Source organism: Schistocerca cancellata, chromosome 3 (assembly GCF_023864275.1).
Source record: "Schistocerca cancellata isolate TAMUIC-IGC-003103 chromosome 3, iqSchCanc2.1, whole genome shotgun sequence".
NCBI lineage: Eukaryota > Metazoa > Arthropoda > Insecta > Orthoptera > Acrididae > Schistocerca > Schistocerca cancellata.
The window spans coordinates 568,522,660-568,666,838 of record NC_064628.1 but is presented as its reverse complement, the minus strand read 5'-3'; positions in this window follow the sequence as shown (position 1 = coordinate 568,666,838).

Sequence of the window (144,179 nt, the reverse complement as noted above, 5' to 3'; positions counted from 1 at the left end):
GTCAGGAAGAAGTTATATATACATGCAATAGCCTTTTTATTATCTTTGTTGTGAGTTTAAATTCTCTTTACTGTTATCTTTCTCCCCAAAAAATGCCAATATCCAAAGGTATTGCCTGGAAGAGCATAAGAACTTGGTGCTGGTTGTTTCTATATTCCAGAAGTGATTGCTTTGCTATCTTCTGTCCAGGCTGCATGCTGCAGGTTGCAGTATGTAGCAACTGGCATGGAAAAAACAGAAGAAGACGTTGCGCTGCTGCGACTCAGCTATCAAATCCTTCACAGAAATGCACATTATCTAACAATAAGGTACATAAATGTTTCTCTTTCGTTCATGCATCTTTCATGTATAGGAGATGTGAGCATATAATCTTTCGCAGAACATAATTTTTACTCACAAAGGTGAGCATTAAGGGGGGGACGTTGATGAAATTGACCATAAATTTAATTTCAATTTATTCTTTATTTCTTACTACAACTCATGGACAACACGATCCCAAAGTTTGAATGTAGAAATCACTTCCAAAATGCCTGAAAACTAATTAAAAGTGTGATGCGGCCTCCCTGCCACGCCCACGTTTGGAAGCAGCACTTCAGTACCAGCTCAGTGAACGATTCTGTGTATTACTTTCAACCAAACGAGTGCGGGATACATCTACTAGGCCATGACACATACTTCTTCGTTTTATACATCATCTTTGACTCTGTTCCGTATCTTTTAAACAACAACAAAGTAGCTGCATCGTTTATGACGAAGCAATTCTTTTTTGCTTTGTGATAATAACGGAGATTTATACAGACGTTCGATTCTTTATACATCCAGTTATGCCACGATCACAAAGAGTGTATAAAAAACTGGATAAACTACATTTGAATAAGTTAGTAAATGGAAGATGTGAGAAACAACGACAAACCGGCAATGAGTCTACGCTCGAAGTAAGAACATTTGCTGAAAAATGTGAACTCGTCTCCTAACAGCTTCAAGCGAAAAACTGGCAAGGTGAATGGTGCATACTACAGTGATGAATCTTGGTACACTGGATTTAGATTAATTGACTGGATTTAGATTAACTGATTGCAGCAGTGAAATTTTCTTGTCTTTGTGAGACGTGTGGTAGTGATAACATTCAGATTATAAATGATGTTAAGGGAGTAGGCTTAGCAGCCAATCTGCATATTGTGTGCAAAAAATGTGATACTGATAGCTCATTCAAAACTACTAAATGTAAAAACTGGTACTATGAAGCTAATATGTGGTTTACCTATGGATTGAGGTGCATTGGAGTTGGGAGAGAAGGGGGAGATTTATTGTGTGGAATAATGAATATGCCAGCGCCATCTCTGAGATTTACACAAATAAATTGTGTACTGGAAAACAAAATTTCTGACGTGTGTGAGGACAGTATGATAGCATCTACAGTAGAAGCTATTGCAGACAATGAGCTGTTAGATGGAATCGATTCATGTCATGTTAGAACAGATCTGGTTGTGTCATGTGATGGTACATTCATGAAAAGAGGGCCTACAAGTTTATATGGAGTGTGAAGTGACGTAAATGTTGATACATGAAAGGTATTAGATGTTCAAGTTATGAGCAAATTCTGCCATATCTGTGTACTTAGTGGAGAATGTGAAGAAGATGTAACAGGACATAACTCCAGAAAAACATTTTCTGGTTCTAGTTGTGGAATGGAAGGAGCAGGTACGCAAGTTATTTTTTGAGATCAGTCAAGGAACGTGGTGTCAGATATGTGAAATATCTCGGGGATGGTAACTCCAATACATTCAAGTCTGTGAACGAGAGCTAACCTTATAGAGAATTTTCAATTGAGAAACTTTAATTCATAGGTCACATCAAGAAGACAATAGGCTCAAGATTGAGGAAACTTGTCAGTGATGTGAAGAGCAAAAAGATGGAAGAGGGAAAGGGCATTGGTGGGCACAAAAGACTCACAAAGAAGATGATAGACTCTCTCCAAGTGCATTATGGCAAGGCTATCAGACAGAACCTATCCAGTGTAATTGACATGAAAAGTGCTGTGTGGACTACATATTTCCACGTGTTGCCAACGGATGAACACCCTATTCATAATCTGTGCCAGATTAGCTGGTGTAAATATCTACAAGCTCAGAGAAATAACAACCCCTACATTTACAAGGAGAGGCTTCCAAATTGTATCCTGGATGTTGTCAAGCCCACTTAGACGTTTCTGGCCGATCCTGCACTTTTCAAAAAGTGTGTTCATGGCAAACCCCAAAATCCTAACAAATCTCTAGATTGTCTCATATTTAAACGATGCCCTAAAAACACATTTGCATTTGCTACAGTTGCAGAATTGCAACTTATGATGGGAACGCCGAGAGGATGAAAGTTTTAGAAACAATGGGCTTCTAGATAGGAAATAATACTCAAGACCTCCTCAGAAAATTCGATTTACAGCAAGTCTCGGTAGCTGACAAGTCAGCTGAAGACCTGGTAAAGGAAAGAAGACAGACAACAAGAAACCAGAAGAGAAGCCTTGAAGCGAAAGACGACCCAGAGTACAAATGTGGTGCCTTCTGAAGAAGAGACGTAAGGAAAAAAGTTAGGCTGAACTTTAAATAGTGTTTACTAACAAGTTTGTTTTTCAACGTTTATGTACCTTTTCCTGATATTCTGTGAATTTTGAATTATGAAATTTTGTACACATATTTCTGTAAACCTAATAAACGTTGTATCAAGACCAAATTTTGAAATTCTGATTGCAAGCTGAAATATGGGGCACAGTGTTTGGAATTATGCATGAATTTAAAATTGTACTTGTGGAATTATAATTAAAAAATTATGAAAATTCTTCTATTTCACCTATTCTAAAAAGCACATGAGAGAAACTTACAACATATAAAGAGAGGAACAGATAAATTTTTGTAGAAGTCTCTTGAATACTATTATTGGAAGAAGAAACATACATCATTTTTTGAAAATAAATCTTAAAATTTCATTTAAATAAAGTTGAATATATATAACCAAAGGATTTGATATGTATATGTGTTACTTTCATGTAAAGAGTGGTATAAATCTCATTGCCATATCTCCAAAACTGTGGATTTGGTGCATTTTAGAAATAGTTTACGTTTTTCATCAACGTCCCCCAGCAAAATATACATTAGAAAGACTTTTCAAATATCTTAGTCATCAGTAGATCTTCTCTTTACTGTACATGTCTACTTTTCAGTTTCTACAAATTGGATTCACTGTTTTGTATGTGAGTGGTATGCACTTCTGTCTGTACAAGTTGGATTCGTTGTTGGTGAGGACTGAATGGAGGGTAACGCTTTGGGATGAATAGCTGTTCATTTATGTAACACAGCCTGTAGGCAGCGTAGAGAAAGAAGTGGCATCACTTTCAGCGGAAACCTCTCATCGTTTTGCAGGACAGTGCATGAGCAGGTATGGTGCAAGTTGTGACTGATCTGTTCAATCAATGGGGTTCACAAGTGCTATAACAGATGTAAGAATCTGGGAGGAAGGAAGCACATAATGACATTTACGAATCGGTGGACAATAGACCATTCCAATCGAAGTGCCAAAGCAACCTACACTGCTAAAGATAACCAACTATTTCCTCATCACTGATAAAGGGCTAAACACAATACTGATGACCGCTTGGAAGGATAGTAAAACTATGTAACATGCAGCTCACTTGTATAAGTTGTACATAAACATATGCCATTATCATAGTTCCAACCCTCATATACAGAGATAGATAACATCTGAACACGTCAGCTCTTAGTCTGATTACACCGCCATATTAGCAAAAAACTGGTCAGCATTAAGGAATCCTGGCTTTAGTGTAAAAATGAGGTATTCGCAGACAATACGATCTTCCACGTGATAAAAAGTAACCATATCACTCCTCACCATGTTCTAACCGTTAAACATTTGAGAAAATGTTCCCTGTTAACAAGTACTGCCTCGAAGTGGGAAAAGCACACCAGAGACAGCTTGTAGTGCGCAGTCCACTGTGCTAATGGTAATCTGATACTGTCAGCTACCCTCTTTAATATACCAATAACAATGCCATTGCGGCGGTGCAGGTCGGTCTCTCACTTGCAATTAAACAATCTGTTCACCTACCTGTGTAGGCTTCAGGTTATCTGCCCCTTCACTCTTATATGTTAGATACTGGTTTGGCCGGCAAAAGCAGTGTTGATGAAAACACGACTGAATACCTAACACGCAAAGGCCACATAACTCCACGCCATGGGCAGTAGCTGAAAGTTAGTTAAACTACCGAACGTTCGGGATTCTTGGATGAGTCATTTGAAGAAACGTCAAAAATTTCCTTATGTTGGTTTACTGTCTTTAAAAGAAAGAAAATGACTCTCAATTACATATTTGACATCCCAACATCAGTTTTGCATTATTACTTACGGTCTCTGTAACAAGTTCACATCCTAAAGTAGCCAGAAGGTAGTTAGTCTGACTCGAAACTTCGAATGTCATAAACAGTCATTGACCCAAGACCACTAGCGAGTTAGCCGGCCTCGGTGGCCGTGCGGTTCTAGGCGCTTCAGTCCGGAACCGCGGGACTGCTACGGTCGCAGGTTCGAATCCTGCCTCGTGCATGGAGGTGTGTGATGTCCTTAGGTTAGATAGGTTTAAGTAGTTCTGAGTTCGAGGGGACTGATGACCTAAGATGTTAAGTCCCATAGTGCTCAGAGCCATGTGAACCACTTGCGAGTTAACGCACTCACTCTTTTAGGAGGCTTCTTGGGAAGAGGTGCTCGCCATAATGTCTCGTTAACTGCACAACACCCGCCACGCGGAGCTTATGAACGACATGATCCTAAATAATCCACTCACAACGCTCAAAAGTTCACAAAATGCTCAATGCTGCAGTCGTTCTTCGTTAACGACACGAGAACCAATGAAACACTAGCAGGGGGGCTACCTGTGTACAAGGCCACTCTGCATTGTTGTCAAATTTATTCAAGATGGCCGCGATGTCGTCATCAAAGATGACGGCTCGTAGACTTGGCAACAGCACATGATGTCATTCAAGTAGACGGATTTTGGTGAGAAAATAGGCCAATTGGGTTATGTCCACTAACCTTACCCTCCAGAAAAATGGCAGGAAATTTGAATTTTGGAGGGAAAATAGGCCAATTGGGATACGTCCACCAACCTGACCCTCCAGAACAAATTGGCGCCAGATTCGAATTCCAACATGGTAATGGCAGCAAAACCATACTTGTCTTTATTATTATTCATTATCATTCACCATTCATTATTATTTGTTGATTATTATTATTATTTATTATCATTTATTATTATTATTGGCCTACCTCCACTAACATAGAAAATGGCGCCATGTTCAAATTCACACACCATAATGTCTTGAAAACCATACTTCTATTTATTATTATTATCATTTACTATTATTTATTAGCATGTATTATCATTTATAATTATTTATTCAAGACAGCCGACTTTTGCGGCAAGAAAGTCATTTCCCTTACATCCATAACAAAAAATCTGTCAGAAATTAAGTTTCAAACATGATAATCTGTCACACCTAGGAAAAAAAAGTCCACCTCATTCTACGAAGTTTGAATTTTTCGCGGTCACTTATTGTTTCACTCCTAAGCTATGAAAATCTTGCCAAATAATAACAAAGTGCACTTTTACTAACGTAAGTCACCTCCTGTGAATACACAGGAAAAGGACTGAAGTCTTTATTTCAAACAGTACCATAATCACTGGTTCTCCAACAGAGATAGTACACATCTTACAGATCGCAGTCCAGTCGCCATGAGGCCCAAAGTCCAACTGAATTAGTGCAAATGGTCCCCGCCAGCTTGCGCCGGTCAGCGCGCCACCGGCAAGCGAGCGGTCGAATCACGTGATGGCCGTCGGCTGCGATCCACGCCCACTGCCGGTCCAGGAGTCGCTCACATCACAGCCTACTGACGCCAACTCGCTTCGCAGGCCATCGCTGGTCCAGCAGAGTAAACATGTTTTCGTGGGCAGTGGAGTCCGCTCCCACCGACCAGTTGGCGCCAGAGCCGTTCGCTGGACAGGTTGGAACCTGACAATGCTGACTTCATAACGGTCGGTCGGTTGCTCTAGCACCTGGTTGACAAAGAACGCCCTACCGCACGGTTGGCGCGAAAGTTTGCTCGAGAGTGGAATCTGCCATGACGTCACAACAGGTGGTCCAGCACATGTGCCCGTCAAGACGTTCCTCACTAAGTTAATTGATCACCTGACTCTCATTATCAATCCACATTCAGCGCTTACCTACTCCAAGATCGTCTCGAAAACACAGGCCCGTACACATGAGCCATTGTGTGTGTCTAGCTCAGTACCTCCGCAAATGAATGTAACAAAGTTCGCATGACTACTTAATTAAATTGATCTATTAATGAACCTTTCTGATGCGGAAAAGTGCCACGTCCACCTAGACATCGAATCAGTTTTCGCCAGTGCCACGCCCTCCTGGACTTTAAATGAACCATGCCCCTTACCGAACAATGTTTGTTGGCTAACATGTACTAACGTGTACTGCCGTTTAGTAACGTGCACCAACGTGTACTAACCTACATTAACTTATATCGCAATTTTGTCTACACAAATAAGCCAAGTTTAAATTCTGATGGTCAGTTCTTGTTTCGCTACCACCACAAGAAAATTGTGACAAACAAAGCCACTAACCTAACCCACCTGTGATGACTCAAAATCGTCGGCTTTTCCCTTCTCACGCATCACGAGCGCGGGTCCACACACGTCACAGCCTGGACCTTTATACTCGCATCGGACATACTCCTCTATAAATATTCTAACTAAACTATGACCCGAATACTGTTGTTCAATCCACATGGTCTAGGACATTCGCCAGAGCACACCCCCAATACCTAAGCCGGGAACATCGATCGCCCCACCTGTGGTTAACAGCTGAGAGACTGAGATATGCTGCAATCCCATCCCTCGCGCGCTCATAGCTACATGCCTCCGCAATTCGATCTAACAAAACCTCCAAGTAGAAAAAATAAGAACCAATTCGAACTCTCTCATATTCTATATCATCCCACAAATACTTAACGAATATTTAATTTAGGCATCGAGCATATCTATCACTCTCATACAAAAAACCACTCGCCCTGATGTACCTGGAGTCATGTTTCACAGTGAGCAGACATGCAAAAAGCTCCTAATTTCAGTGCACATTACCAACTGCTCCTAAATAATGCAGTACACATAACTGTAAACAGCCTCAGTACTCGAATCTGTCGAAATAAAGCATAGCAAAATAGCTCAATAAACCCGCGCAGTCTACACGACCCACACTTAGTCACATGCCTGACAGCTCTCAATTCGCTCAAAGGCCTCTGTTCGACCATTCAAACATGACTTGAAGACAGCCGCATTCACACCTAACACCGGAGAAATTCATATCACGTAGACAGCTACACCAGTCGTTTATTATTATTATCATAGATGAACTTTTATCATTATTTATAATCAATTATTATTTATATCTTGCACGTGGGTTCGCCATGAGGTCCGGAGTCCAACTGCGTTAGTACACCAGAGGGCGCCATTCAAGATGTCCGATTTTGGTGGGGAGTTTGAATATTGGCGGAAGATCATACAATTCATTTACCTAACAAAAATGGCTCCAAGTTCAATTGTGTTTAGCTCCTATAACAACTACCAGAGCGCTCTGTCATCACGTCAGTTGATTATGCAGATACCGTTATTCAAGGTGGCTGCTCCCAGTGCGAAACGTGTCACCTTTAACGAAACTGCTTCTTACATGAAAATTCCATCTAGGCCTTAGTCACACCCTACACATCTTTCAGCTGATCCCATTTCCCGATTTTGCGCATCTGATCTCTGCAATTCAAGTCGGAGGAAGAGATATCTATTATCTTCTGCAGCCTGTCTAGAAACAGAACGTCTTCCGTTACTGCAACAGGACCTTGTTTTGAATATTCGCCGGAAAGGCTGTACGTCCTAAACTAGATACAATTACAACAGATACTCAACATCCTATCATCTTTATTCTCTGCCATCAAACAGTGAAAAAAATTACCTACTATAAAAGCTCCTCCCATTTACAATCACAAAGGCACCAATGCGATCCACCTCTGGTGGGACAAACTGAATTAACAATACTCTCCCTGAATAACTCAGAGTGCGTCCATCCAAGAATTCCTAACAGCTCACCAAGACCGACACCTCAAACTGCAGCTGCCTATGTGGACAAGATCATACTAAGTATTCAGACGCTGCAGAGACCACTTTAAAGTTTGATCACCCATACTCTAAGCGAATGAGAAGTTACCTCTGACCCTTGTTCAAACACTGTCTTCTAACATGCCTTTGCACACCGCCGAACATTTCGTCTATCTTCCGCGAGTTCGAAGTCTGTGTCTGATTCTACACAGACATTAACACAGACTGACGCACGGCCTCTCACATGAAAGTATATGTTGCACCTTGTAAATCTTATTTTTACAGTCGATAGCATGACACTGAATGAGTTTAAATAAAGGACAGCTACAACACAAGGAAACCATAAGAGCGTGGCGGCGTTGTGGCGACTTTCCAAACTAACCCCCGTAATTGACTGACGGCCTCTAAAATTATACTCGTATGTCACAGTGATCGAATAGTTGATAACTCTGCGTTCCAGTTCTAGTGATTCCTCGTTTTGCAGACAAGTAGCGGATCACCGTTTTCGGTGCTAGCAACCCCCGAAGTTGTGGTCGATCAACCAATATTCCTTCCTGAACTCAAACAAGCATTATCACTCAATCATTATGTGGTACCCAACGCACGAATGGGATGGAGAAGACACCACCGATCTACTGTAATATTATCCATCACAGCTGATATCGCGATAAATGGCCAATCATGTGACAGCTTGTTTTCCTGATTTCAGTACCATAGCTAAACCATACCTCCTCTACTTTGCAAGTATCATTGCGAGCATTGATAGATGACTGCTCTGTACGTCCATTCACACTTGATTCTCCAACACATAAAAACGATCAACGTATACCAGACAACGCTATACATGTTTCTAAGACCTCGCGCATAATATTCGATCAGTCTCTCTGCGTATGGCGGGCACAGAGCACTCTCGCCATGTTACGTTAAAAGACCATCTTCACCTGGGCATTGACCAACCTACCCTGCAACATCGCTACCCAATTAATCCTCAACCGAGCAGATGAATACAGCTACACTTAACCGCTCTTGACTGAATAGAGCGTTCCTAGTCCTACCATCTCCAAGTGCACCACATCTCTCCAGATGTGACCAAGTCCTGGAGCTTAGCACACCATATCGATCTATAATAACAGATGTCAAAGTGGCTTAATGTAATAGCATACAGATAAGTTGAACAAGAACAGAGTGATATTTATACGCAACGTAGTTCGACACATTCTTAAGTAAATCATCGAATTTATCATGTGTAAAGTATTGCTCTAGAGTCTAGGATCGGTGCCTAGAAGGTTCTGGTAAGAGAGAGAGAGAGAGAGAGAGAGAGAGAGAGAGAGAGAGAGAGAGAGAGAGAGTGAGAGAGAGGGAGAGAGAGAGAGAGAGAACATAAAAATGTGCACACCTAAGACTAGAACATTCTGCACTTAAAAACGGACGATAACCTTAGATCGATTACTTTTCCTTTCTGTCAGACATACAACTTTGTTCCCGGTTTCCCTACGCTGAGCTATGTTTCCCCAATCGTAAAACAGTTCTCTGTATAATACGAGAACAATGTAGCCCTGTGTACACGTGTAGTTCCCACTGATCACATCCGATCACGATTCCGTAATTTTACGATTACTCCATCAGGTCTATGTGAAAATGATAGTTATTAGCGGGCGGTAGATCCCACAAGGAAACAGATGCGCATAACGGCAGCGACCAACATCTGAAAATTACAAGTCATTCCGACACCAACTCTGTAAACAACCCATCTGTCGGGTAAATGTGTACACAAGGATTGCAGCGCCTCACTAGCACCCAAAACTAACCTAGTTATGGCCCTGAAGTCTCGATTTTACACCAAGGATCCGACAGGGTGGGGATCGCGCAAATAAAAGTGTGTTTAGAGGAATGTGTCAAGTTCCATCACACATGAGATGGAAGTCCTCAGATGACCAACGGTTTCGCCTTTAACGATAGCAAGTAGACAATGCTTTATACCACATGCGGAACCTATAGCTGTAAACGACAAGGACGCAGGCTATATCATGTGACTAAGGCAACCAGATAGACCACTGGAAAAAAAAATTGACCTTGAGCAACTTGTCCTTCTTTAGAATAAATCAGTCAACGTTTAAATCGTACCTAGGTGCAGCTGTATCTCAATCGATCATCCTGTGTACTCTCTGTTCTCCTTTAACACAGATGCGAGTAAGTTTAGTCGTGAAAGATCTCTGTCCTCCCGAAAAGTATCAAATACAGTAGTCAACTCACGTCTCACTGCTACCTCAATAGATATACACTTGAATACGAACTCAACAAAACAAAATTGACTACCTTCATGTTCCGCTCGCTTCGTTGTCATCATTTTCCCACATTCCTCTTGTTGCTGCATACTTGACTCCATGTACAAATTGCCCTATGTGAACGAGAAGACAAGCAAGTACGTCCTCATTTTCACCCCATTTCGGTGTGTTTTAGGTTAGTTTATGGCTATGACCTAATCAGTTTTCACATTTCTTTCGATTTTATGTCAGATCCATCCATGCGACAGTGACATAACCTATCAATCTGTGTTCTATAATTGCCAGTAAATGTTACACAGCTGTATCCATTCATCTCCACATTCAGAGAGATATTTCTCTGTTTTCTGTATGTCTGTTTGCATGCACGCCTCGCAGAAGGCGCCCATCGGCTGGTGGATGAAACTTCGAGCATAGAATACTTGTCCGGACGTAACGCATGCAAGTTCCACACGCGAACGCTATCGAGGATGCTGCATGGGTGGATCCGCTCTCGACAGAGGTCCAGATATATAGTATGCGGCACATCCACACTAGAATCCCAACTCAGGTATGGTATACTGTGGATCTATATTCGAATACAGCTTCCTACACTGCGCGAGGCGGATCCACCTTCAAACACTACCCCTTGCGCGGCATATTGTGGATATACACTCCTGGAAATGGAAAAAAGAACACATTGACACCGGTGTGTCAGACCCACCATACTTGCTCCGGACACTGCGAGAGGGCTGTACAAGCATTGATCACACGCACGGCACAGCGGACACACCAGGAACCGCGGTGTTGGCCGTCGAATGGCGCTAGCTACGCAGCATTTGTGCACCGCCGCCGTCAGTGTCAGCCAGTTTGCCGTGGCATACGGAGCTCCATCGCAGTCTTTAACACTGGTAGCATGCCGCGACAGCGTGGACGTGAACCGTATGTGCAGTTGACAGACTTTGAGCGAGGGCGTATAGTGGGCATGCGGGAGGCCGGGTGGACGTACCGCCGAATTGCTCAACACGTGGGGCGTGAGGTCTCCACAGTACATCGATGTTGTCGCCAGTGGTCGGCGGAAGGTGCACGTGCCCGTCGACCTGGGACCGGACCGCAGCGACGCACGGATGCACGCCAAGACCGTAGGATCCTACGCAGTGCCGTAGGGGACCGCACCGCCACTTCCCAGCAAATTAGGGCCACTGTTGCTCCTGGGGTATCGGCGAGGACCATTCGCAACCGTCTCCATGAAGCTGGGCTACGGTCCCGCACACCGTTAGGCCGTCTTCCGCTCACGCCCCAACATCGTGCAGCCCGCCTCCAGTGGTGTCGCGACTGGCGTGAATGGAGGGACGAATGGAGACGTGTCGTCTTCAGCGATGAGAGTCGCTTCTGCCTTGGTGCCAATGATGGTCGTATGCGTGTTTGGCGCCGTGCAGGTGAGCGCCACAATCAGGACTGCATACGACCGAGGCACACAGGGCCAACACCCGGCATCATGGTGTGGGGAGCGATCTCCTACACTGGCCGTACACCACTGGTGATCGTCGAGGGGACACTGAATAGTGCACGGTACATCCAAACCGTCATCGAACCCATCGTTCTACCATTCCTAGACCGGCAAGGGAACTTGCTGTTCCAACAGGACAATGCACGTCCGCATGTATCCCGTTCCACCCAACGTGCTCTAGAAGGTGTAAGTCAACTACCCTGGCCAGCAAGATCTCCGGATCTGTCCCCCATTGAGCATGTTTGGGACTGGATGAAGCGTCGTCTCACGCGGTCTGCACGTCCAGCACGAACGCTGGTCCAACTGAGGCGCCAGGTGGAAATGGCATGGCAAGCCGTTCCACAGGACTACATCCAGCATCTCTACGATCGTCTCCATGGGAGAATAGCAGCCTGCATTGCTGCGAAAGGTGGATATACACTGTACTAGTGCCGACATTGTGCATGCTCTGTTGCCTGTGTCTATGTGCCTGTGGTTCTGTCAGTGTGATCATGTGATGTATCTGACCCCAGGAATGTGTCAATAAAGTTTCCCCTTCCTGGGACAATGAATTCACGGTGTTCTTATTTCAATTTCCAGGAGTGTACATCTGAACACTGCTCCGGATATAACTCGAAGCGGAACCACATTCGAATCTTAACTCGAGTCTACCGCCTGTCCTGGGAGCCACCCACGAGGCATGCATGTACACAGACATACAGAAACGAGAGCAAGTGCTCTCTCAATGTAGAGGTGACTGGATGTCTGTGTTACATTTACAGGCAATTTTTGAACACAGAACGATAGGTTACGACGCGGTTGCATGGATGGATCTGGCATAAAAACGAAAGAAATGCGAAAACTGATTAGCGCATACCTATAAACTGACCTAATAAACATCGAAATGCGGTGATAATGTGGAAGGACTTGCTTATCTTCTGGTTCGGACGGAGCAATTTGTACATGGAGACAAGTATGCAGCAACAAGAGGACTGTGGGAGAACGATGACATCGAGGCGGGCGGAATCATGAAGGTAGTCAATTTTTTCCCGTTGAGTTCGTATTATAGTGCATGTGGATTGAGGTAGTAGTGATACACGCGGGTTGACTACTGTATTTTATTCTTTTCAGGAGGACAGAGAATCATTCACCCCTAAACTAACTCGAACCTGTGTTAAAGGATAACAGAGAGTGTATGGGATGATCGATTGAGATGGAGCTGTAACTAGGTACGATTTAAACGTCGACTTATATATTCTAGAGAACGACAAGTTATTGAAGGTTAATTTTTAACAGTGTCTGGATGCATTAGTAACGTGATATAGTCCGCTTTCTAGTCGTATACAGCTACGTGTTCCGTATGTTGTTCAAAGCACTGTCTACTTGCGATCGTTAACGGTGAACCTGTCGGTCATCTGAGGACCTACATCTCATGTGTGATGGAACTTGACACATTCCTCTAAACACACTTTGATTTTCGCGATCCGTACCCTGTCGTATGCTTGGTGTCATATCCGTGATGTCGTATCGTTCAGGGTCATAACTAAGTTAGCTTTGGGTGCTTGTGAGGCGCTGCAATCTTTGTGTACACATTTATGCGACAGATGGGTTGTTTACAGAGTTGGTGACCGAATGACTTGTAATTTTCAGATGTTGGACGCTGCTGTTATGCGCATCTGTGTCCTTGTAGGATGTACCGCCCGCTAATAACTATCATTTTTATATATACCTGATGGAGTAAACGTATAATTTCTGACTCGTGATCGGATGTGATCAGTGGGAACTACACGTGTCCACAGGGCTACATTGTTCTCGTATTATACAAAGCAACTGTTTTACGATTGGGGAAACATAGTTCAGCGTAGGGAAAACGGGAAGAAGGATGTATGTGTGACATAACGGAAAAGTAATCGATCTAAGGTTATCGCCTGTTTTTAAGTGCAGAACGCTCTTGTCTTAGGTGTGCAATTTTTTATGTTCTCTCTCTCTCTCTTTCTCTCTCTCTCTCTCTCTTACCAGAACCTTCTAGGCACCGATCCTAGGCTCTAGAGCAATATTTTACACATAAGAAATAGGATGATTTACGTAAGAATGTATCGAACTACGTTGCGTATAAATATCACTCTGCTCTTGTTCAACTTATCTGTATGCTATTACATTAAGCCAAGTGGAAATAGCTCTTTCCATTCGCATAGCTCTTTCTAGTTTGTCAGTGGTTTACAGCATGCTGAAAATAGATAAAGTTCGGCATTTGTAGACAATTAATTTATAGTCTATATCTTGGGAATTATGATGATCGGTATGGTGTAGCCTAGTGCATGATATTGAGGAATACAGCTAAAGTGGTGTAATATTATGGAGAAATTACATGTCATCTTGCAGTCTATGAGTCTCATGATGTTTGTAGGAAAGCGAACATACAAGGAAGGAGAGACAGTAAGGCGTTTCTGCTGAGGGGAGACGATACCGTATATACAAAAAGAGTTCTGTAGGGGACTTAGGTCCGCTGATGTAAGAGGTTAGATTTGCTCTGAGTGTCGGGCCTGTGGAGAGAAAGAGCAGGTCGACGATCCTTTCCTAGGATTGGAGAGCATTGCGGTATAGAGACGCAGTAGGAATAGGATATTTTTTTCGAATGCGGTAGAGATATACTGGACAAGTGCACTCTTTTGTCTCAAATGTGTGTATACTGTATTGTAAAGTTACTGTGGTTTACATTGTGTAGCGTCTGTATATATTGCGTAGGACAGGTACTATTGTTTATGTTATGTGATGAGTAGAGAGGAAGTCGTAAGGACGGTAGAGATATTTCCAGAGTAACAGCGGTCAAGAGAGTGTTTCTCCGATACTTAGCTCATTGTCGAAAGCCAATCAATTGAGACCGCGATCGTAACGTTTAGCTGTAAGTACAATGACATCAACGACTTCGGTATTAGAGAGCGCGAATATAATTTTTGGTCTGTTTGTTTCTAGTTACTCGGTGGTTTACATGATGCTGGACTTCGAAAATTTTTTTGTTTTCTTCTAGTGTATGAGTCTGGTGATGTTTGTAGAAATAGCGAGCAGGCAATAAAGAAGAGACAGTAACGCATTTGTGTTGAGGCGAAGCGATCACCAAATCTGTGGAACAGTTGTGTGAAGGACTTTTGTTCGTTGATGTAGAAGGGTTGATTACCACTGAGTGTCGCATGTCTGGAAAGAAAGAGCAGGTTCACAGCACTTCCTTAGGAATGGAGAGCATTGGGGCATATAGTCGGTATTCTAAAGTGACTGTGGTTTACACTGTGTAGGCTTTGTATAAAATGGATTGTAAAGTTACTAATGCTTGTGTTATGGGATGAGTAGAGAAGAATTCGTAAGGACGGTAGAGATATTTCCAGAGTAACAGCGGTCAAGAGAGTGTTTTCTCCGATACTTAGCTCATGTGTGTGTGTGTGTGTGTGTGTGTGTGTGTGTGTGCGAGTGTGTGTGTGTGTGTGTAGATTGAGGTTGCCGTAGAGGTAATTTAGCGATCTATGTAAAAGTAAGCACAAAAAGCCTCAGGATGAAAAGCAGGTTTGTACTTCGATTACGGGGCCTTAGGAAACTAGGATGGTAAATTCGATAAGAAGGAATAAGCGTGATTAATCGGTTGTGCTGGGATATAGGAGGGTTGAGAACTTTTGCATATTTAGAGAGCTGGAAGGGTAGCAGGTTAATAGCGCATTCAGTTTTATTTTCGTGAACAAGTTCTGTTACGGTAAAAATTTGAATTTACACATAAGCTGAGACAACACGAAAGCGAGCGTTAACTATTTCTGGGGACACTATACAATTTCGGGGAGGTTGACTGGGCTCTTATTTTGTTTCACAGTCAGATGACCCTATTAGATTGTGAGGGGAGGGCAGCGCTGGGATGTGTGCGGACGGTGTGTGTAAACTCGCTCTCAGCTACTCTTACAACAGATATGAAGGTGGAGATGTGTCACAAATAGGCCTGCAAGCAATGTAATGCGGCCTTAGCCCGTGTGTTGGACCGCACTGATTTGCGGGGATGACAGACGGCGCGCGCAGCCTGGCTTGTGTAGTCATGTTCGGCGTGTAGGTGATATGAACTTCTCCGGTGTTAGGTGTGAATGTCATGTTTGAGGGGTCGAACAGAGACCTTTGAGCGAATTGAGAGCTGTAAGGCGTGTGACTTAGGTGGGTCAGGTTGACTGCACGCGTCTCTTGAGTTATTTTGCTGTGCGTTATTTCGACAGATTGGAGTACTGACGCTTTTTTCAGTTATGTGTACTGCATTATTTAGAGGCAGTTGACATTGTGCACTGAAATTAGGAGCTGTTTGCGGGTCTGTAGATTGTGCAACATGACCCCAGGTACATCAGGGCGAGTGCTTTTGTATGAGAGTGATAGATATCCTCGATGCCTAAATAAAATGTGCGTTATGTATATGTGGGACGGTATAGAATATGAGAGAGTTCGAACTGGTTCTTACTTTTTCTACTTGGAGAGTTTGTTAGATCGAATTGCGGAGGCAAGTAGCTACAAGCGCGCGAGGGATGGGACTGCAGCATATCTCATTCCCTCAGCGGTTAACTACAGGTGGGGCGATCGATGTTCCCGGCTTAGGTACTGGGGTGTGTGCTCTGGCGAATGTCCTAGACCGTGTGGATTGAACAACAGTATTCTGGTCATAGTTTAGTAACAATATTTACAGAGGAGTATGTGCGACGCGAGTATAATGGTTCAGGCTGTGCAGGCTGTGACGTGTGTGGACACGTGCTCGTGATGCGTGAGAGAGGCAAAGCCGACAATTTTGAGTCATCACAAGTGACTTAGGTTAGTGGCTATGTATCTGACACCAGTTCATCAATTTAAGTAACTTGTAAGCATTCATTTCAGTGCACACATTTCTGGTGGTAATAGTATGTGCACAATATCTGAGAAGTTGGAACTGTTAGTGTTTGCACTTGTGTTAATAATTCAGCAAGGGACTGCTTAACAGCATTGCTGGTTCTAAGGACAATTCCAAAAACTTTTTGAGTGCACAAGTGGTGTTTCATGGACTTGCTATATTGTCTGCAAGACTCTTCGATAGTGATTGTGCCCCTACACAGTCGCAACAGATGGCTGCTGGCCGTCTCTACAAGGACTGCTGTGGGTCTGCACCTCTGATGTCCCACTAATACCATACCCTCTAGAAGGACTACAGTGGGTCTATATCTTTGATGGCCCACGAATACCATTATTTCTACAAGGACTGCAGTGGTTCTACACTTTTATGGCCCAACAATACTACTATTTCTACAAGGACTGCAGTGGGTCTGCACCTCTGGTGGCCCGCCAATACCATAATCCCTACCAGGAGAACAGTGTGTCTGCTCGGTAAAGACCTACTTACCAATGTTCTTCAAAACTTCGACTGACTCTATTTTGGGTTTGTTCTGTTGTGGCCCATTGCCTGTCTCCATGTCAAGAGGCAGTACTGGCTTTCCGTTGGAAGGACAACAAATTGTTCAAATGGCTCTGAGCACTATGGGACTTATCATCTTAGGTCATCAGTCCCCTAGAACTTAGAACTACTTAAACCTAACTAACCGAAGGACATCACGCACATACATCCCCGAGGCAGGATTCGAAACTGCGACCGTAGCAGTCCCGCTGTTCGGGACTGAAGCACCTTGAACCGCACGGCCACAGCGACCGGCGGAAGGACAACTGTAATTACTATTCTGATGGATTACCAGGATTGTCTTTATGAGAACAATGTTTGCTTTTGACCAACATTACATGAATAAGTGTGTGCATTTGATATCTTTTTTACTGTAATAATGAAAATTTTTTTCAGATCTATATTGGCCACTGCACAAAACAATTTGTAAAATTTTTGTGGGAGGCATGTGTGCTATGTAAGTAGGATGTATAAGTTTTTATTTTGGTAACCCCACATAGCGCTCTGTATGAAAATTACTGGCTGTGCTGTGTGCAGTCTGTGGCTGGTTGGCATTGTTGTAATATTCGCTATTATAGTGTTGGGCAGTTGGATGTGAACAGCGCGTAGCGTACGCAGTTGGAGGTGAGCCGCCAGCAGTGGTGGATGTGGCGAGAGAGATGTTGGAGTTTTGAGAGCGGATGATCAGGACGTGTGGCCATCAGAAAGAGTAAATTTGTAATACTGAATATCATGAACTGATATATATATATATATATATATATATATATATATATATATATATATATATAATGGCTTTTGAACATTATTAAGGTAAATACATTATTTGTTCTATATCAAAATCTTTCATTTGCTGACTATGCTTATCAGTAGTTGGTGCCTTCAGTAGTAAGAATCTTTAATTAAGCTGGAAGTATCGGCGCTTTCTATAATCCCTACAAAATAATGGCCCTGACTAACAGTAACCTATACCTTTCATGAATAACCTACCTCACAAAAATCTTCGTTACTCGATCTACTGCAATACAGCGAGCGCCAACACTGCCAGGTAAATAAAAGATTCTAACTACTGAAGGCACTAACTACTGACAGGCATAGTTAGCCAATGAAAGATTTTGATAAAGAACAAATAATGTACCGGGTGATAAAGAAGTCAGTAGAAATTTGAAAACTTCATAAACCAAAGAATAATGTGGATAGAGAAGTAAAAATTGACACACATGCTTGGAATGACATGGGGTTTTATTAGAAATAAAATGAAATAAAGTATTGATAGACGTGTAAAAGATCTCTAGCGCGCGTCGTTTGGTGACGATGGTGTGCTCTGCCGCCACTTTCGTCATGCTTGGCCGCCCAGTTCCCAGACCTCAGTCCGTGCGATTATTGGCTTTGGGGTTAACTGAAGTCGCAAGTGTATCGTGATCGACTGACATCTCTAGGGATGCTGAAATACAACATCCTATGTCAATGCCTCACCATAACTTCGGACATGCTTTACAGTGCTGTTCACAACATTATTCCTGGACTACAGCTATTGTTAAGGAATGATGGTGGACATATTGTGCATTTCCTTTAAAGAACATCATCTTTGCTTTGTTTTACTTTGTTATGCTAATTACTGCTATTCTGATCATATGAAGCGCCATCTGTCCGACATTTTTTCAACTTTTGTATTTTTTTGATTCTGATAAAACCCCATGTCATTCCAAGCATGTTTGTCAATTTGTACCTCGCTATCTACATTATTCCGCGATTTATTCAGTTTTCAAATATATACTAACTTTTTGATCACCCAGTATTTACCTTAATAGTGTTAAAAAGTCATTATATATATATATATATATATATATATATATATATATATATATATACACTCCTGGAAATGGAAAAAAGAACACATTGACACCGGTGTGTCAGACCCACCATACTTGCTCCGGACACTGCGAGAGGGCTGTACAAGCAATGATCACACGCACGGCACAGCGGACACACCAGGAACCGCGGTGTTGGCCGTCGAATGGCGCTAGCTGCGCAGCATTTGTGCACCGCCGCCGTCAGTGTCAGCCAGTTTGCCGTGGCATACGGAGCTCCATCGCAGTCTTTAACACTGGTAGCATGCCGCGACAGCGTGGACGTGAACCGTATGTGCAGTTGACGGACTTTGAGCGAGGGCGTATAGTGGGCATGCGGGAGGCCGGGTGGACGTACCGCCGAATTGCTCAACACGTGGGGCGTGAGGTCTCCACAGTACATCGATGTTGTCGCCAGTGGTCGGCGGAAGGTGCACGTGCCCGTCGACCTGGGACCGGACCGCAGCGACGCACGGATGCACGCCAAGACCGTAGGATCCTACGCAGTGCCGTAGGGGACCGCACCGCCACTTCCCAGAAAATTAGGGACACTGTTGCTCCTGGGGTATCGGCGAGGACCATTCGCAACCGTCTCCATGAAGCTGGGCTACGGTCCCGCACACCATCAGGCCTTCTTCCGCTCACGCCCCAACATCGTGCAGCCCGCCTCCAGTGGTGTCGCGACAGGCTGAATGGAGGGACGAATGGAGACGTGTCGTCTTCAGCGATGAGAGTCGCTTCTGCCTTGGTGCCAATGATGGTCGTATGCGTGTTTGGCGCCGTGCAGGTGAGCGCCACAATCAGGACTGCATACGACCGAGGCACCCAGGGCCAACACCCGGCATCATGGTGTGGGGAGCGATCTCCTACACTGGCCGTACACCACTGGTGATCGTCGAGGGGACACTGAATAGTGCACGGTACATCCAAACCGTCATCGAACCCATCGTTCTACCATTCCTAGACCGGCAAGGGAACTTGCTGTTCCAACAGGACAATGCACGTCCGCATGTATCCCGTGCCACCCAACGTGCTCTAGAAGGTGTAAGTCAACTACCCTGGCCAGCAAGATCTCCGGATCTGTCCCCCATTGAGCATGTTTGGGACTGGATGAAGCGTCGTCTCACGCGGTCTGCACGTCCAGCACGAACGCTGGTCCAACTGAGGCGCCAGGTGGAAAGGGCATGGCAAGCCGTTCCACAGGACTACATCCAGCATCTCTACGATCGTCTCCATGGGAGAATAGCAGCCTGCATTGCTGCGAAAGGTGGATATACACTGTACTAGTGCCGACATTGTGCATGCTCTGTTGCCTGTGTCTATGTGCCTGTGGTTCTGTCAGTGTGATCATGTGATGTATCAGACCCCAGGAATGTGTCAATAAAGTTTCCCCTTCCTGGGCCAATGAATTCACGGTGTTCTTATTTCAATTTCCAGGAGTGTATATATGTGTGTGTGTGTGTGTGTGTGTGTGTGTGTGTGTGTGTATGTGTGTGTGTGTGTGTGAGTGTGTGTGTGTGTGTGTGTGTGTGTGTGTGTGTGTGTTCATGACTTCCAGTCTTACAAATTTACTGTCTCTGATGGACAAACGTCCAGATCATCCGCTCTCAAAACTCTGCCATGTCTCTCCCCACATCCACCACTGCTGGCGACTCACCTCCAACTGCACTACGCTATGCGCTGTTAACATGCAAGTGCCCAACACTACAATAGCGAATATTACAACAATGCTAACCAGCCACAGACTGCACACAGCACAGCCAGTGATTTTGATACAGAAACCTACGTGGCGTTACCAATATAAGATCCTAAACAGCCTAATTACACAGCCCCCATAATCCCCACCAAAAGTGTTACAAATTGTTTTGGGCCCTGGCCAGTACATATTTGTTAAAAAATATATATATTAACGCTAACAAATATATCAAATGCACACTCTTATCGATACAATGTTGCTCAAAAGCTAAAATTTTCTCACAGTCCATAAAGACAGTCCTGATCATTCATCACAATATTAATTACAATTTTCTGCTCAAAGTCTCAGCGGTAAAAGAAAATGCACACGGAAGTAGCGGATTTCCATGCAGTCTTGAAGAAATAGTGTTGTCCTTCCAAATGAAAGATGACGCTCATTCCTGACATGCAGACAGGTAATGGGCCACAACAGAGCAAACCCACAGCAGAGTCAGTGGAAGTTTTGAAGAATATTGGGAGGTAGGTCATCACAGAGCAGACCCACTGTAGTCCTAGTAGAGATTATGGTATTGGTGGGCCACCAGAAGTGCATACCCACTGCCGTCGTTGTAGAAATAATGGTATTGGTGGGTCATGAAAGGTGTAGACCCACTGTAGTCCTTGTAGATATTATGATATTGGTGGGCCATCAACGGTGCAGACTCACTGTAGTCCTTGTAGAGATGGCTATCAGCCATCCGTTGTGACTGTGTGGGTGAACTATCACCATTGAAGAGTCGTGCAGGTAATACAGGAAGTCCTTGAACCACCACTTGTGCACATTTGTTTTTAGAAATGTCCATAGAACCAGCAATGCTGTTAACTAGTCCCTTGTTGAATTACTAACACACGTGCGAGAACTAACAGCCCTATATTTTTTCACAAATTGTGCTTGTACTATGACCAACAGAAATGTGTACAGTGAAATGAAAATACTTATTTGAAGAACTGGTGTCTATACGATTTTATAACGTGAGAATACAATCACAAAGGTACAGAAAACGTCATTAAAAACATAATAATACAGATAATATTTGTAGTAATACAGGCTTTACAAAGGAATAGAAATAAACGTGTACATCAGTGTTACAGGAATTATGACATAAGTAAATAAATAAAATAATGAGAATAGTTTTCGAAACATTAATTTCACACATGGGCATTAAAACAGAACAGAATAAATAATGTCTAAATATCTTTACAAACACACAGCGGAATGACACAAAAGGAAAGGACAGGGTTTGTTTTACTGCAGTATTTTGGAAACAAAACTTTCTTTACTTCTTGGAGATCTCCTTTCGTTCATCATTATTCCCGAAAAGTCCTATCCATACCTGCTTTCTGTAATCTATTCATATCCTCTTCCAAAATAATTATTCTTCATTGTACAGTACTCTTTTTTTTAAAAAAACTTTTTCTTATGATTCCCCAATGCATTACTTCCAATCCATCGCAGCTGATTCTCTTATATAGCATTCCCCCTCTTAAGCTAACTTAAATCTACTGAGCTCAGATGTATAAACTAAGGGACAAGGGAATGCAGCAGCACAAAACAATTAACACAAAAAGCAATAACAAAAAGTTGCAATTTGGCAAAGCTAGTAGCAATAAACATAAACTAGCAAAGCATGTGCAACATTGCAACTAATATGAGCCAATGTGCAGCAACAAGAAAAACAAATCAGTAGTAAAACTGGCTTAACATAGTAATACAAAGCCAAATTCAGTAGCACTATGCCCCTACTCTGGCATTACTCTCTTTGATGGACACGCGTCCAGAACATCCGCTCTCAAAACTCTGCCATCTCACTCCCCACATCCACCACTGCTGGCGGCTCACCTCCAACTGCGCAACGCTACGCGCTGTTCACATCCAACTGCCTAACACTACAATATTCCAACAATGCCTACCAGCCACAGACTGCACACAACATAGCCTGTGATTTTCATACAGAGCACTACGTGGCGTTACCAGTAGTCCGTGGATTCCTGGTGATTTATGGGGAGCACCTTTACAAATGGCGTCAAGCACTTCCTCTTCTGTCACTTCTCCCAGTAAAGTCGGTACCAAGTCTGGTGGAACTGTATCGTGGACACGTGCTGAAACGGTGTCTACCGTCGCCAAATCAGGGAGCACTGCTAAATAAAGGTGAGCGTAATGCCCATAGGAGGCTTCTGCTATAACTGAACGTTCTACTACGTGTCGACTGTCGTCCGTTATCATGTCGGTTACCAGCGCCATACGGCGCCTCCTGCACTCTAAGAGCACGTGCAGCATAGTTGGTCTTTCTGACTTTAGCCTGTTAGGAGCATGCGACCGTATAACAGCCCCCTGTAAATGATGGCGTGCTAAGGAGACAGGCTGCGCTTTCGCGCGACTGACAATGATCTGCCTGTCGGGTGAAGGCTCCAAAGAACGACATTTCCGTAGGACGGTGTAATAACAGTTTTCCGTGCTCCTCCTCCATGCCGCCGCTTCCCGGCCGTAAGCCATGAAGGTGCGCCTTAGAGCAGGCTTCGCACAATCTATCCACCAACTGAGGGTCGATCGGTAACGACCACCACACACTAAGGACGCGTTCCAATACTCTTCGATAGTACCTTTACACGCCGGCTCGTCCACATGGGCGGCGTGCTGTTTCCAGGAGGGGACTATTGCTCCACACACGTGCAGGTTGGAGGGCAATGGTCCAAATATTGGCTGTGTGGTCGATGAATGCAGTGGGTCGGAGCTCTGCCCCTCTCATCGCCGTTTAAAGGGTGCTTGTGACGTAAATCCTGTCTAACCGGCTTGACGAAGTATAATAGGTGTAACTAGGAGCTGGGCCATGGATGTGGGGCCACGTGTCGAGCAGGTGGAGGTCACGCACTAGCATTTCCAATTCCGCACACGGGACGTGATGTGGCTGCTGATCAGACGGAGATAAAGTACAGTTAAAATCGCCTATCACCATATCGTCTATGTGGCCCATACAGAGACGCGTAATATCTTCCGAAAAAAAAAGCGGGCTCGATCTCTTCGTCTCCCTGATGCTGAAGGGGCATAAAAATTTATGAGTCGTACACCGTTGACAGTTACGGCCATGGCTATTGCACTCTGTAAGTACAGTACGCCCGTAGCCCTCAAGCCTTCCCGTGGCAGGTCAGCCACACCACAATCGGTAGTAGAGGCGTGGGACATGTGGGCGGTATATCCGTAAAAAGTCAGGGAAACTAGCGACACATACTTCCTGTAAGAGTGCCGCCCCGTCGAACATGCGTTGTAGCATTGTCAGTTTGTGCGGTGCCCTTATCTTATTGACATTGACTGTCGCAAGGTGACAGGTGTGCTGCCTAGCATCTTGACCTAGGGTAGACGCCATGGCAATCGAATATAACTGCAACAGATGTCGGACCCACCGAACAAGTTCCTCAACATCGTACGACCACTGTGGGTGCAACACGATGGTGTGTAGCTGATCGGCACCAAAATCGCTTTCACCCACGTCGTCTTGGGAAGAGGTGGACGGAGCGCCATCCATCGACGCGACCTGCTGCATCTGTGGCGCAAGAAATAACTGGGCACTCGTGGTATGGGCAAGCGAGCCGTCTACACCACTTAGATCCTCAGCAGGCGCATCCATGCCGTCTGACGAGATGTCACCCTCTTGACATGCCGTGCGTAGCAGGCAATCGTCAGAAGGGGTCCGCAGACGTCGCTTGCGTCGTCAAGGCGAACGTTGATATCGGACGTGGACATCTGTATTCGAATGTGGGAGGCAATCCAGCGTCGTATCACCTTCCGCTAGGAAAGCCGCAGTCGGAACAATGTTCGCGTCCACGTTCATCGCGTCCTAAATGTTATGTTGCGTCTGGATTCCGTGGGACTGTTGCTGCTGTTGTTGCTATGGAGAGGGCGGCTTTCTCCTTCGGTCCTTCTGACGTCGATGGATGTACCGACCGCCCGTTTCTTCCTCATCTATGGTGCGCATCGTCGTCTGAGCGTATGTGAGAGGTAGGACTGTTGTTCCCGTCGGCGAACGGAGTATCCCACTGGCGTCTGCGTGAGTCAACGTAGTAAGCAGCCCGATCGAACGTGGGCTTCCTGCCCATATCCGGAACAGGTACGCGGTTGACCGTCGTACATTATGATTGCCCGACAGCCACTGACGTTCAAATAGTATGGCACAAGTTTCTTGAGCTCATGTTTAATTTGGCGCACACCATTGTAGACCTTATACATCGAAAAAGTTTTCCACTTTTCTGCAACGTGGCTGATGACATTGCCACATGGTCGGAAGGCGTCCTTCACAACTTCCTCCGGGACTTCGAAGGGGAGCTCAAAAACCCTTAAACTCCTCAGGCCCATGCCTGCATGATCCACCGGCACTGCGCTGATAAGCCCGTCAGAATGTTTGAATCTGAGAGAGTTCGCGTATTTACACAACAATGTCTCGCAGACCTCTGCACTGATCATTTTAACATAAATCACGCTCGCTGTTATATATATGAGTCGGTTCTACACTCTGTCTGCACGTATTGATTTACGCATGCTCCGATTTCCTAAACATCTTATCTCAGTTCGGCTGCTCTCAGTTATAATGTCTTCTTATGTGAACAATTGAGTCTTAAATACGCATGCGGACACACACCTAAAGTGGCAGCTGTTAATTGTGGTAGATGAACAACTCCATATAATATGGCTCTGAGCACTATGGGACGCAACTGCTGTGGTCATAAGTCCCCTAGAACTTAGAACTACTTAAACCTAACTAACCTAAGGACATCACACACATCCATGCCCGAGGCAGGATTCGAACCTGTGACCGTAGCGGTCCATATAATATGTGGTGGTTACAAAGTCCACACTAGATTAGTAGACGGGGCGGGACCTGACGCACGTTAGAGGTAATGTGTGGGCCACGTGACCAGCGTAATATGAGTTGAATGCACGAGGCACTCGAAAGATGCGCCAACTGCTAGTTAATTAGAGTAAAATACCTTCGGCGTGCCACTTAAATCCATAGTTTGTCAAATGGGAGTACAATATGAGGAAAAAGTACTAGAGGTTTGGCATGAAGTTAACGAAAACTTGGAAATAAAATAAATTACGCGAACGTGCTTAGACCCCTTTGCTGTGCTATGGAATGAGCTGTACCAATAACTCTGCTTTCGAACAGTACATATTCCCACATTTCTGATACTCCTTGCTATACCTAAACAGCTGCTAACGTAAATCAATACGCAAATAATGACTGAATTCAGAAATTCTGTTGTCAGACTATGTTGCCGAAAGTTATCTCGAACACGCAAAGTAAGTGTACTGGCTATCGTTGCAGTGTGTTTGAAACACAAAATCTCAGTGTCACACACCCATACCTTATGGGAAAAGGGAAACGCGATATAACTAATCACGTTACATTAGGAAAATGGGTTAATACGTAAATAGGGTACCCTGTCAATCACGTACTCTAGGAAGGGTGCCGCCTACCATCCATTAATGAAACACTGTCTGTTGAGGAGAAACATGCTCTTGAGTCTCATTCCTAGGGTTGAACACGTTGCACTGGGTTAGCTGTTTCTCTTAAGTTGCTGAATTTAATTTATCTCAACTTTTTTTCCTGATTCCTTTCCCTGTTGCCACAGTGATCAGCTAACTTACTTTTCTAACTTACTTCCTGTCTACCGATCGAGGCTTTTTATTGCAAAATGAGCAGTTTCTGGCAATGTTGCTCACCCTCATGTGATACATCGTAGTTACTAAACGACCTTTCTCTCTGTTAAATGTCATTTGTGTATGTAATGTGTATGATAGTTCTATTAAGACAGGCTATTTTGTTACTACGACATATGATCTGCAGATGGGTGACATTGCCAGAAACGTGTCATTTTCAAATTAAAAATCAGCGATCGACAGACATATCATGAGCCTATTTTTTATGAATATGGATCGCGGATGACTTCCTGTCCAGTTTCTAATATACTCGTGAAAACTTTCCCTGAGTGTTATCGTATTTTAACAATTTTGCCTCAATGTACCTTACTTTTTCAGGCACAGTTTAGAAGTTTAGAACGTGTAGACTTCTTTCCTAAATAAACTTGGGAAAACGCTTAATGACCACTCCTAGAACACTCCTGGTACCTCCAACAAACCGTCATTAAACCGCCACGAAGATTCTATCCCTGCCAGTTATCCATAAGAGTGACTAAATATGGTTTTCGTCTAAATTTGTTAAATTCAAATGGCTCTGAGCACTATGCGACTTAACTTCTGAGGTCATCAGTCGCCTAGAACTTAGAACTAATTAAACCTAACTAACCTAAGGACATCACACACATCCATGCCCGAGGCAGGATTCGAACCTGCGACCGGAGCGGTCGCTCGGCTCCAGACTGGTGACCTCAGTGGTTAAGTCCCATAGTGCTCAGAGCCATTTGAGCCACTTTTTGTGCCTGTATTTATGTAACTAAACATCTATACGTCTTGGTGTTGGGATTGATGTTACATAACGACAAGAGGATTTTCTAACTGGCGGTTATCATTGCGCATGCCAGTGGCTGACTATTCCCACAGCCCAAAGCTCTTTGCCTCGTACTAGAGGCCATGTACAACAGAGCGATATAGACGAGTGAATGTCTGCAGACAGAGAGGGAGCGATTCACGTGGTCTCTCTTCCAAATCTCTTGATTGGTTATTGAAGGAGCACATGGCTGTATTGTGTCTTCGTTATGAATATTTAATACCCTTGGACCTTAGAACATGTCTTCAACTCTCGTACACTGAAGTGGAAAAAGTCGTGGGGTGGAGATATACTTGTATACAGATGATGGTAGTATCGCCTGCAAAAAGTATAAAAGGGCAGAGCATTGGCAGACCTGTCATTTGTACTCAAGTGATTCATGTGAAAAGGTTGCCGACGTCATTATGGTAACACGATTGGAATTAACAGACTTTGAAATCCGAGTGGTAGTTGGAGCTAGACGCATTGGATATTCCATTTTGGTAAATCGTTAGGGAATGCATTGCCCCGCGATCCACGGTGTCAGCAGGTTGCCGAGAATACCACATTTATGGCATTACCTCTCACCACTGACAAGGCCGTGGAAGTTGAGTCGTCAGTGCTAACAGACAAGAAACACTGCGTGAAATAACCGCAGAACTCTACGTGGGACATGAGACGAACGTATCCGTTAGAACAGTGCGGCGAAATTTGGCGCTAAAGAGCTATGATAGCAGGGAACCGGCGCGAGCGCTTTTGTTAAAGCACAACACTGCCTACAACGTCTCTTCTGGGTTCTTGACTATATCTGTAGGGCCCTATACAACTGTAAAACTATGGGCTTGTGAGGTGAGTACCGATTTCAGCTGATGAAAGCTGATGTTAGCGTTGAGTGTGGTGCAGAACACACAAGGCCACAGGATCAACAAGGGACTGTGGTGGTAGCTCGATAACGGCGTGTTCTATGTTTATAGGGGATGCACTGGGTCCTCTGGATTGTCACCTACTTGTAGGCCATTTGCAGCCATTCATGAACGTCGTATTCCCAACAACGGTGGAGTTTTTGTGGGTGACAATGCCCCATACCGCTGGGTCACAATTGTTTTCGATTGGTATTTCTGACAGTCCTAGGGTACGGTTTCGCCTGCCTCATCCCCCCACATGAACCCCACCGAACATTTATGGGACATTATCTAGAGGGAAGTTTGTGCATAAAATGCTGCACCGACAACATTTTCGCAGTTAATGGAATGCTATAGAGGCACCATCGTTCGATATTTCTACAAGGGAATTTCAACAATGTGTTGAGTCCATGCCACTTCGAGTTGCTGCAGTACGCCGGGAAATAGGAGGTCCGACATGGTATTTTAGTGTGATAGTTCATGTACAGGCGAAGAAGTGGTGTGTTCCTTGTTTCGTTCTATATTGTGCGGTTTCTGAATTTTTTGTCTAATGTTTTTACACATAGCAACCGTTTTATTGTGATATATCTTGGAACTTTTACGTAATACTTCTGACTACCCGAATCCATGACCTGTCGTGCAGCTGTTCTTTCTGTTTTCTTCCGTCAAGTGCGTTTGTCTTGTTGGGCAATAGTTCCAGACGAAACTCACGAATACGGCGAACGAGATCTTTCAGCAGAATTTATTTTATTTTTTTGCATATGCGTTACACTCCTGAAGAAGTCTTACAACGTACGTGTGACATCTGTGTTCCCCAATCATGCATTTGTGTGGTCAGCTGATCTGATACGTGTCCGAACAGAAACACCCTACATCTTACTCTGGTGTCACTTTCAGAGATTTCAGCCATTTATTCGAAACCTGTCGACAAACAGTGTATTATCAGTCTGTCCTCCGAAACATCATTACTCTCAGATATTCAGCAAATGATCTGGTGCCCTGCAAGTCTCGATAACCATCCATAAAACAGCACATAATATGAACAAAAGTATCGGTACTACTTTTAGTGGACATCAAGATGAGATTTATCTGCCCTTCTCCTTTACCACGGCTTTGATTATGCTGTGGACGCTTTCAGTGAAGTATCTGAATGTCAATGGAGCATTGGTAGCTCGGTTTTCTTCAAGAACTGAAGCCTGAGTAGGTAGTGATGTTGTTTGCTGTGTATGGAGCGAATTCGACTTCCTAATCCACTCAAAGCTGTTCTGTTTGGTTCCGTTCTGGACTACAGGGCAGGCCAGACTACTTCAGGAATATTATTGTGCACAAGCCATTGCCTCACAGATACTGCTTTATGACAAGATACACTGTCACGCTGATACAATCGTCGTCTCCTAACTCGTCTTCTCGACTATGCAATAAACAATGCTGCAAAATGTGGTCATATCCGTCCGCATGCGGCGCTACCTAATCGTTGCCGCTTATGTAGTTCCTCTTCCAAACAGCATCCGACACAAGCAAACCAGTTACGTCTTTGCCTGTTACGACTCGTAGTTTAGGTACTTCGGCTATGCATGACTCTTTATAAAAAAGAAATCGTTCGACGTAGTCAGTGGGACGAGCTGTGCACATCTGCTTTCATGCCTCGCAGCTGACTCGCTGTAATTCGAGTAATAACCCGTACCTGAGATCCTGCAGTCAAATAGTTCTAGAATTGACTAAAATTTCGAGTTAATAAAACACACAGGAATACAAAATGAAAGTTAAATGAATAATTTAATAGCAAAGGTTCTATCTTAACGCCTATAATTGATGTAGACGATGGAGAATTATGAAAATAGTGTTTATTCAAGACATTACACCTCAAATAAACGGGAAGTGGTCCTACGGTATCAGCTAAAATACAGACGAATATACCTTTACCAAATGCAGTGACGTTACTTTGAGAGCGTTACAAGAACGGTAGCAAAATCCCCAAACTAAATAATCACAAGGATAAAATTAAGGGGTCATTTCGTAATCACAATACTCGAAATATTCACCAACTGAACACAGTTAGGAATTCAATAAGCCGATTTACAAATTAACTCATTCGAGATGACGAATAGAAACTCATGATCCGTCTATCCACAGTTCCATTATACAAGCTGAAGAAGACAGTTTCCTACCCTGGATTAAGACCTCCCGACATATAAACGCGCCTCAGAAGTTAGAGTATTACAGTGAGCGTTCACTACCCAGTCTTTCATAGCGGCCTTTCACGGCCCAGATAAATTTTATCACTCACTCCATCGTATATCACCCGGTACCACATGCAGGTCTGCCTACTTCCAGAACGAACATCAAAGAGTCCAGAATCGCTCGCTTGAGCTCTTCACTCGAAAAGTACCAGTCTCCACTTGACTCCCGTAGCCCGCTGTTACTGTCTGATGTTCCATTGGCTGAAGGCGGTCCACAGTAAACATACTTCATTCTTATGTTCCACCGATACGATTTAACTCATTTTCAACCCGCCCCAAAAATTGCAACGATTTTTAAATAAAGAAGCGTTATAAATATTCGGTACACTCAAATCATTCACAGTAATTACCAACAAACGTGTGTTCATAGGCAAATAAGCTAGTATTCTAGCACAAGTGCGCTCACCTTAAATGACAACTGTCATTAAATATAGATTAAATAACTGTTTATACCTTCTTGACAGAATCATCTTTTGGTTCTCTTTTCAGTTGTGGTTTCCGCAAACACATGTGACTGACCACTTCTAATTAGCACAGTTTTTTTAATGGCACTTTTAATCAACGTTTAAATCAAGTTACTATCAAAATAATAAACTGTTTATTAAATAACTACACAAGTATGTCAACATATGAGGAATTCATGCTGCATTCAAGTGCTGTGTAATTGTGGAGAATATGATGTTCTGGCAAGCACTTGCATAATAAAAAGTTTGGGAAAGGCATCAATGCTAATAAATAAAAAAGACAAAGATGAGTTACTTTATGGGATGAATGGAATATGCAGTACTTTCATCTGAGGTATCTTGTTTTATTCGCATGAAGTGTTTAATTCAATGGTTCATTATGAAAATATTTCGGGACTGGAATTAACTTCTGTAGTTTTAAAGCGAAAACAATGCTGTGTAACTGCATGCTCGTCATTTTCCTGAATTTTGGAAATTTGTGGTAAGTTCGTATGGGACCAAACTGCTGACGTCATCGGTCCCTAGACTTACACACTACTTAATATAACTTAAACAGACTTACGCTAACTGTGACACACATATCCATGTTCGAGGGAGAACTCAAACCTCCAACGTGGGAGGGAGGGCAGGGGGGGGGGGGGAAGGGCGGAGGGGGGGGGGGGGCACGCGAACCATAGCAAGGCGCCTCAGACTACTCAGCGCGGCTGCACTTACCTGACATCGCAAATGTATTCATATTTGATTTAATACCTGTCTGTAACTTCCCAAAGAGAAGTAAGAAACGATATTTCACCTTGTCGAATGTTGTTGTTGTTGTGGTCTTCAGTCCTGAGACTGGTTTGATGCAGCTCTCCATGCTACTCTATCCTGTGCAAGCTTCTTCATCTCCCAGTATCTACTGCAACCTACATCCTTCTCAATCTGCTTAGTGTATTCATCTCTTGGTCTCCCCCTACGATTTTTACCCTCCACGCTGCCCTCCAATACTAAATTGGTGATCCCTTGATGCCTCAGAACATGTCCTACCAACCGATCCCTTCTTCTGGTCAAGTTGTGCCACAAACTTCTCTTCTCCCCAATCCTATTCAATACCTCCTCATTAGTTACGTGATCTACCCACCTTATCTTCAGCATTCTTCTGTAGCACCACATTTCGAAAGCTTCTATTCTCTTCTTGTCCAAACTAGTTATCGTCCGTGTTTCACTTCCATACATGGCTACACTCCATACAAATACTTTGAGAAACGACTTCCTGACACTTAAATCTATACTCGATGTTAACAAATTTCTCTTCTTCAGAAACGCTTTCCTTGCCATTGCCAGTCTACATTTTATATCCTCTCTACTTCGACCATCATCGGTTATTTTACTCCCTAAATAGCAAAACTCCTTTACTACTTTAAGTGTCTCATTTCCTAATCTAATTCCCTCAGCATCACCCGACTTAATTTGACTACATTCCATTATCCTCGCTTTGCTTTTATTGATGTTCATCTTATATCCTCCTTTCAAGACACTGTCCATTCCGTTCAACTGCTCTTCCAAGTCCTTTGCTGTCTCTGACAGAATTACAATGTCATCGGCGAACCTCAAAGTTTTTACTTCTTCTCCATGAATTTTAATACCTACTCCGAATTTTTCTTTTGTTTCCTTTACTGCTTGCTCAATATACAGATTGAAAACGTCGGGGAGAGGCTACAACCCTGTCTTACTCCTTTCCCAACCACTGCTTCACTTTCATGCCCCTCGACTCTTATAATTGCCATCTGGTTTCTGTACAAACTGTAAATAGCCTTTCGCTCCCTGTATTTTACCCCTGACACCGTCAGAATTTGAAAGAGAGTATTCCAGTTAACATTGTCAAAAGCTTTCTCTAAGTCTACAAATGCTAGAAACGTAGGTTTGCCTTTTCTTAATCTTTCTTCTAAGATAAGTCGCAAGGTCAGTATTGCCTAATGTGTTCCAACATTTCTACGGAATCCACACTGATCTTCCCCGAGGTCGGCTTCTACTAGTTTTTCCATTCGTCTGTAAAGAATTCGTGTTAGTATTTTGCAGCTGTGACTTATTAAACTGATAGTTCGGTAATTTTCACATCTGTCAACACCTGCTTTCTTTGGGATTGGAATTATTATATTCTTCTTGAAGTCTGAGGGTATTTCGCCTGTCTCATACATCGTGCTCACCAGATGGTAGAGTTTTGTCATGACTGGCTCTCCCGAGGCCATCAGTAGTTCAAATGGAATGTTGTCTACTCCCGGGGCCTTGTTTCGACTCAGGTCTTTCAGTGGTCTGTCAAACTCTTCACGCAATATCTTATCTCCCATTTCGTCTTCATCTACATCCTCTTCCATTTCCATAATATTGTCCTCAAGTACATCGCCCTTGTATAAACCCTCTATATACTCCTTCCACCTTTCTGCCTTCCCTTCTTTGCTTAGAACTGGGTTGCCATCTGAGCTCTTGATATTCATACAAGTGGTTCCCTTCTCTCCAAAGGTCTCTTTAATTTTCCTGTGGGCAGTATCTATCTTACCCCTAGTGAGACGAGCCTATACATCCTTACATTTGTCCTCTAGCCATCCCTGCTTAGCCATTTTGCACTTCCTGTCGATATCATTTTTGAGACGTTTGTGTTCCTTTTTGCCTGCTTCATTTATTGCATTTTTATATTTTCTCCTTTCATCAATTAAATTCAATATTTCTTCTGTTACCCAAGGATTTCTATTAGCCCTCGTCTTTTTACCTACTTGATCCTCTGCTGCCTTCGCTACTTCATCCCTCAGAGCTACCCATTCTTCTTCTACTGTATTTCTTTCCCCCATTCCTGTCAATTGTTCCCTTATGCTCTCCCTGAAACTCTCTACAACCTCTAGTTCTTTCAGTTTATCCAGGTCCCATCTCCTTAAATTCCCACCTTTTTGCAGTTTCTTCAGTTTCAATCTGCAGTTCATAACCAATAGATTGTGGTCAGAATCCACATCTGCCCCAGGAAATGTCTTACAATTTAAAACCTGGTTCCTAAATCTCTGTCTTACCATTATAGTATAATCTATCTGATACCTTTTAGTATCTCCAGGATTGTTCCCGGTATACAACCTTCTTTTATGATTCTTGAACCAAGTGTTGGCTAAGATTAAGTTATGCTCTGTGCAAAATTCTACAAGGCGGCTTCCTCTTTCATTCCTTCCCCCCAATCCATATTCACCTACTATGTTTCCTTCTCTCCCTTTTCCTACTGACGAATTCCAGTCACCCATGACTATTAAATTTTCGTCTCCCTTCACTACCTGAATAATTTCTTTTATCTCGTCATACATTTCATCTATTTATTCATCATCTGCAGAGGTAGTTGGCATATAAACTTGTACTACTGTAGTAGGCATGGGATTTGTGCCTATCGTGGCCACAATAATGCGTTCACTATGCTGTTTTTAGTAGCTAACCCGCACTCCTATTTTTTAATTCATTATTAAACCTACTCCTGCATTACCCCTATTTGATTTTGTATTTATAACCCTGTAATCACCTGACCAAAAGTCTTGTTCCTCCTGCCAACGAACTTCACTAATTCCCACAATATCTAACTTTAACCTATCCATTTCCCTTTTTAAATTTTCTAACCTACCTGCCCGATTAAGGGATCTGACATTCCACGCTCCGATCCGTTGAACACCAGTTTTCTTTCTCCTGATAACGATGTCCTCCTGAGTAGTCCCCTCCCGGAGATCCGAATGGGGAACTATTTTACCTCCGGAATATTTTACCCAAGAGGACGCCATCATCATTTAATCGTACAGTAGAGCTGCATGTCCTCGGGAGAAATACCCCACCATTTTATTGTGTAGCTCCTGCAAAAAGGCAATCTGAACAACAGCCTTCCAAATTCCCTCCTTTCGAAATAACGCATTTCTGGCGTCGATGGTCGTCTTTATACCTGGTCTAGCACATACCACTCTTCTAGCCGGACCTGCCAAGGCGCGCTCCGAGCCCTGGACCGGTAGTTTTCAGCCGTACAACGAATGCATCTTACCGCCTGCCAGTAGAGGGTGGCCGAATCGCTCGCCTACATACGCGTAACTTTATACCTGTTTTGCATTATCGAAATGCAACAAGGAGGCTATCGCTTAAATATGATAAAGCCCCCCCCCCTTCCCCATATTGTTACACCACATACTCTGTATGTCACTTCTAGCGCTACATATCGTGGCAGGTAACGTTCTCCAGCCATTCGCCAAACACAAACCCATGCATTGCACTGTCGTATTATAAAGAGTGATATATTAATACAAATCACTCCTTTACATCCATCCACATTCCAACGGCATCACTCTTTACTCCACCTCTAGCACTGCTTTGCACTGACTGCAGAAAGTTGTGGAATACGCTGAGCTACTCGATCTTTGTAACCCATTCGTTTTAACTTCTTACGTGAAGCGAAGTCATTGTGCTAGCTGGTTGGTGGTAGCCCTCTGAAACTTTTTACAGCCACGCTCCGCGAAAACCGACGTCCCTGTGCATCAGTACATGAAGTGTGCCTGATCTTGGTTCAGATGCTGTTGTTCCTTGTTTACACTTCGCTGTCATATCACCTGCATTCGACTAGCATAGCTTTAGAAGGATTAAAAAGTTGCTGATGGATTTGTTACTCAGCTGACATCCAATGACCACTCCGTGTTCGAAGTCAGTGAGCTATACTGACTGACCCATTCAGCTGTTACTGCTGCTCTACCGACAACGTGTTACTCCCCGCCTCGTTTTATACTGGAGGTCTGCCCTCTCGTGACATCTAGTGTCAATTCCACAAAGCATGCAGCTGTTCAGATACTTTTATTCATATTATATTGTTCACGAAAATGTTAGTACTTTTGACGACATCCGAGACACACTTTTGCATGAAAAACCAGTTATATAAAAAAACCATTTCTCACCCTGTTATTGAAGTAAAGATTGGAACATACACATTTTCGGCAGTAATCGATTCTGGATCACCTATGTCAGTTATAAATGAAGAAACTTTCAACGAATGTAACAAAGATAATACCTATTCTACGTTACCATTAGGCAAAACTTAAGTAAAAGGAGCAGTATCTGGTAAAGGAGTAGATGTAAAATTATAGACACACTTATCATTTTGTATTGCAGGTCATAAGTTCCACTCAAATTATTGGATTGTTCCCTCATTGACAACAGACGTTATTTTAGGTACGAATTTTTTGGTACAACACGACGCAATTATTGACTTTCAAAATTCCTATTTAATGTTGAAAGATGAAAAAGTACAACTGGCATTAGAGTTTCAGCACGCTTTATCTGCAGAAGAACAAGCAATTAATCGGACAGAGGTCATTTCTACATCGCGTAACATAGACTGTCATTCCACATAGTTCACAGATACGTAGGTGCACAACTACAATACACCAGACGAAGCCGACTATGACGTTATGCAAATGATTTCTGAGAACGTAAAACAGAGCAGAGCTAATACAGATGACGAACTTACTCAACTGCGCAAAATTCTTCTACAGCAAGCTCCACTTTTTGGCGATATCCTTGGTACTTTGTCCGGTTTCATGTATGAATTTCAAGTTAAGCAGCACGACACATTTAAAGCCAAACATTATCCCATTCCTTATATCCCCAGAGAACAAGTTAAGAAAGAATTACAAGCTATGCTAGACCAAGGAATTATTGAACCGGCAGTTAGTCCGTACATAAACCCACTCCACATTGTTAAAAAAAAGGATGGATCACTTCGCCTCGTACTTGATTCGTGTCATGTGAACGACATTATTATTAATGAAACAGATCGCCCACAGACACTAGTAGAACTTCTACAGAAATTTTATTAACTGCTATTTATTCCTCATTAGATTTGAAATCGGGATTTTGGCAAATTCAGCTCCATCCGAACTGCAGAAAGTACAGAGCATTCCTCTAATTTGGTGATTGTTATCAATTTTGCAATTTACCGTTCTGTTTAACAATTTCTTCAGCAGCATTTATTCGCGGTTTGAATACTGTACTTCCGACAGAATCACAACGTATGTAGACGACATACTTATAGCAAAAGCTAACAGGTCTGAACACAATCTGATTCCTGAACAAATGTTGCAAACTTTTCGTGCACAAGGACTCACAGTTAACCTTAGCAAATAGCACTTTGGCAAAAGTTCTATAAAATTTCTAGGACATGTAATTTCAGCAGAAGGTATTGCGCCAGACCCGGAAGAACTTCAAGCTTTACGTGACATTACTGTTCCAACGACGAAGAAACAACTACGCAGCTTTCTGGGATTAATTAACTGTTTCCGTAAATTTATTCATTACTTTGCTTTAGACACCCCTAGATTATGCCACTTGACGGATAAAAACTCTGTTTGGTCCTGGGATGGCCAAGCACAGTCTAAATTTGATAATCTGAAACATGCCTTGTTAAATGCACCTCTTTTATGACACCCAGATCCTACCAGAAATTTTTCCATTGCCACCGACGTTTTAACACAGCTTTAGGCGTACACATTTTTCAGGAAATTGAAGATGACGGTACTACAGTAATTAAAAACATCGCGTTTGCAAGTTGAATTCTGTCACCTGCTGAGCGCAACTATTCTGTTACAGAACTTGAAACATCATGTGTTATATGGGCATTTACTAGATTTAGGCATTTTCTTTATGGAAGACATACTACCGTATATACAGATCATAGAGCTGTACAGTTTTTACTTTCCGCTACATTTACACATGATAGGTTAAACAGATGGAAACTTTATTTACAGGAATTTAATTTTGAAATTGTTCACATTCCCGGTACACAAAATATTGTAGCAGACTCACTATCCCGTTCTCTCAGCAACAATCAGCAAGAAATCGCAACCAACTTCTGCCAAGCAAATTTTAGCGTCATGTATATTCAACAAGTTCCATTTGAAAATTTCATTTCGTCGTCATTACGAGACATAGCACAAGAACAGAGCAAAGACAACGTACGGAAAGAAATTACACACCTTTGGCAAGACAGGAATAACGTTACCATTAGAAACCATTATACTGTACGCAAGAACATTCTGTTCCGCTGCGCTCACCGTGACAGCAATAACTGGTTATTACGTATTCCTGACGAACTTGTTAACAAATTAATTTAGTATACTCATTTAAGCTACGCACATTATGGAGCCAGAAAATGTTTTCTTGTACTGAGACAGAACTGTTATTTTGCCAACATGGAGAGACGTATTCGACGAGTTTTAGCATCATGTAGAATCTGCCAGAAAGCTAAATCAGACACGACTTCACATATTCCTCCGTTACATTCCATTGTACCGATTAAATTGAGACATATGGCCGCTGTAGACATTTTTGGTCCGATTCCCAAGTCTAAAGAACTCACACTGTTGAACTCACTTCGAAACTTGTTACCTTCACTGTGTTACGCAAAATGTATTCCATGTAGGGCATGTATTAAAAGTAATTTGAGACAATGGACCACAATTTCGATTTGCGATATGGACACGTATTTTACGAGCTAGAAACATTTCTCTGATCTATATATCCAGTTATCACGCTTCTTCGAACCCTTCGTAACGACTAATGAAAGAAATTGGTAAACTGTGTACAATATATTGCCATAAAAGACATATTGATTGGGATACACACATACTCTCATTCCAGGATGTAATTAACTCCATACCAAATTAATTTACTATGCTATCTCCGAATGTTATATTGAAAAATGTTGAACCACCCAACAAAATTAAAGAATTAGTATCTTTCCCTACATCTCGTCGACTACGCCACCATGAAATAATTGACATTGTGGTCAACAACATCAAACATGCTGCAGAAGACAGCAAAAACAGGGTTGTACACGCCGTGACTTTCACATTGGACAGAAGATATTTGTACGTACACATTATTTATCCAACAGAGGAAAGAGTAGATGCAGTATATTTGAGCTTCTATACGCTGGTCCATATAGAATACTCAGCATTCCTCACCCCAGTGTAGTACATATCGAATCTTTGAGAACCAAAATGAGCAAGGGCAATCAACGTATTTCCAATATAAAACCCTTTATTGAATAAACTATGATTTATCACACTGTAATGCCATTTGCAGATACTTATATGGACACTTATTGATGACGATCATTTTTTTTCTTGGCAAGTGCCCGGCAAGGTAAGGTTAGCAGGTCGCTATTCTTGCCGTTATACCATGGACTGAGCACATTTTTCCAGATAAACTTACAAATTTTGTGACCACTTATGACTTATATCTATGTTACTACTTACTGATGATGATCATATTTTTACTTGGCAAGTGCCTGGCAAGGTAAGGTCAGCAGGACCCTTTTCTGGTCGTTATATATCAGACCGTGCAAATTTTTCATTTTTTTGGTATGTATGATGGTTTTCCTGTCGAAAGTACAATTTATGCACTATGAAATTTTTAAGATATAACAAACACCAGTTGATTTCGACATATTGCCTTATGATATCCCAATATCTTGACTATTCTACATTTTTTGCTACTACTTTAGGATATAACCATACATTTTTGCACTTGAAAATGGTCTATGGTTTTGGCCTAATACGTTGCTATGCTGTATGCTTAGTCATATCACTAGAAGCAAGTTTTCATTCATTGGGTATATGATACAAATGCAAGATATTAATCCATATTCATCATTTTCAGAAAGCAATGACGTGTAAAAGAAATAAATTAAACAAACCACAGTGGTTTATGTTGAAATGGAAATTTCACCTTCTGAATGAACGAAAGAAAATGCATACCTTGTCATGAAGAGTAAATTGATCAGAATTAACAAGCATTAACAATAATATACTATGCACACTGTATGATAGCAGTCTTGACTAATTATTTCCCTTTGAGAATGCGAGGCGATTACTGCAGGCTGTCAGACAAAACTACACATGTTAATTTCAGTGATGAAATATGCTAGAACTAAGAAATTCTATAATATATGAAATAACGAATGATAATGAATAGTTGTATGAAGAAAATGGTAATTTTAATATGAATAATGAAGTGTGTATTTTTTGCAGATGATAATAAATGATGATGAATAGTTGTATGAAGAATATAGTAATATGAATAATGAACTTTTTCTTTGCAGATGAGGATAATGATGAAGTATGTATATTTACTATTAGTTAAGAGATGTTATGTAGTTATTGAAGTATTTGTTGCATTTCTTTTTGACAGTATGTCATATGACGCATAGTATAATGACTGAATGTTTTGGGAAATACAGCTATAGTACATACATATTGAGTACACATTTCTTTACCTGTTAATTCGAAGTTTACTACTTTTCAGCATAATATACATTTGTTCTCTCAGCTCAATAATCCACTTTGTATTTTTTCCAGGAGAAGTCTTTCATGATATTAATATGCAATAAGCACTTAATTATTAAACCTGTTCTGGTCTTTTTACCCTTTTGTGTGGGAATGTGATCACATATACTGTACTTGTTTCATAGCCTTGATACAGCTAACTCATGACGAATGACGTTATTAATCCTTATTTCCAACATTAAGTCAAAAGCAAATATTTTCATGCCCCAGAAATTGACTATAGATCCCAACGCAATGCATTGCTAGCACAGAAAAAAGAAAATTATTGCCAGTCCCAAGTATTACCAGTATACAGCTAAATAACTCTACCAGTTTAATATACATTTCTAGTCCTATATATTGTGCAAATTTTTCTGATGTATTGATTCCACTATGTCTGCATATTATTGGACTACAGACCTTGAGCACTAGTTCGAATGTCTTGCATTTTAAATATGTCTTATGTCCCTTGCATGATATCATATATAAACACCATCAGCTTAATGCTACACACAATAACTCGTGTTCTGAATGATGAATTCTCAATAATAGTGAATAATGTTTTGTATTACTACACAAATGCTTTGTAACTGGCCAACGAGTGCCAATAATTACTGTAATGAGATGACTTATGGTGCCAATAATTACTGTAATGAGATGACTTATGAAGCTAATAATTACTGTAATGAGATGACTTATGAATGATGTTTTGTAATACTGCAAAAATGCTATGCCAATAATTGCTGTAATGGGATGACTTATGAAGGATGTTATGTATTTCTCCATTGTTGTTGTTGTTGTGGTCTTCAGTCCTGAGACTGGTTTCATGCAGCTCTCCATGCTACTCTATCCTGTGCTAGCTCCTTCATCTCCCAGTACTTACTGCAACCTACATCCTTCTGAATCTGCTTAGTGTATTCATCTCTTGGTCTCCCTCTACGATTTTTACCCACCACGCTGCCCTCCAATGCAAAATTTGTGATCCCTTGGTGCCACAGAACATGTCCTACCAACCTGTCCGTTCTTCTTCTCAAGTTGTGCCACAAACTCCTCTTCTCCCCAATTCTATTCAATACCTCCTCATTAGTTATGTGATCTACCAATCCAATCTTCAGCATTCTTCTGTAGCGCCACATTTCGAAGCTTCCATTCTCTTCGTGTCCAAACTATTTGTCGCCCATGTTTCAGTTCCATACATGGCTAAACTGCATACAAATACTTTCAGAAACGACTTCCTGACACTTAAATCTATACACTATGTGAACAAATTTCTCTTCTTCAGAAACGCTTTCCTTGCCATTGCCAGTCTACATTTTATATCCTCTCTGCTTCGACCATCATCAGTTCTTTTGCTCCCCAAATAGCAAAACTCCTTTACTACTTTAAGTGTCTCATTTCCTAATCTAATTCCCTCAGCATCATCCGACTTAATTCGACTTCATTCAATTATTCTCGTTTCGCTTTTGTTGATGTTCATCTTATATCCTTTTGTCAAGACACTGCCCATTCCATTCAACTGCTCTTCCAAGTCCTTTGCTGTCTCTGACAGAATTGTCATCGGCGAACCTAAAAGTTTTTATTTCTTCCCCATGGATTTTAGTATCTACTCCGAATTATTCTTTTGTTTCCCTTACTGCTTGCTCAATATACGGAGTGCATAACATCAGGGAGAGGCTAAAACCCTGCCTCACTCTCTTCCCGACCACTGCTTCCCTTTCAAGCCCCTTGGCTCTTATAACTGCCATCTGGTTTCTGTACGAATACTCCATATATACTACATTAATGTTTTGTAACTGGCCAATGAGTGCCAATATTTACTGCAATGACATGACTTCTTAATAGTGTTTTGTTATACTATATAAATGCTATGCCAATGATTATTGCAATGAGATGACTTATGAACGGTGTTTTCTTATATTGCATAAATGCTATGCCAATAATTACTGCAATGAGATGACTTATGAATGATGTTATGGAATATTCCATACATACTACATAAATGCTTTGTAACTGGCCAATGAGTCCCAATAATTATTCAAATCGGTTGATACACTAGCGTAATTCTGAATGATGAATAGCATAAGACTAAATGTATCCTTCACCTTCTGACCTGATTACCACCAATTACTATTATATCCGTATGTTCTGTCGATCCTCATGATCATGGACCACTATATTTGGTTTTAGCACTAATTCTGTGTTGATGTAAGAGTATGGATTCTACAAAAATGTGGTGTTGACATATAAAGCCGTTCACCACCTTGAACGATGGAAGTGTTATCATGGACCTACTGTTTGGAGTACCTTATGTACTACTGCAATGATATCATACAATATTCATACAACATTTCAGCGTCTTTGCTACACTGATAAAAAATTCAGGGAAGAGAACTGATGATTGTCTCATTTGGTGTTGTGCTTCTGTAGAAAGATACGGACTTTTAGTGCAGGTATGTGCAGCTCACTGTGCTACAACCATGATGCTATCCTTGCCCTTCCTTTCCTAGTTCTCGTAAAATGCTAATGACTTCTACAGTGTGTATGCATTCTTAATGTGACCAGTTCATGTAAAGATGCAAATAACTTCTACAGTTCGCAATATGTTTAAATTCTTGTAAGATAGTAAAGACTTATACAGTGCATGTGCACTTTATTTCATTTCTCAATATGTTGAAATTCTTGTAAAATGGTTGAGACTTGTACATTTTTTAGTATGTTCTGTACTCATTGCGTATACACTTTGTCATTTCTTAAAATGTTCCGTACTCATTGCGTGTACACATTGTCATTTCTTACTATGTTCTGTACTCAGTGCATGTGCACTCTATTTCATTCCTTTTTATGTTCTGTACTTATATTATTTATTAATAGTGTTATATATATATATATATATATATATATATATATATATATATATATATATACTCTGTGACTGTAGACTTAGTAAACTAAATAGGTTATAGAAAAATTTGTTGCTCATGTCAAGCCCAATTGACTCACCATCGCTGCCAAATTTTTGCCCCCCCTCCCACCCAATGGAGGGTTATGTACGTGGTCCATGACTAAGTAATTAATTGCTAGCGCACTCGAGCAAAAGTAATTTCGATGTATTGCTCACGTGCTGCCTGCGATATGTAAGCTATTACAGGATCTCAGACCAGAGAGCAGTGTTGGCTGCAGTAAGAGCAGTTGCAGTAGGAGTAAGTAGTAGCCAGCAGTCGTGTGTATGGAGTTGGCTAGGCCGGTCGTAGGGAGCAATGGCGCTGCCTGAGCGATGTAGTATAAGGTAAAATCAGCTGCGCGCATATGTAGTTTGTTAAACTAAATTTGTGCTACTGTTATATCAAGTCCCGTGTAAATTTTTCATAAAAAATCTTTTAATAATAATCTTTTTAATGTCATTGACTTTTTGGCAATCATTCATCTGAATTTAATGAATTTCCTAATATCTCCAATCCATGGTCATCCCGATTATCGTAAGGAAAAATCAGTTGTTTCTCTTTATAAATGACAAATCTAGCGGCCAGCATTGCACTGGGCTGTGCCAAAAAATTTTCTTATTGGAGCAGATATATGCGTGTTATCTGGCGGCTTCATTGAGGTAAGAATTTTCAATTTATTCGGAATGATCTTTCAGGGCCATGACGCAGCACTGGTGACGTCCAAATTTACCAGTTTAGATTCACAGTCAGTTAATTATTGAATGATTATATGCGAGCCACAATTTTATTGAGAGATTAGTCACGTTATTATTTGGAGGTTACGGAATAATAAACTGTTGCGAGGTTATGGAATGTTATACATATTTTTTCTGATGCGAGGTTACACTGAATGTCAATGATATATAATTATCTTTACTGTTGGGAGATTACACTAAATGTGACTGTTATACTTATTTTTTAACTGTTGGGAGGTCACAACCTATCTTCAGCTGTTTAATGTCAGCACAATAGTCGTTATTTGGAGAGTGGCAGTAATTTGAGGTCGCCATAATTCAGTGTTTCACAAGGCTGCGGAGCGATAAACAGCATTAGAAATAACATTACACTAAAATCAGTGAATAAAATGCTCTTGAATTTGCCTGTGTCGCCCACATATCACATTGATCAACAGAAATTTCGCCCAAACGTTGATTATTGCATTTGATTAAAAAAGCTGCTCAAAATTCTATCACTTGTAGCCTAAATGGCCAAATATCTCCCAGGCTGTTCGCTCGGATGGTACTCTGTTATTAACACCACATACGATACGGAAGACTGGGCTGTGATTTGTGTAGAGCGGAAGGGGTATCTGATGATAGCATATTCTACAGTTCGATCGTAGGTAAAAGATTTTTTTAAAACGGGCAGCTTGGATTCGTCCTAACTGACTACTGCCTGCATCCCCACACCCTCAAAAAATTATTTACGTTCTTGTAACGCTTTATTAATTGAAGCCAAGAATCTTACAGTTCGCATGCATTCGTGCATTATCGAAAGACTAGACCCGCACAGTTAAAGGAAATACATGGTATATCAAAATTCCTTCTATCGTTGCCGGCCGTGGTGACCGTGCGGTTCTGGCGCTGCAGTCCGGAACCGCGGGACTGCTACGGTCGCAGGTTCGAATCCTGCCTCGGGAATGGGTGTGTGTGACGTCCTTAGGTTAGTTAGGTTTAAGTAGTTCTAAGTTCTAGGGGACTTATAACCTAAGATGTTGAGTCCCATAGTGCTCAGAGCCATTTGAACCATTTTTGAACTTTCTATTGTTGTAATCGATTTTATTTTGTTTCTAAATAATGTGCCACAAGCAGTTTTTTCCAAATTCTCCAACGACCGGGGTGGATTTGCGTGCTGAGGCGCTGAGATAACGACCAGAGGACACGGGAGGCGATGTTCATTCGTACCAACCCACCTCCAGACTCCAGAGGCAATCATTTTCATTTTAGGTGAATGCCAATGTTGGTTCCTTACTAAATGCGTCGCTACATTCCTCCCCCTCCCCCTTTCTTTCCCGACAGATTTCAATTCTCTTTAAGATGCAGCCTCACTGCTTAAACGAAAAAAGCTGCATCGAAGGCGAACAGAATATCCCTTCAGTGACTTCCAACACTAAAAGCCACACGATAAGTTGGTAAACACGCGACACCACGCGCTACGTAAACTCCATGAATAAAAACGGGATTTTCCGTGGATCATACCCCGGGTTCTGTTAGTGATAGAGTGATAGGCTCAAATGAACAGGATTACCCTTGGGCTAGGACCATTTGTATACCCACAGACAGGAACATCTTAATGTTACTATCCTACACTATAAGGTCAAGATATCAATAATTACACACACCTGCTTAGGCAAAGGGAGCACATCGATAGGTTCTTTTCGTAATTAACGTGGTTTTTAAGGTGCTTATGCAGACGCCATTAATTCATGAGCCGTTCCCTAGAGAAACCTACAAAAGGGACTTTTACCATTTATTTGTACCAAAAGTGAGCCGCTTATTCGAAGATGGCTATTCAGAGCAAATGGACGGAATTTGTAACTTATATTCCTAAGATACTGATGCTTAACAACCTTGAAAAGTCTCTTTATGTCTTTATCCGTTTCCGAAACACAGGAGTCCAAAGACATCATACTTGTAGACGTAAGATAAATGCGTAAGATCCGGTGTGTGGCGAAAACCTAGTTTATAAACTGATGTAGCACGAATGGATCAGATAAGGACGTGTTACATTACTGAAGCACTTGCAATTTCTTTCCCCCTTTCACGTAAATCCGGTCTGAGCTCTAAAATTATTTTGACCAATCTTGAATTTCGCTTTGGGTAAACTATCAAAATTTTACTAACTTACATATTTCTTTTCATATGAGTGACATGCCCTGCTGTAGCAGGGGAAACAAGGAAACCAACGGAAAAATGCTCCTATCGGAGCAAAGAAAGGTTAATATGCTCGAGTTTTACTGAAAAGTTGGGGTACCAGCTACGTCATTCTACCTTCAACAGCACCTATAAAATTTGTCCCAAAAGTTTGGTATTACAACATATTCGCGCTTTTTAATGCTGAGAGAGAAGGAGACGTTGGCAGTGGGAGAGAGACGGAAAAGTAATAAATTTTGGGCGACAGCAGACGGTAGTTGCGATACAGAAAGAACGAAGGAGACGACAGTGTGAGAGAAAGAGAGAGACAGACTGTCAGTGGAACGTAGTTCACAGTATCAGGACAGTGCAGGAAAAGTGTGAAAGAGACGGTGCTTGAGGGAGAGCAATAAAGAAAGGAAGTGAGATAGTGATGACAGCGAGAGACGGAGTCTGTATCAAATACAACGAAGAAGAGAGAGATACTGACAGTAAGAACACACAATATCAGTGAGGAGCAATGGATAAGATATTACTGTAAGAGAGGACAAGGGAGAGACAGTTGCAGTGAGAGGACACAGTAATAGTAGGGCAGAACGAAAGATTATGGCTGTGAGATGGGAGACAGTGACAGTTAGCCCGACATAAAGAGATAATGACGATGATCTGGGCTGAATGAGTGAGTGACAATGGAAAGCGGGAGTGGATTGGTACGGGCGACTGCGAGCAGATTACAGTTTGGGAAGCTTGTGGGAGTGAGGGGTGATTTGTATGGTAAAAAAAGAGCGCGAATATCTTCGAGTGACAAAACGTTTGGGAAAAATTTTAAAGGTGCTGCGGAAATTTGAATGAGGCAACTGGTTCCCCACTTTTTAATTAAGAGCCTTTTAATGAACAGGAACATATTCACCCTTCATGCGCTCCGATAGCCGAACTTTTCCGCTGGTAGATAAGTCACCAAATTCTCTTCATTTACGCTGAAGCCTTTATCTGCAGAAAATGATCATTCTCACCTGCTAGAAGTGACAGATGAATAATTGAACGAGGATATTTACGAAAGTGTAAGGTTGAATAATTCCAGATTCTTAGCATTTTCACCACGAAACATTGTTGTAGCTCATCTGTCGAACAGAATAGTATTAGATCTGCTTATTCCAACAACCCTGTCAATAATAACCACGGTGGTTGAAACAAACCACTCTCGTTGATTCCTGATCATTTCCTCAGCTCAGATCGAGACTTCAAGACGAAATGGATAAAATACCTTTGGTGGGTGAAGTGAGATTAGAACAAGACTGCCCTTTTGTGGTTTGTAGTTTACAGCACTCCTAAGTAACGAGATTACGTATGAGGTTGGAGAGAACATCGAGGTTATTGTAGAAAAAAATTGTTTATTGTTCTTCACGGAAATTCTATATTTCATGGAGTAAGACTGACAAAATGCAGTATTATGCAAAATATTGTAATATTATGCACTAAAGGTAGGAAAAAGTCATTAATGTGCTGCATTAATGTGTAAAATATGTCACATTATGCGTAAAAAGTAAATAGATGCAATATGCATGAATTTACTTGCTATAAGATCCTAATATATAATGCAATGACATGATACGAGTAGTATCGATGCAATGACATGATACGAGTAGTATCGATTTGTTGAAAACGACTGAAATTCTATCCAAGCGGTATGGGCAGCTGCGCCCTTAGAACGCCAATTTCGGCATTCGGGAAGATGACAGTGAAACTTATATTACAAGACTCAGGTGTGCTTTGATAACAAAGAAGCAATGAATTATATTACAATCATAATCCATTCGGCAATACAGTTCTCATATTCCTTAAGAAAGGAATACACTGAAGGGAAAAGAACCGTAGCGCCGAGAAAGAATTATGAAATATAAACTACAGTTGGTAGGTGTGTTTCTACACCTGAAAGATGATGTCTATTAAAATTTTGCTCCAGTCGTTAATAATGGTTCTAGTACCACCAGTAAGGGGATGCAAATCAGGTGTGATTTAAATACACGCTGTAATGGTCGTGAGTGTAAGTTATCTTCGAGATGGGACGTGGTAAGATGATGTTAGGCAAGAATGCCTGTGAGGCGACAAAGACTTCATTGTCAACACCCCACCGAGTTTGAACGGGATCGTGTAACAGGACTGCGACAAGCTGCAATATCGCAGAAATAATTGGCAGAAGTGTAACCAGTGTACGTGATTGCTAGGAGTGGTTGTCACGACAGTGTACGGTATCAAGAAGACCTGGCAGAGTATGACTCTGGCGGATCGTGTTCCATCTGAAGCAGCAATCTGAGCAGTAGTGGGCACCGCAGTGACACAATGAACTGTTACGAATCGCTTACTTCAAGGACACCTCCGAGCCAGGCGCCATGTCGCGTACGATGCAGTAACCCCAAACCACCGCTATTTGCGACTTCAGTTGTGTCAAGCGAGAGCTCATTGGAGGGCAGGATGGAGGTCCGTTGTGTTTCCTGATGAAAGCTGGTTGTACTTTTGTGCCAGTGATGCCTGTGTGCTGGTAAGGAGGCCAGTTGAGGGCTTACAACCAACCTGTTTGCATGTCAGACACACTGGACCTACAGCCGGAGTTATGGTCTGGGGCACGATTTCTTCTGACAGCTTTCGCAGTGTCGTAGTTATCCCATGCACCCTGATTGGAAATTTAACATCAGTCTGCTGATTCGACCCATTGTGCCGCCATTCACGAACAGCTTTTAAGGGGTTGTATTCCAGATGGGTAACGCTTTCCCACATACCGCTTTCGTAACCCAACATGCTCTGCAGACAGTCGAGATGTTGCCTTGGCCTTGGCGCTTATCCGAGTGCACAACGCCGGCGGAGTAACTACTCGTTATGAGAGCGCACGGACAATAGGCGAAGGATTCGTCGAGTCATGGGGCGCTACCAAAGGAAGTCTGTGGTACCAGTTCCCATTTAGAACAGCCCTGTTCATCCAAGAGCACTGAATATGGGGAGCACATTCAGAACATTTCATGCAGGTGAACTCCTGCTTCTAGAGCTGGCTTTAACATACAGTCCAGTCTAGTTTACTACTATTTGCGGAACGTCACCCCTATTGACAACTGCGAGTATTAAATATCATCTGTAGTTTATATCAATAATGAGCTCTAAATACCCAACAATTTCCGCCTATCTCTATTGATATTATGTCTGCTCTAATAAGACTATACTTATATATGATCTCGTGGAAAGGGCGTCCATATTTTGTGGCTACATTAATATTTGCTGGCCTTTCTTTCTTTCTTCAGATAGCTTGTAACATCGACGAAGTCCATACCATCGAACTTTTGACTGGTACCATATTCAGTTGTAGGGTTGATTTGTTTCTTGAAAGTAGCCTCTTGATGTGCACTCCGCTTCCACCAGAGTTTCATCTCTTCCATGATTTACTATCCTAGCTGTCCTCTACATTTGTCTGCCTGAGTTACCCCTTTGATGAGCTTAGTGAACTGGCGTAAAAAGTGGATATGTAAGCTAACTATGTGGTCTCTACTATCGTTGACTGCTCTGTGTTGGCTCCTGTGTAGTGCGTGTGTTGGCTTTGTCCTATTTTTTGTTTCATTTCATCATTTATTTCCCACCCCCCCCCACCCCCATGAACCATGGACCTTGCCGTTGGTGGGGAGGCTTGCGTGCCTCAGCGATACAGATAGTCGTACCGTAGGCACAACCACAACGGAGGGGTATCTGTTGAGAGGCCAGACAAACGTGTGGTTCCTGATGAGGGGCAGCAGCCTTTTCAGTAGTTGCAGGGGCAACAGTCTGGATGATTGACTGATCTGGCCTTGTAACAATAACCAAAACGGCCTTGCTGTGTTGGTACTGCGAACGGCTGAAAGCAAGGGGAAACTACGGCCGTAATTTTTCCCGAGGGCATGCAGCTTTACTGTATGATTAGATGATGATGGCGTCCTCTTGGGTAAAATATTCCGGAGGTAAAATAGCCCCCATCGTTATCAGGAGAAAGAAAACTGGCGTTCTACGTATCGGAGCGTGGAATGACAGATCCCTTAATCGGGCAGGTAGGTTAGAAACTTTAAAAAGGGAAATGGATAGGTTAAAGTTAGATATAGTGGGAATTAGTGAAGTTCGGTGGCAGGAGGAACAAGACTTCTGGTCAGGTAACTACAGGGTTATAAACACAAAGTCAAATAGGGGTAATGCAGGAGTAGGTTTAATAATGAATAGGAAAATAGGAATGCGGGTAAGCTACTACAAACAGCATAGTGAACGCATTATTGTGGCCAAGATAGATACGAAGCCCACACCTAGTACAGTAGTACAAGTTTATATGTCAACTGGCTCTGCAGATGACGAAGAAATTGAAGAAATGTATGATGAAATAAAAGAAATTATTCAGATAGTGAAGGGAGACGAAAATTTAATAGTCATGGGTGACTGGAATTCGAGTGTAGGAAAAGGGAGAGAAGGAAACATAGTAGGTGAATATGGATAGGGGCTAAGAAATGAAAGAGGAAGCCGCCTGGTAGAATTTTGCACAGAGCACAACTTAATCATAGCTAACACTTGGTTTAAGAATCATGATAGAAGGTTGTATACATGGAATAACCCTGGAGATACTAAAAGGTATCAGATAGATTATATAGTGGTAAGACAGAGATTTAGGAACCAGGTTTTAAATTGTAAGACATTTCCAGGGGCAGATGTGGACTCTGACCACAATCTATTGGTTATGACCTGTAGAATAAAACTGAAGAAACTGCAAAAAGGTGGGAATTTAAGGAGATGGGACCTGGATAAACTGAAAGAACCAGAGGTTGTACAGAGTTTCAGGGAGAGCATAAAGGAACAATTGACAGGAACGGGGGAAAGATATACAGTAGAAGAAGAATGGGTAGCTTTGAGGGATGAAGTAGCGAAGGCAGCAGAGGATCAAGTAGGTAAAAAGACGAGGGCTAGTAGAAATCCTTGGGTAACAGAAGATATATTGAATTTAATTGATGAAAGGAGAAAATATAAAAATGCAGTAAATGATGCAGGCAAAAAGGAATACAAACGTCTCAAAAATGAGATCGACAGGAAGTGCAAAATGGCTAAGCAGGGGTGGCTAGAGGACAAATGTAAGGATGTAGAGGCTTATCTCACTAGGGGTAAGATAGATACTGCCTACAGGAAAATTAAAGAGACCTTAGGAGATAAGAGAACCACTTGTATGAACATCAAGAGCTCAGATGGAAACCCAGTTCTAAGCAAAGAAGGGAAAGCAGAAAGGTGGAAGGAGTATATAGAGGGTCTATACAAGGGTGATGTACTTGAGGACAATGTTATGGAAATAGAAGAGGATGTAGCTGAAGATGAAATGGGAGATAAGATACTGCGTGAAGAGTTTGACAGAGCACTGAAAGACCTGAGTCGAAACAAGGCCGCCGGAGTAGACAACATTCCATTGGAACTACTGACGGCCTTGGGAGAGCCAGTCCCGACAAAACACTACCATCTGGTGAGCAAGATGTATGAAACAGGCGTAATACCCTCAGACTTCAAGAAGAATATAATAATTAAAATCCCAATGAAAGCAGGTGTTGACAGATGTGAAAATTACCGAACAATCAGTTTAATAAGCCACAGCTGCAAAATACTAACACGGATTCTTTACAGACGAATGGAAAAACTAGTAGAAGCTGATCTCGGGGATGATCAGTTTGGATTCCGTAGAAATGTTGGAACACGTGAGGCAATACTGACCTTACGACTTATCTTAGAAGAAAGATTAAGGAAACGCAAACCTACGTTTCTAGCATTTATAGACTTATAGAAAGCTTTTGACAATGTTGACTGGAATACTCTCTTTCAAATTCTAAAGGTAGCAGGGGTAAAATACAGGGAGCGAAAGGCTATTTACAATTTGTACAGACCAGATGGCAGTTATAAGAGTCGAGGGACATGAAAGGGAAGCAGTGGTTGGGAAGGGAGTAAGACAGGGTTGTAGCCTATCCCCGATGTTATTCAATCTGCATATGGAGCAAGCAGTAAAGGAAACAAAAGAAAAATTCGGAGTAGGTATTATAATCCATGGAGAAGAAATAAAAACTTTGAGGTTCACCGATGACATTGTAATTCTATCAGAGACAGCAAAGGACTTGGAAGAGCAGTTGAACGGAATGGATGGTGTCTTGAAGGGAGGATATAAGATGAACATCAACAAAAGCAAAACGAGGATAATGGAATGTAGTCGAATTAAGTCGGGTGATGTTGAGGGTAATAGATTAGGAAACGGGACACTTAAAGTAGTAAAGGGGTTTTGCTATTTGGGGAGCAAAATAACTGATGCTGGTCGAAGTAGAGAGGATATAAAATGTAGACTGGCAATGGCAAGGAAAGCGTTTCTGAAGAAGAGAAATTTGCTAACATCGAGTATAGATTTAAGTGTCAGGAAGTCGTTTCTGAAAGTATTTGTATGGAGTGTAGCCATGTATGGAAGTGAAACATGGACCGTAAATATTTTGGACAAGAAGAGAATAGAAGCTTTCGAAATGTGGTGCTACAGAAGAATGCTGAAGATTAGATGGGTAGACCACATAACTAATGAGGAAGTATTGAATAGGATTGGGGAGAAGAGAAGTTTGTGGCACAACTTGACCAGAAGAAGGACATGTTCTGAGGCATCAAGGGATCACCAATTTAGTATTGGAGGGCAGCGTGGAGGGTAAAAATCGTAGGGGGAGACCAAGAGATGAATACCCTAAGCAGATTCAGAAGGATGTAGGTTGCAGTAGGTACTGGGAGATGAAGAATCTTGCACAGGATAGAATAGCATGGAGAGCTGCATCAAACCAGTCTCAGGACTGAAGACCACAACAACAACAACACATCATTTATACCGAAACGTAATGTTTGGTACTTTATCAGTGTTTTTCCATCAGCTTACTTCTTCTTGTATTAATTTCGGTGAACAGTACTGCTGTGTTTCGGAATATATACATCATTTTCAAGCTTTATTGCGTAGAGATTATTAAATATATTGCGATAGTGAAGCATGAGCTTCACTCTACACTGTTAAGAGTTGTTATGGGTTCATGGTTCTGATAATCCTGCACTATTTTCCTACGAAGAAGTTTTGGTAGGGTGTTTCACAAGCACTGGTATATTCCTGCATCACTGAGTTTGCTTGGAGGCATGGTGTCTCTTACTGTCAGGTTGTAACGAAATAGAAAAGTACTGACGTGGAAAGCAGCTTCATCAATAAGTGGGTGTTTTATAATATTCTACTTAAACTAGCGTAAACAGACCGCATCTCGTGGTCGTGCGGTAGCGTTCTCGCTTCCCACTCCCGGGTTCCCGGGTTCGATTCCCGGCGGGTCAGGGATTTTCTCTGCCTCGTGATGGCTGGGTGTTGTGTGATGTCCTTAGGTTAGTTAGGTTTAAGTAGTTCTAAGTTCTAGGGGACTGATGACCATAGATGTTAAGTCCCATAGTGCTCAGAGCCATTTGAACCATTTCTAGCGTAAACAAAGGATTAAAGGTTGTCAATAAGACTTCCCTATTATTTGCAGCTTATTAGCGATGATGAAAAGCATTTGTTTTTGATAACGTAACACGATTCTTGAGAATATCTATATCGCATGTCAATCCGTTTTAGATCCATGGGCACCTAGCTGCATCTCTTACTAAGTTTAAGAAAAAAACCTAAATTGTGGGCAAACTTCTGAATGGAGGATTTCCTTCTAGCCAAAACCCGAACAGCCAGCAGTGGGTCTCAAAAATGTGGTAAACGAAGTCTGACATCAAAAATGTAAATATGTGGCACTGGAAAAAACCTGCTGCAAAGGCTTCCGGTGTGGAATGAAATGTGGAAAAGATGCTGAAACTGAAATAAAGAACGTAAAGGTGCCGCATGCTCACAGTTAGAAGATTTAATGTCATATTTTATTTGCATGATAAGTCATTTACCGTCATTCAAATAAAACAAAAAATCTTTCGTTTATTCGTGAGAGAATTCTTCCTGATTACCTGCTTTATTTCCTCTCTCACCTGCTCCCTTGCTATACATGTACAGAATGTCGTTTCATTGACTTTTCCATATTGTACTAGGTTGTGCTCACTCTCACTATTGAGGTCTTCTATGACGGTATAACATCTCTGGTTACTTTTGTAGGCGATACCCCAGTTACGTTAGCTAAACAATCCTGTAATTTATATGGTGCATTTACTAGATGTTCCTCAGTTCGAAATGTATTCCTCTTCACAAGTCTGTTAAGCTTTTGTCCGTCTTCTAGATATGTCAAAGCGCACACTCATCTGGTCACATACAACTTAGCACACAATTTGTTTGTACCTTTGCATCTTCTCTCACACTCTTTAGATGTTTCTTCATTGCTCTTTGTCTTCTTATCAAACACTAATGGTGGTGAATTTGAATTATACTCTACGTCACTTACTTTTTAGCATTAGTTTATTTTTGTTTAACTTCGTACTGTTTGAGTCTCATTCTGTCGTAGTACAGCCGCTTTACCTTATCAAATTTACGCCGGGACCATTTTTTTTTTAACCGTCGGTCTACTGACTGGTGTGATGTGGCCCGCCAGAATTCCTCTTCTGTGCCGACCTTTTTATCTCATAGTAGTAACTTCAACCTAAGTCCTCTATTACTTACCGGATGTACAGGGTGTCCGAAAAGTCTTTCCCTAAGTAAATTGATAACTCAGGCTAGAAGTAAGATAAAAATATGAAACTTGTGTCTAATTGTTTACAAACTATCAAAGTTTCTTTCACACAGCAGTAAACTTCCACATGAGCATCCTTGGTTGCACGTAGCACATCCAGGTGATATTCAATTTCCGTCCACATATTAGCCAACATCACTGGAGGGATCGATTCAAGGACTGTGGTTATCCGTTGCCGCAGGGTTTCAACATCTGGTACGCATGTTCGGTAGACATCGTCCTTGACATAACCCTATAAAAAGAAGTCTAATGGGGCTATGTCAGGAGAGCGTGGAGGCCAAGCCGTAGGCCCATCACGACCAATCCATCACCCATATGACCGTTCATTTCGAGATAGGCACGGACGTCCAAACCCCAAAGAGGCGGTGCACCGTCTGGCTGAAATAAGATATCGGTGTGACACTGAAGTAGCTGAGGAACAGCATACAGTTGCAACTTGTCCAGATACACTGCAGATGTGATGGTAGCCTCAGGGAAGAAGAATGACCCGATAATTCGATCGTGCAATAGCGTGCACCAAACATTCACCTTTGGACTGCCTCTGGTGCACTCCATGACCTCGCCAGGGGGTTGTGAACCCCATATGCGCACATTATGGCGATTCACTACTCCACTGGCAAAAAGGTCGCTTCGTCGGAAAAGGCAATTCGTCTGAGATTACCTTCATCGTCCTCAGTACGTGATAGCATTTCGACCGCAAAGTCATATCGACGTGTACTGTCATTGGGCAACAAGGCCAGAACGATTTGCTCTTTGTATGCACGAAACAATAAACGTTTGTGAATAAACCTTTGACAGTTTGTAAACAATTAGACACCTGTTTCATATTTGTATCTTACTTGTAGCCTGAGTTATGAGTTTATGTAATCATGGAAAGTCTTTTCGGACACCCTATATTGCTGTCTATGTTTTGCTCTACAGATTTTACCCTCTGACTTCATCGAAGGTTTTTGTAAACTTTTCAAATATCATGGTTTTCGCTTATATACGTCCGAACTAACAGTCATCCAGCATCTTCAGGGTTACATCATGCATCATATTCCTTTTTTGAACTGTATACCGAATTCTCCTTTAATTTTAGTATTTTAACTATATTTAGCAACTATAATTGTATACATCGAAATTTATTTATGCCTTATGTCAAGTATAGTTGTGCAAGGTTTTATTTTATTTTATTACCCCTCGCTGAGACCAACCTCGAGATACGTATATCGTTAGCCGCCTAGCTCTAGTTCGGGCATGATGTCTGCACTTGTTTTTCGGTTACTTTATACAATTTTTGTACAGGCACTGTAGGCCCGATATAAGCATTTTGGAGATTTTGTTGCGCTAGTTGATTCATTATTGCATTTCTTACTGCTATTGTATTTTTTAGGACAACAGCAATAGGCTGTATGCCTCTTATTATTGACACGCGCAAATAATGCAATGATTCATTATTGCATTTCTTATTGCTATTGAATTTTTTAGGGCAATAGCAATAGGCTGTGTGCATCTTATTATTGACACGCGCAGATAATGCGATAGGTGTAAGTATGTATCATTTCTTACGTTTAATTTTTTTAAAACTTTTCGTCCCTAATTTTAGTATTCTTGCCTTCCTTCTACTTAAGAGTGGTATGTATTTCCGCACAGCCTTCTGGGAAAGGGGTTTAAGTGCCTGAAACCGGTTGAAGAAATTAAATTCTCTCCCACTGTTTCATAATATCTTCTCGTCTCGCATGACTCACTTGCATAGTACTGCACTGCCTCGAGAGCAGCGCCGTCTTCTGCTAATTGAAGCTTAAAGTGGTTGACAGCACAGAAGCTGGAATTTACTAGCCTTTCGCTGTGCTTGCACATAGTTGGCATGCTTGCAATAATTAGTACGTATCACAAAGGTAAGAATTAACTTCACCGTGCGCTGCTGCAAGCTACGTTAGCAATACACAGCATAATTGGATCTACGAACAAAGTAGGTGTTATTCGTAGAAGTCTGCAGTAACATATTGCATTCCTCTTTGCTCTACAGAAACTAGTTTACATCTCTTTGCCTGCACAGAACCAGTTTAATGAAACTGCTATTAGATGACATGGACACATCATAATATAGTTGGATCAATGTATGAAATATCGTATTACTCGTAGAAGCCTGCAGAAAAGTTCTGAAATCCTTTTTTCTCTACAGGAATGTGCGGGAATCTTGTTACCTGCGTCAACCAGTTCAATGAAATTACTGTTTTTGTCACCGATAATGGCTGTCCTGGGACATAATTGTAGGATAGATTGACCACGTAATCTAATATCGTACTTGAAGGTCCTCAGTGCGAAATCTATTTTCAGTGTCCTTATCATACCCTTGACTTATGATGCATTTTCCAGAACTTTCTACTTCTTTGAGGGATGTGAGGTGTAGTCTTTTATTGTTGTAGGTATACTGGCCGGGACAGTGCTGCAGGGTGAATGTGCGCTTCGGTAATATGTAAGTAGTATATTCCAAGAGCTGTTGGTAAAATAGTTAATAATTCCATAGTAATTTATAATAGTCCCATAATAATTAATTCCATACTGAAACCGGTTACCATCACTATGATCAGAACCTTTCACAACTCATAGTCAGCTTTGGAAACAAGCCTCTTTTCATTTTCCTCCCATTACCATTCGACCCCAATCCGTTCTTCTCCTCTCATATTCTTCTAATAATCTTCTGCACTACACTTCATAACATATAGAATTACTATACTAGCACTTTCACTACGATTCTAATTTAAGCGAAAACATCGATACATACATTTATGCGTCTAACAACACATTTCCTCGAATACCACAAGCAGAACAAGTAAACAAATAACACTTTTAAATATGTTTCTGAAGGTGCCTATGCGTACATAGAAATCAGGACAACACTGACAGTGTTAGTATTGTGATAAATTTCTTACTTCGGTTAAGTTAGGAATAATGATAAGATGTAAACCATTGTAGCTGTTCGATGCCCTATACTCTGTCTTGATTTAGCCATCACCATTTTGTCTGATTTCACTGCTGCCGGTCATGACTTTCTGTCATGTTCCAACACTTCATGATGACTTATTCTATTATTTGTGAGATGTAGAACAATCCCATGTAGTTTTTAGCTTCTACGGCTCCGTCTAGTTTGGTGGAAGTTAGTATTTGTTGTCTGAACCTAAGTCCTGCCATCCTGTCCCTTCTTATAATCAGTATTTTCCGAACATTCCTTTCCTCACTGATTCTGCGGGAGCCGGCACATTTCTGACTTTATCGATTCACCAAACGTCAAAATCCATCTGTAACAGTACACCAAACGTTTCCATCTCTTATTTTCCACAAACCCTAGTTCATATCCGTTTGCTGATGATATTAAAATGATTATACGAGGTGTAACATAAATGAACGGCACAAATTGCAGAACATTCCCCACAAGAGACAAAGAATTTATGTTAAATGAAACGCTTTGTTCCCATGTTACAACTCAGTTGCTCCAACTAATTAATCAAGGGAAACATACAATCAGGATGTATGGTCAGACGTCAATCCTCACGAAACTACTGAAGCTAGTCATCAACAAAGATTTCATGTCAATATTTGGTTAGTAAATGTTTGGTAGGGCTTCACTTGATTCCACCCACGCTTAACGGACAAAGTTATCATAATTCTATAGAGAATGTTGTCCCAGATCTGTTAGCAGATGTGCATTTAGGAGTAAGATAAAACATGCGCTTGCTGTACTGTGGAGCACCTTTTCATTTTAGTGTTAATGTCCAGTTGCTTCTAAATAACAGATTCCGTGAGAGATGGTTTGGTAGAGGTGGACCAATTGTCTGGCCTCCACCTCTACGGACATAAACCGTGTGGACTCTTATTTGTGGGGGCATTTGAAAGCTCTTGTGTATGGAACCCCAATACAGGATGTTTAAAGTCTACGCGCCAGTAGTCCGCAGCTCCTGCTGTAGTGGCTCGCGTTGCTGCCGCTGGATTACGGTGTCCCGAGTTCCAATCCCGGCCGTGTTGGGGATGATCTCTGACCAGGGACTGGGTGTTTGTGTTGTCCTCATTATTTCATCGTCATCATCATCGTTCGTGACAGTGGCTAGATAGGACGGGTGCTGATGACCGCGCAGCTGGGCGCCCCACAAACCAAACATCACCATCATCATCATCATCATCTTCATCATCATCCGTGCCCGTATTATGGAAGCCTGGGAAACCATACGCAATACTCCAAAGATATATCAGCCCATCCGAGATTCACTATAACGGCATGTATCAATCCATGCATCGATGCCCACGGAAGGTACATTGGACATCTGTGAGAAAGAGTTGCCTGTAGTGTTTTGCTGCGTTCTGTTTATGTGTGTTTCCCGTGATTAACGAGTTGGAAAAAATGAGCTGTAACATGGAAACAAAGCGTTTATAGACCCATGTTCGTGCAACGTAATTTCTTCGTCGACGTGTCTGGAATGCGTCCTTTAATTTAAGCCGTACAGTTTGTTACATCCTGTACTATTATTTTATTCCTCAACTTAAACAATATCTATGATACTCGTAGATTACTATTTACAAGAATGCTGTGTTAGTCTGTGCTTATCTACTTCTTATATCTTCCTTGCTTCATGTTGAGGCAGAGCACCTTTACTTAGAGCCTATAGCAGTCCAATGATAACAAGCAGCTTGAAGCAGAGATGAGTTACTTCTCTATCGTGACGGATGTGCTCGTTAGGCTCTTACGAGTTGCAGGTAGTTAGGCCGTGACCAAAGGATGTCGCTATCACACAGACAATGAAAACCATAAGCAGTAAAATCAATGTAATCTGTAAATAGTTCTTGTTTGTTACTAGCGTTACGTCTTCCATAATTTATTGCTGATTTAACATATCTAATCATTAGCGTGACTGAAGGGGTGAATGCCGAGTCTTATCATAACTGAATATTGTCATTCCGAATAACTTAGTAGACAGCATGAGTGAATCCTATCCTGGACGGTAATTATGTAATGAGTAATTCACCAGTTTATTGTACGTGGAAACATGAAACTTACTACAATAATTCAGTTAGATAAAGTGGAGATTATTTTGATGTATGCGCGTTTTCGATACTTTTAGTTCAATAAATTGCCCTGGAAAGATATTTTGTTGTGATTGGTCCACAGTAAAAGATGCTGGATAGCGCAGTTTAATTTTGGTATCAGATTGGCTACAACGTATGTCAGCCAGTCAGAAGTGAGGATGCTGGCTCGTATTTTGTGGGCTAAATAATTGCTTTGTGTGGGGTCGAGCATTCGGGGCTCATCTACCATTATGGTCAGACACGTGTACTAGAAGCTCTGAAAACGTATCGTAATTCTGCGAAATTTTGAGTTACAACTGATCGTTGATGATCGGAACGAATTTACGGGTACACAATGAATACAGCAGAGTTAATTCTGGATTCTTGGTGTGAACTGTGACTTATTCAATAACTTAAAAGCACATGGCGTGTTGTGAAAGTGGTAACTGAAAACTGAACATTCGAAGTGCCTGATTTACGACGTACAGAATGAGCATTCGACAACATAAAATATTTGTTTGTAGCTTTTCCGATGATAGGTTCGGTTCAATACTATAAGCCAGCTATTACTATGATGTCACGTGAATGATGAAACGGTAATTGCAGACTAGCACAGACTTGGAGATAAAAGAGAATAAGTGACAATATAGTGAATTTTCATCCGAAGATTTTCTTTCACTCAATAGTTCAGTAACCTGATCGTAGAAAAACTTTTAATGCACCTTTTAGATACGTTTAGTGTCACTGTTTTCAACACAACTAAGCCAGTCGAGGAACACTGGTTGTTTTCTAACGGGGCATGAGTGGCGTAATGAATGGAAATTCCTTGAAAGGTAAGGGGATGTTTTTCAGTTGACTAAACATAAAAGTGCCACTGATCATGGTGTAAAATCCTCTGACAATTAAAAACGCGGTTGTAAGTCGAAACGGAGGGCGCAAATAATTCTGAAAGAATGCAATACAGCGTAGTAGGTCAGATACGGTGTGGTACAGTGGACGAGAAAGAGAAAATGGAGATTGATGGAACGAGGACCGGATGTGTACGAGAGAAAGAGGATAGCAAACATCACCCACACAACGAAGAGCGCAGATTGCATTTGAACGAGACAGTGGCATGCGTCGCAGATCATCATCCACAAAGTGTGCAACGGACAGGGGCTCTGAAATTTATATAGAAAGAGAGGTTACTTACTTGTTAAAAGTCAGTGAAAAGAGACTGTGAAAAACGTATCTGTTGGAAACAAGAAAAGAACAGATAAAGTAAAAGACGATGTACATAAAACAGAGCAGAAAGTTGCTGCTGTAAAATTTATCAGTGAAAATGACCACAACGCTTTCGACAGTAAAATTAAGCCAAAGGTGGTATTGCGTAACATCTGTGTGTGTGTGTGTGTGTGTGTGTCAGATCGTGTGGTAGAGGTGGAATCTAATACGTATCAGTTGACTAATCAGGTTGAGTAAGTAAAAGGTAAATTACATGAGCGTGATAACAGGTTTTCTAAAGTAAAGCACAATATTAAAATTGGTACTAGCATTGTGGGTTTTAATTTGGTGACGGAATTTTCGAGAATTTTTATGATTGATCCGTCGGGAAATGTGCATCCAAGAGAATTTTGGAACCATTCTAAAAATGTGCTGCCTGGTTTATAGACTGATTGACAAGGATTTACTTTTTACTACGTCGAAAACCTTGGGAGAAGCTATAACATGGGTATGACTGTTACTGAGCAGTATGATACTACAGCACTTCGCAACGATGCCTTTTTCCAAGAATATTGGGATAGTTGCAAAACCGTTTCCGGGCTGGCGAGAAGTTTAATTCCTGAAAAGAAAGTGCAGATACGTTTTCCTTGAATTCGATTACTAATGTGTCATGTTTAACGAATGAATGTGAGTCTGAGAAGTTTCGTATGGGTTTCAATGGAAATTTGCATGTGAACCGTGAAACGCGTACGTTTCATAGGCAGCGATTGCGAGCCATGACAATCTTTGACCAGAGAGCATGTAGTCAGTTCAGTTGCGAGAGAGTAATAGCGCGCGAGAGTACAGTGCAGTTGCGTGTAGGGAGTCGGTAGTTACAGTTGCGAGTTAGCTGTTGTGTGAGGAGTCGGCGGGCGCCGACATGGGACTCTGGTCGAGATTCAGGACGAGGTATATTGTTAAATGAGGTAATGAAGCAGCTTTGCGCACAACTGATAATGTAATGTAAATTGACTGTAACTAATTTGTTCAATAATCGCCCCAATAATAATTTCGTTTTTAAACCAACCATTTTTAACAAAGAATCTCTTTTTGAGATAATATTTCCCTTGCATTTCCTTAAAGAAAAGTTTCTCTTAAATTTATATATATATATATATATATATATATATATATATATATATTTGCGATGCATTTCCTCCAAGCTATGGCGAAAAATAAGAGCAGATGCAGTATTACTGTGGTAAGAATTTGAGTTTAATCAGGGCCTAAGATCGACATTTCGGTCTACTTGCGTTTTCATTGTCAATGAGATTTCATTTCTTATTAAATTGACTTTCATTTTTTGTGGGTGGTTATACATAGGTCAGATTACTAGTTCTCATTTAATTGTCATTGTCAATAAATTATTTTATTTGCTGGTAGGTTACACTAGGTTCTATTCTCGTTAACATTTAAATATTTTCTTTCAAATTTCTCTGGGAGGTTACACTATTGTCATTTTTGACTTAACATTTTTGTGGGGATGTTACACTATTATCGTTTTTCTCTTACATTTTTGCTGGGAGGTTACAACCGGCGTAATAAATTAATTGCTGCTAACAGGGATGACAGTATTAAATTCATTAAACGTTGGTGAAATGTTATTGCAGGAAGAGGAACAAGCACGTACATCGACACCTATACCTCGCAAGTGGTGTGCGGCGAGGCGTAGTTCGTGTACCACATCCCCCTCACATTTTCCAACCGTGAACAGTTAGCGGGAAGAACATTTGCCGGTAAGTCTCTAAGGGGCTCCAATCTCTCTATTTTTTATGGTCGGTTCACGAGGTATGCGTAGGAGGAAGCAATATGTTCGTTCACTCTCGAAACGTCAACAACAATCCACAACGTGATACAGAACACCTCTCTTACAACATTTGCCGCTAAAATATGTTGATAATTTATGTGACGCTTCCATACTTTCTAAATTAATTTGTTACGAAAAGTGCCGCCCTTGTTTGGATCTACTCTATTTCTGCTATAGGTCCTGTCTCTTACACATTGCATACTAGCACTATTGAAGTACTGGTCGAACGAGTGTCTTGTGAGTTAGTTCCACTTTGGATGGACTACGCTTCTAAATGATGATTCCAATGAACCTCAATCAGGCTACTGCGTTACTTGGGAGTATTTTTACATGTTTGTTCTACTGCAGATGGCTCTGTAAGCATTCTCATTTCTGTGTTTTGGAAGTGGCTCATTCCAGTGATTATTCCGCAGCTGTGTACTTAAACAATAAAGGGTTATTCTGTCTACGTATTCACAAACCGTTACATCTGTCTATCTTCTGTGTGAACTGCCAAATCCTGCACCAAGCGTTGATCGTCTGCCGGTCTTCCTACAACCCACTACAATTTTCTACCATCGTGGCATGTGTGTATACATCAGCGTCATCCACGAAAAGCCTCATGGAAATTCCGACAACATTTCTATATATTGTGAAAAGTAGTTGTCCTGCGCTGGGTTATGTCCGAAGTTACTTTTACTCCTTAAAACTTCTCCCCGTTCGGAATGGTATGCTGTGTTTTGCGTGCCAGAAACTTTTCAATCCAGTCACACAGCTGGTCTGGTATTCCATACACTCCTGTTATTTACGTTGGGGGCATCACCCGGGCACCTGTATCTACTGATTTCTGGGTCTCGTGGGCGAACAACGAGATGGGTTTCACAAGATCGTTGTTTTCGGAATCTATGTGGGTTCCTAAAGAGCGATTTGCATCCTTGAGGTGTTACAGATGTTACAGAATTCTACAATTGACCTTTGTCAGAGATACACACCTACAATTTTTCGCGTTTGTTCGACGCCTCTCTTTCAAAACGGGAATGATCTACGCTTTTTGTTTTCAATCATCCGGAATGTTTTACTACTCCAAAGACGTGTAGTATACTGCCACTAGGTGAGGAGCTGTTCTTTCGTATTGATATCCCGTCAGGTCTACTGGTCTTCTCTCTGTTGAGCGATTTTAGTTGCTCTTCGACGTAAGCCATTTTGTCATTTGAGCGACGATTTAAAAGAGGCACTACAATGGGACCGTTCTTTATGAAACAGTTTTGGAACAAGCTATTTAAAGTTTCGGCCTTCTCTACGTCGTCTTCCTTTTCACTGTCATTATGGTCATGAAGTGTCTGGTCAGATGGACCGGAAACACAAGAAATTCTTTTCCAGGGAATATCCTGGAACAGTCAACCAGCTTTCAACATATCGTAAACGGATTGCAGTTCGGGGTCTTTTTGCTGTTTTATTTTAAGGCTGGTAAACGGGACATATTTTCTGTCAGCACTCTCGTGTCGCATACAAGCTTCCAATTGGCCTTCGTCTCCACAAGCCACATCGTCCACTTGAAAAATTCAGTTCAACCCACCGTCTATTATGTTCTGCCAAATACAGCAAAAATCTTACGGGAACACGGAGAAAAAAAGGCTGAAATGGCTCTGAGCACAATGGGACTTAACTTCTGGGGTTATCAGTCCCCTAGAACTTAAACCTAACTAACCTAAGGACATCACACACATCCATGCCCGAGGCAGGATTCGAACCTGCGACCGTAGCGGTCACGCGGTTCCAGACTGTAGCGCCTAGAACCACTCGGTCACCCAGGCCGGCTGAACGCTGAGAGCATTACTGTAAATGGTGCTGTTTATCCAGGCTAGCGTGGTCGAGTCTATACCCAGTCAATACCCAGACTGGTTGTCGGTTTTCAAGCGAAACTGACGAAGTGCCATATAAAACTTACGTATCCCTAATACGAACATCACGACAACGCATCTAGTTCGTACAGAGAGCATTTGATCTGGCGACAACATGTGTGAGGCTTGAAATAGGACGGCAACCACCACAATATTGTATGTGTCAATTCTGAATGATAAGCAGGCCTCTAAATTCAGGGATCCCTAATACTGGTACTGTGCTTACTGTCAATTTTAATGCCTCAAAGGCAGCTTGTTGGAGTTCAACTTATACAAATAATTCGCCATTCCTAGGTAGCTGGTCAATAAGAGCGGCTGTCTGCGGGAAATTCGATATGAACTTCTGGAAGAAATTCACTACGCCTATAAAAAGGGGCAATTGCCTTCTTATCTTTTGGGACCAGAAACGAATAAATGCCTTGGCTGGCCGTGTTCAATGGCGATCCCTTTTCGGGACAAAAATGGATATTTCGTCTTTCACCAAGGTTACATTAGTTTACTTAACGGCCAGACTTACTTCCCACAGCTGCGAGAACAGGTGGCAGATGTGGTCAAGATGCGCCGTGAAACTTGCGCTATACATGACAGCGTCGTCTAAGTAATTGTAAACAAATACGAACTTACAGCCCCCCCTGGTCGAATCCAATAGAGGCAAGAAGACTGCTGTCCCTGTGGCTGACCAAAAGGGGACGCCATTAAATTCAATATGTTTGTAGTCGGTACAGAGCGCCCTTACAGGCTTAGACTCTTCTACTAAAGGGACTTGGTAGTAGATCTGGATGAAGTCCACAAACATAAAAGTCTTGTCACCTGAAATCCAAGAAAAGCGGTCGTGTAACTCCGGATGTGGACTAGAATGGAGCCCAACCTAGTGATTTAACGCCCTCTAATCAACTACAGATTTAAACTCTCCCAATTATAATTAGGATCTAGAAGTGTACATGCAGCACAAGGTGCGGCAGAAGGACGGATGACATCATCACCAAGCAATTGTTCGATGACTTTATGCAATTGTTGCATTTCAGGAGGTGAAGACCGGTAGGGAGCCTGACGCACTGGGTGCCCATCCGCGAGCTGGATCCAGGTAACTAGTTACTCCCTACCTCAGTTAACACTTCCAGAAATTGGACCTACACTACCACTAATTGTGCAGCCTGACCTTCGTGTAAGTGTCTAACACTGATCCTTGCCTGCGCACTAGCTCTACATACCTTCGTGTCAATGTTATTGGCACAAAAATCAAAACTGTCTTGTGGACTAGATTTGAAACAAAAACGTCGACCAACAGAATCAACCAAGCACTGGGTCAATTGCTAAAAATCACAAACTGGAATAAGCTTCACAGCCCAATTTTTAACAACAAAATTCATTCGTAGCCACAAGAAACTCTGGATGCTCAATTTGAATCCAGCCTAGTCAACGACATTGAGGGGTCGTGAATCCGCCACCGTAGAAGGCAGATTAATCACACCTAGCTCCGAGAAGTTAACCAACTATTTATAACGTTTGTACTAGGCGCAGTCCAGCAGGAGCCGTTTGTTTCGGAATCCAGCAGAGCGCTTACAGGCAAATTTCCTAAAACTGCGCACGCTTAGGGCAGCCGCCTGTCTCTCACGGCACACACTCTAGGACAAACTGGCGGGGGCTTCCTGATAACGTAAACGTGACACTTGCTGCTGGCGTTAGCTGTTCGTTTGTCTACCTTTAGATAACGCAAAATTCTTGGCAAAGTGTCCAGGCTTCCCGTAACGGTAGCACACAGCCCTAGTAACGCGATGTGAGTGACTTGCTCTGACTTCAATACATGTTATTTTCCATTTCCCGGGCACTGCTCGTCTCTAGTTCCCTCTGTTTCACTTTAACAAATATTCTCGATTCCAACGAAACGTTTGTCTAAATCGGCAAATAACACGGGTTTTTCACTAAACAATATCAAGGACTTCCTCTGCTCCCATACCTTCTAAAATATTTGCCATTATCTGTTCTGCAGAGATATGAACACACAATGCTAATATGCAAATGCCAATATGCAAATGAGGCACATTTCACTAACATAACGAACCAAAGGCGCATCATTGACCTTTACCCGTTATACTGCTTGGTATATTAAATCCTTCCTTCGACGAGTACCCATGCATTCCCGTAACAGCGGCTACAACGTATCTCTACCCTCCAATACTTCCACAATTATCCTAATCAAGCGGCCATTCTTAAAGAATGGCCATCAGTGGGTTCGGCAACTTACAGAAAGGGCTACTAATTTTTTGTTTGTGCCTGCCCTCACCAATATTAACTACAATACCCTGCTCCTAATCCCGCATTTTAAAGTAACGTTTGCTGTCGTAGGACTACAACGTCATCCTGCAACCTTTGTACTTCGGACAACACTGAGGAAGCTTTACTAAACGTAAATGTCAAGTGACTAGGGCCTCCCGTCGGGTAGACCGTTCACCGGGTGCAAGTCTTTCGATTAGACACCACTTCGGTGACTTGCGCGTCTATGGGGATGAAATGATGATGATTAGGACAACACAACATCGAGTCCTGAGGGGAGAAAATCCTCGACCCATCCGAGAATTGAACCGAGTCCCTGAGGACTGACATTCTGTCGCGCTGACTATTCAGCCACTGGGGGCAACGGAGCTTTACCAACAGGGCATGTCAGGAAATTTATTAGCTAGGCGTTACAAAAAGGCCTGTACTCGGCAAAACTGACTTCGAGATTGGGATTAAACTTCTTCAGCGTCCTGAAGATTACCCGTTAAATCTTTACACAATTCAACAGCTTCACTGACTCGGTGGAATCGGTTACTGGGACAGTCAAGGCTGCACGTGGACACTGACAAAAAGTGCTCAGCAACGCTGCCCCCCACATTTCGTCTAGGTTTGCGTATCTTACAGCGCAGACAGATTTGTGAGGCTCGCAACACCGAAAATGTCTCTGGCGCCAGGGGAATCCATCCTGAAACATATAACAACCACCACAGCATGGTATCCACACGTAATTTTAATTTAAGAATAACATACGTTTAATAAATATACTAATCGCTATGCTACCGCCAGTGTGCAACTCGTATCCCTGCTTCCGTGAACTCACAATCATGCTCTGTTACTACTGCTAACTGATGTCAGGGCACAGGTCTGCTGGAGAGGAAGAAATTAACCTGATTGAGGACACAACAGTATTCTTTATTTACCAAAACATAACAGCATTGCACAGTGGCGAAAAACTTAGAAATCCAGATTAAAACAGTCGAAACTTAGCCCATAAAAATGTAAATAAATATACAAGGCATAAAAACGTAATTTAGAAGGCAGGATGGAGATCTCGGATTTCTCATAGAGTGGAGCCCGAATTCAGTTATGTCCTTGGTTAGTGGACTATGATGTCTACTGCATTAACTAATTCAACGAGAAAAAGAAAACCTGAAATTTAATGGATATACTTGCTGTTGAAATCAACCTTTCACGTGTAGGAGCCATCGTCTTCATCCGAGTTCGACATCGCTCGCTACAAGGAACAAGGTTCTGCTGAAAACAATCTTATTTTTGGGAAGAAAGGAAGTTGTGACATCGATCTTATGTCGGACAACAATTTACTTCCGAATTTTAAAATGGTCTTGGGACTCTGCAGTTAACAGCGTATATAGTTTTGTTAACCACCGATGTTGATCATAAAAATGGCGAGTAAATAGCTGTTGTCATGATCGGAACACAGTCAACGATAATGGCCGCGCTATATGTCAGTGGTGTGATGAACTGTGAGTAAACAGTGGGAGAGAATCCTTTTCGGCGATTTCAAACACCATGGACCCACCTATAGCTATTCGCTTAACTAAAACGTTTTGTTTATAGAATATTCATTACTAAAAGCCACGTTGAGCATATTAAAAGTCAGGGGTGGCCTAAATGTCATTAAAGCTTTACAGCCGCGCGGTTTGAGGCACCATGTCACAGATTGCATGGCCGTCCCCGCCGGAGGTTCGAGTCTTCCCTCGGGCATGTGTGTTGTTCTTAGCAAAGGTAGTTTAAGTAGTGTGTAAGTCTAGGGACCGATGTCCTCAGCAGAGATTCACACACATTTGAAAATTTGGAAGGTTTGGTTGGTTGGTTGGTTGGTTTGGGCAAGGAGACCAGACAGCGTGGTCATCGGTGTCATCGGATTAGGGAAGGATTGGGAAGGAAGTCGGCCGTGCCCTTTCTGAGGAACCATCCCGGAATTTGTCTGGAGCGATTTAGGGAAATCACGGAAAACCTAAATCAGGATGGCCGGACGCGGGATTGAACCGTCGTCCTCCCGAATGCGAGTCCAGTGTCTAACCACTGCGCCACCCCGCTCGGTTTTGGAAGGTTTGCTAATACCATACTAACACGCAGTAAACTATCTGTATCTGGAAACAAATAAAAATTGTAAATCTGCTGACAATATATGAGTAGGTCCGAAGTTATACGTAGAGTACTAAAGAGTGCTATTGCACAATCGACCTAGTTAATCGATGATACGACACAATATATGTTTACAATCCAGCTCTTAACCTGCAATAATTTCGAAGTTAGTTGTGTATTACTGTGTGACTGTTTACTGTTTGATAATGTTTGTCAATAAATACGCCGTAATGACATCCCAGAATTTATTTAAATTAATTACTCAACCATATTTTCACTTGTATCCACATAGCTAGACTGCTTCGTTGTCAGAAAGAATCCAATTGTGCTACAGGAGTTGCTTAAACCTCATCGGTGAAAGGATGACACAAAAAAGGTACGTAATGGTTATAGGCATGAATTCACAATGTTGTTCGAGGAAAGGGTTAACTTAACTTTTGTAAACTCGTATGAAAAGCAACGACCAGTTTTGCTGGACCTTGCCTTTATCGCTTTCTACAGAGTCGTGGCTAGACGGAAAAACTTCTAATGACGTTCAGAGCCTTTGGTGGGATCTTGCAAAGTGCAAGCAATGAGACTGGTAAGTACAAACGATTACAGAAGGTGAAGTTCTAAGGCCTAAAACTAAGACTCTAGCAAAATGTTCATTAAAGACGAGCAGTGATGGAATGTGAAACTTTTGATGAAGTGCCGCATCGTACGAACGTATTATGATATGGTGTATTAGCACTGTAGACAGCATAATGTTCACACAACATTGGTTGAAAATTGAGACTTATTGGAAACTGTGAATGGAAGTTAATCATCAAGCTGTTGATGCGGTGATAGTGGACACAGGGACATTGGACGAATGCTGGTGTCCTGCACATCGGATGGCACGCGAACGGAACTTAGTGCGCCAATTGGAGGCGGCGCTCTACTGGGGTGACAAGGCGCTCCGTGGAAATTACAGAGGAATGAGACTACGGTGCCACTGCTTGAAGATTAATGGAAAGACAATTTTACAGAATATCAGGAATATGACAGAACTACAATTACGAGGGAAACAACAGGGATAACGACAAATTACACCGGTCACATTTACAACCAGACAGATTTTAGAAAAGAAATGGTTCAAATGGCTCTGAGCACTATGCGACTTAACTTCTGAGGTCATCAGTCGCCTAGAACTTAGAACTAATTAAACCTAACTAACCTACGGACATCACACACATCCATGCCCGAGGCAGGATTCGAACCTCCCACCGCAGCGGTCACGCGGTTCCAGACTGAAGCGCCTTTAACCGCACGGCCACACCGGCCGGCTTTTAGAAAAGAAAAAGGGATTTGGTAAGGAAGTGGTAGTTGCATTGACGCATATAAGAAAGGCTTATGACGCTGTTAGAGGGAAAGAGATATGGCAAAGGGTGAACAGACTGCAACTATCAAACGAAATGATACTAAGAATCAGAGACAAGTATAAAACTGCTTGAATACTCGTATGATAGACGACAGAAAATCTGAATGGTTCACAACGGATAGAGAGGTTCAGCAAGGAAGTGTGTCCTCATCAGTGTTTTTCAGTAAGGTCATGGACAACATCATATGGGAAATCCGCTAAGGGTCAGTAGAAGAAAACATGAAGATCAGAGGTTATACAGATGATGTAGTGATTTGGGAAGAAAATGACCAGAAACTTAACACCTGCAGAGAGTAACTGAAGAATCAGGAATAAAAGTAAGCTTAACAAAAAGTGAAATAAAGAAAGTTAGCATGAAAAACTATAAAAATGCACGACTGTAACTTGCAACGGAAAAATTGTTACTGAAGTACCTAGAAAGCAAATCAGCTAAGAAAGGAAACATCGATTATGAAATTTTGGAGAGAACAGAAACTAGTTCAAAATTTTTTGTTGTGTATCAGATGTAATTGGAAATTGGAAAATGTCTGGCAGAGCAGAGGTCGAGTCACACTATCTTCAAATTTGGACCTACGAACCAGAATGTTAGACTTGGACAAAGAGGGATCTAAGCAGAATACAAGCAACAGAGATGTGCTTTCTTCGAGGGATCTAAGGTAAAACGAGAAGGAACAGAATAAGAAATGAAATAATACGGATATCCTGCAGATCAAGCCTCTCAAAGAAACTGTGGAAAGTATTACACTTTAAATGGTTTGGCCACATTAAAAGAATGGGACCAGAAAGACTTCCGAAAGGAGCCCCATTATGGACAGAAACTGGACGAAGACGAATTGGGAGATCACGAACAAGATGGAGAGGCCAGGTGAAGGGTAACGAGAACCGAAGAGGACTGCAGTAGGAGGCGGCGCTAAGTTATAGACTGTGGGGGAAAATAGTAGCTTGGAAAAGATTGTGAATAAGCAGGAACGTTTTAGGTTGAAGAAGAGGAATATAATAGCTATTGGTAGGAGTCCGAGCAGCAGCTTATCCTGGTGCACATGGCAGTGCGCGTGACGGAAGGCGTGAATGACTCTTAGTGTGGCAATTGGCTAAGGCATTTACTTGACGGCTGGCAGGGGTGTGGCAAGATGAGCATCTCGAAACACTTGACTTCAGTCTTGCGTCAAACGTAGGGGTGGCTCCTGCCTTCATAGTGGTAAAGGTAAGTTACATGTAGTGTAATATTAAAGAAAAGGACTTTTGCAGCAGTTGTAGGAGAAGACCTGCAACTTTATTACTTATCATTTTTTTGACTTCTGACTTATTGCTATTGTAAATAAGGCAAAAAGAGTTCTGTTAATGAAAATATGGGTGTTGCAATTGCAAGACTACACGGGTTGGTTGATTCGGGGAAGGGGACCAAACAGCGAGGTCATCGAACCCATCTCATTAGGGAAGGATCGGGAAGGAAGTCGTCAGTGCCATTTCATAGGAACCATCCCATCAATGACTTGAAGTGATTTAGGAAAATCAATGAAAACCTAAATCGGGATGACCAGGCGCAGGTTTGAACCATCGTCCTCCAGAATGCGAGTCCAGTGTGTTAACCACAGTGCCACCTCGCTCGGTGCTACATAGGTCTTGCGGTTTGATTTGAATGAGTACAGTTTACCTCCTGATAGAAATTGGTGTAACTCGTAAGCCTTCTACTTGTCTACCTGGCCATGTGTCTGCTAAATTGATTCTGCCCTCTGACAATGGTTGTTATTGCTAGCCTGCATTGGACGTTATCATGTTTATCAGAAACCTAAATGAAACTTGAATGCTGCGAAAATTTAACGAAAAGATGGCCGTGTCATTATTGAAGTCAATTAGTATTGAGTGATTAATATATTAAAATGAATGAATGTTTTATAAAAATGTCAAGAGTTCGTTAATCATAAAATAGGACAAGCAAGTTAAGTGGAATGACAAATACAGCATGAATTATTGACAGCACAAGTATAAGCAACAAACAACTAGCACCGCATTGGGTGGCGTCTGTTTGGCAAACACTAAGGTTTATCTGTCCAATGAATTTACAGCGGCTTAGAACATGGAAAACACAATCCGAAATTATCTAACGCCGAAAAAACTTTGATGAATTTATTCTTCACAAAAGTTTCACTACGTTGGTTCCGTTGAGAACAAGTGGCGAGACTGTGATTCTGTTTGCCCTGACAACCCGGAGCGGCAGTGCTGTACCCCTCTCTTGATGCTCAGCGCTATCTCAGGTGACGGTCGTGGAGCAAACGTCTGCAGATTGGTGAAGTGCGTCACCTGCAATTCGTTATCACTGGCACAAAATATACAAAGTCACGTTCAGGCGATCTTTCTGACAGATCGCAAATACTCTCTTCCCGAGATGTGAAAACTTGGCAGATTTCAGCGTGTGACACTCCATTTTACCAGTTGTAGCATGGACCAATTTGACCCACTCATCCGGCAGTGTGGACAAGGAAGCGGTAGACCTCACACAAATAAAATGGAAATGCCGTGCGGCTAGTGCCTCCCGTCGGGTAGACCGTTCGATGGGGATGAAATGACGATTAAAAGGACAAAACAACACCCAGTACCTGAACGGAGAAAATCTCCGACCCAGCCGGTAATCGAACCCAGGCCGTTAGGTACGACATTCCATCTCGCTGACCACTATTTTGTAATCAAAATTTATAGCGTAGCAGGTTTAGAACATGTCGTGGCCAATGACGTTCTGCTTACGAATCAAAGACAGTACCACTTTCTTTTTTTCAAAAATGAGATAAGTGTTTCCATTCGCATACAACTCTTTACTGTTGTCATGTCATCAACATTACATAAAACAGTCGTAATTTGTTGTACTATCCGACATTTTTGGCTTTGTGACAAAAAATAAATAAAAAGACGAATATATTTCCTATCTAACTGAAACTGTAACGTCTACAATGGAACTGGGATCAGCAAGCCAATAGGCGAATTCCTTATCCAACGAGGACATATCTTCCATTGATTAAAAATTATGTTTCGGCCCAGGATCGAATCCGAGGCCTTCCGTGTGTTTTTCTTTTTTTTGTGTACAAGATAATCAGTATATCAAATTAGCCTGTAGAGACAGTAAGTAGCCACATTTTTTATTTTTATTTTATTTTGTTTCTTTTTCCACAAAGGGATAAACTAATGCCGTTCCTCTTCGGCTACATAACCAGAATAATAAAGTCGTCCCGTTACGACATAAGGATGCTCCATGCTATAGCCCGCTGCGGAATTTTCGATGACTGTCTCGTCGCCTTCCGTTATTTCTTCAATGTCTTTAAAAAAGAAACTGGAAAGAGGTTCGAAAGTTATCTTCTCATGTCATGGATAATCCAGCTGCGAGGCGGGTTATGGACTGCGCTCCATAGAAAATTAGAAAAAAATATTATCTGTATTATAGGTTCTTGACGATCGCACAATGTAGTTCGTTGAAATAATACCAAAAATCTGATGCTGTCTTTTCGCCATTACTGAACAGGTAGTGAACAGCGTGGCCGCTAATCCACGTCACAGAGTTCGTTTTTGCTCTTGGGAAATATACCCCATCTGGGAAAAGAAGTGATCCTGTAGTTATTCTGTCGGGAGACGTGCGTGTGAGAAAAGTCAATATCTGACGCACCAAATACCAAACTTCCTTTGTCGACCCGCATTCGAAACGATGTTCATCCATGTCAATTACTTGGCACGTGGCACACAAAGTTGAGTCGGCGAGGTGGATGCGATGCAGGCGGGACTGGCATAATTCTTCCCCATTAACAGTTACGTACCATGCAGACTGCACGTCAGTATCAAGGGCGGTGACATTCACTGCCTGCCACACTGCTTGCCACTTTGTAGTGGGGTGTTTGCTTTCAATCACATTCGGCGTCCTGTTCAGTTGCGTGGCAGTATGCATCACCCTCGTCGTTATCAAGCGTGTGGGTATTAGTGCCCTGTGGATGTAGCTTAATTCAAGGAAGAACTGACTAACGTAGAAGAAAGATGCTGGGACGTCCGACATCATAGAAGGGAGTGTCAGTAAGGTTGGTCGTAAGGCCTCCAGTAATAGTAATGTCAAGCACGTCGGCTTCGTCGTCACAGGTGCAGGTGACAGCTGACGAACAGGGCCTTCGCTCTGTTCTGAACATGACAAGGGCCTAAACCCCCTCTGCTCCTCGGGAGGGTTGGGGAGTCGTAACGAATCTTAAATAACATGCCCATACAAACAAAGGATCCCAAAACCGCCAACATGCGGTGAGCCAGAGTAGGTGGTATCGGTAGTATCTGTGCAAAATGGGGGATGCATGACGCCAAATAGACGTCAGCGATGCAGTAGGCCTACATTTCCTGCTCTCATCTGATTCAATAAACGGCTGTAGTTAAGGTCTGTCGAGCGTTTCATGTCGGATGTGAAATCAATGCGGATTGTGTCACTGATTCGTAGCGGTGCGACGCTTTCGTCGTATAGACCTCTGCCTATAGACAGGGCGCGCGATTTGTGGACATAGAGATTGCTCCCAATGCCGCGCCGTAGGTCGCCACCCACGACAGTTCTGCACGAACATCGTCATTAGTGTGAAGAAGGAGTACCAGTTCATCAGCATAGGCAGTGCAGCAAGAAGTGTGTCCACCAAGAGACATCCCAGTCAGGCGTTGTCGGAGGCCACAGAGTAGTGGTTCCAGAACGAGGGCGTACAATATCGCAGAAAGAGGGCATCCTTGTCGCACCGAGCGCTGGATCTGTATCGGTGGCGTGTGACGCCCATTATATAATACCTTGGGCGTCGCGGCGCGTAGGAGACGCATCACTACCTCAACTATGATGTCCGGATATCTCATGTGTCGCAGTACCTACATCAAAAAAGTGTGGTCAACTCTGTCAAAGGCCAGCTAAGGACGATGAGGCGAAAACTTCTGACATTTGGCGAGCTTTTGCTAGGGCGATCATATCTCGATATCGGCACAGTGCAGTGCGAATATTGTGTTCGTCTCCTAATAATGCCTGGTCCTGCGACAACACAATGGACCGATCGCTTTAGGCCTGCTGCCAGAAGCCAGATGAAAATCTTCATTTCACTGTAGGGTAAAGTCAAGGGGCGATAATCACTGATCCTGGATCCTCCTAGTGGTTTGTGTATGGCCAGAATCAGTTCTTCTACGAACACTCCAGGGATCTGCGTCGTGAGAAACATAAGATCGCGGCAAATATCAGTCAATGCTGGTGCTAGCAATTGGTGATACGTCCGATAAAATTCCTGAGTAAGGCCATCATCAGATTCTGGTGACTTAGGGGCAGCCTCCGCCAGTATTGCTTCAATGATTTCCTCCTCCGTTACATCTGCAGTCAAATCCGCTGCCGTTGTCGGAGAGATCGTGCCGTAAGTGTGTTGAGAGACTTCGGCGATGACCATGGGGAGATGTCGGTGTTCCGAGTACAGCTTAGTGTGGTGAGTATGAACGGCGTTTCCTATATCGCGCTGGGCATCAAGGCGACGTCCAGCTTCCGTCGTGATAGCTTGGACCAGAGCCCAGCGTCGGTGCCGTCGTTCTGCAGTGACGTGGTACGTGGACGGTTACTCCTGGGCCACTCTGCCTTGAGTGCGTGCTCTTACGACCACACCTTCAAGGTGGCAACATGTAAATCTGATGATCTATTCCTTGGCACGGTTCACCGCCACCTGCCTTGCAGGTGAGTAACGCAATGTTGTGCAGTCCCTTAAGGTGCTGCAATAAAAGTCCAGGGTATGTCTTTTCCATGCTGCTACATCTCGACCGTAGCCTATCAAGGTTTTCCGGAGGGCTGGTTTGGCGCTGAGTAACCACCACGTCAGAGTAGACCGGTAGGTGCCATGCCGGTGACTACAGGAATTCCACTTTTTCTGCATAAGGTGCCGACATTCCTGAGAGAGTAGGTTGGCGACGTTCCACTTCCAAGGACCACGGTTGTGTCATACCTTCTGGCGGCGCTGATGTAGGCCCTGTGGTCAGAAAACGCTGTGGTCCCAACTTCGGCAGCTCTCGTCCCCACGGCTATGCAGTGCGAGATGTAAATCCGGTCAATGTGGCTGGAGGAATGGCTGGTGTAGTACGTGAATCCGGGCCGATCGCCATAAACATGTGCCCACGAGCCCACCATTTGAAGATTATTTATAATAATCGCAAGTTCTGTGCAGGGAGAATGGTGTGGTAACTGATCCTTAGGTGCTTGGCTAGAGTAGAAGTCCCCTCCTAATAAGGCGTCTTGACAGCCCAGAAAGAGGGCCGTGATGGTATGAGCGAAAAAGGTGGAACGTTCGCAACGCCCACCAGATCCCGAAAGCGCATAGATTATAATAAGTTTTACTTTGAGACAGGACGAGTTGAGAGCAATCAGACAGTTTGGTCATCTACCATTAAATCTTACAGTGAACGTTTTGACTTTGGAAGCCACGTGCAACCTCTGCCGACGGGAGACGTCTTCTGCGGGTATACCTTCGTGGAGGAGGATCGCCTCACCACTGCCAATGGCCGACGCATGTGAGACACAAGTCGTGTAGCCATAGGGTTCCTTGAAGTCTTCGACAAACACCTCTTGAAGGAGCGCAATGTCGATGTCTACTGCATTGAGCAGGTCTTGTAGCGTGGGTAGGTTGTGTCGGGCATGTACGTTATTGTTGTTAATCGTTGCAAGACGGTATGTTTGGTCAGCCAGGTCGCCAACTGGGTTGTTTGGGTGGTCAGGTGTGGGCAACAGAGGCGGCCCCACAGAGGCTGACGATACAGCCGTAGTCACTGTGGCTGGTCGCAGCTGGGGACAGCCGAGGGAGCATCTCTGCCTTTGGCATCCTCCGGGCGCTGTGGCTCATCCCCGACATCATCCGCCCAAGAATCAGATGTAGCAATTGGTAATTGATGATTAGCTTTGTCATTAGAGCGCTCGCGGCAGGTTCAGCAGCAGAAGTGCTGTTGTCAGTCTGAGGCTCAGGAACTGTATTCGCCGTAGCATCGTGACGGGACGGGCGGGTTGTGGTGGTTGAGTTCCGTGTGTCATCCGATGCCGGATCTTCATCCAGATCACACATCGGAAGCAGGCAATCATCGGATGGCGTATGGCGCCGATTCTCGCGGTTTCGCGGGGACCGTTGTTTTCAGACTTGTTGTTCTGTGTCAGAGCGCGAGCGGCAATCGTCTGATGCGGTCTCCATTGGTAGGAAGGCAGAATTCGGGACAATTTCTGTTTCTACTTCCATCTTCTCTTTAGGCTCGTCTTGGTGGCACAACTGATCAGCGTCAGCTCTTACAGAAAGGAACATTTCATAGCACTTACCAGGGACAGAATGCTGGTCCCAAGAATTTCTTGCACTGATGTGCAGATAATGCTTTCAACCAAAGAGGCGGAAAAACTTCCTACCTGAACCTGTGTAGCCATTATAGGGGTAGGTGCGTGAGAGAAATCTAAGTCGCCTGGCTACGGCATTCCGACAGTGTGGTAAACGGCCTTTGTGAACAGGGATGGCGACCATAAAACTTTTCGAGATTCCATGTCCATCATGTACCAGATGCAAATGAGGGAGTTGTCGGATGCTGCCATACCTCGGCCAGTAGAGCTTTTTGGAAAGCCTCAGGCCTTCGAAACAAACTTACAATTATCACCAAGCGCAGTCTTAGTCGTGTCAGGTCTGCTGCCTTCACATTTGATCCTTGTGTGCACTGCTGCATAAGTGAGTCAAACTGGTTCATGGTATGAGTGGCGAACGGGAGTGTCACGCACTGGAATTTGGCGAGATTTCACTGCTCCAATTGGGAGTAATTGCTGTCCATCTAACAGATCGCCAGGCACTACTCTACCAACTTCGTGTCTGCCATAACGAATTACAGGCGCTGCCCATAACTGCCCTGCAGATGCTTGATCCATGGCCGTCACCTGAGACAGCAATATACATCGACAAATGGGTATAATATTACTGCTCAGGCTTGTTAGGGCAAACTGATTCATAATCTCACCATAGTTCTTAGCTGCACCAGTTTACTATAGCTTGCGGATAGAATAAATCCATCGAAGTCTCTTCATTGTTACATAACATCAGGCTGTGTTATCGATGTTTCGAGCTGAAGTCAATAGTTCAGTCAGACAAACGACAGTCTTTGCCAACCAGTTGTCACCCATTGGAGTATTAACTATTTGTTGCATCTGTTTGTGTTGCCAACTGTTCGTGTAATATTTGTCATCGGCTCAACATGTATTGTTTGCCTTGTTTCGTAATCAATAAACGTGTGCCGTAACTTTTATACAAGATCAATACCGTGCTGATATTTATACCCCGTCTTCAACAGCACAACAATAATGACAGGGCCACCATTTCATTAATATTTTTTCAGCACTCAAGCTCATTTAGATTGTGATAAATGTTGTAACCTCTTACGCAGGTTAACAACAACAAACACAGTTAGAGGGCAAAATCAATTTATCAGACGTATTGGACAGGTAGTTAATTGGAAGGCTTACTAGTTCAAGTGATTGCTGTCAGGGCATTGACTATTAGTCGTCTGTAGCCTTTCAGATCATACCGCAGGTCCAGCGTAGTCGTACAAACAGCACCAACACAACCGCCCCTACACAGGTTTTGTGCCAATCGGGGGACTCAACAAGTGCCACATCCCCCCTTTAGCTAATCTGCTAACGGTCCTTTGCCTGTTAGAGAAGCAGCCAATTCATGACTCGCAGATTTTAGCGCAGGTACAATGTAAACTTCCATGGCCACTTTAGGCAGTGTGTTTAGAGAGTTTCCGTTTAGGCCTAAAGTGAATAATACATTTATCACAGAGATAATTATCTTGATGGGCCGAATGTTACAGCATGTCCGACCAGATGTCTTGGCTAAACTAAGAGAAGAGCTTTTGTTTCCCAAAGCAGACTATTTCAGAGCTACCATAAATGTATTCTGACCGAAAATTCTACCGAAGGCAGAGGCTTTCCAAAAACCTCGGCAGTCAGAGGAATGACACAACGTTATGGCTCCATCTCTAACATTCAGTCGAAGGTGAACATCGAAACTCATGGATTTTTATTGACGCAGGGGCTTTACGAACTGGACATTTACGACACTGTCGAAACGCCTTGGCCAGGCGCCCTACATTCTCTTGTATACCCCTGTCCCTGCCATGGCCAGAAACACCTAACGGGTAGGCAGATAGGCAGTTTTTCCGTCTCTTTGCTGTGAGCACCTGCTTTCTCTCAACTTAAAAAAGTAATATTGGCAGGAGAGTTACCGTAAAGGTCACACATGAGTTAATAATGTACATGCTCCCACCATTGCCTGAAAATGTTGGTAATTTCCTGTCGTCTCGCAGAAAATGGTGTCTGAGGTGTTATAAGAACATTAAAGAATAGCCTTGAACACGAAAAAACTGAGTGATTGACTTGCCCTCTTTCACTGTCCAAAATTAGAGTTGATCTCCATATGGGTAATGTCTCACTTCGAAATGGTATATTGTGACATGGAACAGAGGAAATCATCAAATAGTATTGAGATCTCGCAACAATAATATACGTTGTAGGGGCGACTTTGTCATCCCAGGCCATACATGAAAAATCTCTCCTAACTTGATCTCATCCAGCAAAGGATCACTTTCTCACACAAAGATGTACGCCTCCAAGAAGAGCATAAGAACATTGCTGTGCGCCTCAGGGGCTCAGCATCTGTTTGCTGAGTCCTGGCTTGGCGACCCCGGGGTTTCTTATCTGGGAACTGGCAAGCGCTGCCAGCCCATTGTCACAGGAAGCTCTGGGCATGCTTCAGCGACGACCGTGCTGCGCAGCGGTGGAACGTTGTGTGTTATGCAGAATGTGGTCTTGGCTTCACCGCCTGGACCGCGAGGAAGATACACACCTCTGTAAGAAATCCCTCAACTTCAAGGTTTACTACGTGCTGATGAGGTGAATGGCTGTTGAGGTAAAACAGTTCCTAGCGGGCGGTCCCTGAAGAACCTGCCACCCCGCAGTTGTATAAGGCTTGCTTAGGCATGCAGGGCTCTGCCTGGGTCGACGGTTGTTTCCCTTGGATCTTGTGGGATCCTTATGGAACCGTCTCATCAAACTACTGCTCCTGACAGGATGGGCGTATCGTCAGGTAGTGCCTACACCCACTCCTCAAAGAAAGCATGGTTACTCAGTCCTCCCTAAAAGATATCACAGAATTACAGTAACAGGGCATTAGTGTGCCTTAACGCTTTCATTACAATCAGGTGAACAATATTAATCTTTGAGAAGGTCTCCCCTTTCTATATCCAGAAGGCACTGGAAGATATTTCTGGGTCTCTAAAAACTGTCAAACACCTTCGTAATGGAAAACTTCTGGTTGAAACTGCTAATTCAAACCAAATATCTAAGCTTCTGGGAAGTAATGCCTTAGGTAACTACCTAGTCGAGGCTGAGATGCATAACACCCTTAACTTTAGTAAGGCCGTGGATACCTGCTCTGATGTAATGGAGGTGGACCCTACGGAGTTGCTTGAAGAATGTAAAAATTTGCGCGCCACGAAAGTGCTAAACTATATGAGGAGAGTCAACAGCAAATTTTAAAAATCGGAACACTTATTCTGACGTTTAGTACTCTAGAATTACCATATCCTTGATGCCATATCCGTCTCCGGATTCGCCAGTTTGTTCCTAACCCAATGCAATTCTACAAATGTGAATGATTTGGCCATACCACCATGGGATGTAATGGTAAGGTTACATGTGGCAATTGTGGAGGCTCAGCACACGAATCAGGCAGTTTCTGTATACTTCCTCCAAAATGTGTAAATTGCTCTCAATTTACACTTCCAGTTCGAGAATCAATAAGACAGATATCAGGGAAGGGTAGTACACGTCCCCTTATGGCCTTGTCAATTAATGGGGTCTTGGTGGACACACCAGAAGACATCGCACAGATTTAGGCTGAACACTAATTTTCTGTTACTATGTCATCCAGATAAGCTCCTGCTTTTCAGGTGTTCCATAGGATTGCAGAGATGAAGAAGCTCTATTTTTCTCGAATAATGAGGAAGCCTACCACCTTTCATTCTCCATGTGAGAAATAAAATCAGCTTTGTCTGCAGCCAGAGACACTGCTCCAGGACCTAATGGAATCCATTATGCCATGCTTCATCATCTGTGCCCTGATACGAAAGGACAGCTCCTCTTTTGTTTCAGTCATATCTTGGTTGATGGACAGTACCCTACAACTTGTAAGGAGGCAATATTAATTTCGTTCTGGAAACCAGGCAGGGATCGTAATGCTCCTAACAGTTATTGGAGTGTATCCCTAACCAGTTGTATGGTTAAGACTTGAACGCATGGTCAACTGTCGCAAAGTCAGGCTGCTCGAATCCCGTGGTCACTTGAGCCGCTCCCAGTGCGTTTACAGGCGCTACCGTTCAACCCTTGACAACTTAATTATGTTGGAGACGGCGATACAGCATTCCATCTTAGGCCTAAACCATTTGATTTGTGTATTTTCTGACCTCAAAAAATCATATGACAATACTTGGAGGTACAACATCCTTCGCCAACTTCATAATGGGGATTATGTGGGTGCCTGACGCTTCTTATCCAATCCTTTCTCGAGGACTGGCGTTTTCGATATAGCGTTGGCGATGCCATGTCTAACTGATATATTGAGGAGAACGGGGCCTCCCAGGGCAGTGTTCTCAGCGTCACATTGTTTGCCATCGCTGTCAATGGCATTCACTCTACAGTCAGGAGCCCTGTCAAATGCTCTTTCTTTGTGGATGACTTTCCGATCTTCTACTCTTCCTCTGATCTTATAACGACGAGGCAGCTACAGCTTGCAATTGGTAGGCAGGAAACCGGGGCTAGTACTGTAAGTAGGCTGTTTATGTTTCCTTTATGTAAGTAGGCTGTTTATGTTTTCTTATTGGCAACGTTACGTAGCGCTCTGTATGAAAATCACTGGCTGTGCTGTGTGCAGTCTGTGGCTAGTTTGCATTGTTGTCTGCCATTGTAGTGTTGGGCAGCGGCAGCTGGATGTGAACAGCGCGTAGCGTTGCGCTGTTAGAGGTGAGCCGCCAGCAGTGGTGGATGTGTGGAAGGAAATGGCGGAGTTTTGAAATTACATATATTATGACTTTTGATGATATTAAGGTAAATACAGTGTTTGTTCTCTATTAAAATCTTTCATTTGCTAACTATGCCTATCAGTAGTTAGTGTCTTCAGTAGTTTGAATCTTTTATTTAGCTGGCAGTAGTGGCGCTCGCTGTATTGCAGTAGTTCCAGTAACGAAGATTTTTGGTGAGGTAAGTGATTGGTCAAAGGTATAGGTTAATGTTAGTCAGGGCCATTCTTTTGTAGGGATTTTAGAAAGTCAGATTGCGTTGCGCTAAATAATATTGTGTGTCAGGTTAAGCATAGTCTTGTATAATTTGTTCTAAGGGGACGTTTCATATGTCGACCCTTAGCCTAGGATACCTCACTGGAATTTTCTGATTTTTTCTTGTAGTTTGTGTATTTAGTGTAGCTTTTGTTTATTGCTAGCGCGTAATTATAGAGAGAATTTCCTTGGTAGTTGTGGTTTTTCATTGTTGCACAGTAAAACAGTTGTGGCATGCATGTAGATTTGCACCAAGTATTTCGCAGCTGCGCTTGCAATTAACTAGATTTATTTTCAGTTCTATGTTAATGTGTTCTCTTATTTTTGCTCTTCAAATTGTGTTTTTTTGTGTTGTCATGTGAAATATTGTGACAATAATGGCGTGTGAAAAACGTAATACTAGGCTCCAAAGTAAACTGAGAAATGACAGTGAAGACGAAAGCAGTGTGTTAGCGCCACCGAGTAATGAATTAACTAACGTTGAAAGTAGTAATTTGGTAATTGTACATAGGGAAATGGAGCGGGCTGCAAACAATGGTGTGGACAGTGAAACAATTAGCCAACAGGGAAGCATTATCGATCGATCGGTCGGCAACAGCTCCCCTCAGGAATCCGAAATGACAGAACACAATATTGCAAATACTGTAGATTCAGGTTTTGGTTCGTCACCGTTTTCTCAAATGAGTCAAGACACATTTTCTGCTTGTCAAAATGTGAATGTTGCTGGTGCAAATGCACTGCCGAAAAGCGTAGAGGAACAGATTCCAGACACTAATGCATTGTTATTACAATTAATGCAACAAATGGGACAAACTCTTCAAAAGTTAGACACAATGGAACAAAATCAGAGACAAACACAGCAAAAGCTTCAAAAGTTAGACACAATGGAACAATACCAGAGACAAACACAGCAACAGTTAGACACAGTGGAACAAAATCTTAAAAAGTTAGACACAGTGGAACAAAATCTTAAAAAGTTAGACACAGTGGAACAAATTCTTAAAAAGTTAGATACAATGGAACAAAATCTTCAAAAGTTAGACACCACACTTGAACAAACACGTGAAGATTTAACTTCTGAGTTACATAACATCGAATCGAAATGTCAAAAAATCTGTAATGACGTAAAAACACAAATTTGTGAGCATTTCCAACCTATTTTTTCGCGTCATGAAGATGCATTACAGAATCACGAAGTAGCCATAAAAGAACTGCGGACTATTGTTCATGAAAATCATGAGACCTTGCAAGCTAAAATTGACTCAGTTGCATCTACCGATTTGGTTACGCAACTTTCAAAAACTCAAGAAAACTCAAAGGACACAGTAGATACTCTGAAAATTGGTTCAGAAAGACACATGGAGGAAATAAGTACACTATCGGAGAAAGTAGCCGAACTTTCGGATCAGGTCACTAACTTATCTACAAAGGTAGATGATGATCTGAATGACACATGACCTGTAGCCTTCACTGACACAGAAGAGTATGAACAAATAAGAAAATTCAAACAAAATCAAAATCAAATCAATACACAGTACAAAAGAGAAATCCGGGAAGTACAAGATCAGTTGACACAGGTAATACAAGAATTACGTATTTCAGAGGACACTCGCGCCCCAATACGGGAAGAGGGACATAGAAATACGGAAAAGCCACAAAATAATAACACAGGGCATTTCGGTAATTATGAAAGGAATTGGCAAGGTACACCGAATTTTGAGATGGAACCGCCGACACGACGTAACAATGACCGATATGCTACTCGCCGACACGATGATTTTGACTATAAGCTGTTCATTACTACACGTAAATTCAAAACGCTTAAGAATTCTGCCAACGACATTCATCCACAAGCGTGGCTCCATCAATTCTCTCATTGTTTCCCTCCCAACTGGTCATTGGAGCACAGGTTAGAATTTATGTGTGGCTACTTAGAGAATGAACCAGCTGTAAGAATGCGATCGGTCATTCACGATTGCCACAGTGAAGGAGAATTTTTCCATGCCTTCCTCTCAGCATATTGGTATCAAGCCCCACAAGACCGAGTAAAACATGGCATCATAATGATGAAACATTTCGAACAATCTGAATTTTCCAGTCTTGTGAAATATTTTGAAGACATGTTGCACAAGAATCAGTACCTGTCAAACCCATACAGTCCCTCAGATCTCATCCGCATTTGCTTAATCAAACTGCCTGAACATTTACGACATATTATTTTAGCAGGACGTTGCAAAGACGACATTGAAGCTTTTCAGGGACTGTCACAAGAACGAGAAATTGACACTGACAATAGCGTAACGCGAAAACAGGAACACAACAATTACAGGTCATATCTGTCACAATTCCGCGATGACAGAAATAATAACTGGACACGACAAGGCTATTCTCACAACACAAATCATGACCAAATCAGACACCACCCATATGACAACCGTTGGCAGAGTAGTAATAATTACAGGGAAATATCACCTCTCCGCGGTAATGACTATCACAGAGACAATCAGAGAAACAGACAATATGGGAACCAAAACAATTATTATCAAGGGAGGCAGAATAACTTTAGACGCAACGGTCCAGCGCGCAGTTACGACTCAGGGAGAAATTCTCCACCATGTGACCGACAAGAAAGAAACTATGGAATCTACCGACATGACGACAGACGATATGATCGTAACGACAGACCTGAACTGCATCAGAACTGGCAGGATTCTCGTCACGGTGAATTTGTAGAAGTTAGGTCTCCAAATCCCAATAACGACGCGCGTCAACGAAGAGACAATAGGCAATGACTCACACCGCTGGCAGCCACAAGACGTACTTATGAAACTGACGACACAGCTGCCGTAGCTAGTAATTACGTAAAAATGGAAGACATTAGGGACATCTTACTCCAGGAACACGACATAAAACTTAACATCATTGCACATCCTGTGATTCACATGACAGTAAATGACGTAAAATTTACGGCAGTACTTGACTCTGGCAGTCCCATTTCTGTAATTAGTGATACAGCTTTTAGCAAATGCAACAAATCGAACGATTGTCCCACACTTCCGTTACGTAAGATTAAATTACAAGGTGCAATCTTTGGAAAAAGTGTAGATGTACGCCAACAAACCAATTTACAAATCTTTTGCCAAAGCCACAGCTTTTCTATGAACTTTCTTATTGTTCCATTATTGTCGACGGAAATTATACTGGGAGTAGACTTTTTGAATGAATACAGAGCAATTTTAAGCTTTCACGATGCTGAAATAAGTTTAGAGAAAGAAGGTAAGTCAATAGCTTTGAAATTTGAAGACTGGCTCTCAAACCATGATGAGGAAATTAATCGGCTTTACGTTCTGTTAGACAACAGTTCGGAATTTTCTACGGAACTAGACACTAACAATTCTGCAAGTACTGACAGGGATGGTATCGACGGCATATTTGAAACTAATGAGTTAATTCAGAATAAAATTCAAACAATTGAGAATTGTAATGACACTGATAGGCAGGACCTTCTTGAGATTTTACAAGCACATTCCACAGTTTTTACTCACAAAACAGGAACAATCAAGGGATTTCAATACCAATTTCGTGTTCGTGAGCATACTAAATTTTGTGTTAGACCATACATAATTCCAGCACATTATAGGGACCGTGTTAGAACAGAAATACAATCTATGCTTGACGAGGGCATTATTGAGCCTGCAGTAAGCTCATACAACAATCCGTTACTTGTTGTTGAGAAGAAAAATGGATCGATCAGGCTTGTCTTAGATTCGAGACCAATCAATACTATCATTATTCCTGAAACAGACAAGCCGCAGACGATGGAAGAACTTCTTCAAAATTTTAATGGTGTAAAAGTGTTTTCTTCCATTGATCTCAGATCCAGCTTTTATCAGATCGAACTTCATCCAGAATGTAGAAAATACACAGCTTTCCTTTGTTTCGGCGTTTGTTATCAGTTTCGGAAACTTCCTTTTGGTTTGAACATTTCTTCGGCAGCATTCATTCGCGGGCTAAATTCCATATTACCTGAGTTCTTAAAACGTCACATCACCTTATATGTGGACGATATTCTGATAGCAGAAGCCTCATGGGAACAACATAACCGCATCCTCAACAGTTTGTTACGTATTTTTGCAGAATCTGGAATTACAGTTAACTTGGAAAAGTCTGAATTCGGTAGGTCAAATGTGAAGTTTTTGGGACATATTATTTTTTCTGAAGGCATTCAGCCGGATCCTGAAAAGTTAGAAGCAATCAGAGCCATTCCAGTTCCATCCACAAAAAAACAAGTCCGCAGTTTTCTAGGTCTCGTAAATTTTTACCGTCGTTTTCTGAATATGCAAATTCTAGTTACACCAAAACTTTGTTCTCTCACTGGAAAAAATACTATTTGGAACTGGGACGAACATGCACAGTTGGAATTCAATTCTTTGAAAGAATCGCTACTTAACGCGCCAATACTAGCTCATCCAGATCTGTCACAAGATTTCTGCCTTAGCACGGATTCTTCTAAAGTCGGTCTTGGTGCCCACTTATATCAAGCAGCCATAGAAAATGACACTTCTGTTCAGAAAACCATTGCTTTTGCTAGCCGAGTGCTAACAAAATCTGAAAAAAAATTATTCCGTTACTGAATTAGAAGCTTTAGCTATCGTTTGGGCATTTAACAAATTCTGTTTCTTTCTTTCTGGTAAGCACGTAAAAGAATACAGTGATCATCGTGCATTACAATTTCTTATGTCTTCAAAATTAAATCATGACAGGTTAAAACGTTGGGCATTGTTTCTGCAAGAATTCCGCTTCACAATAGTCTACATTCCCGGCAAGGAGAACATTGTTGCGGACGCGCTGTCACGCGCACCGGCTGGGTCTGAGAAAAGTAACACAGAAGGCAACCTTGAGAAAAATTTCAGTATTCTTTACATTCAGAAAGTCGCCTTTGAAAACTTCATCACCACATCTTTAAAGGACATTGCTCATGAGCAAGATAAAGATCCGATTTGGAAAGACATCAAAAGTAAATGGCATGAAAAGACACACACGCAGATTCGGCATTATTACCTGGTTAGAAATAACATACTCTTCAAACGCTGCACTGTTGATGACAAGCTATGGGTACTTTGTATTCCAGACGATTTTGCTAATAAGGTCATTTGGTACATTCATTTCAGCTACGCACATTTTGGCCCACAAAAATGTTATCATATTCTTCGAACGACTTGTTATTTTAACAATATGGAAAAGAGAATTCGAAGAGTCTTGTCTATTTGTAAACTTTGTCAAAAGTCGAAACCATCTACTATCTCACATCGTGCTCCGTTGTTTCCTATTATTCCTTCCAAATTAAAAGAATTTGCTGCTGTTGATCTCTTGGGACCCATTGTCAGAACATCGAATGGATTTTCGTACGTTCTAGTCGCTGTTGAACTTACTTCAAAATTTGTTTCATTCACACCATTACGTAATGCCACTGGACGGTCTGTATCCAACGCCTTTGTTAAAAATTTCTTACGTGAAGTTGGCCACGTTGCTAAAGTCATTTCAGATAACGGACCGCAATTCAAATCTGCTGTTTGGTCACGCATGCTTCGGAATCATAAAATCAAACCTGTTTTTATTTCATTGTATTCACCACATTGTAACCCCTCTGAACGGATTATGAAAGAAATCAATAAGCTTTGCAGACTTTATTGTCACAGAAAGCATCAGCATTGGGATAGATATTTACACTTATTTCAAAACGTGCTGAATGAAATGCCTCATGGCTCCACTGCTTTACCTCCCACTCTTGTACTGAAGAATGAAGAACCACCGAACAGAATCAGAGAGCTTGTACCTTTCCCGAATACACGTAAACTTCGACACAAAGATATAATTGATTTGGCTCTTAAAAATATAAAATCTGCAGCAAACAAAAGGAGAAAACTACACGGTAAAGCAAATGCAAAGAAATTATGTATTGGTCAGAAAGTTCTCATTAAAGCTCATTCATTGTCACATAAGAAGAAACACTTGAGTCACAAATTCATTCTAGTTTACAATGGACTTTACAAAATCCGACGTATACCACATGATAATTGCGTTGAAGTTGAAACTCTGCATACTAGGAAGAGTAAAGGTTTACACCACATTTCACATGTAAAACCGTTTATTAAAAAATAATCTGCTTTTTAACTTTGTCTTTGCCATAAAACGTTTCACTTTACGTTACTAGTATGCTTTAGAAACTGTTACCATGCAACAATGTTTAAAGTTAAATATCCAGTCGAGAACCAAGAGAACTTACTCATACAGAAATTACGAATGCATTGTTATTGCGAACAGACGACACAGTGTTATTGTGTGTGTACATTCTTGCTTGTTAGTTGCACGATTACAAAACGACTATAAGGCTCACATACTTAGAATATTTACCAGTACTGCTAATAAGATTTTAATGCACCATTTTGGTTTACTTGAAAATACATTCTGAATTAAAGTACTTTCTGGGAGATACCAGATGGCACAGTGGTTAGTTAATGTGACAGCTACACGATTTTATCACGATGCTACTAATGCAGGGGGGTACACGCCTACTTTGTGTACCATGTGTTTGGCAAGCACAAGGAGCCCTAGCTAATATGGTATTTGCTTATACAACTTTACACATCGGTACCATATTGCTCTAACACATAAATTACATAGCTATCTGATCATTTAACTGAGAGAGACAAACTTTTTACTACGGCAGTGAGAGATGTTTACTTAATTACACCGTTGGATAACTTCACACTTACAAAATTGTATTTTGTCTGTACTTTGTAAACTGTTCATATTTTTTTGGACCCATTGCGATATTATGAGAGCTTTGAATGATATATTTGGTATGGGATCACAATTTTTAAATTACGTTTGAGGCAGATGACACTTTTCACATGAGCAGAGAATTTTTTTAGGTTTTGAAATTATTGGAGGAAGCTACGACGAATTTGAGAGTTGACTGAGGTGTTATGATATTATTACGACGACGATGTGTATTATGCTGTTGAGGTATGTTTATGATTAATAGGCTGATGCTATAAGAGTTATGTGATTATGCTACATATTTATTCAGATGAAATATTGAAGAAGTGTCGACGAATAAGGTAAGGAGTAATGAATAGTGGTTAGGGACTCTGATTTATGAAAAGGATGTTGGAAACCAAGAATCGTACTTTATGAGTTATGAAATGTGTGTAAATGCGTGAATGTATCACAATGCCGGCGAAAATTTTTTGGACACTGTTATATTCATAAGATTTTGTTTCTACACATTTGTAACGCAAATTCTCGACCTGTGAAATTTTTTATATGTGACTGTCACAGTAGCGGAAACTGCTGTAGTAAATATTTCCGTAAGAAAGTTAAGTGACCACCTGCATATGCGTCGTGGGCGCACAGCTGTGTCAGACATCTGGAGAACAAGCCTTTTCAGATGCTCAGGTAGAAAAAAAAAGGGAGGCCATTTTCCTCGCTTTTGACATACCTTTGTAGAAAGCACCGCAAACACGACACGCTTACATCTGCACACCTGATTATGACGAGCGTCTTTCTCTAGAATTGAGGGAATTTTTACTGCGTTATGAAATGCCATATGGCCAATGAATGATGTTTCATGCTGTCCTTTGTACATATTTGCTCATTTTCTTTAATATCTAGTTTCTAGCTGCACTGCAGCATTGGTTAAAATAAAATTTAATATATGTACTAATATAGTTATTTTATGCCTACAGATCCAGTCAATAAGAAATTTATGATCTACTTCCAAGAAAACAAGGGCACATAAATAGACATTTCCCTTCACATGAATTGCATAAATAATTTCTTTACGATTTGGTAACTTATCTGCTAGTGTAAGTTCTCGTGATGCATCACTCTAGTGTTAAGATGTGACATAGGTAGTAAACATGGCCCTTTTTACTGTAATATTTTTTCTGCTTGAGCTTTGTCATGTATAGATATAAGCTTTATATTCTTTATATTTTTTATATTTGCTGCTGCTGTTTGCCAGGCATAGTGCTACTAAATTTCACTTTGTATTACTCTGTTATGCTAGTTTTACTACTGATTTATTTTTCTTGTTGCTGCACATTAGCTCATATTAGTTGTAATGTTGCATTGCTTGATAATTTAGATTTACTGTAGCTTGCTTTGCAATTTTCCATTTTTTTTTGCGTTGCTGTTTGTGATAATTTGTTATGAGCTGCTGCATTGCCTCGTCCCTTAGTTTAGCATCTGAGCTCAGTAGATTTAAGTTAGCTTAAGAGGGGGTAGACTATATAAGAAACTAACTATGATGAATTTATTAGAAATGCATTGAGAAGCTATCAGAAAATGGTTTGGCAAAAAAAAGGACACTGTACAGTGGAGAAAAACTATTTTTGACAGAGGATGTGTTAAGTTAGCTTAAGAGGGGGTAGACTATATAAGAAACTAACTATGATGAATTTATTAGAAATGCATTGAGAAGCTATCAGAAAATGGTTTGGCAAAAAAAAGGACACTGTATAGTGGAGAAAAACTATTTTTGACAGAGGATGTGAACAGAATACAGAAAGCAGGCTTAGATAGGACTTTTTGGGAATAATGATGAACGAAGGGAGATCTCCATGCAAAATACTGCAGTAAAACAAACCCTGTCCTTTCCCTTTTGTGTCATCCCTCTATATGTTTGTGTACCCTTGTGTATTTGTGTTTTTCCTGTCTTTATGTGTTTAGCTGATGAGAGCTATGTTGTAGAATTTTTCTAATACTCTGTTATTTACCTTGTAAGTGTGCTTAGACATTATTTATTCTGTTTTGTTTTAATGCTCATGTGTGAAGTTGATGTTCCAATAATTATTCTGATCTTTTATGTATGTACTTATGTCATAATTCCTGTAACACTGATGTATATGTTTATTTCTATTCTTTTGTAAAGCCCCTATTACTACAAACGTTATCTGTATTGTTATGTTCTTTAATGATGTATTTTGTACCTTTGTAATTGTATTCTCATGTTACAATATTGTAATTGACACCAGTTCATCAATTTAAGTAACTTGTAAGCATTCATTTCACTGCACACATTTCTGTTGGTCATAGTATATGCACAATATGTGAGAAGTAGGGACTGTTAGTGTTTGAACATGAGTTAATAATTCAGCAAGGGACTGGATAACAGCATTGCTGGTTCTAAGGACAATTCCCAAGAACTTTGTGGGTGCACAAGTGGTGGTTTATGGACTTGCTATCTTCTCTGCAAGACTCTTCGATGGTGATTGTGCACCTGCACAGTCGCAGCAGATGGCTGCTGGCCATCTCTACAAGGACTACAGTGGGTCTGCACCTCTGTTGGCCCACCAATACCGTAATCTCTACCAGGACTACAGTGGGTCTACTCTGTGATGACCTACCTACCAATCTTCTTGAAAATGTCGAATGACTCTGCTGTGGGTTTGCTCTGTTGTGGCCCATTACCTGTCAGCATGTCAAGAGTCAGCACTGTCTTTCCGTTGGAAGGACACCACTACTTCTTCAAGACTGCATGGAAATCCACTACTTCGGTGTGCAATTTTTTTTACTAATGAGACTTTGTGAAAAACAAAAACTGTAAGTACTATTAAGATGAATGATCAGGACTATCTTTATGGACTGTGAGAAAATTTTAGCTTTTGACCTACATTGTATTAATAAGTGTGTGCATTTGATATCTTTCTTACTGGAATTATGAAAAAAATTTTCAAATCTGTATTGGCCACTGCCCAAAAAAATTTGTTAAATTTTTTGTGGGGAGCATGGGGGCTATGTAAGTAGGCTGTTTATGTTTCCTTTATGTGAGTAGGCTGTTTATGTTTTCTTATTGGCAACGTTACATAGCGCTCTGTATGAAAATCACTGGCTGTGCTGTGTGCAGTCTGTGGCTAGTTTGCATTGTTGTCTGCCATTGTAGTGTTGGGCAGCGGCAGCTGGATGTGAACAGCGCGTAGCGTTGCGCAGTTAGAGGTGAGGCGCCAGCAGTGGTGGATGTGTGGAAGGAAATGGCGGAGTTTTGAAATTACATATATTATGACTTTTGATGATATTAAGGTAAATACAGTGTTTGTACTCTATTAAAATCTTTCATTTGCTAACTATGCCTATCAGTAGTTAGTGCCTTCAGTAGTTTGAATCTTTTATTTAGCTGGCAGTAGTGGCGCTCGCTGTATTGCAGTAGTTCCGGTAACGAAGATTTTTGTGAGGTAAGTGATTTGTGAAAGGGATAGGTTAATGTTAGTCAGGGCCATTCTTTTGTAGGGATTTTTGAAAGTCAGATTGCGTTGCGCTAAATAATATTGTGTGTCAGGTTAAGCATAGTCTTGTATAATTGTTGAAAGGGGACGTTTCACTACAACCGGTTTTCGGTTCTCAACCTATAAGACTAATTGTGTCAATTTTGACAGTGTTCGTCGAAGTTTTAACCAACCAGTGCTCACACTAACAGAGGGTTTCCAGTCATTGAGTATTTTGAAATGCCTTAGCGGAAAAACATGGGGAGCTGACAGGTCTCGACTCCAGCAGTTTTGTAGGCATTTGGTCGATCACGTTTAGATTATTGTAGCGTGGTCTATGAATCGACCCTTCCTTCCTACCTCAAGATGTTAGCACCACAGGTGCATTCGGGTATCGACTGGAGCGTTTCCGACCAGTCCAGTTACGTGTCTGTGTACAGAGGCTGGTGAACCACCACTGTGGATTCGGCGACGTATCCTTTAAGCTCGACAGGCACTGAAAATCTCAATCTCACCTTAGTCACTGACTTTTTGTTCAGTGGCCTAAACCACCTTTGAACGGCTTTTTAGGAATTGGCCCCATGCGACTAATGCGTTTGAGATATATGCTACAAACTGTCTCATGCATGTGGATCTCTAAGGCTTCAAAATACACAGCCATTGATGGAATGCATTGCCTCCTTGGCGGCTTCAGAGGTCCAAAGTGATTTTAAGCTTGACACAACGCAAGAAAACTTGTACTCCCGATTACGCTTTTAAAACTTTGTTTTCGTCCACTTTAAATACGTACCACAGTTTTATCGTCGTTTGTAAAGATGGATCCCAGCAAAAGAATGCTCTCGGTTATTCTGGTGCATTCCCTGACAGGGTTTTTAAGGTGTATCTCCTGGAACAATTTACGAATCATGATGCGAAATTATATGGCATTCTGATGACACTGGAGAGGGTACACAGACATCAGCGTACAAGGTTTCTCGTCTGTTCCGATTCCCTTAGTGCACTGCAAGTCCTTCAGCAAATGTATCCAGCAGACCCGCTGATTCAGTTCATCCATTCCTCCTTACAGCGACTCCAAAACCGTAGCAAGGAGACGAGAGCAAAGTACACTCGCCTCTTGGGCAGTGTACAAGACACTACAGAAAAGAACAGATCGACAGTGTGGTCTGAAGACATAATGGCAATTCGTCACATAGGTAAAAGTGCTTGTTGGACCGAGAGCTTAGTTCATCAATGTGCATGCGTTGTCGTGCCAAAAGAAACTGTCAGTTTATATGAGTAACTGTCACTTACAACGAATTTCTGTTCAATCCTGACACTGATTTTCAAGCAGGCAGTGAACGCGTTGATAGTATGATGTAACAACCACGCAACTCATTTGATCACGTCACACAAGGAATCATACCGTTACGGGGGTAGGACGTCAACGGGCCGACTTGGAGCAGGATAGGCTCCACAGAACATTTCAATTTCCACTGACTATACTTTTACACATAAATTCATAAAACACTGTTAGCATGACCATGAAGGATTCAGGATTCATTCTCATGGCACTGGAAGTTCAAAAACATAACAAAACAATATTTTCATATGTGAAATTTCATAATTTTTTCCTTACTACTGTCAGCATTAGTTGCTCTAAGGACACTATTCTTCATAAGTAAGAGAGATTCTTCGATGAATTTTGCACAGCATACGAACCTACTTACAGGTGTATGAAAGTCTAGAATTTATTTAATTCATGAAAAAAATGAATGAGCTGTTACATTTTAAACTTTATGTTTAGAGAAGACTCAAATTTTATTGTTAATTATCTCAATTTTACCACAGGTTTTAATAGATTTGGAAAATTCTAGAGTTCCATAACCTGTAAGTATGGTTTGTATCATGTGCAAAATTAATCAAAGATCCTGTCTTACTTACGAAGAAAAGTGTATCTACTCATAAGAAATGCAGCCAATAGTAAGTTAAAAATTGATGACATTTCACATGTAAAAAAAATATTTTGTTATGGTTTTTAACTTCCACTGCAATGAGTGTGAATCCTGAATACTTCCTGATCATGCTGACAAATTTTTATGAATTAATTTTTAAAAGTATGGACAGTGGAAATTAAAATGTCTTGTGGTGCCTCTCCTGCTCCAAGTCGGCCCGTTTGAAGCCCTACACCCCGTAACAAGCAGACAGTGAATGCGTTGATAGTATGAGGTAACAACCATGCAACTTAGTAGATCATGTCCCACAAGGGATCATTGTGTAAGTTAATAACTGACAATTGCAAATACATCAATTACAGAAACTCAGTAAACAGATAATCTAGACTTTGCTACAAAGTATCACTTAGCATTTGCTAATCTATTGAACTGCCATGTACAAACTTCTTCTGACCTAAATGAACAATCACATACACCTATTGTACAAATCGTTTCACAAGACACATACGGTGAATACCAAGAGATATCCCTGATTTCAAGGTTTCGAGTTCTAGTGTGCTTAGAGTAGCACTTGCATCCTATGTTCTTAGTTATATGCTGGATGTTTCTGATTTCTGTCTTCCTCTACAGTTTTTTTCCTCTATAGCTCCCTCTAGTACCACAGAAATCATTCCCTGATATGCTAACAGATGTCCTATCATCCTATCCTTTCTCTTTGTCAGTGTTTCCCACATAATCCTTTCTTCTCCTGTTCTGCGCACAAACTCCTCATTCCTTACCTTACCAGTCCACATAATTTTCAACATTCGTCTGTAGCACCACATCTCAAATGCTCCGATTCTCTTCTGTTCCGGTTTTACCATAGTCCATGTTTTACTATCATACAATGCTGTGCTCCAAATGAACATTCTCAGAAATTTTTTCCTCAAATTAAGGCCTATGTTTGATGTCATCGGTTATCTTGCTGCCTGGGTAGTACATTTCCTTAACTTCACATACTTCTTGACTATCTATTCAGATGTTAAGTTTCTCGCTGTTGTCAGGTCCCTATAGATAGGGCATAAATTGTGTTTCTGTTTGTTGGACAGACAGAAACTTTCTACCAACACCTCCTGGCCAGCGCCGAATTCCCTTACGCATGCCGTTGTATCCCTGATCTCCTTTTGTTTCAGTGCCGTCTCACGCAATCTCCTTAGTGCCATGTCTACAGTTTTCTTGTGTTACACTCAGATTCTCGGGGAAAAGTCTACTACATTACGGATTAGATCTCAAGTTGCCTGTTTTGACACTGGTGTTAACTTAGTGACAGCATTTGGGAACTTGCTCATCACGTCCTGGAAGTCGCTTAGGAAACATCCCAGGTGGTGTGTTGTTTCGTGTAGTATATATGACAAAACGTTCCCATGCTTTTCATTATCCTCTTTCGCGGGGACAATGCCTTATAAATGGGTATATTGGTTTACTCCTGTGTTTAGCCAACATTGCTTTTCATCTCCTGATCTGACCTGAGGTCCAGTGTCAGAGATAATTCAATCGGCATGAACTATTTTGATCACGAAATCTTTGCAAAAGACTCCACACATTGTCTTTGCAGTTACCTTTCTTAGGGGAGTTTAGGTGACATACTTAGATCTCAGCTGCACTGTTATCAAGATGAAACTGTATCCTCTACCTGAGGCACAAGGCTGCCATATAAATAGGGTGCAGACAGGTGTTTTAATTTAGATTGAATTATGGGATGCAGAGGTGCTGCATTATCTCGCTAACATGTTTTTATTTATGATATGCTTAACACACTGTCAAAAGCCTCCGAATTATTGTGCCTATATATTTAAAGTGGCACCATGAGCATAATTTCATGTAGCATTTCCTGGCTGTAAAACGTGCGTAGCTGAGGTGACTGTGCCAGATGACCTTGTTGACGAGTTAATCTGGAATGCAAACACGCCAGGGCGCTTCTTTCACTTCACTGCAGAAGAACAAGATTCCCATTTCCAGTAAGTAGGATTGCCTGACACTAGTTTCCGTCCTGTCCTTTAACCTCTTCTTTAGAGAAAGTAAGGCTGGTTCCTTTTCTTGTTCTCTGATGATGTCCTTTAGGCGTGTGGTGACATAATTCTCACAGGCTACCTACGTAATACCTGTATAAAACAGCCTGTAATGGCTCTTTTTCTGGTGGGTTTGCACTACTTCTTGCCAATCCAACAGGAGAACGTGACAGCTCGTCTGCGATGATGCTCTCCTGCCCTGGTACGTGCGTAACTGTAAAATTGTACCCATCTAATGTATCTCTTATTGCGGAGCTTCGCCGTGAGGAAGAACTCGAAGGTTTTGTAATTGGCGAAGACTCTTGTTTTTCTCCCATACAAAAAAACTGAAATTTTTTTCGAAGCCAAACACGACCGCCAAAGCTTCCAACTCAGTTACAAAGCAGTTTCTCTCGCATTTACTGAGAACATAGGTTCAAAAAGCGATGGTCTTATGCACTATAGTTCACCCTTGCTAATATCTCTGGGGATCATTCCACCAAGCACAGAGCAAAAGCTGTCCATTTCCATGCAAAATTCCTCCACCAGATTGGGGTGTGACAAAATCAGTGCATTAGGTAGTGTCATTTTTAAGGTCTGGACTTCATCTTCCACCACATAATTCCAGTCCCATGGCGTCTTCTTCCCAAAGAGCTAGCGAAGTCGCATTGTAGCTAGTTTCTTCATGAATCCCTTGTAGAAACTTACGACACCGTTGCTGATTTGGCTATTGAGTTAATCTTGTTCGGGTCTGTTGAGATTCCTTCTGCGGTGATGATATGGCCGAGGAATCGTACTTTTGGGTTGCAGTGCATGATTTCGTGATGTTGGCAGTTACGCCGCTTTCCCTAGAGGTCTGTAGTATTTCCCTTAAGATCACACTGTGTCCCCTCCACGTCAGTTCTGCAAACAAGAGATCGTCTACGTATATAGTGTTTATTTTTCTTTTATTGAATCTCTTAAGGCACTATCGAGTCCCCGTAGTGAAGGCAACTGAGAACACGTTTAACCCGAATGGTTGCCGTCTGAAACGGTAACATTTACCGAAGGCTAGGAATGCAGTGTATTTCCGGCAGTACCCTTTGAGTGTAATTTGCCAGAAACTGAACCCGCAAGTCGAGGGACGAGAGTATTGTTACGCCATGGAGGTACAGTAGTAGCTCCTCCCGCTTTGTGGGACGATCTGTTTCCGGTTCTATCATGGTATTAATTTGGCGTAAATCCAGGACCAAATGGATTGAGCCGGCGAACTTTTCTGTTGCCATGAGAGGGTTGTTGTACGTGCAGGCTGATGTCATCGACTACCATTCTCTTCATCTCTAAGGAAACTTTGTGATGGTAAGCAGCTAGAATCTGGTAAGGAGGCGAGAAGAACTTTGTGAACTCTCGCAGTCGTAATGAGTATTCGAAATTAAGGATTGCTCCTGTTTTCGGCAGAAATACATTTGCGTTTTTGAGTATTATTTCTTCCAAATCCATCTTTCACTTGTCATCCGTTGGAATGTTTTCCAAGTAGCATAAAATCGTATTATCAGTATCACAGCACACCTCCCATCGAATGTGTTCATCTTCTTTCGTGGTGCGACTGCGCTCATGACGCCACGTTTGATTTCTATCTTCCTCACGTTTTGTGGTGTAATTTAAGTTGAAACATTTGGCAGAAATTTCCTCACATATTTTGTGAACGGTAAATGTAATTTTTCTGGTGCTATCATTTTCCAATGTGAGCTCTCCTCGTCCCACATCCAGTATGGCCAAATATTGGTTCTGGAAATCAGTGCCCAATATTATTTCAATTGCCGGTGAACGGACAACCTGAAAGTTCGTTTCCAAGTTGTGCGTTTGGTAGATGAGCGTTAAGTAGGTTTGAAGCTGCACCTCCGTGTGCATTCCTCTCAGTGCGCCAGCGATTTTTGTTTTCTTCAGTGTGAGTACTGGACGTAGGTGATCGCAATGCATGTCTTGTACACATACTTCGATATCGTCGTAACGTGTCTTTCACTGTCCACAATCCCGGTAAGACTGTCGTTACATACGGTGACGTGAGTTATGGAATCTAGACCCGGTCGTGTCATGAATCGTTTTTCCTCCCGCAAAAGCTCTCTTGTGTCTTCATATTCTGACATGTTGATGTAGATCGTTCCGATAGTTTCTGAAGCTTTGTTTAGAGTTGTGTCCGCAGCAGCAGAGCGGCAGTTTCTAATTAGACTTCTGATTAGTTTCCCCTGTGGCGGGTTAAGTGGCCTAATCCTGATACTTTATTCTTATTGATTATTTTGCTGACATTTACTATTGTTCTCTCAGTCATTTCTCTGCTGCTGCGGTTCTCCCGTACGCCGCAGGAACTGGTTTGCATTTCTTGGTTATCTCCAGTTTCTATTTGGCCGTTCGTTGGAAAATATGGTTGCAACTGCATCGTCTACCTCTGTTCTCCCATCATAGCTGGTTAACCCATTTGCTGTAGTTCGAGTTGGTGTTTCCATATGACCGAAAATTTCGCCCGTCGTCATTTCTTTCTGAGAAGCCTTGCCAACTGCGGTCATTGTTCCTGTTTATGTCTCTAGCGTTTTTTACTTCACTGGCATAGTCTAATTCGCATAGCACCTTCTTGAATGATGCTATTGAATCGTTGTACCATCCTATTAAGAGTTGCTGAGGGTGCAGAAGTAATTTGACATAACAGCGCCTCATAATTGTTATGTGTTACGGTTCGCGTCCCTGAACGCTTCGTATGAGTGACAGCTTTCAGTGACACTGCGCACATGTTCCTAATCGATCCCTCTAAGAATGTGCAGATAAATTCCAGTTTCTATTCCATTGGCATTTTATCGTTCTGAGCTATGCAAGTTTTCTATTGTGATTTATTGATATTCTCGTTGTACGCTGGGACATTTTGAATGGATCAGAAATATTTGTGATCGAATGGCTTAACATCTCCTGTGACCGATTTTTCCATCGTTTCTGCAGCACACGTCTCCACAAATCGGTGTCCAAACGATCCTCGTGCACTGTACGGTCTCCTGTTGTGTCATCAGATTCACGGAGTAATGTTTCCGTCCGCCGAAGACGTACACAATTGTGTTCTGGCTCGGTTTCCGCCGTACTTTGCATCACCAATGTCGCGCGTGCGCCTTGTGGTAGATGGTATGTACTCTCGTGTGTTCCCGCGTGATGTAGCCTCATATTACGTATTGAAATGTCGTAATACGAGGGTGAGTCAAATGAAAACCTTAAATATTTTTTTAAATATTATTTATTATGCAGAAGGGGTACAGACCTGTATCGCTTTTCAACATAATCTCCCCCAAGCTTAATGCAAATCCTCCAGCGCTTATAAAGAGTATTAATTCTTTTACAAATAAATTCTTTGGTAGTCCGCGTAACCAGTCATGCACCGCGTGGCGTACCTCTTCATCAGAACGGAACTTCTTTCCTTCCATTGCGTCTTTGAGTGGTCCAAGGTCTGGTGAGTATGGTGGGTAAGGAAGATACTCAAAATTCCGGTCTGTGATTGTTGCAACTGTTGTACGGGCAGTGTGGGGCCTTGCATTGTCATGTTTCAAAAGGACACCTGCTGACAGCAATCCACGTCGCTTTGATTTAATTGCAGGCTGCATATGATTTATTTGGAGATCTGTGTATGAAGCACTGGTGACAGTGGTCCCTCTAGGCATGCAGTGTTCCAAAATGACGCATTTTTCGTCACAAAAGAGTCAGAATAATCTTCCCTACTGATGGTTCTCTTCGAAACTTCTTTGGTTTTGGTGATGAGGAATGGCGCCATTCCTTGCTCGCTCTCTTCGTTTCCGGTTGGTGGAAGTGAACCCAGGTTTCGTCCCCAGCAACGATTCTTGCAAGGATGCCATCACCTTCTCGTTCAAAGTACCGAAGAAGTTCTTCACAAGCATCAACACGTCGTTTTCTCATTTCAGGTGTCAGCAGCCGTGGCACCCATCTTGCAGATACTTTCAGAAACTGGAGCGCATCATGCACAATGTGGTGTGCTGACCCATGACTAATCTGTAAACTCATTATCGTAGAACCCTCAGTATAATGTCGTTTATTCAAACTGATCTACACTTCTCGATAATCACTATACACACACAAAACAAGTAACTTGTAGACGACCATTCATCAAGAGCGTCAGTGAGGTCCGTCGGAGCTGGTCCTAGCTCGGCGAGAGACTGGCTGTTCGGCTGCTCCGCTGGCCTTATAAAGCCGGCGGAGGTCGGCGGAGTACTCCAACTTTCCCTGTATCTGTGAAGCGACCTCTGCAGAAAAGGGTTCACATTAGTCTCTAGCAAGTTCTGTTTGTTATGAAGAAGTGTTTTCCTCTTGGTTGAGCCTGAAAGAGCTTGTGTATGTTATATGGTACACAAGAGTGGCTTGAGTGTAGTCTGCCTGGTAGGGGCCACCTGTGGCAGACGTAACATACCTCTCTTCTGGGGAGGGGGGGGGGGGAAGCTGCACGAAAGATCGACAGCTGCTACGTCGTGGAGATCTGCAGTTGCGTCTTCCTGGAGGAGACTGTGGAGGCTGCCTCTTGGAGAATATGGTGCTGTACGTCCTGCAATGTTGGCTGACCTGCGTACTGGTTGTGATGGCGGCATGGGTCGGACCATCTTCATTGGTGGCCATCAGCTGTTGGGGAGGCGCCGAAGAGGGCCAGGCACCTGGTCCGTTGGCTGTCGCTGCTGTGTTGGTGGTGGTGGTGGCGGCGACTGATACCCTGAAACGGCATCCATGCAACGATTAGATGGCGTGAGTGAAGGGGTCTGTGGAGGTGGCCCACAATGTGTTGTAGAGGTGGTGGTGGTCCATGTCGTAGGTTGCGATGCTGGTGTCGCAGGGTAGCGGGGACGCAAATGATTTCGATGGCGACGGACTATGTGGCCATCCAAGATGACATCAAGAAGTTGGTGACCCCAGGAACGCTGGATGCGATGGGCAGCCAGCCTGCTTTAGTGTCAAAACCTTGGGTCTAGACTAAGGAGCCATGGAAGAACTGGGACTCTCCAGGAGGAATATGAATTATTGGAGAGGGCAAGAGAGGATGTAGGAGGGTCCTAGGTTGGCGGCTGTGGAGTACTTCTGCTGGGACTTTGTCCCATATCGGAGTGGCTCGATACGAACTGAGGAATAGCGTCAGAGCATCTTCAAGGGAGTGGTCTTTGGTATATTTGAGCATTTGTGTCTTGAAAGTTCTGACCAGGCGTTCCGCTTTCCCATTGAATTGGGGATGGAAGGGTGTGGTGAGAAGATGCTGGATGCTGTTGTCAGTGCAAAAAGAGAGGAATTCATGGTTTCGAAATTGTGGTCCATTTTCGATGATTATGGCTTTCGGTAATCCTTCCAAGCAAAATATTTTTGTGAGGGCTGATAAGGTAATGTGCATGGTGATTGCTGAACTCCAAACGATATACAGGAAATGGGAAAATCCATCCGTGACTAGGAGCCATTGGTGGCCCAGAAATGGTGCCATGAAGTCAAGGTGGATGCTTTCCCAGGGACCATTCGGCATAGGCCAGGGAAGGAATTTTTTTTTGGGGGGGGGGGGGGGCGTGGACAGAGCAATTGTTGGGCACCGACGGTACAGTGCTGCACCATCTCTGCGATGTCAGATGTGAGGCTCATCCAAAAAACATGCCTTCTTGCTAGGGATATGGTGCGAATGATCCATCAATGCCCTTGGTGAAGAATGTGGAGGATCGTCGGCTGCAGGGATCTCGGAACGATTACCCTCGGTTCTGCTGAATCTAAGTGAAGGAGGACTCCATCCACCAACTGAAAGCTGGTGTCGGATGGAATAGTGCAACCGGAGGTGGCGTTGATCCTGAGGAGGTGGCGAGGATGGCCAAGCATGCAGAACGCGGTGTCAGACGACTGACAGGAGGGAATCTTCTGCGGTGGCTGCAGCTACTTTGGCAGCTGTAATGGGAAACGCCTTCAGGGCCTGTTGGACGTCATCATCAATCTGAAAAACGAGTAGGTCCAACTGGTCGAAAGCAGGTTCCGGACCTTGTGGTAGACAAGGGGTGCTGGGAGGGGGTACAGAAATGCATGGTGTAGTGAAAATGGGAGAGGAACAACGCCCAAAGCTGGAGACATAGAGATGTTGTGGTCTGTAATCGCACGGAAGGCGCAAATAAAGAGAGGAGCAGTTTGTGGTTAGTAATAATGTGAAAGGACTTGCCATAGAGAAAGGGATAGAACTTGGAACAGGCCAAAATCATGGCAAGTGCTTCTTTCTCGAATTGGGAATATTTGATTTGTGCTGTGGAGAGAGCTTTTGAGATGTATGCTATGGGGCGCTCTGTGCCATCTGGGAATTTGTGAGACAGGATAGCTCCCACACCATTCTCAGAGGCATCCGTAGCAAGTATCAAAGGAAGATTTGGATCATAAGGCATGAGACATGCAGCGAATTGGAACTGCTGTTTGAGGGTATGGAAGGCGGTCTCACAGACGGGGGTCCAACAGAATGGGACATTTTTGCGGAACAGGTGATACAGGGGTGCTGCCACTTGAGCTGCTGAAGGAACGAATTTCCTGTAATACGAAATTTTGCCCAAGAAGGATTTCAACAGATGTAGGTCCCATGGACGGTGCAGGTTGTTAATGGCGTCGATATAAGAGAAAGGTGGAGAAATGCATTCTGCGAAATGATGTGACCCAGATAGGAAATAGATTGTTGGCAAAATGAACATTCAGAAATATTACATTTCTGGCCTGCAGTTCGAAGGCAGAGGAAGAGGAGGCAGAGGTTGGCTATGTGCTCTTCGGAGGAGCACCCCGTGACGACTATGTCATCTAAGTAATTTATACTGCCTGGGGTAGCAGTGAGAAGTTGTTAAAGGTATCTTTGAAAGATTGCAGGAGCACTGGCTAATCTGGACATGAGTCGGTTTAGTTGGAGGAGGTCGAAAGGAGTATTTATAGCAGTGTATTGTCGGGTGCAAAGATCAATAGGAATTGGGAGATATGCTGCTGCTAGGTCGAATTGGTAAAGTAGGAGCCCCCTGCCAATTTGCGAATATGATCTTCTGGTCGTGGAAGGGGATAGTCGTCAACGGGAAACTGTGGGTTGACTGTAGACTTAAAGTCACTGCAGAGGCGAAGGCTGCGGCCTGGCTTCTGCACGATGACTAATGGCGTGGACCACAAGCTGAACCACACGGGTTGGAGAACCCCTTCATCGTGACTACGTTGGAGTTCTTCTTTGAACGGCTGTTGTAGTGCGACTGGTACCTGGTGTGCCGGGAAGTAGTTGATCCGGGCGGCGGGACGGAGTTGGAGCGAGGCCTCAAAGTCGTTGGCGCAGCCTATGCCCGGTGAAAACAGGTCTTGGAATTCATTACAGAGTGCATCAACTTCAGGAAAAGGAACGTGCTGAGACACCAGGTGAACATCGTCCACTATGGAAAATCCGAATAAGCGGAAGGCGTCCAGTCCGAATAAGTCTGCTGTGGAGGAATTGTTTACAACGAGAAACGTGACTGGATGGTGAACAGATTTGTACTTGAGTTCTGAATTGTCCTATGAGAGCTATCTCTTGCTTATTGTACGCCAGTAGGCGCTTAGGGGCTGGAGAGAGGGGTGGTGAACCGATGTTGGCATATGAAGTGTAATTAATCAAGGATACTGCTGCGCCGGTGTCCATTGGCAGATGCAGAGGCTTGTCATTGATAGTGACGTCTGTAAAAATTTTTTGTGTCAAGGAGCTATCTACCTGGTTGATGTCCATTGGGTTGTTGTTCAAGCCGTCTGGATACGGCCTGGGCTGGCGGTTGCTGGAGGTGGTGGTTTTTGAGCGACAAACGGACGCTAAATGGCCTTCCCTGTCTGTGTTGTTGCTGCAATGGCTTCTGGCTCCGACCGGGATGGTGCTTCTCGGCGTCTTGTTGTGGAGGCGGTGTCCGACCGCGGCGGCGGTAGGAGCGCGGTGTTGAGCCCTGGATTGCTGCGATGTCTTCGGTGTCCGTCGTGGCGACGTCACGGATTGCTGCTACATCTGCCCAGGATTCCAGTCGACGATCGGCGGCTGTAGAAATTTCGAAATTATAGGCTAGTTCAATGACCAGCTCGAGGGACGGTTCTTCTAACTTGAGGGCGTCGTGGCGGAAAGCGGCGTCTGGCACTGCCTGAATCAAGTGGTCACGCACCATGTCATCAGCGTATGATTCCTTGGATAGATGTGTGTGAAACTTACATTTCCTGCTGATACCTCGCATCTCGGTGGCCAACTGGAGATAGGTCTGCTCGGGTTTCTTCCGGCATTGGTAGAACTCGACGTGGGCTGCGAGGATATGATATCGGCGTTTGCAGTAGGCATTTAACGTCGCGCAGATGGCGGTGAAGGTAAGGGAGTCGAGAAAAGCCAAGAACATTCTTGTCAACCGTTATGCATGTTGCAGTTGATTAAGTACTGTACTGTCACATTGTTTCTACTTTACTGTCAAATGGTTATACTATTTAATGGTAAAATAAACCCAATTATCTAAAATTTCGGTTTGTTGCTTTAATTTTCGACACCAGTGTATTTATTGCCACTACAGGTAATAAGACCAAATATCATCTTCTCGACTGTCCCTTTCAGGTGCATGCATGTGCCTTTTTCTCAAGAGAATCAACCTGTAAGTTACATTCATTACAGAATAAAGCTTTCCCTCACTTGTTTTTACATCATCTACAGTGTGCAGAGAACACAGCAATACCAGATTTTGGTTCCTTTTGGATTTATAATCTACAGTTGCCAAATTGTTTTGCGTACAAAAATATCGATGGTGAAATTACTTTCGAGCCTTAAGTCTTTGTGGAATTTACTTTTTGTTTTGTTCATTTACCTCTAATAGGACCAGGAGGTATTTACAAGGTATTGTGTACTGGTTTTCTTCTCTCTAGTGGCAATGATTTTAATCTGTTGAGTTCCATCATGCGAAAGAAGGAATTCAGCAGTTCTTCAGTCTGTATCATATAGGTTTCCACTACTTGATTTACTTGGGATGCCAGAAGATGAGAGATCATTAGCCTAGGGTCCATCATTGTGAGAATTTCTGTTATCTTCCAGGTCACGGTGAGGTTCATTTTCAAGCCAGTCAGTAACAGTTTACTGAAAATTTCTTTTACTTACGCTTACTGTAGATGGTATTTTCTCGGCTCTTAGAGGTAGCGTAGTATCCACATCCTAAGTAAAGGATAAAAGTAACGTACATAATATTTCTGTTTATGAAATTATATTTAGCTCGCTTCAAACTATTTTGGCACTGATAAATACAATCTTCAAAAGATTACTCTGTTGTGGCTTATACAGTACTTCTCACAACACAAAGTATACAGAGAGTATAACTGTGGAGAACTGATAATTGTTATCACAAACATCTCACAGTAAAACGTCATTTAGGCCATAGGTAATAAACTTTTGGAAAGATGTCTCCTTTGATAAGGAGTCTAAAAGACCCCTGTACATGCATTACACATATAGAATTACAGAATTCATAAATTACAAGTTTGATTTGCAACGTAAAACATCTTAAGAAAATAAATTGCATTTTCAACGATTACACAGTGCATAATTAAAATAAACCATGTTTAACAAAATTTACTGAGGCAATGATAGGTTACCGAGTCTAAAAGACCCTAGCATCGAAAGGTTAAAGTTATTATGTATCAAGTTCAATAAGCGGGCTGTCAAGCAGTGATGGTGAGATTAGTGTAGGAACAGAAGGAAAAAATAATCTTATGAAAACATTATACACATTAAGAGAGATATCGAGAAACGCTCAGTGGTAGAACACGAGTATTTATGTAGATGGCTACAAAAATAATTTGAAAGATGTGTGAAACGAACTAGAGTATTATCAAATGAGGATTAGGGTAGAATGATTGAAGAAATAAATAAAACCGTTAATGTGGGATTTGATCAGCTGACTAGATCTTGTGAAGGTTCGAGTAAGGAATTATACGTTAAACTGGCCATAACTATGAGATGACAATCATAAAAAGTATATTGCTGAAATTAAAAGGAAAAGCATACACTAGAACTGATCAGCTGAATAAATAATTGAAAAATACGAAGGGAGCGTCCCAATAAGAGTATATAGTAACCAAAATAGATTCCAGAGAAATAAAGTTAATTTTGGGGAACACGATGTTGAACTTGGTGTATCTACATCTACATCTACTTCTACATTTATACTCCGCAAGCCACCCAACGGTGTGTGGCGGAGGGCACTTTTACGTGCCACTGTCATTACCTCCCTTTCCTGTTCCAGTCGCGTATGGTTCGCGGGAAAAACGACTGTCTGAAAGCCTCCGTGCGCGCTCTAATCTCTCTAATTTTACATTCGTGATCTCCTCGGGAGGTATAAGTAGGGGGAAGCAATATATTCGATACCTCATCCAGAAACGCACCCTCTCGAAACCTGGCGTGCAAGCTACACCGCGATGCAGAGCGCCTCTCTTGCAGAGTCTGCCACTTGAGTTTGTTAAACATCTCCGTAACGCTATCACGGTTACCAAATAACCCTATGACAAAACGCGCCGCTCTTCTTTGGATCTTCTCTATCTCCTCCGTCAACCAGATCTCGTACGGATCCCACACTGATGAGCTATACTCAAGTATAGGTCGAACGAGTGTTTTGTAAGCCACCTCCTTTGTTGATGGACTACATTTTCTAAGGATTCTCCCAATGAATCTCAACCTGGTACCTGCCTTACCAACAATTAATTTTATATGATCATTCCACTTCAAATCGTTCCGCACGCATACTCCCCGATATTTTACAGAAGTAACTGCTACCAGTGTTTGTTCCGGTATCATATAATCATACAATAAAGGATCCTTCTTTCTATGTATTCGCAATACATTACATTTGTCTATGTTAAGGGTCAGTTGCCACTCCCTGCACCAAGTGCCTATCCGCTGCAGATCTTCCTGCATTTCGCCGCAATTTTCTAATGCTGCAACTTCTCTGTATATTACAGCATCATCCGCGAAAAGCCGCATGGAACTTCCGACACTATCTACTTGGTCATTTATATATATTGTGAAAAGCAATGGTCCCATAACACTCCCCTGTGGCACGCCAGAGGTTACTTTAACGTCTGTAGACGTCTCTCCATTGATAGCAACATGCTGTGTTCTGTTTGCTAAAAACTCTTCAATCCAGCCACACAGCTGGTCTGATATTCCGTAGGCTCTTACTTTGTTTATCAGGCGACAGTGCGGAACTGTATCGAACGCCTTCCGGAAGTCAAGAAAAATAGCATCTACCTGGGAGCCTGTATCTAATATTTTCTGGGTCTCATGAACAAATAAAGCGAGTTGGGTCTCACACGATCGCTGTATCCGGAATCCATGTTGATTCCTACATAGTAGATTCTGGGTTTCCAAAAACGACGTGATACTCGAGCAAAAAACATGTTCTAAAATTCTACAACAGATCGACGTCAGAGATACAGGTCTATAGTTTTGCGCATCTGCTCGACGACCCTTCTTGAAGACTGGGACTACCTGTGCTCTTTTCCAACCATTTGGAACCTTCCGTTCCTCTAGAGACTTGCGGTACACGGCTGTTAGAAGGGGGGCAAGTTCTTTCGCGTACTCTGTGTAGAATCGAATTGGTATCCCGTCAGGTCCAGTGGAGTTTCCTCTGTTGAGTGATTCCAGTTGCTTTTCTATTCCTTGGACACTTATTTCGATGTCAGCCATTTTTTCGTTTGTGCGAGGATTTAGAGAAGGAACTGCAGTGCGGTCCTCCTCTGTGAAACAGCTTTGGAAAAAGGTGTTTAGTATTTCAGCTTTACGCGTGTCATCCTCTGTTTCAATGCCTTCATCATCCCGGAGTGTCTGGATATGCTGTTTCGAGCCACTTACTGATTTAACGTAAGACCAGAACTTCCTAGGATTTTTTGTCAAGTCGGTACATAGAATTTTACTTTCGAATTCACTGAACGCTTCACGCATAGCCCTCCTTACGCTAACTTTGACTTCGTTTAGCTTCTATTTGTCTGAGAGGTTTTGGCTGCGTTTGAACTTGGAGTGAAGCTCTCTTTACTTTCGCAGTAGTTTCCTAACTTTGTTGTTGTACCACGGTGAGTTTTTCACGTCCCTCACTGTTTTAATCGGCACGTACCTGTCTAAAATGCATTTTACGATTGCCATGAACTTTTTCCATAAACACTCAACATTGTCAGTGTCGGAACAGAAATTATCGTTTTGATCTGTTAGGTAGTCTTAAATCTGCCTTCAATTACTCTTGCTAAAGAGATAAACCTTCCTCCCTTTTTTTATATTCCTATTAACTTCCCTACTCAGGGATGCTGCAACGGCCTTATGATCACTGATTCCCTGTTTTGCACTTACAGAGTCAAAAAGTTCGGGTCTGTTTGTTATCAGTAGGTCCAAGATGTTATCTCCACGAGTCGGTTCTCTGTTTAATTGCTCGAGGTAATTTTCGGATAGTGCACTCAGTATAATGTCACTCGATGCTCTGTCCCTACCACCCGTCCTAAACAACTGAGTGTCCCATTCTATATCTGGTCTATTGAAATCTCCACCTAAGACTATAACATGCTGAGAAAATTTATGTGAAATGTATTCCAAATTTTCTCTCAGTTGTTCTGCCACTAATGCTGCTGAGTCGGGAGGTCGGTAAAAGGAGCCAATTACTAACCTAGCTCGGTTGTTGAGTGTAACCTCCACCCATAATAATTCACAGGAACTATCCACTTCTACTTCACTACAGGATAAACTACTACTAACAGCGACGAACACTCCACCACCGGTTGCATGCAATCTATCCTTTCTAAACACCGTCTGTGCCTTTGTAAAAATTTCAGCAGAATTTATCTCTGGCTTCAGCCAGCTTTCTGTACCTATAACGATTTCAGCTTCGGTGCTTTCTATCAGCGCTTGAAGTTCCGGTACTTTACCAACGCAGCTTCGACAGTTTACAATTACAATACCGATTGCTGCTTGGTCCCCACATGTCCTGACTTTGCACCGCACCCGTTGAGGCTGTTGCCCTTTCTGTACTTGCCCAAGGCCATCTAACCTAAAAAACCGCCCAGCCCACGCCACACAACCCCTGCTACCCGTGTAGCTGCTTGTTGCGTGTAGTGGACTCCTGACCTATACAGCGGAACCCGAAACCCCACCACGCTATGGCGCAAGTCGAGGAATCTGCAGCCCACACGGTCGCAGAACCGTCTCAGCCTCTGATTCAGACCCTCCACTCGGCTCTGTACCAAAGGTCCGCAGTCAGTCCTGTCGACGACGCTGCAGATGGTGAGCTCTGCTTTCATCCCTTTAGCGAGACTGGCAGTCTTCACCAAATCAGATAGCCGCCGGAAGCCAGAGAGGATTTACTCCGATCCATAGCGACACACATCATTGGTGCCGACATGAGCGACCACCTGCAGATGGGTGCACCCTGTACCCTTCATATCATCTGGAAGGACCCTTTCCACATCTGGAATGACTCCCCCGGGTATGCACACGGAGTGCACATTGGTTTTCTTCCCCTCTCTTGCTGCCATATTCCTAAGGGGCCCCATTACGCGCCTGACGTTGGAGCTCCCAACTACCAGTAAGCCCACCCTCTGCGACTGCCCAGATCTTGCAGACTGAGGGGCAACCTCTGGAACAGGACAAGCAGCCATGTCAGGCCGAAGATCAGTATCAGCATGAGACAGAGCCTGAAACTGGTTCGTCAGACAAACTGGAGAGGCCTTCCGTTCAGCCCTCCGGAATGTCTTTCGCCCCCTGCCACACCTTGAGACGACCTCCCTCTCTACCACAGGTGAGGGATCAGCCTCAATGCGGGCAGTATCCTGGGCAACCACAGTCGTAGTCCGATCGGAGGATGCGTGGGACGAGCTGGCCGTCCCCGACAAGCCCCCATCCGGACCCCCACAGTGATGCCCATTGGCAACAGCCTCAAGCTGTGTGACCGAAGCCAACACTGCCTGAAGCTGGGAGCGAAGGGATGCCACCTCAGCCTGCATCCGAATACAGCAGTTGCAGTCCCTATCCATGCTAAAAACTGTTGTGCAAAGAACGTCTGAACTAATCTACTGACAGCGCAAACAAATCGACACAAAATTTAAACGGTTAATAAAATACAAGATAGCCTAGTAAATGCAGTAATGCTGCTACTTGCGCACTGCTGACACACTGCTCGGCGGCGGAAGGAGACTACCCGATTTTACACTATTCAGGTACTGAAACGCGATGCTACAACTCTCAAATACTATAATACGCCCAAAAATTATGAATTAAACAATGCAAGTACCAAAAACACGCAAAGAATTTAAGAATTAAACTATGTAACAAATGAGTGAGCTAGGAGTATACGACTTGCTGCTGCAGCTGCTTATCCAACGGCGGCAGGGAGCACAGCATCTTATGTTAAGAGGGTGATAAATAAATCAGATAAAGCTGATGAAATTTGTCAGAAGAAAGCTACACTTTTTGAGATGGAAGGTAAGGTAGTAAACAAGAAGTTATTTGAAACTACTTGCAAGGTAATGTTAAAGCTCAGTGTCGTAACAAGGCATGAAAAAGTAAGAGAAATACAAAAATCAGTACCATTACTGAGGATATTGAAGTTAATAACGAGGAATTAAATGAATTTAGTGTAGAAGCTGAAGATATAATTAAGAAAACGATAAATATTCGGTTCAGACAAATAAGTAAGTGAATGGGTATATGTTGTCATGTTGAAACAGGTGACAGCTGGCTGTGGGTGTGCAAGTTCCATCAGATTTCATCAAGAGGTGGTGTTCATCCTGTTTCTTTCATGAAACAGTTTAATAGTTTTTTACCTAAGTCGTGAGATGACAGAAAGAACATTGGTAGTAGTGTATTAGAAGATGATGCACAGCCATGAAGAATGATAAAGGGGTTGTGTCATAAAACACATGAGGAATTTACCAATTTATTTCTTAATCAATATTGGTCAAAAGCTGCAAAGAGTGTGCACAGAAACATTCATGGGAAGAAATTTCACTGACAGTGGAGACACAGGTAAAAGTAATTCATTCAAATTATCGGGAAAGGAATTTGTATTGAATGATACATTAAGGGGAAGGGGTATAATTTTTATGATATTAATTGAACTCGCTGTAAGTGTTCGAGAGAAGTTAACTGGAATCCAAAAATACAATATTAATGCTGTTTTTCATGGTCTTGAATAGCTGGAATCTCTGTCTGACATTCATCAGCCTTGATTAGGATGGAGAGGTAATGGATGCATAAAAGCTAAAGAACATAGACAAAGGGATTATCACAGGGACTATTTTAGGGGATCATTGTCTGGAGATAGGGGTGAATGGAATCATGGTAGTCATCATCATAACTATGGACTTACGTAAAAGGACTTAAGAAATGAAGAATGTAAGTGAGGACAAATGAAACAAATGGAAGGACCTGACTAAGACCACTAGTTCCTGGTTTTGATGAGGTCCAATCTAGAACTCAATTAGGAATTGGACCAGTTAATGGTCATTATTTAACATACGATGGCTGGGATGCCATAAAGGAAGATTAAATATTTGAATCTGAACAGGATGTAGATGAGAAGTATCTGCTCACCTTGAGGGTAACTATAGATAGTAAAAACAGTTAAGCTGTTTTGGATTCAACAAATGAAATTTTTTCGATGAATCAGGGGCTTAGGTTAAAGATAACTGGGTGAAAGAGCAACCTGGACCTGGCAATACTAGTAGTAAAAGGTACTGCGCTATTGGTACAAGAAATAAGCTGATGACAAAGTTAGAAGTAGAGATTTAACAACAACAATGTTAGAGGTAGAGATTTAAGGTAGAATGCTTAAGGTTAATCTGGTAGTAATTTCAGGATTTCGTGTGTTCGTCATAAAGAAACTGAATTGGTTAATAGCAGGCTGTGCTTCTGTGGTTTTTGTCAAAGATATTTTAAGAATAGTGACAGGCAAAGAAGATAGTGAATTAACTATAGAATGAAGACTCTCATTACCAGTATTCATGTTGTTGCTGATATTTGATGTACTGACATCATCCATTGTTGGAGACATCACCATGAGCTTCAACGACTCAGACAACTGTTACACGTTCCAACGACCTATTCTGCACTACAGTGGTCTTATGACGTCACAAATGGAGCGTTGTTTGGATACATATAAACAGTTCTGCCTGCTGACTTTATCTGAGAAAGTGATGATGAACAATGGAAAATACAAATACTGCAGATGCAACTTTTGGTAACGAATAGAACTGCACCTTGTTTAGATCTTGGAGTGTATGTAGATGGTGATAGTGGGCTTGAAGTGTAGAGACTAATGTAAAATTTTGTAGTATCCCAGAAAAATATTAATGCAGTAATTATTGATGATGTGTGTCAAACAGAAGGTCCCTGATATGACAAAAAAGGAGCTCTGAGAAAGATGTTAAGGACACATGCGAAGTGTTCAGTGTGAGACCTCGTCTGAAGAAGGACTATGTTTATCGGTTTGAAGTAGACAACATAGATCTCTCAAATTGCAACCTTATGTAATACCGATACTAGACTGCGTCGCAGTAGAGAAGGAAAGAAGGTATATTTTAGAAAGCAATATCATTGAGAGATCACAAAGCAAGTATAGTAGTTCAGTCGTTGATGTAATGAGAAAAAATGGGCTGATGAGTGTAAGTAACAGTAAAAGGCAATATGCAAAATAAGCACTACACAGGTCAATAGACCAGAAATATTAGTGAAAATGATTGAAATATTTTATAATGTAAAAGTTACACTATTATTGATTTGAAGCTATATTTTCAAAGGGGCATTAGCGCAAGAATGCAGAAAGTGTACAGAATTGATTTATTGGATTTAAAATGGTACCTTTACGTTTACTCGTAAATCTCTCTGTGTCAACATTTACACTACCGTTGATTGGTGTATTTGGAGAGAAATGTTACCAGAAGTGATTTGTTTGTTATCGTAGGGGTATTTCCTAGTTCAAGTATGTTTGTGTGTTTTTATTCTTTAATTACATAAACATAAACTTCGCTAGAGTCGATAGAGTAAATACAGTCGTACAATGAAAGATGTCAGTGACAGGTATTTGAATTTAAAAATTTTGATATGATCAGAGACACGCAGAATCTGTTTGCCGAAGTAAGAAAAATTAGTAGACTAGCACTGGCAAAAAGATCATTCGTGGTCAACAGAAGTCTGCTAGTGTGAATTATAGGCCTTAATTGGTGGCAGAAATTTTTGTGAATGTACGTTTGGAAAACACCATTGTGTGACAGTGAAACAAAGACTTTGGGAAAAGAGAACCAGAAGAAAATACAAGCATTTGACATGTATTGCAACAGAAGATTGTTGAAAATTAGCTAGACAGATATGGTAAGGAATGAAGAGATTATATGCAGAATCGACGAGGGAGGGAATATGTAGAAAACAAATTTTAAACATTTGATTATCTATGACCCAGCAACTGTACGCTATTTAATTACAGGCCGTACATACAGCGACTTCGGCTGCAAAACATTTTGTCAATTGACCACGGTTTCTATTGCACTAGGGCAATCTTCATCAGAATAAAAAGTTACATGGAATATTTAAAAATATAATGACATGGTTTGAAATAATGTACACTTGATAGGATTACTTCCATAAATTATATACAAACAGAATGTACTTACATGTAATCACACCATGTTTTAAAACGTCCGTGCAAAAGTGCTCTCGCCAGACAGAAATGTCATAGGAATAAAACTAAAATGTTGAATTATAACATGATTGTCAACCAGACAATATATTCCATGGAATATAACGACAACCGTAAGGTTGCTTAGGACCAAGAGCGGCATAACACAGCTGCTACCGTCAGACTAAACGGCTAACACGCCGAGGCAGCCACGGACACGAAAAGAGATTCGAGCCACCTAGCACGAATAAATCGAAATACAGACAACTAAGAGCAAATGTGGCACTGCAAGAACAATATTAAACACTACTGGTAACAAACTGGAACTGTTGTATGAAAGTTACAACAAAACGTAACAGTCCTTTTTACAAAAGGAAATACAGTTCAGGTAATATACAGAGAAAACATAAGATTGGAATGAAAAACGATGGTTAGGAGACTACACTGAGAAGACTATCGCCATTCAGACAATTCTAGTCAGTGGATCTGTACCTTGAAAAACGTTTTTGTTGCATAACTGCAACTGTTCGTTAAGAATGAGACCGTCTCTAAGAGCTAGGTGTTCAAAAATTTCTAGCTCTTCTAAGATGTTAAGCCTAAAGCCTTTTTGCTTTGTGCGGAAGATCTGGACGTCTTTTACATTTTTAGGATTATGTCCTGTGATTAATAAATGATGTGCGAAAGTTCGTTTATGAACATTGGTGCCTTCTTTTCCCTAGAAGGTTTTCCATGAATCTTGTCGAAAGAGTTCGGCTTGTTTACCCTATGTAACAGGCGGGACAATTGTGGCAAAGAATTTTATAAACAGCAGAGTTTTGCAAAGGGGAAAGCTTTGGTTCCAAGTTATGTATGACGTTATTTTTTAAAGAATTGTTAGTGGAAAAGGCTACTCTACAGTTACACCTATTTTGAAGCACAAGTTGTATTTTGTAAGGAACTGGACCCCAAAATGTTATAGAGAAAAATTCTTTCTATTCATTAGGTTCATTATTGAAAATGCTTAGTTGCTGATTATCTTATTGGTTTTACTATGGAAATATCAAAGCCCTTTTTGATTGCAATTGTTTTAATCAGACTTATTTCAGATTTGAGATTTTCACTAGAAAGGGGGATGGAGGTGGGTCTATGGATAGCTGAATGCAAAAATACTTGCTTATGAGAATGTAGGTGTACTCAAGTGAAAGCTATAATTTGATGAAATCTGTATCTTTACGGAAGATATTGAACTAATTTTGTCGTCTACTATCATCAGAGTGATATCTAGGAAGTTTAACAGCCGGAACTCAATTTAAGTTCACTAGTGCAAGAAATATTTTCGTGATATTTGATGAAAATTTTGAAAAGTCTATCAAAGCCGTCGTTAGCCCTAGATACGTAGACGACACCTTCTTCATTTACAGAGGGCCTTGTAACCTTGCGGTTGCCATTATATTCCACGGAGTATTTTATCTGGCTGACAATCATGTTATACCTTTAATTTAATTTTTTATTCCTAGGACATTTCAGTCTGAGGAGAGCAATTTTGCCCAGATGTTTTACACCATGGTGCTATTGCGTATAAGTACATTCTGTTTGTACGTAATTTATGGAAGTACTCACATTAAGTGTATATTATTCCAATCCTTGTCATTATATTTTTCGGATTTCCATGTAACTTTTTCTTCTGATGAAGATTGCCCTAGTGCTTTCGAAATTGTGGTCAACTGACAAAATGTTTTGCAATCGAAGTGGCTGTATATACGTCCAGTAATTATATAGAAAACACTGACAGGTAGATGACAGGATGACAGGTTATACGTTAAGACATCAGGGAATAGCTTCCGTGGGGCCACTGGGAGCTGTAGAGGATAAAAACTATTGAGGAAGACAGAGAGCGCCCGGAGCGGCCCCGCGTTTAGAGGCGCCATGTCACTGACTACGCGGCCCCTCCCGCCGAAGGTTCGAGTCCTCCCTCGGGAATGGGTGTGTGTGTTGGTCTTAGTATAAGTTAGTGTAAGTAGTGTGTAAGTCTAGGGGCCGATGACCTCAGCAGTTTGGTCCCTTAGAAATTCACACACATTTGAAGACAGAGACTAGAATATATCCAGCAAATAATTGAAAGCATGGGTTGTAAGTGATACTCTGAGAGGAATAGGTTGTGACAGAAGAGAAATTCGTGGAGGGCCGCATCAAAGCAGTCAGAAAAAAAGAAACGAGCATTAAACGTGTGTATGTAATTTATTCTATTGTTATCATTTAAGAAAAATTTTGTTTCTTGCAGAAAATTTCGTGTAAGCTATGTTGAGAATTATTTGGTCATTGGTCTCTAATCAGTGACGTTGTCTATCTTCAATACCAGTTAGACACAAGGCCCTCTGTACCACTATAATCGAAGGTTAAAAAGAAAACGATTAATATTGTCATTCAGCACTCTGTACTGAATATATGTACTATCTTTCCGAAGCATGATACCTGTATGATAAGAGAGTCACTTACTACCATGAAATGGATTGTTGTCCGCTTGTAGCAGTTGTTGTCTACATCAGAAACATGCATTTAATTTCGTTTAAATAATTCAATTAAATCGTCTCTGTGAAAACTTTTATTAATACAGAGAAAGCGGAGGGAGGAAAAATTTTACTCTGGTGAATAACCTGGGATGACAAAAATTTGTTTTGTACGTGTGTTATAAATAACCCAGCTTCTCTTTTTACGTCGGATTTTGGAGAAAAAACCTGGAAATTAATAACTGTAAAAGGTAAAAAAGAAGATATTTGGCTGGGACCAATTACATTCAAGGCAATATTGGAAATTGGAAACTGATTCATTTTTTTTTTTTTTTTACGACGATGCAGTGCAAACCACTGTTAAAAAGGTGACATATCACAATTCTTTGTCTGCTTTACATGTTCACCAACTTTTCAAGGTTTTAAAGTATGACTAATGACTCTTTTTCAAATTTTAACATAAATGTTTAATTGTTTAAGAGTCCTGTACTTTACTGAACAAAGTTGTCAGACATAACCACTTTCATGCTGCAGGTTGCTACAGTTTTTATATTCTGTTCCACAGCATCTGTCTTATCCTACTGTCTTGCTTAATATTGGCTGCATCGTGTAATAATAAGAAATATTTGGGTGTGACTCTGCAGACACCATTTTTCCCTTGACTGTTAAAATATTTTTATGTGTTGTGTTATGACAAAATTTGGGAAACCGATAAACATGAACAGGGCACCTGACATGGAAAATCAGGCCAATGTCGATGGCCGCAACATTACCAATCCAAAAATGAGGACTGCACTTTCTGATACTGAAACCGCGATTGCAAGTGTTACTAATTTACCTGAGGAGACTAATGATAAACTTCAAGTGAGTGCTCGCGATACTGATTTAACTAACGTCTTATAACATTATGAAACAACAGTCTACAGAAATGGACAGAAAATTAGAACCAGTTATGGAGAAACAAACTGTTGAGGTGAAGGAAAGCTTTGTAAGATGACGAAGTAGCAGTCGGCAAATAAACATAGTAAATCTGGTCGCACTGCGGAGAAAGTAACTATTGTGATGATGCAAAATTTTGCTAAGATGGCGTAATAACAAACCACCGGGATGGATAAAAAGGTTAACGATGTGGCTACAGACATTAATGATAAAATAACTACAAATCTAGAAGCAATCTAAACAGAAGTATCTTGTCTGAAAGAGGCTTACTAAGAGATATCGGATGCAGTGCTTGAGCTGTTTGAGGACGTTGAGGCGCTAAAAAAACGTTCAGACCACAAGTGAAGAAAGCATTTCAGAATTGACACAGCGAGTTAGCGACCTGACACCTGAGCAGCAGCAGCAGAGACAACAAAACCTCACTACTCTAAAGGCACAAAGTCCAAATGGCCTCAACGACAGGATTTCGAAGGAGGATACTGATATCTTAGAGAAAGCAGAAAAGGAGATCCGTGTGGCAGGAACCTCAAGCGAAAACATTCGCAATGAGAACAATCAGTGAAAAGAAATACGACACCTGTTTGGCTCACTGGCGGCAGGACGTCACTGTACAGGTCAATGACCTCAAGTGAGAAGCAGAAATGGTTAAAAGTTTACCAACTTAGACGACGCCAGTCCTAACGCACATGAACGACAATTACGCGAAGTTTAGTCCTTGTAATCGAACTTTTCTGTGCCATTGACAGCCTATTAGCCCATTGCAGACCGCCCATACCAACTGGTGACTCTGACACCAACAACAGCAACTGTGCTTCTGGAAGAACATTTACATAAGCACTAGCTTACGACGTTCTAGACCACACCTAATGAACGCCCAAAGATTCAATTTAGCAGCAGCTTATATGCAAGGAGAATATTCGATATGGGCTACTGAAACTCCGGAAATATCTACATCTACATAGGTACTCCATAAATCACACATAAATGCCTGGCAGAGTGTTTATCGAGCCTTCTTCACAAATCTATGTTATTCCGCTCTCGAAATGGGAGAGGAGAACTCTGATTTTTATTATTTTATTTAGATGATCGTATCTCCCTATGCAACTGGGCGTCAATAATTATTTTCATATTCAGAGGAGAAATTTGGTGATTGAAATTTCCTGAGAAGACCCCGCCGCAACGAGGAACGCCTTCGTTTTAATGATATTCACCCCAAATCCTGTACAAAGTCCGTGTCACTCTCACACTTATTTCGTGATAATACAAAACGAGCAGCCTTTCTTTGACCTTTTTCCATGTACCCCTTCAACGCTATCTTATAATGGTCCCACACCGCGCAGCAGTACTCCAAAAGAGGTAGGACAAGCGTAGAGTTGGCAATCTGTTGCAGCTTCTACAAGTTTTCCAGTAGAACGGAGTCTTTGATTCGCCTTCCCCACGACTTTTTCAATGCATTCTTTCCAATTTAAGTTGTGCGTATAGGTAATTCCTAGGTATTTAGTTGAATTTACGGCCTTTAGATTTGATTGAGTAACCGCGTAACCGAAGTTTAAAGAATTTCTTTTAGGAACCAAGTGAATTACTTGAAACTTTTCATAATATAGGGTGGATTGCCAAATTTTCCTCCATGCAGATATCTTTTCTACTGATATTACTAGGCGATAAACGACGGTTTCGTCTGCAAACAACCTAAGGCGCCTACTGGGATTCTCTCCTAAATCGTTTACATACATAAGGAACAGAAGAGGGTCTACCCACTACCTTGGGGAACGCCAGAATTCACTTATGTTTTACTCAATGACTTTCCGCCAGTTACTACGAAATGTATCCTCTCTGACAGGAAATCACGAACCCAGTTGCGTACCTGAGACGATATTCCATAAGCATGCAATTTGAATTGCAAGTCGCTTGTGAGGTACGATGTCAAAACCCTGCAGGAAATCTACAAATGTTGAATCCCTGTCAAATCCCTTGTCGATAGCATTCAACACTTCGTTTGAGTGAAAAGCTAGCTGTGTTTCACAAGAAGGATGTTTCATAAATTCGTGTTGACTGTGTATCAATAGACCGTTCTCTTCGAGGTAATCCGTAACGTTAGAACAGAGCATACCTTCCACAAATTTTGCTGCACATCGTCGTTAATGATATGGACCTGTGACTTAGTGGATTACACCTACTACCTTTCTTAAATATTAGTGAGACATGTGCAGCTTTCCAGTCATTGGATACGGATCTTTCACAGATATAGCGGCTGTATATGATTGTTAAGTATGGACGTATTGCATCAGCTTACTCTGAAAGGCCCCTAATTGATATACAGTATGGACCGTAAGACTCGCTTGCATTAAGTGATTTAAGTCGCTTCACTACTCTGAGTCCATCTATGTTTCTCATGCTGGCAGCTGTTCTTGATTCTAATTCTGGAATATTTACTTCGTCTTCTTCGGTGAAGGAATTCCTGAAGTCTGTGTTTAGTAACTCTGCTTTTACAGCACTCTCTGTAGATAATATTTGCACTGGTATCGCGCAGAGAAGGCATTTATTCTGTTTTGCCCGTAGCATACTTTACATAAGGCCAGAATCGCTCTCTATTTTCTGGCAGGTTTTGAGACAAATTTTCGTTCTGGAAACTATTATAAGCATCTCGCATGCAGTCCGCGTTAAATTTCGAGCTCCTTTTGGTCAGCATGGCCGGAGATGAGTTTGAACCGTCGTCCTCCCATAAGCGAGTCCAGTGTATTAACCACTGCGTCACTTCGCTCGGCTCAAGTTCCTGTAAAAGATAGAAAAACTTCAGGATTTTGCGATCATTTAAATTTGGCATGTTTTTACCCTTGTTTCTGCAGCAGGAATTCCTTATAAAATATTATTCAGTGCTTGTGCAAAACCACCTTATGGCGCGTTCAATCCTGAGACCTATAATCCAAAGAAAGGCAGTCCGAGGAAACATTTTGACACATAATCCAAATGTAGCAATCTGAGGAAATATCTCGAGAGCTACCTAAGCAAAGCACTATACTGGAACAATCTGATAGCGCCTAAGGACGTTAAAGGAATACTGAAAAGCAAATAACCAGTAATATTCGAAGAAAGTTGATATATGCACCAAAAGTAAACACCGAGAATTTTTTTCCATAGTGTATTCGCTGGATCTGATTTAGGAGGACGTGAAGTATAGTAACGGTAACGGTGGTGTGGCAACACTGCCTACCACGGACCACCACAACAATGGCCGGAACGACATCGCTTGCAGCAACGGTACAGTGGTACCCCGTCTGCAGATGAACTTCAAACAATAAACAGAAGCGAGCAGTTGAAAAACGTTGCAGGCGTTACAAGGCGAAATAAGTTAATCACAACTGATACTAAATGAGTAGAAATGGGCTGCATACATCACGCTGGGCGCCATTTCATACCGGTAATCGCGGTCTACTTTTTGCGCGCCGGGAACAGTACAAAACGTGGATGATAACCGGAATCAGCAGGTAATAAATTCAGGGCCATCTGTCGATCGGTCTTAGCCCCAGCTGGAAATAATACGGGTAGTTGAGGTAGCTGAAAAGCGAACCTGAGCCACAAATGGGATTACAAACGGAAGACGGTCTCATTGAGCGCCCTGATAGTGAGAGGGGGGTTGGGGTGGGGGAACTTCTTATAAGTAACTAATGAACGTGCTATGTTATAACGGCGACAAGGCATACGAGAAGAATTTTGCGATGATGCTGCATCGTGCAAGAAACGGTTTCAAGATCCAGTTCAGCCCACAGTCCAAGCTATTATCGGAGGAATTGCGACTATCATAGCGATTGGCAAAGGGGCTAACATGCATGTTTAAGCTAGTCATTTCTTCAAAAGAATTGCTGAAAGGACTAAGATTCCAATGCTGCCAATACAGAATATTGGCGGCCCATACGCAAAGAGTTGGGATGCAGGGACATGCGGTGATATAATTCGAAAACGGAGCAATAGCGTGCACGTTTCTCGTAGTGAGAGGGGGAATGTGAAGGTAGACCTCTAAAGCAGACGGTGTTTCTTAGATACAGAAAGAAAAGTAATAATTTTAAATTTAAGTCGTACTAAGGGACGTATTGACAGGTTCTGCCAGAACCTTCAGCTGAAATTAATGTGTGGTAAGGTACTGTGGGGAGCAAGTTACCTTGACGATAACGGATACCTATGTCAGTGACTATCAACAGCGAACTACCTGATTCAAGCACAATGCACAGAAGGGCTGAGGAATCTGAGTGCCTTGACGAGGGCCAGAAAGCTGATATGATGAACGTGCTGTTGCATTATGTGCCAGTATTCTCTGGTAAACACAGTATAATTAAAGCATTCGAGTATCCAATGAATGTTCTCCCCATAATATTTTCTGGGCGAAACATATTCAATCTCGTGGGCCACGAGGGAGGTTGTGAAACATGAGATTCCCAAATTTGTGGCTCGGAACATAGTAGAAAAGTCATTATCACCACATAGCTTCACGCTGTTAGCGCTTTCAGAAGCTGGAGGAAATTTGCATTTGGTTCTGGATGCCCTTTCAATAAATGACGTAATTGTCCACTTTAGGACTATGCCATAAGTACTCGAGAGTAGCTTCTGAGTTTCAACAGAGCAAAATTTCTAACATAAATCGATCACCGATCGTCTTTTGCCAAAAAGCTCTGTCAAAACATTCCATGAATTACAATGCGTTAATTTCTTTTAAAATGTATTATTTTTTTATGTTACTGCCGTCTGGACTAAATGTCAACACCGGCATGTTTATTACTGCTCTCGAGACAGCTCTAATGCCAGATGTGCTGGACTCAGTCACAGGAAACAGACAAATTATAAACAGCGACACCTACCTGGAGGGAGTACGCTAAGTTACTGGAACTGCAATAGCTATGGCCGCCTAGTGGAACTGCTGCAAATCTGTTTTCAGGTGCAGAGTGGTTGCGTGGCATGTAGGCAACCCGCGATATTGTTTTGACAGGCGCACAGGTGGAACGCCGCACCATGTCATGCATACGGAGAAATTGAGTGACTGTGTTGTGAGGAATATTTATTATATTATGTACGCAAAAATCACAGTAACAAACTTGTTTTGATTCTAATCATAAAAGAATGTAGACATAAATTAAGGCAAATCATCATATACAGCAGCTGTGAAGGTTACCCAGAAGCGTGGAGGAGCACTTCAGGATTTAAAATTAAGATACAGTTTAGAATCTTGATAAGTCAAAAAACAAGAGTGGAAGATTTATTGTAACGGCGTGGTTAAGGCCCCAGTAGTGTTAAAACATCGTTTTAGCTGGAGAATATGTGGCGTTTGTATCAACTTTCAGCACACGTTTCCAGGTAAGAACGGCAGACAACACGACCCCACGTGTAACAGATGCCCAGGAAATGTAAGAATGATGTCGTGTGGTGCTAGAGCGTCTACAATGGGCAGTGATTCACTGTTAGTTTTGGCTCCAGAATGCATTAATTCTATTATCTGTATTCTGTAGGTAAATGGTTGTACATAGATCTAACATGGCCGAAGACCTTGTATGTACAAAATCAGTCTGCTAAATAAAGTGAACTGATGGGTAGAAAATATGGATTGAGAGTATATCGAAGAAAGACGAAAGTAATGAGAGCTAGCATAAATGAGAACAGCGATAAACTTAACGTCAGGAATCATGATCGAGAAGTAGATGAAGTTAAGGAATTCTGCTACCTAGCCATAATAGTAACCAATAACGGGCAAAACGAGGAGGACATTGAAAGCAGACACGCCTTGGCAAGAAAGGACATTCCGGGCCAAGTCTACTAGTATCAAACATAGGTCTTAATTTAAGGAAGAAATTTCTGAGAATGTACGTTTGAAACACAGCAATGAATGGTAATGAAACATGGGTTGCGGGAAAACCGGAACAAAAGAGAATCTAAGCATTTGAGATGTGATTCTGCAGACAAATTTTGAAAATTAGGGTGAGTGATAAGGTGAGGAATGAGGAGGCTATGTGCAGAAACTTAGAGGAAAGGAATATGTGGAAAACGCAGACAAAGAGGAGGGACTGAATGATAGGACAGGTGTTGCCACATCAGGGAATGAAATCCGTGGTACTAGAGGGAGATGTAAAGGATAGAAGCTGTGGAGGGAGACAGAAATTGGAATACACCCACGAAATAATTGAGGCCGTAGGTTGCAAGTGCTACGCTGATGTGTGGGGGTTGGCACACGACAAGAATTCCTGGCAGGCAGCATAAAACCAGTCATACAACTGATGAATCAAACAAAAAGTTATGCATGTCGCTATTCCATGAATATACTACTAATCACGAGGTGAGAAGTGACGCTTTACATGGAAATTACACTGAATTGCCGCACTTTCCTCCTCGTGTGAATAGGGACTTCAGAAAGTAAGTTACGTATGTCGTAAAAAATTTACAAGAAAAGTAGCAAATTCTCAGAAGAAAGCACGTGCTTCGGATTCTCTGCAGGAAAAGGTTCTGCTGCGGCAGTGATAACAAGTGTCCGAGTGAAATGGCGCTGCTCCCGAAAACATGTTCCAATGCTAAACAACGTCCACAGCACAATTTCCTGCGCACAAAATGTCTGTATTGCTTACAAATCCACCGTGAAATTGAAAAGGTATAAGAAGAAATGGAATGTCATGTTTAGTCGTAGTTAAATAGTGTCACCAACTTGAAAAAGTAAGAAGAGACATGTGTGGTATAGATTGGAAAGGAAGGCACACGAGGAAGGACCTCGGACAGAAATGAGATTTTCCAGCGGTGAGAATGTTCACATAGTGGCTCTCGAGTCACTGCGAGACGAAGGTTCGGATTTCTATCGTCCAGGAAACTAACGATTCGTAGAACTTTCCGATCACTATTTACAGAGACTTGATGATGTGTTACGTCGAGGTGTAAATCAGCTGTTAATGAAAGTTTCGTAGCCAGCGATAGTAATTGATTAACTTACATTTGAAGTATGTTATTAGATATTTATATCACAGTTTAGAAAACGGACAGGGGCTGTTAGCACACGAGAACTGAGAAGATTAAAGTTTCGCCGAATTTTACAGGCAAAACAAATTTTGTGTGTAAATTTGGTAGCTAATATTCAGAAGCACTCGTTGCGAGTTTGATGTTATTTGGTCCTTTCCTCTTCTGCTTTTGTCAGTGCTAACACTATTTCACGGAAAGTAAATCCATTGAATATGCATGCAATGTGAATTCAGTTAGCTGATGACGCCTACGGAAATTTGTTTTTCCAACGGGGCAGACATCGCATGTACCTTTGCAATTAATACGATAAGTGACTTTCGAAGAACGTGAGATTTGGGGATCATGTCATTTCCTCGATTATTCAACAGCAACCGTTAAAAAATGCGTAATATATACAGATAAAAAGAACAGCTATAAATAGGAAGGGTACGATCTGAAGAATATGACAGTTTCTTTCCTTGGTAGTACTAAAGTAGACTGGGAAGTTTGAAAGAAGAAGTCAAGGACTAGAAGAATATATTGGGTGAGGATTCTGAAAAGGTATTTTGTTGCCAGCATATGTTGTCTCTGAAGTTACGCTACTCTAGTATGGCGTAATTTGTACCTTTGAACGCAGATGTAAATTGTGAATGCCATTACGTCTCTAGTAAAGAAAAATTCCGTCAAAAGTACAGTGGTGCTTGTACACGCGTTTCTTAGATATCTTAGTAATTTTCATTCGATGTATGGAATGAACTTGACTTGAATATTTGAAGAGATAAATAAATACAAATTTGTTTCAGGCGTTTAGCCTAGGTGTCGCAGATCTGATGCCGCATTTTTATTTTTCTCTATTTTTTTCGGTAATGAGGTAAGGAGAGGCACTCTGCTTGATCATTTTGCCGTATTTCTGCTTTAATTAAATGTGCTGCGGCGGCATTGCAAAATGTCTTCTTACTACATCAAAGTTAAAGAGCGCCGAAAAATTAAGTAGTAAATTTGTAGCTATTACTGGCAGAAAACACGTTTCATAGATTCAAATAATTTTACGAACATATATCCTTCCAGTTTTACTTTCTAGAGGGATGTAATTAATGTTCGTTTGTCCTTTGGGAAACTAAAGTCATTCATATCCAATTACGGTCAAATCTTCACATCACAGGTATTAGCACGTCACTATTTTGAAATACACTCCTGCACTATGGATTATACCTAAAACCTGTCGCGTAAATAAATCTCCTTACAATCACACAATTCTGTTCTACGACAACAATTCGTTATTGCATTGCGTCTCGATATCTTCTAACACCATGTGCCTTTTACTATCGTAATCACTATAAGTAGTCATTTTTGTATTATCTGTATATAGTGACTTTCGAAGTATTTGATTGGCATCTGTGTCGACAAAAGTTATTCAACATTGTTACTGAATAAATAGGTAAGAGCTATAAAAATAAAAGAACTTAAAAGTTTCTGAACTGGCGCAAAATTTAAACAAGCGCCATACTACTGAAATAACGTGGGAGTCCCGGTTTGGTTTTGGACTTACGACTTGGGTTAGGTTGTCTGCGGAAGGAGACCAGACAGCGAGGTCATCGGTCTCATTGGAGTAGGGAAGGAAGTCGGCCGTGCCCTTTCAAAGGAACCATCCCGGCATTTGCCTGGAGCTATTTAGGGAAATCACGGAAAACCTAAATCAGGATGGCCGGACACGGGATTGAACAGTCATCCTCCCGAATGCGAGTCAAGTGTCTAACCACTTGCGCCACCTCGCTCGGTTTGGCTTTGGAAACATGTGTAGTATGTCAAGCTGACTCCCATGTTATAGCTCTACAGGGTTAATGTTGGGCCTGAACACCAACAGACTTTTACAAAGCTGTAACACAATATGGGAATTTTCTTGAAGATCCGCTGACTGCCATTAAATGAGCGTATACTGTCACATAAAGTGTCTATAAACTAAGGAACTGACCGATGGAGAGTAATGAAACCACTGCCTAGGTGAGAGAAGTCGACGAACAAAGCAAGTAGAGAGAGATAAATGTTATGTAAATGGCTATTTGGACGCTCTTATGAAAACAACGAAGCAGGAACAACTGCTTTCATTAGTTGCAAGCGCTGACATTCAAGGACAGAGTTAACTGCTTCGAATTTGCAATTCAAATGGAACAGAATGTGGAAGAGGGTGTTCGATGTCAGAAATGGAAAACTTTTACATAATGCTTAACTTGGTCATGTTTTTCTATGAATCTAATACTGAAATGATACCGTGTGGCCGAGGAAATCTCTTCACTGTCGTGCACTTCGCTCGTAGAGAAGTGACGCAACAGACCACTACAACTATCTGACACTTCATTTATTCCTCACGGTTCCCGATGGATGAAAATCGAAACGGAACCCATACGATTTGTAAGACAGAAATTTTCTATAGTAAGTATCACTATTTGCTACACTCTAAAACTAAAAACGAACTATTATTACAAAAGGAACACAAAATAAAGGAAGAAAACTACGATCAATCACTGCAAAAATACACTGACACCCGACCAAGTAATCCTGAACTACTATTTGTACTACTCCTGTGACAATAATCTTTTTTCCGTACATTAGGATCGTCACCTCATTGCAGAATTAATATCTGTACACTATTGACGGTTCTTTCTGATTCTACATCCGCTCCGAAACTATCGCTGTCAGCTGTCATTTTCTGCTGGATTCGTTGGGAGTGTATCAGCAATGCCAGCAGTATTTCTAAATGTTCCACGATTCGCAGCATCATCTCAGAATACATATAACCACAGAGTACACTTAGCTGTGGACAATTTCGAAGTGCGTTTCTGTCATTGTCGCCTAACTCTGTTGCCTTCGATCCATTAGTACGGAACGTGAGGTGGAACGTGTGGCAGCATGTTGACGTGCGGCTGAATGCGTCGTAAGGTCATCCATGTCCTTCCTGGACAGTAAGGTTTATATCATCCTTGATGCGCCACGCCCACTTGTTCGTTAACGCTGCTTTGGGATTCAGCGACTTCAGTGCCAAGTATGAGGCCGCTCTGCGGACTAAGGAACCTGTGTCTCAATCTCCCGGGGGTCGTAAAAATATTCATACGTCCTGCTGTGTCGAGTCGACAGTGTTCCCGAGAGCATATCGACGGTTATGTGGGGTGTGGATCATAATCAGTTTCGGTAGAATTAAAAGGAGGGAACACGTTCAGCACCTGCAATAAACTTAACAACATTCATTGAATATACCCGTTATGAGCAGTATTATCTATAAAACTACTGCTAAATGTAATAAACTATTACACTGTTGTCAAGAGTCGGCAACATTGGTTGCACAACAGTTTTTACTAAAACATCAGTATGATGTACTCCAGAAGAGGAATACGAAGTCACTGAAAACGACAACTTGATCTCGAGGTTTTACAGAAAAATATGAAACGCAACACACATAAAACATTGTTCTGTTAACTGGATATGGACGTGTTTAATAGCATTACAATAAAATTGGAAAGAAAAACACAAGGATAGTGATTACGGTGGTATAACTGATTACAGTTTATAGAGGCTCGAATGAGTTTCATTTTGTCCCATCTCTTAACAGTTTTTTTTTTTTTTTTGGTCATCAGTCTACTGACTGGTTTGATGCGACCCGCCACGAATTCCTTTCCTGTGCTAACCTCTTCATCTCAGAGTAGCACTTGCAACCTACGTCCACAGTTATTTGCTTGACGTATTCCAATCTCTGTCTCCCTCTACAGTTTTTGCCCTCTACAGCTCCCTCTAGTTCCATGGAAGTCATTCCCTCATGTCTTAGCAGATGTCCTATCATCCTGTCCCTTCTCCTTATCAGTGTTTTCCACATATTCCGCCGGCCGGAGTGGCCGTGCGGTTCTAGGCGCTACAGTCTGGAGCCGAGCGACCGCTCCGGTCGCAGGTTCGAATCCTGCCACGGGCATGGATGTGTGTGATGTCCTTAGGTTAGTTAGGTTTAATTAGTTCTAAGTTATAGGCGACTGAGCATAGTGCTCAGAGCCATTTTTTTTCCACATATTCCTTTCCTCTCCGATTCTGCGTAGAACCTCCTCATTCCTTACCTTATCAGTCCACCTAATTTTCAACATTCGTCTATAGCACCACATCTCTAATGCTTCGGTTATCTTCTGTTCCGGTTTTCCCACAGTCCATGTTCACTACCATACAATGCTGTACTCCAGACGTACATCCTCAGAAATTTCTTCCTCAAATTAAGGCCGGTATTTGATATTAGTAGACTTCTCTTGGCCAGAAATGCCTTTTTTGCCATAGCGAGTCTGCTTTCGATGTCCTCCTTGCTCCGTCCGTCATTGGTTATTTTACTGCCTAGGTAGCAGATTCCTTAACTTCATTGACTTCGTGACCATCAATCCTGATGTTAATTTTCTCGCTGTTCTCGTTTCTACTACTTCTCATTACCTTCGTCTTTCTCCGATTTACTCTCAAACCATACTGTGTACTCATTAGACTGTTCATTCCGTTCAGCAGATCATTTAATTATTCTTCACTTTCACTCAGGATAGCAATGTCGTCAGCGAATCGTATCATTGATATCCTTTCACCTTGTATTTTAATTCCACTCCTGAACCTTTCTTTTAATTCCATCATTGCTTCCTCGATGTACAGATTGAAGAGTAGGGGCGAATGGCTACAGCCTTGTCTTACACACTTCTTAATACGAGCACTTCGCTCTTTATCGCCCACTCTTATTATTCCCTCTTGGTTGTTGTACATATTGTATATGACCCGTCTCTCCCTATAGCTTAACCTTACTTTTTTCAGAGTCTCGAACAGCTTGCACTATTTTATATTGTCGAACGCTTTTTCCAGGTCGACAAATCCTATGAAAGTGTCTTGATTTTTCTTTAGCCTTGCTTCCATTATTAGCCGTAACGTCAGAATTGCCTCTCTCGTCCCTTTACTTTTCCTAAAGCCAAACTGATCGTCACCTAGCGCATTCTAAATTTTCTTTTCCATTCTTCTGTATATAATTCTTGTAATCAGCTTCGATGCATGAGCTGTTAAGCTGATTGTGCGATAATTCTCGCACTTGTCAGCTCTTGCCGTCTTCTGAATTGTGTGGATGATGCTTTTCCGAAAGTCAGATGGTATATCGCCAGACTCATATATTCTACACACCAACGTGAATAGTCGTAATAACAGTAATCCCTTCAAACTACGAAAAACCACAACAAATCAGAATTCGAAAAGGTTAATTAGGTTGTAAGCAAGACAAACACGACTTGTACTCAGGAATTTGGTATGACTTCAGTACGAACGGTAAATTTGACAACTTCCGGGAAAATGTGTGTTCATGCAGGATTGCTTATAACTCTTGCCCCACATAATAAGAATAGAATTCGGCTCTTCTGTACAGAATGGGGAGCTACGAAATGTTAATAGACGCTCCAGGATTTCAATTAAGAGCAAAGTAACAGCGAATTCAAATTATTTAGAAAAGGGCAATCCGTTTTACTGAAATTTATGAAAGCCCTCGAGAATGAGATACCGGACATTCTTGGAACTGTAGCAAGAATGTAATTAAACGGGATCTTAATTAAACAGTTCTGTCCTGTGGACACATGCTGGCAGATGTGTTTATAGTTTCAGTTATGTAACATTTCTACATCCACATCTACACAGATACTACGCAAGTCACCGTTCGGTGTGTATTAAAATACAAGGTGAAAGGATATCAATGATACGATTCGCTGATGACTCCGCAAGTCACCGTTCGGTGTGTAGCGGAGAGTACGCTGTACAACTACTAGTCATTTACTTTGCTATTGCGCTCGCAAATAGCGAGGGAGGAAGGACTGTCTATATGCCTCCGTATGAGACCTAATTTCTCGTATCTTATCTGCATTGCCCCTCAGCTTATTACGTGTTGGAGGCAATAGAAACGTTGGGCAGTTGGCTTCAAATGCCGGTTATCTAAATTTTATCAATGGTGTTCCTCGAAACGAAAGTAACCTTCCCTCCAGGGATTCCGATTTCAGTTCCCGAAGTAGCTCCGTAATACTTACCAGTTGCTCTAACCTACCGAAAACAGATCTAGCAGCCCACCTCTACATCGTTTCGTAGCCTTCCTTCAATCCGACCTGGTGCGGTTTATAAACACTCGAGCAGTACTCACGAATAGGTCGTACCAGTGTCCTACATGCGGCGATCTCCTTTACAGGTGAATCACTAGATCCTAAAATTCTCCCAATAAACCGAAATTGACCATTCACCTTCGCTACCACAGTTCTCACTTGCTAGTACCATCTCACATCGCTTTGTAACGAACGTTACACCCAGGTATTTAAACCACTTGACTGTCACTCATCTTCGAGACCTTACCGTGCACCACAGCATTACCAGCAAACAACCGCAGATTGTTGCCCACACTTTCGCCAAATTTCTGATCGATATAGAGAAGAGCAGCGGTCATAGCATACTTCCCTGGAGCACTCCTGATGATATCACTGTCTGTGATGAACACTCGCCGTCGAAGACAACATACTGATTTCTATTACCTAAGAAGTCTTTGAGTCACTCACATACCTGTAAACTTATTGCATATTCTCGTACGTTCGTTAACAGCCAGCAATGGGGCACCGGTTAAAATGCTTTCCAGAAATCTAGAAGTATGGGATCTACATTTTGCCTTTCATCCATTGTTCGGAGTAATTCATCTGAGAAAGGGGCAAGCTCTGCTTCATCCGAGCGATAATTTCTAATACCTTACTGCTTCGTGGACATCAGCTTCTATGTTACAAGAAAATTTATCATATTTGAAGTGAGAGTATGTTAAGGATTCTCGAGCCAACAAAAGTTAGGGATATTGGTCAGTAATTTTAGGGGTCCGTTCTTTTACCCTTCTTATGTAATGGAATCACCTGCACTTTTTTCAGTCAGTTAGGACTTTGTGCTGGGCGAGAGATTCGCGATAAACGCAAGCTAGGTCTGCAACCCCCACGGTGAATCCGTAGACATCCCAGTCTATAGTCGGTACGTTACAGTCGCCTCCAACTACTATTGCATGCTTTGGGTATCTACGCACTTTTAACCGTAGACTTTCCTTGAATGACTCTAGAAATGTCATAGGAGAATCGGGTGGCCGGCAAAAAAAATCCAACTAACTTGGTTGCACTTACACCTGTTATACGAGACCAGATGACTTCACTGCCACACTCAACTTCGATGTCAATTGAGATAATTTTTTTGTCAACTGCAATGAAGACGCCACCTCCTATGGCCGCTAATATATCTTTCCGATATACGTTCCACGACACGCTATACATCTGAGAGCATCCCATTTAGAGTTTCAGCCAGCTCTGTCCCAAAAATAATTTGAGCACCAGAACTTTCCTCGAGAACATTAAATTCAGTAACTTTATTACGAATACTTCAACAGTTTACTGATAAAATTAAGACAGTCGAAGTGACTTTGTTTTGAAAGCCGTTTGATATCCATTGCTTCATATCGACCTTCGAGTGATCAGCAGAGCACCTCAAACTACTGTCTAGCTTAAAAAACCTAACGTGCACGCCATAAATACTCTGCTACCAGAGATGCTGATTCCTTTGCGTAGTGCAACCCAGATGTATCAAGAGGAGTCCTAAAAATCGCCATGAGGTAGCGCAATTGATAGCTTAATGAAATAAATTCATCAAACAGGGGTGGCCCTAGAATATGTGAAACATTTGTAGTGTTAACCCACAAGATGATCCAACACTTAACTATACCTTGAATGTATCAGCTATTCATGTTTATATGCACAGAGTTAAACAATTCCATCTTCTCTTGGAATGAGGACTACCGAGGATCTATGGAAACATTAACAGAAAAGAATTTTTGATAGTATGTGGATTGAAGAGTCATAATAGTTGATAATAAATACTTCGTTACGACTGAAAAAGTCGGACAAATTTGGCCAGAAGTTGTTGACAGGAATTTAATAATGAGAGGAAGGAACGATAGTGAGAGTGTATATCAACGTACTGACATTGTTAATACACATCAAGGTCAATTATGGAAAATGTGAAGCGTGTGGTTACTGCAGAGCCAATGACACACCTCTCTCTGTGGATGACAGGAAGACCTGTACTGGGTCACCTTACTGATAGTAAGGTCACTTACAATAGGATCATGCCAATTTAATTACAGGAGTTGCCCAGTGGATTTCTTAATGGACTAATTTATTAAACAGACGTGGCCCTAGAATACTTGAAACGTGGGTGGTGTAAACCCACAAGATCATAGAACAGAGAGCTCATAAAACTGCTGGAAGAAAAAATGGTCGCTACAAAACCCTATATCCACTCCAGGAAATTGAAATAAGAGCACCGTGAATTCATTGTCCCAAGAAGGGGAAACTTTATTGACACATTCCTGGGGTCAGATACATCACATGATCACACTGACAGAACCACAGGCACATAGACACAGGCAACAGAGCATGCACAATGTCGGCACTAGTACAGTGTATATCCACCTTTCGCAGCAATACAGGCTGCTATTCTCCCATGGAGACGATCGTAGAGATGCTGGATGCAGTCCTGTGGAACGGCTTGCCATGCCATGTCCACCTGGCGCCTCAGTTGGACCAGCGTTCGTGCTGGACGTGCAGACCGCGTGAGACGACGCTTCATCCAGTCCCAAACATGCTCAATGGGGGACAGATCCGGAGATCTTGCTGGCCAGGGTAGTTGACTTACACCTTCTAGAGCACGTTGGGTGGCACGGGATACATGCGGACGTGCAGTGTCCTGTTGGAACAGCAAGTTCCCTTGCCGGTCTAGGAATGGTAGAACGATGGGTTCGATGACGGTTTGGATGTACCGTGGACTATTCAGTGTCCCCTCGACGATCACCAGTGGTGTACGGCCAGTGTAGGAGATCGCTCCCCACACCATGATGCCAGGTGTTGGCCCTGTGTGCCTAGGTCGTATGCAGTCCTGATTGTGGCGCTCACCTGCACGGCGCCAAACACGCATACGACCATCATTGGCACCAAGGCAGAAGCGACTCTCATCGCTGAAGACGACACGTCTCCATTCGTCCCTCCATTCACGCCTGTCGCGACACCACTGGAGGCGGGCTGCACGATGTTGGGGCGTGAGCGGAAGACGGCCTAACGGTGTGCGGGACTGTAGCCCAGCTTCATGGAGACGGTTGCGAATGGTCCTCGCCGATACCCCAGGAGCAACAGTGTCCCTAATTTGCTGGGAAGTGGCGGTGCGGTCCCCTACGGCACTGCGTAGGATCCTACGGTCTTGGCGTGCATCCGTGCGTCGCTGCGGTCCGGTCCCAGGTCGACGGGCACGTGCACCTTCCGCCGACCACTGGCGACAACATCGATGTACTGTGGAGACCTCACGCCCCACGTGTTGAGCAATTCGGCGGTACGTCCACCCGTCCTCCCGCATGCCCACTATACGCCCTCGCTCAAAGTCCGTCAACTGCACATACGGTTCACGTCCACGCTGTCGCGGCATGCTACCAGTGTTAAAGACTGCGATGGAGCTCCGTATGCCACGGCAAACTGGCTGACACTGACGGCGGCGGTGCACAAATGCTGCGCAGCTAGCGCCATTCGACTGCGAACACCGCGGTTCCTGGTGTGTCCGCTGTGCCGTGCGTGTGATCATTGCTTGTACAGCCCTCTCGCAGTGTCCGGAGCAAGTATGGTGGGTCTGACACACCGGTGTCAATGTGTTCTTTTTTCCATTTCCAGGAGTGTATCATTGGTCGCTGTACACTTAAAATTAAATACAGGTGTACAAAGACAGGAAAGTGTTGCGTTCATTAAGTATTAACACAGGTAATAATGGAATTAAAATATCACCAACACGGCAAAGATTGGAACATCGTAGACTCAACACAACATTTGGGTAACAACTACGTTCGCGGAAGTCGTACAGTGATTGTTATTCAGAGAGAAAAGGAAGAACTAATGGAAGAATCATGCACGCTCCAATTATATCGACTGTGCACATGTTGAACTCGCGAATGCTGACACACATACAACATATGCGAGACGTAACGTCAATATAAAATCTTCGCACCCTTCTTACAATTGGGTTTGCGAACCCTGGTCTTGCTCGGCACACATAGCGTTACCGGTGCTCTCATGTATTTGCTGTGGTTTGTTGCAAACCTAAGTGATCTGGCCTGCACCGGAGCCTGATCTCTCATTCTCTCGGGGCCCAGAATCGAAGTTCCTCTCTCGGCTGATGCATCCTCTGGTGAGTTACAGATACAAGTAACTTCTAACGAGTGCTCCCCGTAAGAATATTTAGTCTTAATTTTTTTAGTGTGAGTTTTGTACATGATCCCACTGGATAGTAACAGTAATTGTTCAGAATTTGACCAGTCTGGTCCCTTCTAATAATTCAAGAGTCTCCTTCCTATACTTAATATAATTAACCAACTGTTGGCCTTTATTGATGGCAACCTATGACTCCCACTGGCTGTCCTGTTTCGCGTTTCAGCCGATAAGACTATATATGCACAAGCGAGTTCTGTTCTCAGATTCCACAACTTCTTTATATTATCAAATGGTAGCTGCTCTGTTTCGTAGAAGTTGAACAATAACTGTATTGGCCCGGTGCCATCCTGGCGCATGCGGGTGGTGTGCCCTGGGGCACAAAAGAGCCGGATGGTCTCTACCCACTCCTCTTTGCAGACTTTATCTTAACATTTATTTGTGCCCAGCAGTTCCCAGAGTAAGGGCTTCCTGAAAACCGCGGTTGCTCTATGATAAGGTACACCCTGGCGCTGTTAGTTCGCGATGCGTCTGCGTGGCGTGGCCGGGCACGCCAATGTAGTAAAACATGATGTGTTCGTGCTAGTTTTCCTATGAAGAAGAAATACTTATCTGTTCCTTAGTTTAACTAACATTATAAAATATAACAAAAAGGGTTTTTTTCTGACTGCAAGAGCACGCTAGATGTTCTGTGACCGTACTTCTTCTCTTTGGAGACGGCTGCCCCTGTCGGAGGTTCGAATCCTCCCTCGGGCATGGGTGTGTGTGTTGTCCTTAGCGTAAGTTGGTTTAAGTTAGATTAAGTAGTGTGTAAGCTTAGGAAACGATGACCTCATTAGTTTAGTCCCACAGAACATAGCACGAAATTCCAAATTTTCTCTTTCGAGAGCAAATGTAATGAACGTACGCAACGGTTGCGACTTTAGTTTGGGTCACAGACTTAACGAGTACAGACCTGTATAATGATTAGCAGCAATTTCTACTATTATTGGCCTCTATTGCTGCCTGTATTCATTCAAAATCAATTTTTCGACACAAATGTCATCCGATTCATGTTATCTCCATTTAAGTAAGAGCAATATTTTGAAAAAAATAGAACAGCTAATGTTTAATTGTGTAGCGTTTATTATTTATCCTGAAGTAACTGATCTGAATGTGTCCATTGTGTATTGCTTTACGATGTTTGCACACTGATTAACGAATGTTTACCTGCGCGTCTGCAAGCACGGATACTACATAGGGAGAATTAATAACCCGCTGTTTTTTTGTGGAAATTTGCATATCCGGCTATGACATCCATGAGTCAACTGAGTGTAACATCACTGGAACAGACTCCGAGGATTCTATGAGACAAAGTAAATTCAGCCTTATTTTCCTGGTGATCGTATATTAGCTATTAGAGTAGCAGCTACCCGACCATATCCTCACAGACTGCTACAGCGACTTTTGGAAATGGTCTGAAATTTTGTGACCTATTTAAAATCTATTGAACTTATGGTATTACCACCTAGTAAAATCTTGCACGTGGTGAACTAATAATAACAACAATGTTACAGTAATAATTAAAGAAACATTTTAGTAATAAACTTAAAATTAGTTTCTTAAATGAAACCCACTGACGTGAGACAATTCATATAGGTTAAATGGCTCATAAGTGATAGAAGCTGTAAATCGTAGATTAGTATTACATTTTATTGCTTTATTACTGTGTATTGTTACAGTGTTATTTCATTTTAATTGTAATTTGTCTCATGTAGATTGAGTGGAGGTAGATAACGCAGAGCTGTGCTGTTCAGGTGCAGCGTACTTGACCTTAATGGTGCAGTTAAGCAGTATTCAGGCAAACGCAAGATATGATATAAGAGGTCATCTGCATGTATCACTGCCTTCTCTGCTCATTACATTATCAGTTTCTGTATCAAGTTCTGTAAAATTATTTGCAGTTGATACCAGAGATATAATTTCCAAGATTAAATGTGCATATGATGATTGTCCAGTTGTATTAGTCTTATTTCAAGATATCCCCAGAAGGAACAGTTTTCTGAAAAAGCGAATTTTGAAAGGTTGTGGTCAAAAGTAGAGCCTTGTGCAGAGTGAACAGGAATACAACGTTCAACATGTTAGCGAGGTACACGAATTGGAACAACTGCGGCCACAAATAAAATATTTTCATACCCCGTCGGAGAAGTGTTAAATCAATTAACACTTTCGATTAGGACAGTTACTAATGTAGCAATGCAGCAATATGAATTGTTAATGACAGTAAATAATTTGTTATACAACAGTAAACAATGCACCGACGCAGCAGCCGGAGTTGACAACGACAGTAACTAATAGGTGCACAACCATTGTTGTTGTTGTTGTGGTCTTCAGTCCAGAGACTGGTTTGATACAACTCTCCATGCTACTCTATCCTGAGCAAGATTCTTCATCTCCCAGTACCTACTGCAACCTACATCCTTCCGAATCTGTTTAGTGTATTCATCTGTTAGTCTCCCTCTACAATTTTTATCCTCCACGCTGCCCTCCAATACTAAATTGGTGATCCCTTGATTCCTCTGAATATGCCCTACCAAGCGATCCCTTCTTCTAGTCAGGTTGTGCCACAAATTTCTCTTCTCTCCAATTCTATTAAATACCTCCTCATTAGTTATGTGATCTACCCATCTCATCTTCAGCATTCTTCTGTAGCTCCACATTTCGAAAGATTCTATTCTCTTCTTGTATAAACTATTAATCGTCCACGTTTCACTTCCACACATGGCTACACTCCATACAAATACTTTCAGAAACGATTTCCTGACACTTATATATCTATAATCGATGTAAACAAATTTTTCTTCAGAAACGCTTTCCTTGCCATTGCCAGTCTACATTTTATATCCTCTCCACTTCGACCATCATCAGTTATTTTGCTCCCCAAACAGCTAAACACATTCACTACTTTAAGCGTCCCATTTCCTAATCTAATTCCCGCAGCATCACCCGATTTAATTCGACTACATTTCCGCATTGCAGCTAATCAGAAATCTACGTCTGCATCTGCATCATATTCCACTAGTCACCTAATGGTGTGTGGCGGTGGGTACATCTGGTACCACTAACTGATCCCAACTATCCTCTTCCAGTCGCGAATGGATGCTGGGAAGAATGATTGTCGGTAAGCCTCGGTATTGGCTCTAATTTCTGATATTTTCTCATCGTAATCATTACGCAAGATGTGTGTGGGGAGAAGTAATAAGTGTTCCGGCTCTTCCCGGAAAGTGCTCTCCCGAACTTTCAATAGCAAACTTCTCCGTGATACAGATCGCCCCTCTTGTAACCTTTGCGAATGGGTTTCACTGAGAATCTTGGTAACGCCCTAGCACAGAATTATCGATCCCGTGACGAAACGCGCCGCTCTTTGGTGGATGTTCTTTATACTTTCTATGAAGGATCCTATATTGATGAACATTACTCAAGAATCTGCCCTAACAAGCGCCTTTCAAGCCACTTCCTTCGTTGATGAGTACATTTCCATAAGGTGTCTTGAAACGCCTTATCCCCACAATGTTAAATTTATTAACTTGGCTCCCTGTATTCAAGGAACCACTGTAGCCATTGACATGAAACTTTTACAGGACATTAAACTGTACGTTCTGAGTCTACTGAATTATAAAAACTGCATTTCAGCCACTGATTTCAGAAATAAAGTTTTTTAACTACACTGTTAAAATTGTGTACTTTTTTGTACGTTTTCCCAAATAGTTTTAGTTATGAATAACGTTATGCCTTTCTTTTAGTTCAACAGACTCAGGATATGTATGTTATTACTCCCTGCCAATTTCAGTACTCTATGCGAAGTGGTTTCTGAGATTTAGGGAAAATGCAACAGAAAATGTAAATTTTCATGAACGGTTTCTTAAGTTTCAAAAGACTGTAACTCACTTAATATATGCTTAGTTTTTTATTTTTAGTCACTCAGAAGCACCTAGCACCATATTGTATATCATCCTCTCGATCTTTTTTCAAGTTTTTTCTTCTTCTTTCTCGACTCCTTAGTGGCCAACTGTGTTGCGTACTCTGCTTTATCAATGCGAACCTTGTCCATCCATTCACGTTCTATGATGCAGTTTTCTCCAGGACTAATTCCCATATTCTGTAGCACTTTCACTCTGCCAATGCTGCTATCATTAAAAGCAGTAACAGCATCACTGACCCCCTACGTTAGTGTCTCCATTTTAACAAAAACATTTTTTGCTAAGCGACTCCATATGAGATTATTGAGCAACTCATTGGGATTTTGAGTGTGATCACGCAGACATTTCTTCAGTCTCAGTGAATAAGTTTTATGATATCCATGACTACTGCTGGGACAGAATGTTTATGGCTGTATGAACTGTTTGAGCACTGAGCATTGCGGTAATTGGACCGTGAATCAGGTCCAGGAGGGCAAAGATGGTGTACTGGTTTTTCATCAGTTGACAGTCTGTTGAAGAATTTCCCATACTGACTGCTTCATTTTCAACAAATCCTTAGTATTATATCTAATGGCCATCTGATAATACTGCTGTACTTCATCAGTCATTTTGTCTGTGAGCCTGCCTCTGATGGTTTTACCATCAGGAAGTTTCTTGTCTCTCAAACTTTGTTTCAGCTTCCTCAACCTGGTACTCATCCTCTTCTGAATATGATCTTTATAACACAGCAATCCACAGCCTTCTATACAAAAGATTACCGATTTTATTAGATCTTGAAGTAATGCAAGTAAAAATTTTAACAGTTTCAACCAGTGTAAGTTATATTTAAATAAAATATAAAGTACTTCCCATATGAGTTTATAAGCGGTATATATATTATTTTATTCGAAAAATTGCAAATTTTATAAATAAATAAAAATCCCCCCAATAAACCATAGACTTTGCCCTTGGTGGGGAGGCTTGCGTGCCTCAGCTATACAGATAGCCGTACCGTTGGTGCAACCACAACGGAGGGGCATCTGTTGAGAGGTCAGACAAACGTGTGGTTCCTGAAGAGGGGCAGCTGCCTTTTCAGTAGTTGCAGGTGCAACAGTCTGGATGATTGACTGATCTGGCCTTGTAACACTAACCAAAACGGCCCTGCTGTGCTGGTTCTGCGAATGGCTCAAAGTAAGTGGAAACTAGTCCCTCATTTGGATCTCCGTGCGGGGACTACTCAAGAGGACGTCGTTATCAGGTGAAAGAATACTGGCTTTCTACGGATCGGGGAGTGGAATGTTAGATCCCTTAAACGGGCAGGTAGGTTAGAAAATTTAAAAAGAGAAATTGATAGGTTAGATATAGTGAGAATTAGTGAAGTTCGGTGGCAGGAGGAACATGACTTTTGGTCAGGTGAATACAGGGTTATAAATAAAAAATGAAATAGGGGTAATGCAAGAGTAGATTTAATAATGAATAAAAAAAATAGGAGTGCGGGTAAGCCACCACAAACAGCATAGTGAACGCATTATTGTGGCAAAGATAGACACGAAGCCCACGCGTACTGCAGTAGTACAAGTTTATATTGCAACTAGCACTGTAGATAACGAAGAAATTGAAGAAATGTACGATGAGATAAAAGAAATTATTCAGATAGTGAAGGGAAACGAAAATTTAATAGTTATGGGTGACTGGAGTTCGGCAGTAGGAAAAGGAAGAGAAAAAAATATGTGGTAGGTGAATATGGATTGGGGGGAAGAAATGAAAGAGGAAGCCGCCCGGTAGAATTTTGCACAGAGCATAACTTAATCATAGGTGTCACTTGGTTTAAGAATCATGATAGAAGGTTGTATACATGGAAGAAGCCTGGAGATACTGACAGGTTTCAGATTATATAATGGTAAGACAGAGATTTACGAATCAGGTTTTAAATTGTATGACATTTCCATGGGCAAATGTGGACTCTGACCCCAATCTATTGGCTATTAACTGTAGATTAAAACTGGAGTAACTGAAAAAAGGTGGGAATTTAAGGGGATGGGACCAGGATAAACTGAATGAACCAGAGGTTGTAGAGAGTTTCAGAGAGAGCATTAGCGAACGGTTGTCAACTATGAAGGAAAACAATAAAGTGGAAGAAGAATGGGTAGCTTTGAGGGATAAAGTAGTGAAGCCAACAGATGATGAAGTAGGTAAAAAGACGAGGGCTAGTAGAAATCCTTGTGTGACAGAAGAAATATTGAATTTAATTGATGAAAGAAGAAAATATAAAAATGCAGTAAATGAAGCAGGCAAAATGGAATACAAACGTCTCAAAAATGAAATCGACAGGAAGTGCAAAATTGCTAAGCAGGCATGGCTAGAGGACAAAAGTAAGGATGTAGAGGTTTATCTCACTAGGGGTAAGATAGATACTGCCTACAGGAAAATTAAAGAGACCTTGGGAGAAAAGAGAGCCGCTTGCATGAATATCAAGAGCTCTGATAGAACCCTAGTTCTAGGCAAAGAAGGGAAAGCAGAAAGGTGGAAGGAGTATATAGAGTGTCTATACAATGGCAATGTACTTCCGGGCAATATTATGGAAATGGAAGAGGATGTAGATGAAGATGGAATGGGAGATATGATACTGCGTGAAGAGTTTGACAGAGCAGTGAAAGACCTAAGTCGAAACAAAACCCCGGGAGTAGACAACATTCCATTAGAACTACTGACAGCCTCGGGAGAGCCAGTCCTGACTAAACTGTACCATCTGTTGAGCAAAATGTATGAGACAGGCGAAATACCCTCAGACTTTAAAACGAATATAATTATTCCAATCTCAAGGAAAGCAGGTGTTGACAGATGGGAAAATTACCTAACTATTAGTTTAATAAGTAACAGCTGCAAAATACTAACGCGAATTATTTACAGACGAATGGAAAAACTGGTAGAAGCCGACCTCGGGGAAGATCAGTCAGGATTCCGTAGAAATGTTGGAACACGTACGGCAATACTGACACTACGACTTATCTTAGAAGAAAGATCAAGGAAAGGCAAACCTACGTTTATAGCATTTGTAGACTTAGAGAAAGCTTTTGACAATGTTGACTGGAATACTCTCTTTCAAATTCTGAAGGTGGCAGGAGTCAAATGCAGGGAGCGAAAACTATTTACAATTTGTACAGAAACCAGATGGCAGTTATAAGAGTCGAGGGGTACGAAAGGGAAACAGTGGTTGGGAAGGGAGTGAGGCAGGGTTGTAGCCTCTCCCCAATGATATTCAACCTGTATATTGTGCAAGCAGTAAAGGAAACAAAAGAAAAAGTTAGGAGTAGGAATTAAAATCCACGGGGAAGAAATATAAACGTTGGGGTTCACCGATGATATTGTAATTCTGTCAGAGACAGCAAAGGACTTGGAAGAGGAGTTGAACGGAATGGACAGTGTCATGAAAGGAGGGTATAAGACGAACATATACAAAATCAAAACGAGGACAATGGAATGTAGTCGAATTAAATCGGGCGATGCTGAGGGAATTAGATTAGGAAGTGAGACACTTAAAGTAGTAAAGGAGTTTTGCTATTTGGGGTGCAAAGTAACTTATGATGGTCGAAGTAGAGAGGATATAAAATGCCGATTGACAATGTCAAGGAAAGCATTTCTGACGAAAAGAAATTTGTTAACATGGAGTATAGATTTAAGTGTCAGGAAGTCGTTTCTGAAAGTATTTGTATGGAGTGTAGCCATGTATGGAAGTGAAACATGGACGGTAAATAGTTTGGACAAGAATAGAATAGAAGCTTTCGAAATGTGGTGCTACAGAAGAATGCTGAAGATTAGATGGGTAGATCACATAACTAATGAGGAGGTATTTAATAGAACTGGTGAGGAGTTTGTGGCACAACTTGGCTAGAAGAAGGGTTCGGTTGGTAGGACATGTTCTGAGGCATCAAGGGATCACCAATTTAGTATTGGAGGACAGCGTGGAGGGTCAAAATCGTAGAGGGAAACCTAGAGATGAATACACTAAGCAGATTCAGAGGAATATAGGCTGCAGTACGTACTGGGAGATGAAGCAGCTTGCACAGGATAGCGTAGCATGGAGAGCTGCATCAAATCAGTCTCAGGACTGAATACCACAACAACAACAACAAACATTGGAAATGTAAGAAAAAAATTTTCGTTCTAACTGTCCTTAAGATTCTTATAGGAATTTCTATATGGCATCTGCTTCTCCTGTTTTTTGTTTCATGTGAACCTTCCACTAAAATTCGCCCTAAGTTACCCCAATATATTTTACGACAATTACTGTTTCCACTAATATCTCATCAATAGTGTAGTTGCGCCGCAGTTCTTTAGCTGTCCCATGTGTGTGCCAGGTGTTCATTTATTGACTTATTTATTGACTATCTGAGTTAACTGCCAGAGCCTCCACCGTTTATTAATTCTCTACCGGTCGTTCTGCCAACCAATACTGTGCCCTGGTGTTACTACTTTATTACCAGATTATTTACCGACCGAAACCTAAACACATCATTCTTTGTCTCTGCAGGAGAGGGAGACCCAATTC